Source organism: Euprymna scolopes, chromosome 23, assembly GCF_053919585.1.
Source record: "Euprymna scolopes isolate OS-2025 chromosome 23, ASM5391958v1, whole genome shotgun sequence".
Taxonomy (NCBI): domain Eukaryota; kingdom Metazoa; phylum Mollusca; class Cephalopoda; order Sepiida; family Sepiolidae; genus Euprymna; species Euprymna scolopes.
The window spans coordinates 70810048-70949196 of NC_136504.1; the positions used below are offsets into that span (position 1 = coordinate 70810048).

Genomic DNA, 139149 nt, shown 5'->3' on the forward strand with positions numbered 1-139149 from the left:
TGCCAAGTCTGCTGCAAAGAAGGTAGGCTTTTTCTATTGAGTTAGGAAACTACTCACATCTGCCATTATCCTATATCACAATAAAGCCACCATTCATCAATGCAGTGAGTATTGTTGCCACATCTGGGTTGATAAATTAACGTTTTGACAGTACTTAAAACACAATTTCTTACCAAATAAATCCTGCACTGTTTGCCAAATAGCAGTCTTAATTTTTAGACATTTTCTAAATTCAAAATCATGTTATGAACTCTAATAGACATTAAAATAAGGATTCTAGACATAAGCTTTAGCCTGTCCTGTTTGAAAAATGGAAGTAAAAAAATCGAATTCTGTATAATTTGAATTTGTTTGTAATTTCTATCCAATAATATTCATGGGATGTGATTTCAACATTGATATTAGTAAGTCTGCTTCAATCTATTTAATGGCTCTTATGCTTATGGTGAGAATATGAAGAATATGCAAGACATTGAAATATAAAATCTCAGACATATTTACATAAATCAAATTCAGGATTTTTTTCTTTTTACAAATAACAGTGAAAAAAAAAGACAAAAAAATTGACAAATGACAACAAAATGGTTGTTCATTCATTTTTATTTTTTAAGAATCTTCAGCAATTTAACATTTTTTTTATTTGCTTTTTAATTTTTTGGCAATATTTTTTTTGTCTGTTTGTAATTTTGTCATAAAAATAGGAATATAGAATGTCTATTGTTTTCAGGTCCATCAGGAGGAGAAGAGTGATTATTTTTTGACTAGCTGCTTCTTTCTGTTTCTTATGATGTTTATCCTGTCAGCAACAAAAATGAAAAGATTTTGCCAGCCAAAAAAAGTGTAGCGTAGACACACGCGCACATTGTTGGATGTAACATTGCCATCATCAATATGAAGAGATAGCACTGACAATGTCAAGAACTATAACATGGTCTGTACTTTCAATCTGATAATAACATTGCAATTCATTTAATACTGACAAAGTTGCTCATGATTTTGCTGCCATTTTTATTTTCCAGAGCATCTTCCATACAATTACTGCAAAGTGGTGGTGAGAGAAGTTGGAGGAGCAGCAGCTGTAATAATGGCAGACAAAAAAAAAAAAAATTCTAAATAATAGAAAAAAAAACAAAAAAAAAAAACAGTTGAAATGTGAGATGACATGGCAGTTTTAAAATTTTAAATTTCCAATGGAGGGTAAATCAGGTAACTTGATGTCTTTAATTTTTTGTGGAATGTTCATTTCTTTTACTGCTGACACAGCCCTGGCAGGAGCAGCTGCAATACCAGCCTGAAAGAAGGAGAATGGTTCCAATAAGAAAAACATAAAAAGCTAAGTAAAAATTTAACTATAAACAACATTTTATGATGAGAAAATATTTTATTTTTTCATCTTGAGTTTTTTTTTTAGTTAAACTTAAAATTACAAGGTGACTAAAAATGCCAGCATGGAATTGTCAATAAAATTCACAATTCTTTCTGTAATACAACCATGTTTGGTACAAATAAACTTTACTCCATTCTCTATTCTACCCTATCCGATCAGGGCCCCCCGCCCCCCCCCCATATTTCCTTCTGTGTCTGAAAACATGCTATATGACTTACAAATATTTGTACATAATGTTGACAAGCTAATCAAAAACCTAGATTCCAGTAAAGCAACTGGTTCTGAAGGCATTCCTATTATAGTGCTCAAAAAGCTTCAACCAGAATTAGCTCCCATACTTACAAAGCTACTTATTTAAGTGTTGTCTTAAGGAGAAATTCTTCCAAACACCCTGGAAAACCTCATCAGTATGTTCCATATTTAAAAATTAGGTGATCGCTCATCTCCCTCTCAATACAGACCAATAAGTTTCCTGTGCATCATGAGTTGCTAGAATCTGTGTTAAATAGAGAAGTAGTCAACCACCTCAGCAAAAATAACCTCCTCAGTGACATGCAATGTAGCTTCCATTCTGCTAGATCTACAGCAGATGTGCTAACAGTTATATCTCATAGGATTAGTGAATCTCTCAACGAAGGCTTCCTTTCTAGGGCAATTACCCTTGACATATCAAAGGCGTTTGATAAGGTATGGCATAAAGGTCTACTTCACAAAATCTTCAGTTATGGTATAGCTAGAAATGTCTTCTCAATTATTAAATCATTTCTCTCTGATAGGTTCATAAGAGTAGTGATTGATGAGCAGAAATCAGAAGCTCACAGTATTAATGCTGGAGTCCCTCAGAGGTCCACTGTGGGCCCAACTCTCTTCCTGATCTACATCAATGATCTCTTAAATCACATCCTAAGATCATTTGTAGACATTTATGCTGACAACACTACCATCTATGGCAACACTTCAAAGGCAGTAAATGACTAAGTTCTCTCTTATTCTCTCTCCTCTGATCTTGATAATGTGTTGCAATGGGGAAAAGGTGGCTGATTACTTTTAATGCATCTAAAACCAAGCTTCTATCTTTCCATCATCAACGCTCTGATCCTTGTCTGGCATCAATCAAAATGAATGGATCTCGTCTTCGGGAGGCTCCATGTTTTGAGAAACTTTTAGGTTTGACCTTTACACCTGATCTGAGATGGAACACATACATCAGATTGCTGGGAAAATGTTGGAATTGTTCTACTGTTTCAGTAGATATCTCACTGCTGATGCGATTCCCTGTAGAAGAGCCAAATACATCCAAGGATGGAGTACTGTTCCCACATGTGGGCAGGAGTTGCTAGAAGCCTCTTATCCTGCCTTAACAGAGTTCAAAATAGACTTTATAGCCTAGTGGGGGGGTGATGCCCTTTTCTCTTCCCTGCAACCTCTTTCCCACAGAAGAGACATTGCGAGCCTTTCTCTGCTTTATCATTAGTTTTATGGGAAGTGCTCGTCTGAGCTCTAATCTATGGTCCCCGCTGTCCTAACTTTCACAAAAACACTCATCTAGCTGAAACCACTATCAAAAATTTCACCCACTCTTTATCTGTGCCTAAACCTAAATGTAAATTCCATGAACAAAGTTTCTTTCTTAGAACTGCACACCTATGGAACTGTTCCGTTTTCCTACTTTCCAACTGATAACAACATGGTTGCATTTAAGTCCAATGTGAACAAATTCTTGATGAGCAATTTGCTTAAGTAATCTGATTTACCAAATTTCCACTACAAACGATGACTATGACATGTTCCCTTTGACCACTGTACACTCATTAATCCTTATCTTCGAGTGGCTTTTGGGCCTTGATAAGTGAAAAACAAAAAAAAAACTTGATTTCAAATTTCAATCATGAATATCCAACCGTCTTTGTTTTATCATCATTCAACGATATGCTCCAATTTTGATCGTTTGTATTTATCAATATCAAGTGATACCCAGTGTTTATTAAGAAGTTTGGGTCTGGCGAAGAGATGTTTTGAAGGATGAATAGTGGTATTGGGGCAACTCTTCATCAAAATAATTCTCAGGCTGAATTGAACTGAAGAGGGCCATTAGCACAAATATTAAGGCAATTGTAAAAGAGGAGTTAAGGTTGTCAACATTATTGCACATCATAATGTGCAAAATTTTCAATAACTAACAAGTGTGCTCATCACTGAATGGCAATGAAATAAAAACTGTTGGACATTTATGACTGAAACTTGGTGGACAAGTCAGGCACTGACAAAACTTTATTTGTATTGAATATGGATGAATTGCAGAAAAGATTGTGAATTTTATGATTCCATAGATGGAATTTTTTTTAATAAAGGTCACTTTGTAATCAGGAATTCACTAAAATTTATGTATGAACATTTCAGGGTTCACACACAAAAAGAAATTATTTTACTTATTAAAATTCGATAAATATTTTAATCTTTTATATCAAAAGAAAGTTATTCTATTAATCTTTTTTTTAAATAATTGTTATGAAACTGATGTTATAAAAATCAGTCAGAGTTAACCATAAACAATGTGAAAATGTCAAACAGGTTTTGTGAAAAGACATGAAAAAAGTCATTTTTCATTGAATGTTTTATAAACATGATTCACACTTTTCAAACATGGAGAAACGAGTGAATATGAACTTTTATTTTTTTACCTTCAAGCATTTAAAGATTGATATTCATGGGCAGTAAAACTTGAAAAGAAAATTAAAATCTCAAAGGGATGATGATCAAGAATTTATACAAAACGTTCAAAATTTTGATTTTCACTGTTTGATATTTGCGGTTTGTTTACAGGAAAGCACATTATTATTTTTAATTTATTTTATTCAGATTACATTTCATATCTTCGTTGTTATTTTCACAAGGTTTCGGCTGATGACCTCTTCGGCCTTCTTCAGCTTCAAATTTTCAAACTTGGGAATCTTTCTATACAGAATTTTGAACTGAATCCTTTATTTAATCCATAGGAGTAGATTGTTCTTATTCCTTCAGCCACTGACTAGATAGATCTGTTAATTATTATGTCATTTTTAGTTATTATCACTTGTAATAAAGAAGTGAAACTTTAACCCCCAAATGGGTGTCACTTCCATCTTATACACCATATGTCCATATAATAACAAAAAAATAAATAATTCAAATGTTATGGTTCGACAAGTTAAATAACTACAAAGCAGCAACTCATTAGTGTGAACTCAAGGTAACTGCCAAACTTCATCAGGTGCATCTTTTCAAACTCTGAAATCACTATAGAATTTCTAAATTTTTTTAACCCTTTATTTAATCCAAGAGGAGGGAAGATTGTTCTCGTTTCATCAGGTATGATGGAGTAGAAGTGTTATACTGTTGTTTGCCATTGTCACCTGTAATAAAAGATTGAATCTCCAACCTCCACTTAGATTGGATTGTGAATCAACATCTATAACTTGTGTAGTGACAGTTGTCTGGACATTGAAGGTTCAATTCTTACTATAGGTGATAATAATTAAGCCTTATATAATAAGATTTCTAGACAATCACAGCTGATAAAATGAGAACAAGCTACCCATATAGATTAAAGAAAGGGTTAAATTTGAAATTACATAGGTATTGTAGAGTTTGATCTGAAGAAGATTAGAATTAATATCAACCGAAAAGTTGCGAGAAACAAATCCAAGATGAACACAGAATAATCTGAATCTAAATTATCAATGCTCATTTAAAAAATTCTGAAACATAAAACAAGCAAATAGTTTTTTGTTTTTAATTTAAAATTTTACATAAAAGCATTATGGTTGTCACCATATTGTTTATGTATTAACAGTTCGGCAGCACAAACTGAGGTGCACAAAGCATCAGAAATTAAACAGTAATTTAAAACATGCCCATATGTTATATCATGTAATAACATTTTGAATAAAAAACTATTAGGTTGGTGCAAAAATAATGTTGTTTTTTTTATGTTCAACTATATATAAAAATGACATTATTTTTGCACCAGCCTAATACTTCTTTATTATCAAATTGCACCAAGATTCTAAGTGATGCAGCTGATCCGACAGAACTCAAACCTGGCATGCTGAACCTACAGTCTGTGCCTATATACACTACACCATGCCACTTCCTAAATATTCAGATACAAATAAAAAACTAAAACTTTAGAAAAATGTAACTGTAAAATAAGAATGAATTGCCCACTACAAAATAATTGCTTAGCAAAAAGCATAAGCTAAAATATATGCTACTGAAAACCTGAATAAGAAAAAATATATAGAGGAAACCCTGTTAGATTTTACAAAAGATAATCACAAAAGTATATTTAATGAAAAAAACACACACATATAATACATCACTAACCATTTTTTGGAACTTAATGATAGCAAGCAGTTTCCAGTAGTTGAATGGAAAATCATAAGGTAGACTGTCGATTTTTAGATGATCCATGTAAATTATGTCTGATCAAGAAACTAGAAATTTTAAAGTTTAAAAACACAAATATATATATTAAGTAGAATAAACAAAATTACTAAATAACAATATAGAATACATTTTACTCTAGAATAACTACTAAAATAATAACACCATTATAAAGATTACGCTTGGAAAAAAACTGCACATAAAAGGAGTCTCTGATGTCGATATTGACAGTCTGACTAACCTAATTGTGAATTAGAAGTCAAAAAATGTAAGGTAGTAGGAGTGGGAGAAGATAATTGATTTTTACAGGCATTAAACAGAAAAAGCCAGAGGAAGTAACGTGAAGGGTATGAACCTCTAAAATGGATAACAAGAGCCAATAAAATTAAGCAACAGTAGTAATCCTCTCTCTCTCTATATATATGTATATATAAAATATTTGCTTATAAAAAGAATGGGTTTTCAGTTCTCTCCCACTGTAAGAACTTAGACACCAAGGTTGAAAAGTGTGATTGAGAAGTCAGCACCCCTGCAAAATCAACAGGGATCAGATTATTACAAGAATGGTCTATCTGTTGATTTTGAAGGGCCTGAGGATAAAAATTCCTGGGATTCAAAATTTTGCTATAAGCCTGACAAATTATTTTGATGGAAAAAAAGGTCTCTGTGTGGCATCATAGGCATATTTTTATATAACTAGTACTAAGTTCTATGTACTGAGTATGATTGAAATAAATCCTGTGACAAAAATATATATGCAATATATCATCTTTGAATAGAAGTAAATATATAAAACAGCAATACCCATCTATATAAGAAGAATATCTGTTCGAGAATGGATAAAAATAATTTCTCAAACAAAAAACTTTTGCACCAATTTAATGTCCCTTACAAAAATTAACATCAAGATATAATGAAACTAAACATTGTCTACATTTAATTATTCAAAATTTGATCAAACTCCATAACATGATTTTGATTCTAGAAAATGTATCAAATGTAAGATATAATTTGAAACCCTACCACCTTACACTTCCGAAATTGATAATGATCAGTTAATTAGTTTAGGAGTGAATCCTGTACACACAAATAAGTAAAATACCCAAATTTATAAAAAAAGTCTTAAGGAAAAAATTGAAATTTGAGGAATCTTGTTATATTGATGTCCAATGACTATGAATCAAATGAAATTTTCAAATCACATTCAAATGCAATGATGTGTCTATATTATGATCCCTTTTTAAATATTCTCCAAAGAAACTAACATTTGAAGAATATTTATTAATTGATGTCAAATATCTTGCGCTAAAATTTCACAAAAATTGGCAGTATTTGAATTTTCATAAAGGGTTCCATCTCAATTTTACTCCATTTACATAAAACTAAACTTAACTAAATATATCCCACATTTGAACACCCAGCACCTAGCAGCTGTATTCTAAAGTAAGGAATGCTCATTTAATTGGTTTAGGAGGTTATCTTCTATACACAAATAAGTACGCATTCCTAACTTTATAAGGAGATATATATATATATATATATATATATATATTAGCAATACACATGAAAAAATTCAAATAGCTTAAAATATTTCAATATTGGTATACATAGAAAGAGCTTGATGAGCTAAGAAAGAATCTTTTTAAATTTTTTAAAATCTGATTAAAATTAACAAAGTTATGACTATTTTTGTGCCTCATACGTTTGGATATTTTTCCATCTTTAAGACCATATGCGTTTTGTCACATTTTTTACACTACTTTTTCAGTAAAAATGTCATATCTTTGTTAAAACACAAGACTAAGAAATGAAATTTACCACATAAGTGTATTTTTGTACAAGGAATCAGAATATGCGACTGAAAATCTCCCAAAGTTTATGGTTTCCAAATAATCTGCAGTAAATGTGCATAAATATGCAGCAATTCCTTAAAAATGCCATGTATCCATAAACAGAAAAGAAGTTGGAGAACTCAAAGTTGAATTGTAATAAGCTTTATGTACAAAAAACTTGAATCTAAACATAGGACCATTTAAAAATGAATATATTGCAATATTTCTTTGGTATTATTGTAGATGAACACCTTCTGTTTAACCCCACCCAACCCCTTCTGACCACCCCCCTCCAAAATGTGATTCTACCTTTTTAGGCAATTATGTATGAAATGCCAAGAAATGAAAGATAAACAAATTATTTTAGAATTTAATGTAAAATAATCCCCCATTACAGATCATTCTAGCGTTTTAGGGCAGTTAACTGTTTTTTTTCTATGGGAGATAAATCCTGTATGCTTTTTGTTTTGTTAAGACAATTATGTGTGGTTTTAAGAGGGTTTCTATGCAATGAGAATATGGGGAGGGTTGCCATTCGGACTTTGAATTAATTGTAGGACTAAGGAATATTATGTGTGAACATACTGAAGACTTGACAGAAACAAAACCAAGAAAAACAATATTAGAGGGGGGGGGCGGTTAGTTTCACAAAAATTTAATGTAAAATAATTCACCATTTCCAGGCCATTCTAGCATTTTAGGACAGTTAATTTTTATGGGAGATAAATAATGTGCATTTTTCTTTAAGGAAGGACCTATTTATTGTTTGTTTGTTTTAGACACTTGTATGTGGCTTACAGAGGTGTTTTGTTGGGGGAGGGGGCTTGCCACTCAAACTTAGTGTTATTGTTAGGGTTAAAAACTGTTTTAGGAGGAGACTTGCCACTCATAACTGGGGTTAGAGGTGAGGTTAAGAGAGCTTTTTTTCCAAGAGAGCGTTCATCCATCACTCATATTTACTGGTAGTGGTTCATAATTATTGGCTTTTAAAAATGTTATGGATTAAATTTGGAATATCACGTTACTATTAAATATGTAAACTTATGTCAAAAAAAAAAAAAAAAATGTGTATATATATATATATATATATATATATATATATATATAACAAATAAATGTTATGCAAAGCATTAAGCAAGATGTTACTTTTCTACCTAACTGAATAAGTTTTTACTGTTTTTATTTAATGTAAAATATTTATTCGATTCGAAAAGTAGGTAATATTCAGCGCTACCCGAAAAGAAAATATGGCCGCAATTTCTATTTATATTTTTCAAGTCTTGATAATCACTTCAAAGTAAGAAATGAAACAAAATGGTGAATGAAATCCACCCAATAAATGTCATGGTAATATTTATTGGGTGGGTTTCATTCACCATTTTGTTTCATTTCTTATTTTGAAATCTTTGAGACTTCAAAAATGTAAAGAGACATTGCGGACACTTTTCTTGTTCTTTGGTAACACTCGCTCAACACTACTTTTTTTTTTTTAATTACGTTTTCACCTCAAACAAGGCACATTGCCACTTTGTTGTAGGGGGCTACTATCAGGGACATAGGCATCAGGGGTACTGTGTAGGGAGTTGGGCAGCAAGATGTCGGTTCACATTGCATTTGAACTTCTGCATGTCAGTACAGTTGGGGAAGCAGGGACCTGGAAGGGAATTCCAAAGTCTAGCTATCCTGGGGAAAAAACTACTGGAGTAGAAGGCTTTCTTACATCTAGGGATCTCTACTGTGAAGGGATGGGATTTAGCTGCTTGTCGGGTTTGTCGGGGGTACTTACGTCGAGGGGCACAAGTGCTTGCAGTTCATCAGAGCATTCACCGTTAAAGTACTTGTAGAACCGAATAAGCATTTTACATTAAAAAAAGATAAATAAAAAGTATCCGGTTAGGTAGAAAAGTAACTTATCTTGCCTTTGATAAAATTTGTTTTTGACAACTTTTTCGTACCTCTGTGGATTGTAATACGAACCGTTACTTCATTTTTGTTTTGTTGTCTTAACTGCAAAATGCCGTTTCAATTTCAAATAAATATCTTCCAGAAAGATTATATATATATATATATATATATATATATATATATATATAGTGTGTGTGTGTATTCGACAGGTAAATAAGTCAGCAAAAGTTATATTTAGTTTTAATTTAATTACGAAATTTTGAAGAAAATTCCATAAATTTGTTGATTTCTATTTTCGAGGTTGAAGGTGTTTATTCCATAGGCCGTTTATACTACGCTGGAGCAGGTCATAAAAAATACCTTTCGCTTAATAAGTAGAAAAAAAAAATAATGAAATAAAAAGCTTCTTAATTGTAGTTTGATGTATTTTCTAACTGTTTTTAAAATTTCAAGAATATTGATATAGATTCTTAGGGTTTGTATTACTATAAACATAGATTCGAAAAAGTTGTTAAAAAACAAATATATAACAAATAAATGTTATCAAAAGCAAGATAAGTTACTACATTTATATTCATATTTTCATGTTTTTCTTAATTCGTTCTTGAATAAAAATTAAAGAACGCGTGTTGTTTACATTGGGCTAATGCTACAGCTGCTGCTGCTAATATTAACTTCATTTATCCAAATTTGAGAATTAGAAACGTTTTTTGGGGGGTAGGTCCTTTTAAACTATCATCAATTACTGCGGTCCTACTCAACATACATTTATTTTCTTGTAAGTTACAATTGCTTCAAGACCGGTTGGCAATTTCAAGCATTATGGCGTTTTAAAATCTTCATATAACAACATTCCAAGTTAGGGATCCTATTCTATTTATTATTATTTAATATTTTATTATTCTCTTTCGTTCTAATCTATTGTGGTTTCGATAGTTGGGAAAACCTAACTACGAAGGGAGATAATCCATCACGTTATTAATTTTCCAAAAATTAGTTGAAAAATTATGTGGAAAAAAAAAAAAGGTCGTCGTAGCTAACAGTTAAAGGGAGACAACTAGAGCCGTTTGATGTTTCAAGTCTAGTAAATACTAAAAAGCGTCTATGATTTATTAATTAATTTAATTAAACAGATACAGAAAAGGCTATGATAGCTTATTTAACAAATTAAGAATTTAAAGTATATTTTTAATCTTAAAGCTAATTATATACCCATGGGTTTAACCTACATCTGCCATCCATCCATAATTTACTGGGGTTACTCATGGCTCCAAAACCAAAATTATAATTCGTGTATTGTGTTCTCTGACAATAAAACCGGCCAATAGCTACAAATGTATTTCACTCCGATGAAAAGGTGTTTTCCCTTGCATATATATATATATATATGTACATATATATATATATATATATATATACTAGACTAGACTACCCATGACCCGTTGGATCAATATGTTATATTAGTTATGGAATTAATGTATGAGCGTGACACTTGTGATGTAAAGAAAATAGTTTTTTGTGACATAACAGACACATTTCTATGAAAGTATATTGAAATGAAAAAAGAATATAGATAGATTTCTATGAGTCGTTCTGTTTATAATTGTTTATTTTTTAAAATAAAACTTACAGCCATTGAATTATAAGTGGTTAGCACTGAACATATACCATAATACTTAAATTCAAATTTTGATATATCTTAATTTAAACGCAAAAAAAAAAAATAATTGGAACGCTGAAAACGTGCACACTAAAACAATACATTTAATTGTCGCATTGATTATTTATCTGTAATGCAAATTAAAAAAAAAACATTTTCGGGGTTATTTATTTATGTTGGTAGTGTAGAAGAAAATGTATGAATGTTTTTTTAAGAAAGGTGTATTAAAAAATGAAGGTGGTGGGTAAATCGCTGTTATAAAATGCTCTTATGGTTGTCAACGGGTTAAAATAGATTTATTTGTAAGAAAATTGCCATAAAATAACTTAAACGCAATACGGAAATGAACGATGTAAAAAAAAAAAAAATGCAGAAAGTATTAGCAATTGTTTATTTGAATAATTTAAATGCAAAAAAAAACAATTGGGACGCTGAAAACGTTCACAGTGAAACAATATGTTTTATTGTTGCGTTGATTATTTGTTTATGTACGCATGCGCAACCAGAAGTCGTAAACCGGATGTTGGGTTACAACACCCGTTACAAGGTCATTTGAGTTTTATAATTATATATATATATATATATATATATATATATATATAAGTAATAAAATTAAGTGAAAAAATAAATTTTCCATGATAAGGCAAACCAATCTGGAAAAAAAAGATCTACCTGGTTTTAAGAGGTTAAATAGATTAAGTTACGACAAAGAGTAAAGTTCTTGTCAGGAAAAGAGAAAAAGCCAGCATTATCTATATATATAAAAGCGAAAATGTGTGTGTGTATGCATGTATGTATGTATGCATGTATGTTCGCTTTTTTGTGTATGTCCGCGAAAGGCTTTTTTCCGAAAAGCGATCGGTCAGCTCACTCTTTCTGTAAACTTTTTATATCACGTCTAAATGATAATATCTAAAAGTTACGAACAGGGGTCACGTGTGCATTTAATTTGCCCGACTTTTAACAGCTCGGCGCTTCGAAAAGCGAATGATCTGGCTTGCAGCGCAAAACTAGGTCAGACACCATGCCACTTCCTCGCACCTGTTTATTCTGCTTCATAAACATTCACTTAATGTCGTTATCAGTTCCTTTCCCTCGTGACCGAGACCGTTAGGTGTCTGGCTATTTTTCCCTTTCATTTCTACTTTTGCGTCAAGGCTTTGGAGTTCAATCCTACCTTCCTACTAAAACTTTTTTTTTTCCTTTTATACCTCCAAACACCCGAGCAACACCGGGTACCCCCCGCTAGTACAAATGTAAAGGCAAAATTTGCAATAAAGTTTTGATAAAAAATTTGAATTATAAAATATGAATAAATCAGGACAAATTAAGTATGCAAGAAGAGAAGAGTAAGAAAAATAAAAAAAAATAAAATGAAAATGTTAAAAATTAGAGTTGATTTTTTTATTTCTTATTTTCGTATTTTTCTTTTAATTCTTCCATACTTAATTTGTCCTGATTTAGTTATATTTTATAATTTAAATTTTTGCATCAGAACTTTATTGCAACTTTATTTTAATTTTTGAAAGATTTTAAAAAATTTTAAAACATTTTGCAATTTGTATAAACTTTTTACAATGTTTTCTTTATATATATATACTAGCATGGGTGCCCGGCATTGCCTGGGTGTTTGGAGGTGGGTGTTGAGCAAAAATAAAAAAAGTGGTAGTAGGAAGACTTTTGAAAATATCGGCGAAAAAAGCGACCCCTCCCTGTTGAAAAGTGCCCAGTTGAGGGTGAAGAAATTAATGTTTTTAGCCAATTTTCCGGTATTTGTCGTCTGAAGGGTCGAGCTTCAAAACGATACTGATCTTGTTAAAATCTGTCGCCCCTGTCGAAAGTTTTAGGCAGGCATGCAAACATACATAAATTTATATATTGGTAGCTCAAATTTTTGATCCAAACCGATTAAAAAGCTTGCCCTATCTCTGAATACACTTTATGTAAAATTTCAAATGTTTAGACCAGAAATTGTCTGAGTAATTTGGTAGAGACCGCAGAGGTCAAATTTTTTAAAACTTTTTTTTTTCTGGTTCTTCTATCTTTCTTCCTCTTCATATTATTGCCCTCCCCCTAATTTTTTCAAATTTTAACCTGAAAAATTTTTGCATTTCTAATCTGAATGTTTTCAAAGTCTGTGTTGTCTTTACCTTTACATTTGTATGGTGACAGACTTTTCTTCTCTTTTGACAAGAAGCATTTAGCTTTGAAATGTCAGAGAACAAAGAGGTTTCTTCCTTATGAGTCTTTCTGTAATCCTTACTGACTTAATAATGTAATAAAGTTCTCATGTAACTTTACTCCCTATCTTAATTTATTCTATATATATATATATATATATATATATATACCGTGTCAGAAGGCGATGAAAAAAATCCAATAAAGTGCTCGATCGTGGATGTGAGAGCTGAAGATACAATATTTATTACAACACTATATATACATATTTCAAGGTTGTACCATTGGTTTCATTACGCCGAATCAACCATAAGAGGTTGGAAAGAGTCAGCGTAAATTCATCAACGACACTGAAAAACTGAAACAATGCAAAGTGAACAAACAGCTCATTTAACAAAAAGTCAACAAATGCTCGTTCAACATTTTTACTCTGTTAAACTTTAACGTTTTTTCCTGTTTGTTCACTTTGCATTGTTTCAGTTTTTCAATGTTGCTGATGACTTTACGCTGACTCTTTCCAACCTCTTATGGTTGATTCGGCGTACAACCTTGAAATATGTATATACAGTGTCGTAATAAATATTGTATATATATATATATATAAGTTTCGTGGTTAAATTTTAAATTCTGAAAAAAACAACATATAGAGACATATTCGATTTAAGAATTTATTGCTTGACAAAAGGAATATATAGAACTATCTTTCTAAGAGACTCACACCTCAAGCAAGCCGTTCCAACGTTACCATTCCGAATATCATCTCCAGGATTATTTTGCTATCTTTGGTATTTTGATAACTACACTATTGATTCCGAGGTCCGTTGCACACTTAACTCAATTACTTACGGGGATAATTACAATGGAATGGTATATCCATCAAATTTCGGATATACTTTGTCAACACCGAGAAAGCATTTGGACTACAGCAACCAACACGCAATCAATGCAACAACGAATATTGGACTCCTTCCGGTAATGGGCTACCCAGGTTGTATCAACTTCTCTTTTCGTATAATTTTCTCCATATAATTATCCACAACCACTCAAAAAACTATTTTCAATAACTGTGCTGAAAAGCAAAATAGCGTCCATTCGCAGCTGAACATTTTGCTAACTGCATTTCATTTCCTCTGATGATAGGAGCCATTGTCGAAAATCCATGGATTAAGGAAATTAATATAACCCCTTCAATATATTTCTTTTGTCAAGCAATAAATTCTTAAATCGAATATTTGTCTCTATATGTTGTTTTTTCAGAATTTAAAATTTAACCACGAAACTTATATATTGCTCCATTCTTAAATATTGAGCTTTTCCTTTTTGGCTAGGATCTCTTTGAAAGTATTACTTCAAATAATATCTATCAGGATTTTTCATCTGAATTCTATCAGTGTCTTATCTCGCTTATATATATATATATATATATATATAGCGAGAGAGAATGAATGGAGGTAAACAAATAAATAGCTTTACAATGTTATTGCTGGCATTCTTAGAATTTAAGTCAACAATGGTCTGGCATACGATTGTTTTAAAAACTAGTAGAAATTATTACTATTTTCTTATTATTTCTGTATATGTGCATTCCAATATGTCTTTTCTTCAGTGCTTTTCAAAAAAGGACACAAACAGGGGTTCAGTAAGAATATTGACATTTAACAAGGTTTACAGATTTTTACAGGAAAAGACAAAGAGGTACATTTTCCAAACCAATATCACTTTCACAAATTGCCAAGGTACTAACAATAATAATAACATTAATAATAACAATAATAATAATCATAATAATCACAATAGTGGTCATTACAATGGTTATTATAGTCATAACAAAGATAATCATAGAAAGTCAATAACAAAACAACAATAATATTAATTATCACACCAACAATAACAACAATCATATCAATGACAAAAACAATAATCATAATATTTATTACAGCAAGTTATGAACATGGCAATGAGGCTACACAGACGAATCCACATTTCATCTCTATAAGGAATTGTCAAGCTAAAATACATAGAATTTGTTTTCTCACTCACTCACACACACACACACACGTAGTGTTTAGCTAATGAATCAGATTCATTATTATTCTCTCCTGCAAATAAATGTTTCCATTAGCTGATGGCAAGTCTTCTCTCAAAGGTTTGACTAACTTTTACCTTTTTTGTTCTGCTTTCCTTCTGTTTTTCTTCTATTTTTAATTTTATTATAATTATTGATGCTCTGTTGCTTATATTTAATTCTGATATTTTCCTACCTACAATTTTTTACAGCTGTGTTGTAAATGTTGCTTGTCTTGTTAATTGTTTAATCAAAACAGTGTTTATCAACACTCAATATTTGCCAAAGAAAACATTAATAACAAGAAGAACTATGTGGGCATGACCTCATTGGATTTTAAAATCAGATATTACAGCCATAAAAGAACATTCAATAACAAAAAATACTGAATAAAAACAGCATTAGCTACCCATTACTGAGAGTTCAAAGAAAGTGGACACTCGCCAGTAATTGAGTGGAAAATAATAAGACAGACCAGTACATGTAGAATTTAGACTACTTATGTGTCTGAATGAGAAATTTAAAAACTTTAATGTTCACCCCTCCCCCCCCAAAAAAAACCATTAAACTGTAGAAGTGAAATAGCAAACAAATGTATGCACAGAATAAAATTGACATTTGGATAACAATACATATGAAAAATAAAATAATTAAATAAAAGACTAAACTAACACCTAAAATAGAAATAGAAAAAGTACTCACATGTTAAAATAAGGTCACCTATTAATTCGGCACATTCAATAAAAAAAAAAAAAAGAAAAAAAATGAGTGTATCACTCCTATACAAAACAGAACAATTGAACAGGAAGCAAAAGTCAGTCGAACCTTTGTTTGAGAGAAGCCCTGCCATTGACTAATAGAAACACTAACCCATGAGAGAGAATCACAATAAATCTGATTTGTTAGTTAACTAGACTAAACACCATGTGTATATATAAAAACACTCGGTAACACAAATTCCATGCATTTTAGCCTACTGATTCCCTATGGGAATGTCTCTGGGTAGCTTAATTGCCATAAATATATTTTTCTAACTTACTACTTAGCTCTACTCACATACTGAGTACTGTTTAAAGTAAATACTAGAAATTGATACATAACATTTTATATGGATACGTTTTTAAAATTTATGCAAATATTATTTCAGATTTTTTCTTTGTTAACTGTATATTTCAGAATAAATGTAAGGAAAAACCAATGTATTTGTTATTTATTCAGAAATATTTTTTCTGAATCATGAAAAACCCCGAAGTCTAAGTGGTCTTACCTCTGTCTTTTCCAGTTTGTTCTGTTCATCAATCCGAGTTAGAATTTCCGACATGTTTGTCTCCAACACCATACCACCCATGACTAGTTCGGACAATATGTAATGGACCTGCAAAATAATAGTTTTGTAACGGTTTATGTAGTTGTAAAAAGGTTCAGTAACAAAAACATTCACAATGATATGAAAAATGAAAGATTTGCAAAAGATATTTACTATGAAAATACAAAAAAATCAACTTCAAAATTAGAATAATGAAAAGATTAAAAATAAACCAAACTCTTTGGTTAACATAATTTGAATGAAAAATTTGTTCAATACAAAAATAGATTCTCTCAAATTAATCAATAATTTCATCTCAAAATATGATTAACGGATCAAATACACCTAAATATATTTTGTCAGATAAACTAAAAAAATATATATAAATTCATCCTTTTATTGTTATTTCTGAATTCATTAATTTTTTTTTTAAATGATTTTTTTTTTTCATGATTTACTAGTTTTAAACTGATTAAACATCAACAATGATTAACCAATGATTAACCAATGATTAACCAATGATTAACCAATGATTAACACATTCTATATTGTTTGGATCATTTGTATTATTCTCATCTTGGTTGCTATATTTACAACACTTTGACTAATGTAACCTGACTTTCTTCAGGTGTATTTTTTCAAGCAAAACTCCAGTTCTAAAAGATGCACCTCAAAAAGGTCAGAGGTCACATCAGCTAAAACGTTATGAAAATAACGTCCAAATAATCCAAATTATCAACCTTTATCTAAAACAATTCCAAAACATATATTATTTTATTAAAAAGAAAATCTGATTGTGTGGTAGATTTTTTTCTTGCTAATGAATTTCTCGTGAGAGGAGAGATATTAAAAAAAGTGCTTTCCATGTTTAGAAATTTCATTAATTATTTTAAAAATATAATGCAACAATTGATAATACAGTGTGGAAAGATAAAATTGTCGCTCTAGAAAAGAAAATTTCTGTTTGATGAAAACCGGTTTTCTATTTTTGTTGCAGACCATCAATAGTTGGCCAGTTGTGCACAAATCACAAGAGCAATATAGGACCATTCTATCATGTCTGAAACTGACACAATGTTCAACAAGCAAGATCGGAGATGTGCTGCTGTACAACTCATGCTCTCTACCGATCCAAATTATGACAACAGGACCATTACCAGCACCCTCAAAATGTAAATCCGGGTGGTTTAATGCTTGAAGGCAACAAAGTTTCTGGCCATTGTTATGATCTTTGGTGTGGTTTCAAGTGAGGGCCACATTGTGCCACCTCACATCTTCAAAGTCAGTTTGAAAGTCAACACTAAAGTGAACCTAGATGCGCTGAAGAGTGTGGTGATCCCCTGGTGTAATCAGGTGGCCACTGGCAGACTCTGCGTGTGACAGCGGATTCGGCGCTGACCCACAAGTCCAAAGAAACTCAGTCTTGGCTTCAGAAGGAGTGCTACGACTTTGTACCTTTCTCTCACCTCCCCCAACCTGAACCCGCTGGACTACTTTGTTTGGTCATACATCAAGAACAGCATCAACATGACCTCCCACAACACCAAAACCGAACTGATCGCGACCATCCGTCAAGTATTTGTTGAGCTCCCACTGGCACTTGTGGAAAAGACATGCTCCCAGTTCCAGACCCGTATCAAGGCGGTGATTGAGGTTGAAGGCGCCTACATTGAATAGTCAGTTCTACTATATAATCGAGTTACCTGAATTGCTTTTTCAATAAAAGTTTTAAAATAAAGTTGTGTTGTTTTCTTTAAGGTGACAAATTTATCGTTCCATCCTGTAATATGCTGTAAAATATACAATTCAATTAAAAGTGTGGCATTTTATTTTTCATCTAAAACTTGCAGATCATTTAACAATGACAATAGCTTTGAAGAAAAACTGATGAATTGCTATTACAGAAATTATTTGAAGAAAATACAAATTGAGTTAATGACTGGTAAGAAAATGATAACTGAAGATGTTGAAATAGTTACAAAATCTGAATTTATATCAATATGTTTATATTGATAAGCTACAAAAACAATCATTGAATATACTAATGGCGAGATATGTGCCTGTAGATATTTTTATTCATCCACCAGCTGGCAGCCCGGCATTTCCCAGTTGTACAATATGCTTAAACATGATATTTTATTTTATGCAGTATGTATTATTATAGAATCAATCTTCTATTGATTATTATAATTAAAAAATAATGATAATGTTGTTCATCAAATTTTGTCTGTGTTTGTTTAAAATATCACATCAGCTGATATTTGGGCTTAACAATGAATACCCTGGAAAAGTCACTTCTGATTAATGTTTAGTTGTAAAATATGCAAACAAAGAAAATGATTTGCAGCGATTTTAAATGGTACCTCTTTTATTTAAAATTGAACCCATTAATAAGAAAAAGTTAAAATAAAATGGTGAGGTACACCAGGGCTTGAACAGGGGATCATTTGATCTGTAGTCAAATGCTCTATCACTAAGCTAGATCTCCAGATTGTAATAAATCTGTTTTAAAGAAGAAATGATTTGCTGAAATTTTATTATCTCCCATAGCCGGTGTAACGTAAAAAATTCCCCTGTAAAAATTATTCTTTATTATCTATAAAAGAGAAAAACTATTTTTAAGATCGGATTTTTTCGATTTTCGGATGAATTTCTGTACAAAACATATCTAAGAACACTGCCAGACATAAGGTATGGCATAAAGGTCTACTTCACAAAATTTCCAGCTACGGTATAGCTGGAAATGTCTTCTCAATTATTAAATCATTTCTCTCTGATAGGTTTATAATAGTAGTGGTTAATGGGCAGAAATCAGAAGCTCATGGTATTAATGCTGGAGTTAGGGGTCCATTCTGGGCCCAACTCTCTTCTTGATCTACATCAATGATTTTCCAAATCACATCCTAGGATCATTCGTAGATATTTATGCTGAAGACAATACCATCTATGACAACACATCAAAGACCGTAAATGATCAAGTTCTCTCTGATTCTCTTTCCTCTGATCTGGAGCACATAGTACTATGGGGAAAGAGGTGGCTGGTTACTTTTAATGTATCTAAAACTAAGCTTCTATCTTTACATCATCAACGCGCTGGTCCCTGTCTGGCATCAATTGAAATGAATGTCTCTCGGCTTGGGGAGGTGCCATGTTTTGACGAGCTTCTAGGCTTGACCTTTACTCCTGATCTGAAATGGAACACATACATCAAATCCATTCCCAGAGTTGCTGGCAAAATGGTGGGATCCTTCTATTGATCCAGTAGATATCTCATTGCTGATGCAATTTTCTACCTGTATAAGAGCCAGGTACATCCAAGGATGGAATATTGTTGCCACATACGGGCATGAGAAAGACCTTATCCTGCCTTGACAAAGTTCAAAATAGACTTTGTAGCCTAGTAAGGGATGCCCTTTTCTCTTCCCAGCAACATCTTTTCCACAGAAGAGATGTTACGAGCCTGTCTCTGCTTTATTTTTATTTTCATGGAAAGTGCTCTATGGTCCAACCTCGCCAAACTTTCATGAAAAACACTTGTCTAGCTGAAAACACTATCAATAATTTCCCCCACTCTTTATCTGTGCCTAAACCTAAACATAGATTTCATAAACAAGCGTCTTTCTTAGAAGTGTATGCTTGTGGAACTCTGTTCCATTTACCTGACTACAATTTAGTTGTCTTCAAGTCCAACATAAACAAATTCTTGATGAACCATCCCCTTAAGTAATCCAATTTACCATATTTCTAATACTAATGATTACTACAATATTTTCCCATTGACTACTGTACACTCATTAACCATTATCCTCGAATGGCCTCAAAAGCTAATTTATGTCTTTAAAAAAAACAAAAAAAAAAACCATAAATTAGCTTTGTGTGAAATTTGCAAAAGATAAGCTCAGCTGTTTCACCAACTATGAGGAACTCACACACACAAAGTGATTTTTATATAATAGTGATAATGCTGAGGAGGGTGAGAATATTAAACAGAAAAAAATCTCAATCTGAAGGCTGTGAGTTCAATACCTGTACAAGGCAGTACATTTTCATTTTATCTGCAATCACCCACCTCTCCCCGCAATAAAAAAGAAAAAACATATTTGAGAAAAACCTGAACTAAAAATAAATTTTGTGGTATGAAAAGAATTTTTTCTAAAGCTTTATTGAATGTATTTGAAGAATGTTAACATTTCTCTTTGACATTTTTGATGCCCATTTCAAAAAAAAAAAAAAAAAAAAAAAAAAAAACTGACATTATGCTCAAATGGCTTACCTTATCTACATGGAATATCAAATCAAGTTCACAGACATTTTCAAAACATTTGTCAAGTGTTTCCACAAATACCTAAAAAGAAAAAATTTTTTAATTAAAAAAAAAAATAAAACTATTATGAATGTAAGAATACACATCATTAATATAGAATGATTATCTTGTCCAGTGCATTTATTGCCTGGAAATCATTCGGAAATGTGCAAGTAAGCTTTCCAGGGCTTGGATTCATTAAATCTCCAACATCTAACAACTGACTTAGTATACACCCACAAAATTATCAACCATTTTTTTTTTTAACTAAAACATATTTAACACATGTAAACATGCCTATGAATTTCAGAAACATTTTCTTATGCTCAAATTTGCTGAAGCATGGAATAAACTGCTTGCATTAATTGTTGACATCAGAAACACTGTATTCTTTTAAAGCCTCAATCTTTCTGAATTTCACTAATATCTTTTCTCCTTCCAGACAAATGTATATCAGGATTCATACACTATTCATTTCTCTGATACTTGTACATTATCATATGTAATATGTATATATATATATATATATATATATATATATATATATATATATATATATATATATATATCTTAAAGCAAATCGGATGCAGAACAAGTGCCGAAATAGTAGGGGAACAGGCAGGTTTCAGACCAGGGAAAAAAACTAGAGACCAAATACTCAACCTAAAAATGACAACTGAGAAGAACAGGGAGATAGGAACAGATGTTTATCTGTGTTTCATCAATTATAGAAAAACTTTCGACACAATGGTACAAGAAGTCCTCTGGAATGTGATGGCAGATATAGGATTCCCCATACACATAATTAGCATGGCTTGGTTGCTCAGAATGGTGCAGAACCAAACTCAATAGTGACAATTCATGAAGAGTGCCACTGTTGGTCAGTAATGACTATTCTATCAAAGATATATATATCTTTGCAAAGGTCAACTCTTTCAACTTTGACCTCTTGGCAGCCAAATTTTTTCCCAAAAACTGATTAAAAAGACTGCTGTATGTCTGAATACCCTTTATGTAAAATTTCAAATGTCTAGACCCAAAATTGGCTGAATAGTTTGCTAGAGATTGCAAAGGTCAAATCTTTTGAACTTTGACTCCTTAGCAGCCAAAGTTTTGGCCAAAATCTTGTAAAAAAAGTTTGCCATATGTTTGTAAAATTTAAAATGTATAGATCAAAAATTGACTGAGTAATTTGGTAGAAACTGCAGAGGTCAAATTTTTTTTTTTAACTTTTGACCCCAATTTTGACCTCTTAACATTCATTTTTTTGTTTTTTTATAAAATCAAATTAAAAAGTTTGATCCATGTCCAAGTAACCTACATCTAAAACTTCAAGTGTTTAGACTCAAAATTTGCAGAGGAATTTGCTAGTTTTCAAAGATCAAATCATCGAACTTTGACACCTTGTCAGCCAAATTTCTAGCCAAAAACCAAGCAAAAAGATTTTTCCAACTCTCAATACCCCTTTTGTCAAATCTCGAGTCTGTAGACTGAAAATTGACAGAGTAGTTTGGTAGGGAAATGTACATGTACACACATGCAGACAATTTCACTTTTATAGATATACTAGCATTTCAGCCCAGCGTTGCCTGGGTGGTTTGGAGGTGTATGTTGAGAAAAAAAAAAAAAGCGATAAATTTGTTTTAACTTTGACCCCTATTATGACCTCTTAACATTTGTTTTGGACTCAAATCAAGTTATTAAGTTAGATCCATGTCCAAGGAATCTATATCTAAAATTTCAAGTGTTTAGACCCAAAATTGTTGGAGGAGTTTGGTAGAGTTCTCAAAGGTCAAATCGTTGAACTTTGACCCCTTAACAGCCAAATTTCCGGCCAAAAACCCGATTACAAAGATTTTCCCAAATCTCAGTACCTCGTATATAAAATTTCGAGTCTGTAGACTGAAAATTGACAGAGTTATTGCGTAGGGAAATGTACACAAAGACACACCCACAGATATGTTCACTTTTATAGATATATAGATAGATAGACTAGCATTTCAGCCCAGCGTTGCCTGGGTGTTTGGAGGTGTATGTTGAGCAAAAAAAAAGCGGCCAATTTTTTTAATTTGACCCATATTATGATCCCTTAACATTTATTGTTTGGGGCTCAAATCAAGTTATTAAGTTAGATCCATGTCCAGGGAATCTATATCTAAAATTTCAATTGTTTATACCCAAAATTGGCGGAGGAGTTTGGTAGAGTTCTCAAAGGTCAAATTGTTGAACTCTGACTCCTTAACAGTCAAATTTCTGGCCGAAAATGGATTTCCTAAATCTCAGTACCCTGTATATCAAATTTCGAGTCTGTAGACTGAAAATTGGCAGAGTTATTGCGTAGGAAAATGTACACAGATACACACACAGACACGGTCACTTTTATAGCTATATAGATAGATAGATAGAATCCATTTTCTATTCTTATGGATTGAAATTGAAATTCACAATTCTTTATATCAAAGAATGAAGGTTTTGATTAAAACATCAATTTTCTTATGTTTACGTCAGGTATGGTCAACATTTAGTGTAGGGGAGATAATTTAAAAGGCTTTTTAATAATTTTTATTTCATTAAATTTTTTTTTTTAAGCATTTATTTATAAATTTATTTATATTTATTTATAAATTTATTTATATTTATTTTCTAAATAAAAAAATGAAAGCTTTTGTTTAAAATTTTTATATATTCCAAGTATTTTTGAAAGATAACGAATAAATTTCAGGATCATTGCAAAGGATTTTGCTTAATGCACATGTGCTGCCAATCCAATTTTGTTATTTCTATATGAAAAACAAGTTAAAAACAAAACTCTAGAGTACTTTCACAATTTCAAATAGAGCAGCTAAAATTTAAGTTAATGATGGAAGACCATAATGCAATAATTTTTTTATTTCATTTTTTTTTTTAATCTCTATATAAATAAAATGAACTCATTTTTTCCCGTCTGATTTTGACATTAATAGGATTAAAAATCAAGATATTTCATGCAAATATAATATGCACAAACGGCAGAACAATATCTGAGGTGTGTTATAGGCTTATTATTTCTCAAATTCCTCGATAATCTTAGATTTCTATACTTTTTCTGCTGAGAAGTCACGGCCAAAATCGGTTAAGATCAATGGAAGTGGTAAAATATTTTCTCTCTAATAAATTCCTCCTCCCCCTGCCACCACTTAACACCATTTGGGGATCGTTCACAAGGAACAGTTCAGAAGAGAACACCGGTTTGGCTTCGTAGTTCTTTCATGTGAAGTTATTTAAAATCACTAAACTAAGCTGCAGTGCTCTGTGGCGTAGTGGTTAGCGTGCTGGACAATTCACATTATATTTTCACGTTCGCGCCGACCTACCGTAGTCGTTTTTTTTTTTTTTTCCTAAACAACTGGAATGGACTTTTCTTGGTGGCCGAACTGTTAACGTTGCAGATGTTTTTTTTTTTGTTTTTTTTCACACTTTATTTTCCTACTTTTACTCATGACTCCGGGTTTGATCCTTCCTACTTACCTACCATAACATTTTTTAAAACTCCCCCCCCCCCCGTCCCGGAAACAAACACTCAGGCAACGCCGGGTACCCCCGCTAGTAATCAAATATAATAATAAAAATAATATATAGTACTAGCAGGACTCGTTAACTGGCATTGCCTGGTGGAAGCCCACCCCCTAGCAAAAAAGTAAACTATGGTTGTTGGTGGCCACCACGTTCCTAAAGAAATGCAGACACTGGCGGCCATGGCTGAAATGAAATAATCTGGCTTTCACTGGCGAGTAGTGATGGTTTGGGCCGATAACATGCAGGTACTTTTTGAATGTACAAAAAGTAATTAAGGAAATTTGTAAATCAGTATGGATAAATAAAAGTACAAAAAACTGGTCCATTCGAATAATGATAGAAAGTATAAACAGAAGATTTAGAGATTAGGAATTCTCACTGTATATGGAATGTTTAGAGTGATCAAAATCAGTCGCAGCAGTCCTAGCTGTTTCCGTTTGTTGTTCAAGTCTTCCTCTTCTTTTCAACTCTTCCACCAATAGTAGTAAATTAAATTCTAGTTTTATGTGTTTTTTTGAACGTTTAAAACAGAACAATTACGACTTTTTCCACTGCACTTCTTTGAGCTCACTCCCAACATTCCCATGTAAAGGACGGTATTCGAAGTAGACAACCTTCTTGGGGGGGGGGGGAATAATTCCCCAAATTTAACTGTATTGATTGTTGTGAGCATAGCTGACTGCAACTGCTTAAAAAAAAAAAAAAATAGGGGAGCAGTGTCGGTAGGAGAGAAGTAGACGTGTTTATTATGCGTGCATACAAACCTAGCAGCCGGTGAATTACAGTGCATGATACAGGTATTTATATCTGTGTAAGTTCTTGTCTCCACAAAATTTGAATGCGATTTTCGTAATCTGCATGGTGGAAAATCTATAAAAGGCATCAGTCCAAAGAAAATTGTGGAGTTGGACCCAAAGTACAAATCTATACGCCACCTCAACATTAAAAAAAAGTTAATGTGTGCGCTATTTCGAGAATCAGTTCGTAAAAGAAATAAAAATCAAGTACTCCACCAAATTTGGTTCCCTAATTAATGTAATATACGTTCAAGCTATAATATAGGTAATTGGGTGATAAAAATCGGTAAGACCCTAACTTTCAAACATGCCAGTAGGTCTGAGTTACGTAAACACAAATTGGAAAAAATCTAAACATTTGCAAAGAAATGTGATAAAAAAACAAAAAACAACAAAAAAAGAATCAATGGATGGAAAAAGTTTACATAGTTTTATATGTTTGTATTATAAGGGTTGTGCAAACAAGTAGATAATAACTTAGTTATCTGCAAAGATGTGTGATAAAAAAATGAAAAAAAATCAAATGATTGAAAAAGTTTACATATTTTTATAATTTTTTGTTATAAGTGTGTTGCAAAAAAGTAAACATAAAATCTACTTGCGTGTGTAATGTGTGTCTGAAGCATGTAAACACGGAAGATGTGTATTGTATCTATGAATGCACAGTGGAGTGAACATAAGAATAGAAGTGTAATGGCAAGTGCTCGTCTGAGCTCCAATCCCTCGTCCCCCCTTGCCAATCTTTCACGAGAAACATCCGTCTGGCTTAAACTACTGTCAATAATTTTCCCCACTCTTTATCTGTGCCTAAATCCAAACGTAGATTCCATGAGCAAAGCTTCTTTCTTAGAACTGCACGCTAGTGGAACTCTCTGCCGTTTGCCTGTTTCCCACCTGACTACAACTTGGACGTTTTCAAGTCCAACATAAACAAACTCTTGACAAACCGCCCCCTTAAGTAAGACACTCTATCAAAACCTCCAATACTAATGACTACTACAATACTATCTCATTGATTACTGTACACGCAATAACCCTTATCCCTGAGTGGCCTTCGGGCCTTGATAAGTGGTGACCCCCATGTAAAAAAAAAAAAAAAAGAAGTTTACTGTAGATGTGAATATATGTACGTTTTTCGTATTTGTTTCTCCATAAAAGTTATTTTGTAAAATGTTTATAATCAGTAAATATTATTTGTTTTAGTTGCAATAGTTATCAGAACAGATGTCGTGTTTTTTGTCGCAGGCCCATCGCCAGGCCAAATAATGCTTCTCAGTGACTTTTTTTAATTATAAGAACTGTTCGTTTATGCATAGAAGAATAGAATACCGTAATATGAGAATATGCATAGCTCAGCCAATGAGAATTTCTGGAGGGCGAGATTATTATTTTTAGAGCGGGGAATGGAAAGATAATGGTGTGTCTATGAGTATATGGGCCAGTTAAGAAGGGGGCCTTGAAAACATAGTTATAATTGAAAACATAGTTATAATGTGCCTATATCTTATGAGGACTGTAGATATAGTGGGAAAAATTTATATATCTATAAAAGTGAAAATATCTGTGTGTGTGTGTATATTATGTGTCTGTGTACATTTCTCTACCAAATAACTATCAATTTTCTGTCTAGAGACTCAAGATTTGACATTAGGTGTATTAAGATTCGGAAAAATCTTTATAATCGGTTTTCAGTCAGAAATTTGCCTGTTAAAGGGTTAAAGTTCAATGATTTGACCTTTGAAAACTCTACCAAACTCCTCCATCAATTTTGGGTCTAAACACTTGAAATTTTAGATGTAGGTTACTTGGACATGAATCAAACTTTTTAATTTGATTTGAGCCCCAAAAAATAAATGTTAAGGGGTTAAAATTGGGGTCAAATTTAAAATAAATTTGACCTCTGCGGTTTCTACCAAATTACTCAGCCAATTTTTGGTCTAAACATTTAAAATTTTGCATAAAGGGTATTCAGAGATAGGGCAAGCTTTTTAATCTGTTCAGTTCGAAAATTTGAGCTACCAAGGGATTAAAGTTCAAAACATTTAACCTTTGTGGTGTGTAGCAAACTACTCAGCCAATTTTGGGTCTAAACATTTGAAATTTTACATAAAGGGTATTCAGACATGTGGCAAGCATTTTAATCAGTTTTGAAGTAAAAATTTGGCTGCCAAAAGGTCAAAGTTGAAAGAGTTGACCTTTGCAGATTCTACCAAATTCCTCCGCTAATTTTGGGTTTAAACACTTGAAATTTTAGATGTAGGTAACTTGGACATGGGTAAAACTTTTTGCTTTGATTTCAGACCAAAATAATAAATGTTAACGGGTCAAAATTGGGGTCTAAGTTTAAAAAATTTTACCTCTGTGGTCTCTACGAAATTACTCAGACAAATTTTGGTCTAAACATTTGAAATCTTATATAAAGTGTATTCACACGTAGGGCAAGTTATGAACAGTACATAGGGTCCAAGCAAAGCCGGGCTGAACTGCTAGTATGAACTACTTTCTCTAGAGATGTTGGCAATCGAGATGATGTTTCTCCTAGGATGCAATGTACGATTTTATTATAACGAATGTGTCTGAAATGACGCTCTAAAGTTACATAAGATGGTGGATAATAGTTTAGACATAATAAATTTGTATGAGGCATCTGTAATTGCAAACTTATGTCACTTTGGTCCAGAGGGAATTTCTGCAATCAAAATATAAAAGAAAATTAAAGAAAATGATGATCTCATACTTTTGCTTTTATATTTATTTTTTTCATCTAATTTTATAAAAGATCTTTCTAAATAAAAAATTACAAAATTAAAATTTCTATTGATGATTGCCTTCAATAATTTGTCTCTATTTTCAATGTTCTTAACTATCCCTCCAAAATATCTGCATTATTTAAAAAAAAAACAATGAAAATGCTTCATTCATTTGGGAAGAAAATGAAAGATGTTATTTTAATTAAAGAAATATTCATTACATTCACAATTAGAAAAATTCATATTCATATTTGATTCTGACTAGAAAATTTTCCTTTCAAAAAAATTATTTTTCAAAAAAACCAAACAAACTGTATTTCACTTCAGTTATTTTTAAATAATACTTAGATTATTAGTGGCATTTGGTCAATCCACCATTTTAATGAATTTTAGTGAAAAAAAAGACTCATATTTAGAATTAATAACTCATTTACAAAAATTACTTTATTGATTAAATTCCAATAAAATGTGTTTCAGTTTCATAAAAAACAATTAAGCCATTTAAATGAAATAAAATTTTGACCAATCATCATTTACAAAAATTAACTCTGATAATAAGATTACATCCACTTGAAAGCATTTCGATTTCTTAGAAAAAAAACATTTTAAAGAATTACTTTGTAAAATAAAAATACCATTTATAACAAATAATTTATTTATAAACAATAACTTATTAAATAAAAATATCTAAGGTGTTTTCGGTTTCTTAGAAACAAAGTCAGCCATTTTTATTACTTCATAAAATTATATTTTTTTTAGCTTTATTTTACTTATCATTCTGTATTATTAAAACAAATTCTGCAACTATACTGGAGAACATTATAATTCTTTCTTTTCTATAAAAAATAAAAAGCATTTAAACATTTAATGTCCATCATTTGTAAAAATAACAAAAATGATAAAATTCTATTAAAAAATGTAGCTTCTGTTTTAAGATCACACTTTATATATTTCAATCAGTCAAACACTTTGTCTTAACATTTTTTAACAGTTCAACAAAAGAATTTACAGTCCAACAAACAAAAGAATTTCAAAATTGCACATAAACTGTAAAATGTTAAGTAAATTCAAAATAATTATTGTGGATTTATTTTCTTGTCAAATCTAAAAGAGAATTATATTAAGCAACATTTTGTCTTTCTCACTCATATATGTAATCCTTATTGTGGCTGAAATCTATATATGATAAATGACTATGAATAATAGATATCATTTACATTTAGAAATATTAATTTAAACAGACTAGGCTGGTTGCTTCATACTTTCAGAGAACTTTTTGCATTATTGTCAAGTGCAAAACATGTACATGGAGCTAGCTCTGTGTCTTACCATTCCTTTATGTTATAGCAATGTCTAAATGGTGGTGGTGGAGAGGGGAGAGTTGAAGACTATAGTGTAAAAAAAAGTAAATAGACTAACATATTTACTAAACATTTTGATATCATGACATTTTGATATCATGACAATTTGATATCATGACAATTTGATATCATGACAATTTGATATCATGACAATTTGATATCATGACAATTTGATATCATGACAATTTGATATCATGACAATTTGATATCATGACATTTTGATATCATGACAATTTGATATCATGACAATTTGATATCATGACAATTTGATATCATGACATTTTGATATCATGACATTTTGATATCATGACATTTTGATATCATGACATTTTGATATCATGACAATTTGATATCATGACATTTTGATATCATGACATTTTGATATCATGACAATTTGATATCATGACAATTTGATATCATGACAATTTGATATCATGACAATTTGATATCATGACAATTTGATATCATGACAATTTGATATCATGACAATTTGATATCATGACAATTTGATATCATGACAATTTGATATCATGACATTTTGATATCATGACAATTTGATATCATGACAATTTGATATAACAAAGAAAAGTGTAGATCTCATCCATTTACTCATTTAATGATTGTTAAATCCATTTTCATATTCTGTTTCTTAACTTTTAAGAGAGAAATTGATGTTTATTTTGAACTAACATTAACAGTTTTTAACCATTTTTAGAAGCATACAAACTTTTGTCACAAAAATATAAAATAAACTTACTAAAATACTTATTACAAATGGTTTAATTCAAACATAAGGGAAGAAAAAAAGACATTTCGTTAATAAAGTAGAATAACTACCTGAATGAGGTCCAAGATACCCAATTCACTTTCTGAGGAATCAACACAAAATACAAAGTACAATGTTGCATAATGCCGATAGATAAGCTTAAAATCCGCTCCACCAATTAATCTGAAAAAAGTTGAGGAAAGGGAGACAAATGAAGCAAGCTGTATATATTCAAAGAAATAAAAACAATATCATACAATGAATGTTCAAAATACAAGTAAATAAAGCTACAATAAAAGAAAGATATATGAAGGCATACATCACAGAATATTAATAGAAAAAGTTACTAACAATAATAATAGATTTATAAGATTAAATATAACAAAATGTTAAGATTTTCATGGCTTAATTACATCATAGACAGAAAATTAGAAATTATTTATAAGGTACATCATAGCATGTTTTTAAGACATCAAATCAACACTTGTTAGCACTGCAATTTAGTGTTATTTAACGTTGATTTGATATCTTGAAAACATGCTATGCTGTACCTCATAAGTAACTTAATTTTCTATCTATGCATCAAATTAACTTGAATGAATATGAAACTTGAAATTTGTGATAAATTTGGGTTTACTTATCTGTCAGTGGAAACAGCAAGACTTAAAAACGTAATATTTTCAGGATTATCTAATGGGCAACACAATGATTTGATATAGAATTACCCTATAGATTGTCATTTTTTTTCTGATATCACCTTCCTCTTAATACACTTTACAGAACATCAATTTCAATATTCTAAAAGAGTCGCATTTTTGACTTTGTGGTTTCCTTTGTTTATTTCCAACTCTTAAATAAAAAAAAAATAAAAAAAAAAGCAGCAGGATTACCCTGATTAATAAAAGCTATGTGTAAATACAGATCATGCAGAGCATGAAAAACAAATTAAATGTGGCTTTCAACAAAACTGGTATTAAAGGCATTTTATAAAATTATTAAAACTAATTTTAACTAATTACAATCAACACATGCTGCAAATGATCTGGTAAAGTATAACTGCTACAAAAATGCTAATATTTTAAATCATGCTAATTATTTGAGGGAGTTTGAATGATTTTTTTTTTAAATAATTGGCATGTTTGAATTTCAAAAATAAATTTCTATACAAATTTACATTTACATTGAAAATGTCTTCGTTTGCAAAAGTTTCTGGACATTTATATATATATATATATAAAAAAAAAAGCTCTTACAAAATCAAAAAGGTTAATACTAAATGTGTTGAATAGAGTTTAAATCAGTTTGTCGTATAAAAACAATGGAGATGAATGGGAAAACTTTCATAGAAATGAAAATAAAAATATTTCATAGAAATGGAAATAAAAATATTTCCTTTGCGGTAAATTTTGTGAAAAAGAAATCAAAGTTGATAAAATTAAAAAAGATTTTTCTCATTTAAAAATTGATATCTAGAGACATGTTGTCAAATTACTATTCCAACTTTGCTGACCAACACACCCACACACACACGCACAACACCTTCAAGTTTGAGATATATACAGTCATCGTCCCTTACTTCCAGAGTTGAATTTTTAAACCAATAGATGGTGGTATTGACTTCCTTTTCTCTCTCTCTTTTCACCTGGACATTATCTGGTATGAACATGTGGAGATTTTCTCTTCTCCTGTTCTTTTCTTATATGTCTTGTACCAGTCGCAGATAATAAATTCACATGGTTCATTGTTTCTTTCATTGTTGTTTGTCCACTGCTTTTGTCCTTGTCAATGTGGTAGACAGCATTAACAACGTCCACAACATATCAATAAGTGATGTTGTTTGAAAATTTTGTAATTTTTGTGTTTTGTACATAAACAAGATATACACACACACAGATTGTCTTTTTAAGGGCAGTGAACTTTAAATTAACAACTCTATTTTCTTTAATTGCAAATTTAGCAACTACAGGGTATTTTAAGTTCAGCTTGGTTTGGCAATTTGATATCTGAACAGAATTTGCAATTGTGCAAATTTACGATCAATTTACTGAAACATTAAATGAAAGAATAATTTCACAAAATGGATCAGTTAACTAACCACCTTGTGTATACGATTTAACCTCATTGAATTATTTGTGGATATGTAACATTTCATGTACATGCTGATAAACCAAACACAATACACCACTTGGAAGACAACATTTGATGTGTTATTGCCAAAATACAGTTCGATTTAATGCGTAGAATTTGTGAAAATTGGACCTCTAGATTATGCCATATATGTGCCAGTATGCCCAAAATTGTATTTAAATTATAAATGCAAAAAAAATTAATCTTTAGAATAAATGACATATTTGAATAATAAAAATATTTTTCTTTGATTTATTTTAACTTAAAGTTTGCTGCCTCTAAAAATTAACACACACACACTATATATATATATATATATATATATACACACACATTTTTTTCAATAACATAAATAAGTAAGCCTAATTACTCTGGAACAAAAAAACTAGATCTAATATTTGGGACATTTTTGTTCTCGTGTTTAAGGAAAGTGTTTGATCAACACTGCTGGAGAGCTATGATTTAATATAGATTTGTTTTTAAATCCTTGAAACAGTGTTTCATGGTAAACAACTGATGATTGCTGAAATAATATTAGGACTATTGTGAAATCATGAAAGTAAACTAATTCAGCAATAGTAGGAGATTAATTGACTTACTGGCAAAATAGTTTTCCAATGAAGGACTAAAAAAATCATTTATATTTTTTTATATAGTTTTCAACATTAAAAAAACTTCCAAGACTATATATATGGCTGGAGGGGGTGGGGGCTCTGCTGCTACTCTTTAAAAATGTAGATTCTTTTTTTTTAGGGCAATTACATTTTCATATTTTTATCTGTTTAATATTTCTGCAGTTTACGAAACGTGCTATTTTTTAGATATGATTTTCAAGTTAAATTCAATTTTTACTGTATATTTTGTTTATTAAATGGTTATGTGAAAGTACAGAATAGTTAATAAAGCTTCCTCCCTCTAATGCTAAGAATGGGTTGCCAAATAATATAGCCTCACATTTATATTTTAAACAGAAAACAAAAAAATAAATTGGAGTAATTTCTATATGGCTTTGAATGTTTTAAGCATCTTTTTTTTTCTTTTTTTTTTTTTTTAACTGTTTTAGATTTTTGTTTGTTATTACTTTTATTTAGTCAAACAAGTATTTTCCATCATTTGAGCTTAACTACACTCCCCCCCCCCGAAAAAATCCTCAAATTTATTACCCATCCTACAATTTTACCCCTCCTGCACCCACAAATTTTATTAGCTTGGCTCCAACTAAATTAGACAAGTAAAAAACAAATGGCGGTACTATGAACAAATGTAGCAACAACTTTTAATACAACTTTTTTATTGACAAAGGTGCATACGAAGTGATAATATCTTCAATTCCTCCTCCCCACATTTATATTTGAAACTGAAAACCAAAACCTTATTGGGATTAATTTCTACATGATTTTGAATGTTTTTTACTGTTTTAAATCTATACATCATTTTTATTTAGTAAAACAGGAGTATTTTCCATTATTTAAGTTTACCCCCCCCCCCAAAAAATATATCTGAATATGTTTATCCCCACTACACACAGACATTATGATCCATGTTGTTTTTGTATTATACTTTTGGTTGACTGCAAACTAACGAATGGTAGATCCATATGTCAAAAAAAAACTCCCATTTTTGACATTGAAGCAATTGCAAACAAATAAAAATGCAAAATTTGAAAGAAAATTTACTTGGCGTTGCCTGGGATGGAAGTAGCATATAATAATCAAATATCTTAAATATAGCAGCTGTGTTCAAATGCAACTCGCCAAATGCCAGGTCTCTCTGCTAGTGTGTGTGTGTATATATGGTACTAGTGCACTTATTGATCCGTGCTGAAATAATAATGTTATTATTTAAAAAGCCATTCTTAACATAGGGAGGGGAGGGTGTTTTGTACTTATTCTATACTTTAACCTTACAATTGAATAAAAAAACATAAAACTTTAATTAAACTTGGAAATACAATTAAAAAATAGAAGTGCATTAGCACCATATATATATATATATATATATATATATATATTTGTTTATTGTTATATAAACATGCTCACATCCCGCTGCTACAAACAGCCACTTGTTTCAATCAAACAACAGATATCATCAGGCAGCGACTTGACTATTCAAAAGTTCAATGAATAATGGATTTTTATTTTAGGTAGGAACTCTTTAGAAGTTGGAGTTAAAAAACTTAAAACACAGGACTTTAATTAAATAAAAAAGTAAAAAGGGAGAGGCAATTTAAATAAAGTTAAAAGATTACAATGGGGAGAGAGTGATTGAGAAGAAAAAAGGAATAGAGACAGAAATAGAGAAAGAAAATATAGAGAAAACAAAATAGAGAGAAAAAGAAGAGAGAAAATATATATATATATATATATATATATATATATATATATACACATACACACACATACACACACATATACATACATACATATATATATACATACATACATATATACATACATATATATATACATATATACATATATATGATATGGAGAAGAAAAGAAAAAAGAAATAAAGGGTTATAATAAAGAGAATAAGAACTAGAAGGAAAAGGAAAGAATAATGACATCTAGTTAAATAGAGAAAGAGAGAAAGTAAGAATTTGACAGTATATAGAAAAAGAAAAAGAAAAAATCTGCGTGTCAACCAATTTATGAACAATTATACAATTCAGTAATGAAACATATTATTACAAATACAAACATAAGATACAATCCAAGCGTCAGAAATTAACGTGTCAAAAAAAGGCAGTGAATGTATTCGGCTATCATATTTATCCTCTTACATACGTCCACGAGTAAAATCAACGCAATTCAAACATACGTCTACCATTAATTAGGCCCTTTATGCTAAATGATATAAGTTTAAAGTTTTCGCGTTTTTATTAGATAAATATATGAATAAAAGAAAAAAATAATGATAAAACAATATTAAAATTATTATTAATAACAATAAACATAATAGTAATGATAATAATAATAATAATAATAATAATAATAATAATAATGATAATAATAATAAAAACAGAATAAAATTAATATTTATTATCTTTTTAATATAACATATTTAGACATAAGAGGGGATTAAATAAATTAAATAGGTCCAATAATTATAAATAAAAAACTACTAATATTTATGTATATAAAAAGAATATAATACAAATATATATATATATATATAGATATATAACCACACACACACATATATATACCCAAATATACACACACATACACACATATATATATATATACATATATATATATATATATATACATATACATGCACATAAGTAAAGGTGTAACTATACTATTAAGTTGGAAGTTTAAGCTATTTAAGTATAGATATAAAGTCATATTAAATCACAAAATAATACATTCAATACCAGATTACTAATAACACATATACAAGTACACTTACCTATAAATATATTCAGGCAAAAGAGGTAATTAAATCAACGAAATACTCAAAAATAGCGACGCACAGGTAGATAGTACCCTAATTAAAAATAATAAGATACATATGTATATACTCACAGAGAACCAACCGACATACTAATAAGCATATATATATATATATATATATATATATATATATATATATATATATATATATATCTTATGTATACACATACATACAAAAAATACACAAATATATGCACACAATCATATACTAATACACAACAACGCACACACACATATATATACTCACACATAAATATGTATAATTTATATAAATTATATATATAGAAATACATAAGAATACAAATAATTTGGCAAGGGTACAGATAGATGCATACACACATAGAAACATACAAATGGATTGAATAAACATGGGAGGGTATACCAAATAATATAGAAATATATAGATCTAAGTACACACGGTCATAAAATAAATACATAGACACATACATATACACATAGACACACATGTATATAAGATAGGAGAAGTAAAGAATGAAATCAGGAGAGGAGAAAGTATATTAATAGAATATTAATAAATTATAGAAATCAGTGACAATTTTTAATTTATTTAAATTTTATATCTAAACTAAATTACTTAAAAGATGGGTTTTATAATGTTTGCAATTAATTGAATTTTCGTGCTTCTTATTTAATAATTTATCTCTTTCTCTAAAAGTAAGTATAAATAATTTCTCATAAAGACATAGGTAGCAAGGCGAGTTTAAAGATGAGCAGGTTTTCGCTTTCTTTAAAATTTTCCAATTTACTATTGGGGAGTAACCTTGCTCTACTAGTTCATTGTAATATTTAGACAAGGAAGTTCTATTTTTGTACTCATTATTTTCAAAAGAGCACTTGTGACCTGTAAATCTTTCTTTAAAATTGTTATTTGTCATTCCTATGTAATATTTTTTTTCATTCGGATTTTCCTTAGTAGAAATAGTTGCTTGGTACACTACAGAAGTAATTTGACAATTTCCTTTAAGAGGGCATTTTGATTTAATTCTACAGTTACAACTTTCGGTAGCAATGGGTGTGCTATTTTTGTTTAATATTTTGTTATTATGTTTTTTAATTATTTTTTCAAGGTTTTCATTACAACTATAACTAAGTTTTATTGTATTTTTATTGAAAATTTTATATAGTATGTTATTAATAGGGAAGTGCTTTTTAATTAAGTTTAAGAATTTCATTCCTAGATTTGTTTTAAGTTTCAGATTAAAAGGGGGATTGTACCACAGGATTTTTCTCTTACGGTTTCTATTTGTATTTGTGTTTGGGTGTGTTGGTTCTATGAACTCAATTTGGGTGTTTTTGTATCCACTATCCTTAAGGGCCCTGTTATAGAAATATTTATGTTTATTAAATGTTTCAAGATTGGAAGAATTGTCACTGATTCTTTTACTAATGGATTTGGGGATATGCTTAATGATGGATTTTGGGTGATTTGATAGCGGGTGTACATAAATTGGGTTTGAGTTTTCCTTCCTATATGGTTGGTAGATGCCTTTCCTTAAATCAAAGTTCACATCCAAAAAATTTACAGTTTTAACATCTGATATAATATCCACTTTTAATTTAATTCTACGGAATTCATTTAAGATAATCTTTTTGGTTCTTTCACATTTAGGGCCGTTGGATTCCTTAATGATCATCAGTCCATCATCACGATACAAGCCTATATCCATGACATTGATGTCTTTGGTTAAGTTGTATAGTATGAATAGACCTACTAAGTCTGTCATTTCAGCCGAATCCAAAGACCCCATGGAAATGTCAAACAGGTCATTTTGATCTTTTTTCAACCACTGATCATTTCCACTAATTAATGTAGTATTTCTACATGTCCGTATAATTTCAGTTTCAGTGTCTTTTATATCAGACAGGAGTTTAGCAAACTCCATCACCTCTTCGAATAGTTCCTTAGATATGGAGGGATAGTAATTCATAATATCGAATTGTAAGAAAGTACAATTCTTTTTATTATGTATATTGGAAAACCATTTAATGGTATCCGCTGTGTTAATCCATAGATTTAGCTTATATGTTGATTTAATTTGATAGTTAACTCTTTCTAGTATATTTTTACTTAATTTACCTATTTCGGGTTTCGTAGGATTAATTAACCTAGTTGTAGGTTTATTTTCAAAATTTATCTTATGGTCTTTAAGCAAAATATATGACTGTTTTTTTTGTAAAATTCCCACTCTATTACTAATTTTAAGTTTGTCAGTTATTTCTTTACTATCCTTGTCAATTTTTTTGCAAATATCTATATTTGATTTTTTGTAATTTTTTGTAATATTTTCTTTAATAAGCTTGTTATATTCATGTGTAGTTAGTTTGTAGAAATTTTGCGTCTTATCTGCTTTAACGTAAAGGTAATCCGAGGTGTTGATTTTCTTAATGGTAAAATCCAACTGTTTTTGAAAATGATTCTTTTTCCCATGGAAAGACAGGCCTCTAATAAGGTCCATAATGTCTGCTTCAAAAGCATCCAATTGGTCGATATGTGGTGCCGAATCTCGATTTTTGAAACCATGGTAATCCTTATTCTTGTTGTCATTTGAATTTCTCAGGAAGAAAAAAGCTTTCCACTTCATTCTCCTAAGTAGCTCCTCAGTTTTTAGAAGGAGGGTCATCTGGTAATTCCGATTGGTGGTGGTAGGAATATTTTTCAGGGATGTTTGGAAGTTAATTTTCTCCATGTTTAGGTAAAAACAAATCCAGCGTATAATAGTGCTCAACAGTAATGGAGCGACGATACTCGGGTTTTTTTTTATATTCAAAAGTAATGGACTAATGAATTCAACGAGGTTGTTAGATAGTGCTCAATAAAAAGAGCTGATAATACTTGTTTATTGTTATATAAACATGCTCACATCCCGCTGCTACAAACAGCCACTTGTTTCAATCAAACAACAGATATCATCAGGCAGCGACTTGACTATTCAAAAGTTCAATGAATAATGGATTTTTATTTTAGGTAGGAACTCTTTAGAAGTTGGAGTTAAAAAACTTAAAACACAGGACTTTAATTAAATAAAAAAGTAAAAAGGGAGAGGCAATTTAAATAAAGTTAAAAGATTACAATGGGGAGAGAGTGATTGAGAAGAAAAAAGGAATAGAGACAGAAATAGAGAAAGAAAATATAGAGAAAACAAAATAGAGAGAAAAAGAAGAGAGAAAATATATATATATATATATATATATATATACACATACACACACATACACACACATATACATACATACATATATATATACATACATACATATATACATACATATATATATACATATATACATATATATGATATGGAGAAGAAAAGAAAAAAGAAATAAAGGGTTATAATAAAGAGAATAAGAACTAGAAGGAAAAGGAAAGAATAATGACATCTAGTTAAATAGAGAAAGAGAGAAAGTAAGAATTTGACAGTATATAGAAAAAGAAAAAGAAAAAATCTGCGTGTCAACCAATTTATGAACAATTATACAATTCAGTAATGAAACATATTATTACAAATACAAACATAAGATACAATCCAAGCGTCAGAAATTAACGTGTCAAAAAAAGGCAGTGAATGTATTCGGCTATCATATTTATCCTCTTACATACGTCCACGAGTAAAATCAACGCAATTCAAACATACGTCTACCATTAATTAGGCCCTTTATGCTAAATGATATAAGTTTAAAGTTTTCGCGTTTTTATTAGATAAATATATGAATAAAAGAAAATAATGATAAAACAATATTAAAATTATTATTAATAACAATAAACATAATAGTAATGATAATAATAATAATAATAATAATAATAATGATAATAATAATAAAAACAGAATAAAATTAATATTTATTATCTTTTTAATATAACATATTTAGACATAAGAGGGGATTAAATAAATTAAATAGGTCCAATAATTATAAATAAAAAACTACTAATATCTATGTATATAAAAAGAATATAATACAAATATATATATATATATATAGATATATAACCACACACACACATATATATACCCAAATATACACACACATACACACATATATATATATATACATATATATATATATATATACATATACATGCACATAAGTAAAGGTGTAACTATACTATTAAGTTGGAAGTTTAAGCTATTTAAGTATAGATATAAAGTCATATTAAATCACAAAATAATACATTCAATACCAGATTACTAATAACACATATACAAGTACACTTACCTATAAATATATTCAGGCAAAAGAGGTAATTAAATCAACGAAATACTCAAAAATAGCGACGCACAGGTAGATAGTACCCTAATTAAAAATAATAAGATACATATGTATATACTCACAGAGAACCAACCGACATACTAATAAGCATATATATATATATATATATATATATATATATATATATATATATATATATATATATCTTATGTATACACATACATACAAAAAATACACAAATATATGCACACAATCATATACTAATACACAACAACGCACACACACATATATATACTCACACATAAATATGTATAATTTATATAAATTATATATATAGAAATACATAAGAATACAAATAATTTGGCAAGGGTACAGATAGATGCATACACACATAGAAACATACAAATGGATTGAATAAACATGGGAGGGTATACCAAATAATATAGAAATATATAGATCTAAGTACACACGGTCATAAAATAAATACATAGACACATACATATACACATAGACACACATGTATATAAGATAGGAGAAGTAAAGAATGAAATCAGGAGAGGAGAAAGTATATTAATAGAATATTAATAAATTATAGAAATCAGTGACAATTTTTAATTTATTTAAATTTTATATCTAAACTAAATTACTTAAAAGATGGGTTTTATAATGTTTGCAATTAATTGAATTTTCGTGCTTCTTATTTAATAATTTATCTCTTTCTCTAAAAGTAAGTATAAATAATTTCTCATAAAGACATAGGTAGCAAGGCGAGTTTAAAGATGAGCAGGTTTTCGCTTTCTTTAAAATTTTCCAATTTACTATTGGGGAGTAACCTTGCTCTACTAGTTCATTGTAATATTTAGACAAGGAAGTTCTATTTTTGTACTCATTATTTTCAAAAGAGCACTAGTGACCTGTAAATCTTTCTTTAAAATTGTTATTTGTCATTCCTATGTAATATTTTTTTTCATTCGGATTTTCCTTAGTAGAAATAGTTGCTTGGTACACTACAGAAGTAATTTGACAATTTCCTTTAAGAGGGCATTTTGATTTAATTCTACAGTTACAACTTTCGGTAGCAATGGGTGTGCTATTTTTGTTTAATATTTTGTTATTATGTTTTTTAATTATTTTTTCAAGGTTTTCATTACAACTATAACTAAGTTTTATTGTATTTTTATTGAAAATTTTATGTAGTATGTTATTAATAGGGAAGTGCTTTTTAATTAAGTTTAAGAATTTCATTCCTAGATTTGTTTTAAGTTTCAGATTAAAAGGGGGATTGTACCACAGGATTTTTCTCTTACGGTTTCTATTTGTATTTGTGTTTGGGTGTGTTGGTTCTATGAACTCAATTTGGGTGTTTTTGTATCCACTATCCTTAAGGGCCCTGTTATAGAAATATTTATGTTTATTAAATGTTTCAAGATTGGAAGAATTGTCACTGATTCTTTTACTAATGGATTTGGGGATATGCTTAATGATGGATTTTGGGTGATTTGATAGCGGGTGTACATAAATTGGGTTTGAGTTTTCCTTCCTATATGGTTGGTAGAATGCCATATAGGAAGGAAAACTCAAACCCAATTTATGTACACCCGCTATCAAATCACCCAAAATCCATCATTAAGCATATCCCCAAATCCATTAGTAAAAGAATCAGTGACAATTCTTCCAATCTTGAAACATTTAATAAACATAAATATTTCTATAACAGGGCCCTTAAGGATAGTGGATACAAAAACACCCAAATTGAGTTCATAGAACCAACACACCCAAACACAAATACAAATAGAAACCGTAAGAGAAAAATCCTGTGGTACAATCCCCCTTTTAATCTGAAACTTAAAACAAATCTAGGAATGAAATTCTTAAACTTAATTAAAAAGCACTTCCCTATTAATAACATACTACATAAAATTTTCAATAAAAATACAATAAAACTTAGTTATAGTTGTAATGAAAACCTTGAAAAAATAATTAAAAAACATAATAACAAAATATTAAACAAAAATAGCACACCCATTGCTACCGAAAGTTGTAACTGTAGAATTAAATCAAAATGCCCTCTTAAAGGAAATTGTCAAATTACTTCTGTAGTGTACCAAGCAACTATTTCTACTAAGGAAAATCCGAATGAAAAAAAATATTACATAGGAATGACAAATAACAATTTTAAAGAAAGATTTACAGGTCACAAGTGCTCTTTTGAAAATAATGAGTACAAAAATAGAACTTCCTTGTCTAAATATTACAATGAACTAGTAGAGCAAGGTTACTCCCCAATAGTAAATTGGAAAATTTTAAAGAAAGCGAAAACCTGCTCATCTTTAAACTCGCCTTGCTACCTATGTCTTTATGAGAAATTATTTATACTTACTTTTAGAGAAAGAGATAAATTATTAAATAAGAAGCACGAAAATTCAATTAATTGCAAACATTATAAAACCCATCTTTTAAGTAATTTAGTTTAGATATAAAATTTAAATAAATTAAAAATTGTCACTGATTTCTATAATTTATTAATATTCTATTAATATACTTTCTCCTCTCCTGATTTCATTCTTTACTTCTCCTATCTTATATACATGTGTGTCTATGTGTATATGTATGTGTCTATGTATTTATTTTATGACCGTGTGTACTTAGATCTATATATTTCTATATTATTTGGTATACCCTCCCATGTTTATTCAATCCATTTGTATGTTTCTATGTGTGTATGCATCTATCTGTACCCTTGCCAAATTATTTGTATTCTTATGTATTTCTATATATATAATTTATGTAAATTATACATATTTATGTGTGAGTATATATATGTGTGTGTGCGTTGTTGTGTATTAGTATATGATTGTGTGCATATTTTTGTGTATTTTTTGTATGTATGTGTATACATAAGATTATATATATGTATATATATATATATATATGTATGTATATATATATATATGCTTATTAGTATGTCGGTTGGTTCTCTGTGAGTATATACATATGTATTTTATTATTTTTAATTAGGGTACTATCTACCTGTGCGTCGCTATTTTTGAGTATTTCGTTGATTTAATTACTTCTTTTGCCTGAATATATTTATAGGTAAGTGTACTTGTATCCGTGTTATTAGTAATCTGGTATTGAATGTATTATTTTGTGATTTAATATGACTTTATATCTATACTTAAATAGCTTAAACTTAAACTTCCAACTTAATAGTATAGTTACACCTTTACTTATGTGCATGTATATGTATATATATATATATATATGTATATATATATATATGTGTGTATGTGTGTGTATATTTGGGTATATATATGTGTGTGTGTGGTTATATATCTATATATATATATATATATTTGTATTATATTCTTTTTATATACATAAATATTAGTAGTTTTTTATTTATAATTATTGGACCTATTTAATTTATTTAATCCCCTCTTATGTCTAAATATGTTATATTAAAAAGATAATAAATATTAATTTTATTCTGTTTTTATTATTATTATCATTATTATTATTATTATTATTATTATTATTATTATCATTACTATTATGTTTATTGTTATTAATAATAATTTTAATATTGTTTTATCATTATTTTTTTCTTTTATTCATATATTTATCTAATAAAAACGCGAAAACTTTAAACTTATATCATTTAGCATAAAGGGCCTAATTAATGGTAGACGTATGTTTGAATTGCGTTGATTTTACTCGTGGACGTATGTAAGAGGATAAATATGATAGCCGAATACATTCACTGCCTTTTTTTGACACGTTAATTTCTGACGCTTGGATTGTATCTTATGTTTGTATTTGTAATAATATGTTTCATTACTGAATTGTATAATTGTTCATAAATTGGTTGACACGCAGATTTTTTCTTTTTCTTTTTCTATATACTGTCAAATTCTTACTTTCTCTCTTTCTCTATTTAACTAGATGTCATTATTCTTTCCTTTTCCTTCTAGTTCTTATTCTCTTTATTATAACCCTTTATTTCTTTTTTCTTTTCTTCTCCATATCATATATATGTATATATGTATATATATATGTATGTATATATGTATGTATGTATATATATATGTATGTATGTATATGTGTGTGTATGTGTGTGTATGTGTATATATATATATATATATATATATATATTTTCTCTCTTCTTTCTCTCTCTATTTTGTTTTCTCTATATTTTCTTTCTCTATTTCTGTCTCTATTCCTTTTTTCTTCTCAATCACTCTCTCCCCATTGTAATCTTTTAACTTTATTTAAATTGCCTCTCCCTTTTTACTTTTTTATTTAATTAAAGTCCTGTGTTTTAAGTTTTTTAACTCCAACTTCTAAAGAGTTCCTACCTAAAATAAAAATCCATTATTCATTGAACTTTTGAATAGTCAAGTCGCTGCCTGATGATATCTGTTGTTTGATTGAAACAAGTGGCTGTTTGTAGCAGCGGGATGTGAGCATGTTTATATAACAATAAACAAGTATTATCAGCTCTTTTTATTGAGCACTATCTAACAACCTCGTTGAATTCATTAGTCCATTACTTTTGAATATAAAAAAAACCCGAGTATATATATATATATATATATATATATATATATATATATATATAGAGAGAGAGAGAGAGAGAGAGAGAGAAAGAGAGAGTGAGATACCAGATATTATGCTATGTGTAGTATTTGAATTTGCCATTTCTTGAAAAGTGAAGTTAAAAGATTCCTCTAATAAAAGGACATGCCATTGAATAAGGTGATAATAAAAAACAGAGTGAGACTTTTTATAAATACCACCTCCCATCTTCTGGAAATAACAGACATTCTTAAAATGGAAATAGCTGATTAAAATCTACATTATTATTAAGAATTTTTGGTCTGTCAGCACCTTATTAATTCTAAAACTACTTGTCGGAATTGCACCAATCTGACACAATGCAACCTTGGCATGTATTAAGGAGTTAAAATTTTAATACTGCTACTGTCTCTTCTTATACTAAAAATAATATTAAAAACTATAAAAATTCCAAATTTGGCATAAAGCACCCTTGTTCAACATTATAATACTACTACTACTACTACTGATAGTGATGATAGTCATGATGATGGTTATTAACTCCAAAAGTGTTGTATAGAATTGCATTAAATCCGACGTCAAAAGCTTTTGAGGTGTCAAATAAAAATATTAACGATGATGATATTTAAATACATTCACAAAAACATCCTGCAGGAAATAGAATAAATGCTACCCAGAAGAGATAATTTGGAGATAGTTAGCAAATAAAAAATAAAAAAGATAGTTAGCAAATAAAAAATAATCTTTAAAGTATTGAAACACTATCAATAATTCCCCCCACTCTTTATCTGTGCCTAAACCTAAACGTAGATTCCATGAACAAAGCTTCTTTCTTAGAACTGCACGCATGTGGAATTGTCTTCCGATTTCCTGCTTTCCGGCTGACTACAATATGGTTGTGTTCAAGTCTAAAGTAAATAAGTTCTTGATGAGCCGTTCCATATAAGTTATCAAATTTACCAAATTTTCATTACTAATGATTACTATATTGTCCAATTTCTACTGTACACTCTTTAACCCTTATCCTTGAGTGGCCTCTGGGCCTTGATAATGTGGTGATGCCTATGTAAAAAAAAAAAAAAAATCTTCTAGATTGCCTTGTATCAAACTTAATTGAAAATTATTGTAGGGACGAGTAAACTGAAAACTCCCGATTAAAAAACTAATTTAAAAAACAGAATTTATAACATTTTCAGTATTTATTAACTAATAAATGAATTTTAATATAACGTATTTTTTTTCTTTTAATTTTTAGGTCACTTAAATTGACTTCATGAACGAAATTTAGTGATCATTTTAGAAAGAGATACTGAAAGTGCAAATGAAAAGAATTTTTTAAAGATAACAGAAAATGATAGTCAAAAGTCAAAAACCTTTTTAAGAGTTTTAAATATTAACTGCCATAATTTTTTTTTATTTGCATCTTGTAATGGTGATCACCAAGTCTAGATTATGGCTATAAGATTTTATTCTGAAAATGAAAGATAAAATAATTTAAGTGACTTAACAAAAAAAAACAAAAAACTGAAAAATTTTTAAAAATACTATTTCTAGAAGTTTTTTAATAAAATAAAATAAATACTTAAAAATTCATTAACATTGGATAATTCTCTCATTTGGGATGGATTTTCTTTGAATTAGAGTTATTTATTTTTTGGTTAGAAAACAAATTATCATCATTTTCATTGGCCGACCATAGATAAATGCATTCAACTTTATTTTACTCAAGAAAGAAAAGATATCAATAGTTAAACGAATAAATGTATGGATTATCGTGCAAATATTGTCTTAATCAACCGAGATTGTACTGCAATGGGTTTTATGTGAGTGAATTGGCCAGACACGAAGAAGACCATGTTGAAGGTGTAGATTACTTGCCTATTTGGTGTTGGACTCTTATGTCGGATTGGTATTATACTGAAGAAGAAACAAAAATAAAATGGAAAATTTGTCCACATGGAATTCTGGAGATAAGATTTTCAAACTTGGAGACACAAAGATTCAGATACACAAAGGTGTGACCACAGAAAATGTGTAAAATGTGATTCATTTGTGTAAACCTACATACCTGGACATGCTCATGGGTTTGAGATTTTGTCTCTTAATGAAGGAAATATTCTGATCAACACTATGTAGTCGATAATCGAATTGCTAACGATTCTCAAAATTTTAAAAGTTTTATTTTGGCATTTATTTGCTCTGACTGGTTCTGATTTAAGTTGTATTTCAACTTCTGGATTCCATTCAAGAATAACTTCTAAGGAGCCAGTGGTTTTTTAACTGTGGACAAGTCAACTTTGTCTTGTTTAAGACTTAGAAAGAAAAAATTTTGAATAAACTCCAACTTGTTGTGAAATAAAACAATTGGATTTCCTTTTACATTTTTATCTGTGAATTTATTGAGGAGTCATTCATTCTCTCTTGGAATGGACTGAAACAATGCAACCTAGGTGAGCAGACAATCATGGTAAGAATATTTTATTTACTTTATGGCAATGAATATAAAAAATTTACTCTCTTTTTTGTTGTTTTATCAATATTGTCCTGACATGGCTCATATGATATGACTTCACAGAGCATGCAGAGGAGTGGATATTCCAGTAACATGGACTTTTACTAACACCCACTATCTGTAAATATGTCTTATTCCATTATTCAATAAAGCAGTTATCTACATTTTCTGTCTTATTCTTTTTGTGTGATATATCAGAGAATTCAAATTTACTATAAACCAGCAACAGATAGATGAGAGAAGGATTCAAATTTATTAGGAACCAACAACAGTTTAACAAATCTAAAGCATTCTTCAAGAATTAAAACAAAAAAAATCATGGAAGATTTCAGAATCTGTTCAATGGAAATTTTAAAACAAGAGAAATTACACCAAAATAAAGTGGAAAAGTTGGGAAAAAATTTGAAAACATTCAATGACAGGAAATTACTTTGAGAAATTACTAGAACAATTTGGCAAAAATAGAAAATAATTCTGAAAATTCAAATACTCTTTCACTACTAAATTCAGTTGGTGATTTTATTTCCAAACCAGAAGAAATCAGATTCGAAGCATATTTTTACAAGTAACAAGAAATTTTTGAAAAAGACTAAAAACTGGCCCGACAAGAAAAAAATAAGATTTCTATTAGGAAAATTTGAGCCAGTATAATATGAAAAATATGCAAATTTATTGTGTCAGGATGTGACATTTCAAGAAACAATACAAATAGGAACAAAGATATTTGGGGAACAAAGCTCACGTTTTAATAATCGCTGGCAATGCCTTAACTTGACGAAAAAAGATTTGAAAGATTACACATCATATGCAAGTTCATGAAATAGGCATTGTGAAAAGTTCCAGTTAAATAAGATAACATCCAACATATTTACATGTCTAACATTCATTAAAGGCTTAAACTGTGCCAAAAAAAAAACAAATGAGAACTTAACAAAAAAAAATGCCAAAGAATCCTAAACTTGAGAGTGGACAATGCAAAAAGTAAATCAATCAAAGAATGTGATATAGTAAAGGAAAACAAAGTACAACTGTGGGGAATTACATTTATATCAAGGCTGTCCGTTTAAAAACAAAAATGCTATGCTTTTAGATTCAAAAGACATATTCTCTAAGTGTAGGTGCAAAGCAAAAAATAAAAACTGTGAAGAGGGTAAAACTAAAAGGTGAAAATATCATATAGTAGACAGCTGAACAAACAACAACTGGGAAAGTTCCATAACTAATGCAGAGACTTGGGAAAAAAAATAAAATGTCTTAACACTAATTAACTAAAAGAAATTGCAAGACGTGTTACTTGTAACAGATTACAATTTATGGGTGAAACTTCCTTAAATGTTTCTTTTAACAGAAAAGAAAAAAATGATTAAAAGGTTTTGTCATGTGAAATTCACTGAATTTATTGGAAATGAACATTCCAATAAATTTCTGTAATAAAATAAATGATATAAGAAATTCAAATAAACTAAAAAAAAAAAAAAAAAATCTTTTAACTAAAGAAATTTCCCAGAAATATTTTAGGATTTGGATTTTGCTAGAAAGCTAAGGCAAAGTTTGAGTTGAAAGAAAATGTAATGCCAATTTTCTGACCTAAAAGATTAGTACCCTATGCGTCGGTAGAAATCATGAATAAGAAGCTAGAATGACTAGAAAAGCAGGGTCTAATAGAAAATAAAGCACATTACAACTCTTGAGCAGTACCTATTCTGTATGTAAAGAAAAATAAAATAAAATCGAAATTTGTACTAATTATTGTACTGGCTTTAATGACTGTTCAAAATAAATTAGCCCCTTACAACAATGGAAAAAGTTTTTGCAAAATGAAATGGTAGACAAATATTTTTTAAATTAGATTTGTCAGAAGTATATTTGCAAATCCCAGTGGAAGAAAAGTATGCCAAATTATTAACCATTAATACACATAAAGGATTATTTAAAATAAAAAAATATGGAATAAAGGTGGCACCCGCAATTTTTCAACAAACTATGGATACAATATTAACAGACCTGGACTTTGCAATAGCTCATTTACATGATATTCTAACAAAAAGCAAAAATCATGAAGAGCGTGCGAAACATGTAATTGAAGTGTTCAAAAAAAGAATTTTGGCTTAAACTGAATATGGAAGAATGTGAATATATAGGACAGATAATTGATGAAAACAGTAGGACTCCTGATCCAAAACAGGCAGACCTCATAAAATACATGACCGCACCGACTAATGTGGCATAATTACAATCATTTTGGGGGTTCAAAAAATTACTACAATAGTGATATACCAAACATCCATATTTTAAGAGCCCCATGAAATTATTTACTAAAAGCAAAAGTAAAATGGAGTTGAACAGACAACATTCATCAAACTAAAACTGTGTTTACATGCATTTTAAACCTTGTTGGAAATGATGCAATTTTGGTTTGAGAGTTGTTTTGTTACATAAAGATGATGATAAACTAAAACCAATCCAATATGTTTTAAGGATACTTTCCCAGCGGAAAAAAAAAGAAGATAGTTGTTTACTTTTTATGCCAGTTTAATTTTCTTAAATAGTACCCTCCTCCCTGCCCCTGCCTAAAAAAAATGAGACAAACAATTAGATTAGTTCCGCTTGATAAAAAAGTTGCTTTAATCAGCAGGAATTGAGGTTATAGTTAGTTAACAAACTTCCTAACTTCCGGCGTGGCTGCAACCAAAATCAGTGGCAAGGCAAATCTGTTTCTCCACTTTTATTTATTGATCTTTAGTATTTCTATTGTGAAGCGATTTATTGAAATAAAATATAGGAACAAGACATTATTGGAAAATATACAAAGAAAATTAACAAAATTATACAGATATAAATAACACTTTTAGTCTTTGTTTGCACTTTTAATAACAAAATTAAAAAAATAAAAGTTTTTATTTGAAATTTTATAAGAAATGTTTATCAAATTATAAAAATATTTTTTAATTTTAAAAATAAGTTTTTTATTTTAATTTATATAAGTATCTGTTAATGAAAGTATAAAAATAAAATTATTGAAATCAAAATAACAAATGAAATTATTGACGTCAAAATAAAATTTTAAATATCATACAAAAACGTAACCAATAAATAATATTCCCGAAATAGTTTTAAAAGATTTTAAAAGTGATTTCAATAAAAAAAATTAAAAAAGAGTGCAAAAAGCATTTTCAATCATATTTTTAAAAAAATTAAAAAAGTAAAACCAAATAAAGTTTTTAATGATTATCAAATACAAAAAGAATGATCGAAAAAATATATATAAAAAAAAAAGAGTACATGCACAGGAGAGATATAGGTGTGAGAGAAAAAAGCAAAGGAACTGATTTGCCTTGTCACCGCTTCCGATAGCAGCTACACAGGGAGTTAGGAAATATGCTAGCTGACTATAACCAGAGTTGATCATACATTGTAAATTAAGTTAGACATAAAAAAAATTGTGCCAAGGCACAATCTTTTCTTCAAACTTAAGGCAATTTTTTTTTGTTTTTAAGTTTGACTGGAATTTTGAATGAAATTACAATTAAAAAAATTTTAACTCTTAATTTCATATAATTTTAATAGCTGCATATCACATAAAAAAGTTTTAGAATCTTTAAAATGGATTGGCTAACCGCTGATCGCCTGAGGCGTTCCTACCAGGAAATGCTGATGGAGTTTTTGTAGGTCAGAGTATTTTTCTTTTTACATTTGACTTTAATTTTTTTTTTTTTTAAGTATTTTCCCCAAGTCTAAAAAGAGATTTTATTTTTTTCACAAAAATTTTTAACAAAAAAAAATTTTTTAAAAAACATGCCAGTGCACCTAAATTTAAATCGATTGCTTCTTGTTTTTTGATATAATAATCTCAGAAAACCGATTCTAATTAATGCAGATTTATCATTATATTTAAAGAATCCATTTTTTTTTTCAGAATTTAAAAATATTGACATTTTAGAGATTTTGCCAAATATCAATTAATTAAAACAAAGAAAAGTTATTTACTAGCCTCTTCGTCTTCACGAGGGCAAAGTTACAAGATCATTTTTAAATGTGGGTAAAATCCAGTTCTTCCAAAAGTGGCACTGATTTGGGAAAAAAATAATTGCCTCAGTCTTGAAGGAATTATAAATATAACTTGTATTTCTATTTACTTTATTTTTTACTTTTACAATGTATTAAATTAAATTTTAAAGAAAAATATCACTGCAAACATCATTGTGTCTCTCAAAGGAGTTCTTAAAACAATGTTAAAGTCTCCATGAAAAAGTTTTTCTTATGTGAAGCTAAAATTATTTTCAGCCACCCTTCACACGCACAGACCAAGGCATGTGGTTAGGTCGGTAGCCAATAAGTTTAGCTTTCAAAATCACATAGGGTTTACATACTTCTAACTTACATTTTTCGAACTAGAGCACCATTTTGTGTGAAAAATTAGCAAAAAAAATTTGTGACAAAATTTTTTTAGGCCGTCAGAAAAAAAGTTATATTTCAATTTCACTTACCCAAGACACAAAATAAGGCATTCAAGCAAGAAAGTGCCATATGTAGATTTCAGAAAAAAAAGAAAAAAAAAAAGAAAACTAGATCAAAAATGCTTATTGGGGATTTGCTATGCAAGAATGCGCATTTTTTTCTGTGACAATTTTGTTTCAATTTTTTCCAAATTTGACATTCTTTTAGCTTTAAACGCCCACAGAGTCTCTAATGCAGACATGAAGTGTGAAATATTAGTCATCCCAACACAACATACCATCAACTGATCAGAAAACACTAGTTTTATTAAAATCTGATGCAAACAGGAAAAGTTACAACTAATTTTGTAGAGAATGTTGGCTTTTGAAGCCGAAAATAATTTTTTTTGATAAGTTAAAATTCTAAATAAAAAGTTCTAAATAAAAATCCAACTCATAGAAAAGTTTCTGACTGGTATTTATGACATTATGTATGAGCCAATTTTCTTATTAGTATTGAAATTCAGACTACAATGTGTAATCTGATAAATTAAATTTAAAATAAAAAGTGATGCTTGTGTTGGACACATACACATTTTAATTAGTAATAATCAGAGAGAACAAAAATTAGCAAATCCACACGTTTTGTGTTTCTAGAAAACTAAAATCCTGAAAAATAGTCCTCGTTAAAATAAACTAATAATAAAACAAATCACAACATAAAAATACAAAAAAAAAAAAATTGCATCTCAAGGACTTGCAAAAAATGTGCTCTGATGAACTTACTGCACTTTTAACATAAATATCCCAACCAATTCGATTAGAAGCTAAATTATACTCCTTCACTGTAGAGGTCACTAGATACTGAAAAGATTTTTACCTAAATTGACGCCTAACACAGTAGCTCCTATGCTTCAGCGGCAATATGCCTTCTTTGGAGTAAAAAAAAATGTGATTTTTTTATCAATATTTTGGAAGTTTGGCAGTCAAAAAACTAAAATCTTAGCTGAACTTTTAAAAGTGAAACATAAATAACAATATCTAAGATTCTTTTGATTCAAAGGCATGTTACATATCAAGACTCACACATTGTTATTACTGACTCACACATTACCTTATTATAATTTGGTAAAGTTTAAATGATAATAAAGAGTTAGTGCTCATTTTGATAAAGAAACTAACAAAAAGTGGGTCATTTTTTAAAGATTATAATTTCTCACCCAGGATAATCAAATTGAGCTATGAAATAGTTATACATTAATAATTATTATACACTAACATGACCTCATGTAAATTGCCTGGTGCTTCCGATACCAATCTGTATAATTTACTATTAACAATAATATTCTCTTCTTTTTGAAGTTTTTCTTTTTTTCTCTTTTTTATAATGATAACAGGCTTTTCTATGATTAGTATTTTAATTTGAAACATTTTCAGAGTGTAATTATTTCCTGGCGATAAATAAAAATCAAGTATATGAATAACAATTTGTAAGGGTTTACCGGTTCCACTTCAGAAAAGGTCATCCACGTTCCACTTCATTTACATAAATGTTTGTTAACGAATGTAAATGATCTTTGTGAGATGAAGCTGATGAAACCATACAAATTGTTATTCATGTATTTAATTTTTCTACTCTCATTAGTTCGATCCTATCTCAATGAAATAATTGGAAAGCAAATATCGTCATGCGTTATTAGAAGTTAAAACAAAAGGAAATGATTGCTCCCTCCTTCATCAGTATGCGTTATGATTTTAATTTTGTTATTTTATTATTTTTAATGGTTTCTATGTGTATGCGATAATTATGTAGGAATATTCTGCAATTATTATCAGATGATGTCAAATTGGTGGGTCAAGTTGAGGTGGCTTTCCAATCATAACAGGACTTTGACTAATTTAGTGGAGATGAAAAATGTCAATTACATTTCTTATACAGTGTAACTTGGATATAAGAGACCTATTGTCCTGCACCTGCATCTCTCTTATATCCGGGTTACACTGTACATTAACACAGGTTCTAATTTGAGACTAGAGAAAATCTCTCTTATATCTGTTTTTCTTATATTCGGTCTCTTATATCCGGGTTACACTGTATAAACTAAAAAGAGAAAAGTAATTACTTACGTGCCACCTTCTAAGAAGTTGCACACATTATCATCTCTTTTCGATACCAGGTGGAATGTCTCTCGAATGATCTGCTGTTGCACATCTTCAGGCTAAAAAGGCAAACAAGAATTAGCTGAAAAAGGAGGATGAAAAATCATTTGCCCCAAAACATAGCAATGTCTATAAATAGAAAACTTGAACTGAAGATTGGCATCAAAAACAGAAAGAGCCAAAAACTATTAAAACATCTAATGTAGAAAGAAAGTTGTTTGTGGTTAGGAATACACAGGTGAAATATGCCAGTTCAAACTAACAGAAAAACTCATTAATATACTTAGATATCAGGCAAAAATATGTATCTACACAAAAAATTACAGAAAATTGTTTGTTTCTATTTTATTGATTTGTTCAATTTTTAGATTAGTGTTCAGTTTGTTACTAAAGTTATTTCTCCAATGATTTATTCATCACCCTCTAAAATATTTTGCAATCTCAAATGTTCTTATAATCTCATTATACCATTTGAAGATTTTATTGTCTTATTATATCAACTGAATATTAAGATTTTATTGTCTTATTATATCAACTGAATATTAAGATTTTATTGCTTATGACCTCACTCAGATTGTTCGCGAACCCACCCGTGTGCCCGATACACCCAATCAATATGCAAGCCTCTTAGACCTTTTTCTTTCAACTTCCCCTGAGCTATGTTCATGTACCGTTCATTCTCCTTTAGGATCCTCCGACCACTCCGTCGTATCAGTTAAGATAAAAACAAAATGTAAGAAGCCATCAGACGTACCCCTCCACCGTACTGTATACCGATACTCTATGGCTGACTGGGATAGCTTCCGTACATTCATATCTGATTTACCTCTGCACTCCATGTTTAAAAAGGAAGTGTCCTCTATAGTATCAGATCTGACCGAATGGTTAATTGTAGGCATAGACCAATTCATACCATCAAAAAAATTCCAACAAAAACCTAACAGCCAGCCATGGTTCTCCCCAGAATGTGCTGCTGCTATCGCGCACAGAAATCACTTTTTCCATAACTACCAACGTAATAGATGCACTGAGACTAAAGCTGCTTTCAGGACTGCCAGCAACCACTGTAAAAGAGTAATAAAAAATGCAAGAGAGCTATATGCCCAGTCTGTTAAATCCAAGGTAGCTGATCAACGGCTTGGTTCCCACCAGTTTTGGCAAATAACAAATAGGATCCTGAACAGAAGTGTGCGTTCTATCCCAACCATTATCAATGGACCAGAGGTTATCTCGTCAGCGTCAGACAAGGCAAAACTATTTGCAAAGAACTTTGCAGCTAATTCTACCCTATGCGACGAAGGCCATCAACTCCCCATATTTCCTCCTATAACACAGAACAAGCTAGGTAATATACAAATATCCGTGCATGAGGTCGCCAAGCTAATAAAAAACCTAGATTCCAGTAAAGCAACTGGCCCTGATGGCATCCCAATTATAGTGTTAAAAAAGCTTCAACCAGAACTTGCTCCCATACTTACGAAACTATTTAAGCGCTGCCTTAAGGAGAAGTGCTTTCCGACCCCCTGGAAGACCTCATCAGTTTGCCCTGTATTTAAGAATTCAGGTGATAAGTCATCTCCCTCTCAATACAGACCAATAAGTCTTCTCTGTGTTATGAGTAAGTTACTGGAATCAATATTAAATAGAGAAATAGTCAACCACCTCAGCAGAAACAACCTTCTTAGTGACACACAATATGGTTTCCGCTCTGCAAGATCTACCGCAGATGTGCTGACGGTTATATCCCACAGGGTTAGTGAATCTCTTGACAAAGGCTTCCTTTCTAGGGCAATTGCTCTTGACATATCAAAGGCCTTTGACAAAGTATGGCATAAGGGTCTACTTCACAAGATTTCCAGCTACGGTATAACTGGAAATGTTTTCTCAATCATTAAATCATTTCTCTCCGATAGGCTCATAAGAGTAGTGGTAGATGGACAAAAATCGGAGGCCTGCAATATAAATGCTGGAGTCCCTCAGGGGTCAATCCTCGGCCCAACTCTCTTCCTGATCTACATCAATGACCTCCCTAAACACATACTTAAATCATTCGTTGACATCTATGCTGATGACACGACCATCTACGGCAACACATCAAAGGCTGTAAATGACGAAGTTCTCTCGGATTCTCTCTCCTCTGATCTCGAACGCGTGGTTCAGTGGGGGAAGATGTGGCTAGTTACCTTTAATGCATCTAAAACCAAACTCCTATCCTTACATCATCAACGCTCTGATCCCCAGCTGGCATCAATTGTGATGGATGGCTCTCGTCTGGGTGAGGCCCCGTGTTTTGACAAGCTTCTGGGTTTGACCTTTACTCCTGATCTGAAATGGAACACGTACATCAAGTCTGTTGCCAAGGTCGCAGGAAAGATGGTGGGATCCTTCTACCGCTCAAGAAGATATCTCACTACTGATGCAATTCTCTATCTTTATAAAAGCCAAGTACAGCCAAGGATGGAATACTGTTGCCATATCTGGGCAGGAGCTGCCAAAAACAGCCTATCATGCCTTGACAGAGTACAAAATAGACTTCGTGGTTTAGTGGGGGATGCCCTTTTCTCTACCCTGCAACCCCTCTCCCACAGAAGAGACGTTGCGAGCCTATCCTTGTTTTATCGTTATTTTCATGGCAGGTGCTCGTCTGAACTCCAATCCCTGGTCCCCCCTCGCCAAACTTTCACGAAAAACACCCGTCTAGCTGAATCCACTGTGAAAAATTTCCCCCACTCTATATCTGTGCCTAAATCAAAACGCGGATTTCATGAGCAAAGCTTCTTTCTTAGAACTGCACGCCTGTGGAACTCTGTTCCGTCTGCCTGCTTCCCTCCGGACTACAACTTGGATGTCTTCAAGTCTAATGTTAACAAATTCCTAATGAACCGCCCCCCCTAATTAAACACTTCATAAAATCTCCTCACTAACGTGATGTACTTGCAATAACCCTGAGTGGCTTCTGGGCCTTGATAAGTGGTGATCACTGTGTAAAAAAAAAAAAAAAAAAAAAAATTGTCTTATTATATCAACTGAATATTAAGATTTTATTGTATTATTATATCAACTGAATATTAAGATTTTATTGTCTTATTATATCAACTGAATATTAAGATTTTATTGTCTTATTATATCAACTGAATATTAAGATTTTATTGTCTTATTATATCAACTGAATATTAAGATTTTATTGTCTTATATCAACTGAATATTAAGATTTTATTGTATTATTATATCAACTGAATATTAAGGTTTTATTGTCTTATTATATCAACTGAATATTAAGATTTTATTGTCTTATTATATCAACTGAATATTAAGATTTTATTGTCTTATTATATCAACTGAATATTAAGATTTTATTGTATTATCATATCAACTGAATATTAAGATTTTATTGTCTTATTATATCAACTGAATATTAAGATTTTATTGTCTTATTATATCAACTGAATATTAAGATTTTATTGTCTTATTATATCAACTGAATATTAAGATTTTATTGTCTTATTATATCAACTGAATATTAAGATTTTATTGTCTTATTATATCAACTGAATATTAAGATTTTATTGTCTTATTATATCAACTGAATATTAAGATTTTATTGTCTTATTATATCAACTGAATATTAAGATTTTATTGTCTTATTATATCAACTGAATATTAAGATTTTATTGTCTTATATCAACTGAATATTAAGATTTTATTGTATTATTATATCAACTGAATATTAAGGTTTTATTGTCTTATTATATCAACTGAATATTAAGATTTTATTGTCTTATTATATCAACTGAATATTAAGATTTTATTGTCTTATTATATCAACTGAATATTAAGATTTTATTGTATTATTATATCAACTGAATATTAAGATTTTATTGTCTTATATCAACTGAATATTAAGATTTTATTGTATTATTATATCAACTGAATATTAAGATTTTATTGTCTTATTATATCAACTGAATATTAAGATTTTATTGTATTATTATATCAACTGAATATTAAGATTTTATTGTCTTATTATATCAACTGAATATTAAGATTTTATTGTCTTATTATATCAACTGAATATTAAGATTTTATTGTCTTATATCAACTGAATATTAAGATTTTATTGTATTATTATATCAACTGAATATTAAGGTTTTATTGTATTATTATATCAACTGAATATTAAGATTTTATTGTATTATTATATCAACTGAATATTAAGATTTTATTGTCTTATTATATCAACTGAATATTAAGATTTTATTGTATTATTATATCAACTGAATATTAAGATTTTATTGTATTATTATATCAACTGAATATTAAGATTTTATTGTCTTATTATATCAACTGAATATTAAGATTTTATTGTCTTATTATATCAACTGAATATTAAGATTTTATTGTATTATTATATCAACTGAATATTAAGATTTTATTGTCTTATTATATCAACTGAATATTAAGATTTTATTGTCTTATTATATCAACTGAATATTAAGATTTTATTGTCTTATTATATCAACTGAATATTAAGATTTTATTGTCTTATTATATCAACTGAATATTAAGATTTTATTGTCTTATTATATCAACTGAATATTAAGATTTTATTGTCTTATATCAACTGAATATTAAGATTTTATTGTATTATTATATCAACTGAATATTAAGATTTTATTGTCTTATTATATCAACTGAATATTAAGATTTTATTGTATTATTATATCAACTGAATATTAAGATTTTATTGTCTTATTATATCAACTGAATATTAAGATTTTATTGTCTTATTATATCAACTGAATATTAAGATTTTATTGTCTTATATCAACTGAATATTAAGATTTTATTGTATTATTATATCAACTGAATATTAAGGTTTTATTGTATTATTATATCAACTGAATATTAAGATTTTATTGTATTATTATATCAACTGAATATTAAGATTTTATTGTCTTATTATATCAACTGAATATTAAGATTTTATTGTCTTATTATATCAACTGAATATTAAGATTTTATTGTATTATTATATCAACTGAATATTAAGGTTTTATTGTCTTATTATATCAACTGAATATTAAGATTTTCAAAAAATGTTAATATTCATCTGTTCAAACGATGTATGCTATGCTAGTTTAATGTAAACTCATGTCTCCATCCTTGAAATGAAAAAAGTTCTTCCTCGTTGGTAAAAATTGACACATCAATTATTTATTTTCTCTTACTAATGAGTCACCACTTATTAAAGCCAAAAGCCACTAGAGGATAGCAGTCAATGAGATTGGTGGATTGTCAAGCCAATGATGAAGAATATTAAGAGATGTTTGAAACTGGTAAATGGAATGAAGAAAATTTGATTATTTATTAGAATGGTTTGTGACAAGCATATTTGTTGGCATTGAATTTGATGTTGTTGTCTGCAAGGAAGCACGATAGTGTATTTCATAAATGGGGAATTCTTGAAATAAAATATGTCCATGGAAATTCTGTTTGATATTAGACACACAGGAAATTCTTTGCAGTTGTGGTAAATAAACAAGTTCTTGCTGTTAATGTCTTACATGGAGGAGCTAAAGATTGGAGTTCAGTCATGCACTTTCCATGAAAATGTTATACTGTAGAGAAAGACTAGCAACTTATATTATGTAAGAAAGGGACTGTAGAGAATAGAAGAAATCATCCCCCACTAGATTGGGAAGTCAATTTTGTACACTAAGGCAAGAAAGAGTGTTCCGAGCAGCATCTTCCCAGATATGATCGCAGTATTCCATCTTAGGAAGTATCTGACGCTTATATAAGCAGAAGATTGCATCAGGAGTCAGATACTTTCTGCTGTGATAGAATGATTCAACCATTTTATCCACAACCACAGCAACAAATTGAAGAGAAGTTTTCCCTTTAAATAAAGTGAAAATCAGCCCTTGGAGATTATTAAAATAAGGGTCTTTCTGAGAGAGCCATTCATTTCAAGTCGACCAAACAAGGATTTGAGCATATTAGTAAAAGAAGAAAAACTTGGGTTTAGAAGTATTAAGAGTAATGAGCCACTCTCCCACCATTTGCACCACATACTCTAGATCGGTAGAGATGGAATCAATGCTCTTTGAAGTGTTATCTTTAACAGTTATGTAGTCCTCATAGATGTCAGACTTCAAAATATGATTTTGGAAGATCATTAAGGAAAAGGATTGGCCCAGAATAGATCCTTCAGGCATGTCAACATTGATATTATGTACTCTAGACTTCTGCTTACCAATAATTACTTTTATAGGTGTTTCAGAAACAAAGAATTTGATGGTTGAGAAGACATTCCACAACCAGCAAGTTTATGAAGCAACCTTTTTATGCCAGACCCTATCAAAGGTCTTTGATATGTTGAGAGCTATTTCCCTATAAACAAAGCTCCGAGAGATCCTATTGATATTAGAGTCAGCTCATCAATTATTGATCTTGCAGGATGAAATTCATATTGCTTGTCACTAAGTAAACTGTTGACAACTTCTTGATTCAAGAAAATTACTCATGATGCACAAAAGTTTGATTGGTTTGTATTGAAGTGCAGAAGACGAATCAGTATTTTTTTAAATACTGAAAAGACTGATAAAGTTTTACAAGGAAATGGAAAGCATTTCTCCTTTAAGCAATGATTGAATAGCTTTGTAAGGATAGGAGCAAGTTCCAACAACAGGACCTTAAGTACAATGAATGGATGTTGTAAAGACCAGTTATCTTGCTAGTATCAAGGTATTTGATAAGTGTGACAACATTCCAAATAGATATATGGATATCGCTTCTTTTTTAGTTATAGGGAGACATTCTGAAAGTAGGTGGCCTTAATAGAAAAAGGGTAGAATTTGAATTAAAGTTCTTTGTTAAATGATTGGTTTTATCAAACGCTGAAGAAACCATCCCTGGTTTATTTGTTGAAATAGCAAGTCTTACATGGTTCAGTATCCTGTTTATTATTCTGCAAAATTTTTAAGAACCAAACATCTACTTTATCTAGCTATGAATTTAACTGATTGAATATTTGATTTTGTTCTGTAGAGTTTAAAAAATCATGGCTCACAGCATCGGAACACTTTGCAAGAGGGGATTTTTTTCTTGGTCACCGTTTTGTTTCATACAGATGCATGTCCTTTGCTGACAGAGGTTTACTCATCAAGTGCGAGTGAAAAACAGACTTTATTCCCTTAGAGTTTGGTCATCTACGTTCAGTAACCCTTGCTACTTCATGTGGCTCATCTCACCCTTCTTTATAAAACATGCTACACCTCTTGCGTTTTCTTTTGGTTTTCCTGCACTAGCAGCAAAGAGAGCAAACCTTTTGCTTCTTTGAGATGAGGTTGTCTGTAGCATTACTACTACACACTCCCCTCGTCCTATGATTGCGCATGAAACATTAAGGAGGTTGTATTTTGCACTGTGTGCTTCTTTACAGTGATACAGTTATTAGGTCTCCATTTGAAGTGTCATCGGAAGAGATATTACCTGCATTTATGCTGGGTGCCTGTTTACCTCGTCTCTCTTCAATTGTCATAAATCTTTCACTTACATTCTCTGAAGACTGAAGAACAGACCGTCGGCGGGCTTGGTCCTACTATGGGTCGCAAATCTTTCACATCACATGGCATTCCATAATCCGATATGTTCTGTGTACTGGTAATTCCGGCCACACATCCCACTCCATACTCCATGGCACATCATCCATATGGGGTCTTTACTCACGCTTGGTCATCAGTTTTGAAGACAGTCTGCTATCGATTGTGTGTCAGCATTGATGTTCCATTGATTCCTTTCAGCTGTATGCGGTACCGATAGACCACGTTGATAGGTACTGTGGTAGAGGACACATCATCCTTTAGCGTGACGTACCAGTATACTGCTTCCAGTATACTGGTACGTCATTTTCTGGTTGTGATCCTTTTCTGCACTTATGTGACATCACTTGATTACCAGAGAGGACGTATGCACCGCGAAATCAAAGTCAGATTTTCATTCATCTAGGAAGGTTTTAAACAAGCTACTCCAAAAGGCAGTGTTATTAATCTGTTAGAATCTGTCAGTGGGCCCTGTTCATTGAAGAGTGTCTTCAGCTGACTGATAACACTTTTTGCACCTTGTCAGGGAAGGTGTCGTCAGATGACAAACCGAGTGGAGCCATGGTCAATCAATGCCAAAGAATTGGCCCCATTGCAATGGGTAATATCTATCACCACTCAATGCCATGTTTGTTTAATGTTTAAAGCACCCTCTGACCAGTGCATGGGAAATGGATCGATCGACTGACAATCTTCACATTCTCTGATGATAGCAGCCTTAGAAACTCCAGGTTGAATTCGCAAAGTAGAGTGCCCACCTTACACAAGGATGACCGTTTTGTTGGTGAACAATCTTGATCTGATCAAGTTTGGCTAACCTCACGAATGCAGTGCAAGCAGGTTGCACAGGCTCAGTGTTCCTCTTTATTGCATCATTCTCCTAAGTTGATCTGCCTTGTTTTGGTTAGATTTGACCAAGGATACATCCATTGACAGTATTTATTCTTTCACCAATTTTATTATAGTGTTAAGCCACTGTCGAATGAGCATTTCACTTGTAGTTTTGGCTCATACCCTGGACCTGCTGGTAAGGGTATCCAATTCATGGATACAAGCAGAATCAGTAATCAAGTGCAAGTGGTCGCCTTACAGAAGATTGCCCAGTTTATTCCTTTAATAATGGCATTGAGTTCCACAAGGTTATTATGTTGGGAATCCTCTACCACAGCCTCATCATATACCAATGACATGCCGGTAATGAGAGAGTTTGCTTCAACTCATATGCTAAGGTCTTGGCTGTCAACACACCATTTGCCCCACACCAGGTCTTCTTTGTGTAATCTGGTGAGAACTTCTCTTAATTATGGTGTTGAAAGAGATGTCATTCATTTTCTCATTCCACTCAGGGAGATGTCAGATGTTCTCCGCTGATAAATGCTACAGCAACACAAAGCCAATCTCCCATAGGAAGGTGTTCAACCAATTTGCCACATAATGAAAATATATTCCATCACATGATGACATGAGGTATGTCTGGGATTTCGTTTCCTCTTCTGCAATACAGAGCGTTATCCTCTCATCAGACCTACAATAAAGCACTCTTGCACCATCCCGTAGCCTCTCTGGTTTTTAGCTGAGGAGGCCAAAATTGTAGAGATGCTCTTTCATACACGCTGCAAGCACAACATTTTTGTCCACATACATGTCATCAATATGGGCAGATGTTGCTTGTTGTATGCACTCTTCTTTTGTCAAAATAGCATCAGCAATTGTTTGCATGATAGATGGTGTCATATTGAGTCAAAGTCTTATGCAGGTCAGGTAATACCTTTGTCCTTTGATTAGTACAATTTGGTAGGGCCACAGTGATTGATGCACATGTACTTGAAGGTATGCTTTGCAAAGGTCTAACACCAATACATTCCATCTTGCTCACCACCATTCTCACAACTTTTCAGTGCGTATGTCCATGTGGGCTCTAAATGGATCCACATGCTCATTTAATTCCAGATAATCATGCACCAGCCTCACCTTTTGTTTTCTTTACTAAATGACTGCCATTAGTGGAATCACTCTTTAGGGGTTCCAATTCCTTTTCTGGATAAGGAACCAACCACCCATTATCAATCCAAGCTTGTGGCTCTTTTTTATATTCTGCACAAGCTTTTGTAGAAATGTTATAATCTGAAACTGTTGCATAATTTTTCTGGTAGCTGATCACTGGATCACTTCCAAGATACTGTCCAGGATTTGATGCCTTGGTTGAAATCCGTGTGAAAGTCAGGCTATTCCAGTTCTATTGTCACAACCAGAGTGAAAGCCGCCTTAGCAAAATGTACCTTACCTTCTTCATTGATATGTACACCACCAAATTTCTTGATGACGTTTATCCCCAAAAGGAGGTCAAATCCCAAGTTTGCTGTCGACCATTAATACATCAGTCTTGAGGGGATTCCTGTTGGTCACTGTTAAAGTTATGATGCCAACACCATGACTTAACAGGTATTTCCCCGCCTGCAGCCGAATCATGGTACTTTTCCATACTTTGGATTGACATGACACACTTACAATAGATAAGGAGCACACAGAATCTAATAACACTATCCGATCTAGCCATTGATTTTTACTTTTATTATTGGAAGTACTTCTTATTTATGTGGTGAGAGAGTAGTAATGCTGACCTGTTACCCATTGCTTAGTTTCCCAGACACCTTGATGCAACATGTCCTTGTTGCTGGCACTGATAACAGTGTATCTCTGGGAGCGCTCTTCTTGCTTTGCCCCTGGGCTTTACTCTGACAAAGTGATTGGAACATCCACACTTGTGGCACATCACTGCGACTGTGTCCTACTGGTCTTGGGTTAAAGGTGGGTCTACAGGCACACAAGGAAGAATTCTGTGTTGCCTAAATGCTGCAACAACAGGCTCATTCACCTCTACTTCTATGAGAGCTAGAGCCCTAGAAAGAATCTGTTCCAAGGTTATGATTTTCATCCTTGAGAATCCACACAATTGTTATCTAATGTAACCGGGGAATCCTGACACAAAAGTGCAACTGAGCCATCAGTCAGAGGAGTTTTCTTTGATTTAATTAGATGCATCACATTCTGTAGGTCATTATTCATCCACAGTTTCTCCGAGGTGCAAATGATGAGAGACAAACTTGTCAAATGCAACTAAAGAGTCCAGTGCAAAAGCCATGAGAGGGCTTGTTTCACCTGCTTTAAATCCTCCCTCTTGTTACGGTTAACCATTGGTCTACTGACAGAGCACTATCTCTCGAGCTGAGTTGTATAACATTTTGCACACCAGTTCCACCTGGTCCAACCATTCAGACACTGTATGATCGGGTGAGACACCATGAAATTCAGGAATCAGCTGAATGTTAAATGCTTTGCCTGCCATTTGTGTTTGGTTATTTAACTGAGATAGCTTGTTCTGTAGAATTTGGATAATTATGACTCACAATACCAAAACTCTTTACAAAGGGAACTTTTTTCTTTGTTCACCATTTTGTTCCATATGCATATCTTTTGCAGATGGAGATTTACTCATCTAATGTGAGCAAAAAACTGACTTCATTTCCTTAGAGTGTGGCTATTTATGTTCAGCAACTCTCGCCACTTCACATGGCCTTGCTTTTCCTTCTCTATAAAACACACCACACCTCTTGTAACTCCTCTTCATTTTTCCACAGTGACTTTTTTGAGGTGAGGTTGCTTGTAGCATTACTACTACAGATTCTGTTTGCAGCAATTGTAGGTAATTTTAAAGGTAGTTTTGGTTTCAAGACATCTATTTCATTGATAGTAATTGAAATAGTCTTCTGTGAAAAATTGAAGTCGCACACTCAGGAGTGAACTATAGATAGCCATTTGGTTTCTGTTGGAATTTTAGAGGGTATCAAACCCTCAATACCAACAATCAGATATATTAGAGGCAATACACAATATTTTTTCCAAAAATGGAATAGAGAGGAATTTCAAAGATAAATGTGTTGAAACTATTCCAATTGCGTATTGATACTCTATGTGATGGAAAGGGACATCTGAGATTTATCCAAACTTGTCTGATCTTAATGCAGACAATTGAATGATCAGAAGATCTCTAGAGAAATAGAAAAATAGATGCACATTGCTGAAGACAAGTTGTTCAGAAGAAACCTTGCAAACATTTTATCAACAATCTGAATCAGCTCATAAACAAATGACAAAACTTTCATCATCAAACTTGTTAGAGTTAATGATCCTTCTACATTGTAACATTGAAACCATCACATATACGAATATTAGGAGAAGGATAAAAAGCAGAATCTTGTCCATTTTTTAGAGATTCACTTAATGAAAGTACCTTGTGAAGATAATAAAGGGCAAAGGTGTTACAAGAACAACACGGAAACACTGAAAAGCAATTCAAGCTCTTTATTTGAGATGTACCTATATGACATGAATATAAAAGAAATAAATTGCATCCATCTTTCGACAAAAGATTCAACACGGAATTGTTTTTTAATATGTCGATTATTTTAATATGTTGAATTCAGCTCCTACTCTAAAAAGTTATAAAAAATAGTTTGGATCAGATAACCTCAGTACTCCGCAAGAGAATGCTTTAAATACATTCCCTCTTCCTCCTGAGAGAATACCTGGAAAGATCACTTACTAAGATTAAACGCAACCATTTTTGTTTTAATCCAATGACTAAATTTTAGTCTGAAGGCATAGTACATTTTAAAAATTCATGTTATTGTTTTTGCATTCATTTAAAAGCACATATAAATCAAAATAATTGACTATACTTTGTCATTAAACTTTAATTCTATTTAGAAATTACTTTCTGATTGACAGCTTATAAGTCTCAGGACAAGAAATCATATAGACCTGGTGTGGAATAATTGACAGTGTTTTCACGACCATTAAATCCTTTCTCTCTGATAGATCTAAAAGATAATCGTTGAAGTAAATAGTATCAATACCAGTGTGCCTCTTTTGATTTTCATTAATGATCCTCCAAATATATTTTGAAATCATTTTGGACATCTATGCAGACAACTATTTATGGCAACCTTGAAAATTACTGGTAATCAAGCTCTTGCTGAATCTCTTCTGATCTAGAGCATGTGGTACAATTGGGCCAAAAAGTGGCTTGTTATTTTTAACACTTCTAAAAATCAAGCTGTTAACCTTCTGTCACCAATTCTTAGATTTCTTGAATTCGAAATGAATGGCTCACTCCTTGAGGAAGCCCATTATTTCAACAAGCTACTAGGATAGTTCATTCAAGATCTAACATGGAAGACTTACATCTAATCTGTTGTTAAGGCTACTACAAAAATGTTTGGATCGCCCTATTGCTCCAGAAAGAACTGGATTTCTAATGCAATCTTCTATGATACTATAATTGACCACCTCCTTGTTGTTCCCAAGTGCTAGGAAATAGGAGAGCAAAGAAAAAGGATAGGTAACAAAAAAAAAAAAAAGGAAATAGGTTTATCGGGGAAACAAAAGAAAAAAAAAAGGAAATAGGTTTATCGGGTAACAAAAGAAAAAAAAAGGAAATGGGTTTATCAGGTAACAAAAGAAAAAAAAAGGAAATAGGTTTATCAGGTAAAAAAAAAAAAAAAAAAGGAAATAAGTTTATCAGGTCACAAAAGAAAAAAAGGAAATAGGTTTATCGGGTAACAAAAAAAAAGGAAATAGGTTTATCGGGTAACAAAAAAAAAGGAAATAGGTTTATCGGGTAACAAAAAAAAAGGAAATAGGTTTATCGGGAAACAAAAAAAAAAAAGGAAATAGGTTTATCGGGTAACAAAAGAAAAAAAAGGAAATAGGTTTATGGGGTAACAAAAAAATAAAAGGAAATAGGTTTATTGGGGGGGAAGGAAATAGGTTTATTGGGTAACAAAAAAACAAAAAAAGGAAATAGGTTTATCGGGAAACAAAAAAGAAAAAAAGGAAATAGGTTTATCGGGTAACAAAAAAAAAGGAAATAGGTTTATCGGGTAACAAAAAAAAAGGAAATAGGTTTATCGGGTAACAAAAAAAAAGGAAATAGGTTTATCGGGTAACAAAAGAAAAAAAAGGAAATAGGTTTATGGGGTAACAAAAAAATAAAAGGAAATAGGTTTATGGGGTAACAAAAAAATAAAAGGAAATAGGTTTATGGGGTAACAAAAAAAAAGGAAATAGGTTTATCGGGTAACAAAAGAAAAAAAAGGAAATAGGTTTATGGGGTAACAAAAAAATAAAAGGAAATAGGTTTATGGGGTAACAAAAAAATAAAAGGAAATAGGTTTATGGGGTAACAAAAAAATAAAAGGAAATAGGTTTATCGGGGGGGGGAAAGGAAATAGGTTTATTGGGTAACAAAAAAACAAAAAAGGAAATAGGTTTATCGGGTAACAAAAAAAAAAAAAAAAGGAAATAGGTTTATCAGGTAACAAAAGAAAATAAAAAAAGGAAATAGGTTTATCGGGTAACAAAAGAAAAAAAAAAGAAAATAGGTTTATCGGGAAACAAAAAAAGAAGGAAATAGGTTTATCAGGAAACAAAAGAAATAGGTTTATCGGGTAACAAAAAAAAAATAGGAAATAAAATTCATCGGTAGACAAAAGAAACTTGACATCGGATTTTTGGTTAGAATGTGACAAAAATGGTAAAAAAAATGATCAAACAATGGATCTGAGATTTTTTTTTTTACATAGGCATCACCACTTATCAAGGCCAAGAGGCCACTCGAGGATAAGGGTTAAAGAGTGTTCAGTAGAAATTGAACAATATAGTAATCGTTAGTAATGGAAATACAGTAAATTTGTTGACTTATATGGAACGGCTCATCAAGAACTTGTTTACGCTAGACTTGAAGACAACCATATTGTAGTCAGCTGAAAAGCAGGAAAACAGAAGACAATTCCATAGGTGTGCAGTTCTAAGAAAGAAGCTTTGCTCATGGAATCTACGTTTAGGTTTAGGCACAGATAAAGAGTGGGGGAAATTAGTGATAGTGTTTTCTGCTAGAATGGTGTTTCTTGTGAAAGTTTGGCGAGGGGTGACCATAGATTGGAGCTCAGCCGAGCACTTGCCATGAAAATAATGATAAAGCAGAGACAAATTCGCAACATCTCTTCTGTGAGAAAGAGGTTGCAGGGAAGAGAAAAAGACATCCCCTACAAAGCTACGAAGTCTATTTTGAACTCTATCAAGGCAAGATAAGTCCTTTCTAGCAGCTCCTGTCCAAATGTGGCAACAGTACTCCATCCTTGGACATACCTGGCTCTTATATAGATAGAGAATTGCATCAGGAATGAGATATCTATTGGATCGCTAGAAGGATCCCATCATTTTTCCAGCGGCCTTGGCAATGGATTTAATGTATGTGTTCCATTTAAGATCATGAGTAAAGGTCAAGGCCAGAAGCTTGTCAAAACATGAGGCCTCCCCAAGACGAGAGCCATTTATTTCAATTGATGCCAGATGGGGATCAGAGTATTGATGATGCAAAGATAAAAGCTTGGTTTTAGATGCATTAAAAGTAACAAGCCACCTCTTTTCCCATTGTACCACTTGCTCCAGATCAGAGGAGAGAGAATCAGAGAGAACTTGGTCATTTACGGTCTTAGATGTGCTACCATATAGTAGTGTCATCAGCATAAATGTCTATGAATGATGTAAGGATGTGATTTGTAAGATCATTAATGTAGATCAGGAAGAGAGTTGGGCCCAGGATGAACCTCTTAGGGACTCCAGCATTAATACTGAGAGCTTCTGATTTCTGCCATCAACCACTATTCTTATGAACCTATCAGAGAGAAATGATTTAATAATTGAGAAGACATTTCCAGCTATACTGTAGCTGGAGATCTTATGAAGTAAACCTTTATGCCATACTCTATCAAAGGCCTTTGATATGTCATGAGCAATTGCCCTAGAAAGGTAGCCTCCATTGAGAGATTCGCTAATCCTGTAAGCACATCTGCTGTAGATCTAGCAGAACGGAAACCATATTGTGTGTCACTAAGAAGTTTATTTTTGCTGAGATGGTTGATTGCTTCTCTATTTAACACAGATTCCAGCAACTTACTCATGACGCACAGAAGACTTATTGGCCTGTATAGAGAGGGAGATGAGCGATCACCTGAATTCTTAAATACGGGGCATACTGATGAGATTTTCCAGGGTGATGGGAAGCAATTCTCCTTAAGTCAACATTTAAACAGTTTTGTAAAGATGGGCGCTAGTTCTGGTTGAAGTCTTTTGAGTACTATAATTGGAATACCGTCAGGGCCGGTTGTTTTACTGGAATCAAGGTTTTTGATTAGCTTGGCAACATCACGTACAGATATTTGTATATCACATAGCATGTTTTCTGATACAGGAGGAAATATTGGAGGTTGGCGGCCTTGGTCGCAAAGGGTAGAATTAGCTGCAAAGGTCTTTGGAAAAGAGCTTGGTTTTGTCTGATGCTGATGAGATTACCTCAGGTCCATTGGAATAGAACATATGCTTCTGTTCAGAATTATGTTTGCTATTTGCCAAAACTGGTGGGAACCAAGCCGCTGCTCAACTACTTTGCACTTGACAGACTGAGCATACAATTCTCTTGCGTTCTTTATCACTTTTTTACAGTGGTTGCTGGCAGTCTTGAAAGCGGCTTTAGTTTCAGTACATCTATTACGTTGGAAGCAATGGAAAAAGTGATTTCTGTGCGCAATGGCAGCAGCGCATTCTGGAGCGAACCATGGCTGGCTGTTAGGTTTTTGCTGGAATTTTTTCGAGTGCATGAAACAGTCTATACCTACAATTATATATATATATATATATATATATATATTTAGATTTGGTTTGTGAGTACTTTAGGACTGGCAATTAGTTTTATGATGGTAGGGGAGTGTTTTTCAGAGGCTAGTGTTTTGTGACAGTCAATGAGTTTTTACAACAGTACCTTTAACAAAAATGTTAAAGACTGGACCACAAGTGGATGCTTCTTGATATCAGTTGTGAGCTGGATGCAGAAGAAAGCAGATCATGGCTTAGGCGAGGTCGGGAAAGCTTTAGGAGATAGAGACGAACTGATAACAACAAACAAACCTTGCCTTGAGAGAATGTAAATGTAGGCCTTGGCATTTACAGGGTTGATAGTGACAAGCACACCCAGATTCTGACCAATACATATCTAAAGTGTCAAAGTTTGTATTTTCTTTTGTTTCCTGGTGTTTCACTTTATTTTTATACTTGTAGACTCATGTTCTCCCATCGACGGCTTCCACTGTAAGAAACGATGACGATATGGCCATAACAAGATGGAGAAGAAATCCATGGCACCCAACATTGGGGATAGTCGGGCTGTTGAGTGAAGTAGCACTTAGTGTCATATCTGTACATATAAGAGTCAAATACGTCCTAACATGGAGGTACTGTTGCCACATCTAGGGAGGTGTTGCTTGGAGTACCCTTTCTTAACAAGTACAAAAATGATTTCTTCTATTGCTGACAGCCCCTTTCTTACAAAAGAAACATTACTAGTCTTTTTCTACTCTATCATCATTTCTATTGTATATGCTCAACTGGTTCTACCTCATAAGACATTCACAGCAAAAAATCCTTCTTCTACCACAACAGAAAAAGACTTTCTCTTGCCTAGCATCAGAAGGAATCTCCATGGACAAAACTTCTTTGCAAGGTCTTTTGTCCATGGATTACTGCAAAACTGCTTCCCTGCAAACTATAATGCAGTCATCTTCAAATTCAATGTCAACAAATACTTGATATGAACTGTTTCGTAATCAAACTTAGTTCATTGCATTGATTAATTTCCACTGACAATTGTTTCATCCTATTAGTATTCACATAGTGCTCCTCATATTTCGTTTTGCATTCCTTCCCATCATATTAACCCTTATCCTTAAGTGGCTATTTGCCTTGATAAGTGGTGATTCAACAGCAAAAGAAAATCTTTATTTAAAAATGTTTTAATAAAAATAGGTTCTAACTGATGCAAGTAGCTTGCATCAGAGTTGCAAATTTAGTCGGCTTCACAGCCTCCATTTAACGTTTATGATCCTCTCTTGTGCTAGATCTGATAATTTGGGTTCCAAAACTGTCAATCTCTTACTTAGCTCAGAAATATGTGAAAAAAAAAAAAAAAAAAATAGAAGCAACGCTCGTTTTCACTAGGAAAAAGTGTCTCGTGGGAAAGCATTTTGTCGCCGTTTCATACCAGCCAAGGATCCATCCACACCAACCAATCTGACAAACCAGGAACTTAAAATACCAGATCCTTTTTTGTTGGCTCAGTCCTAGTTGCACTCTCTCCGTCATTGCTTCCGCTTTTTTGAGAGAAGGGATTATAGTTCATTACCTGAAGCACCTCTACAGGGAAATGCCAATATGCCAGTTCATAGACATTTTATAGAGCCTGCGCTCATCTCCTCCTCCAGATTCACATCTTCTTGCGGTAAAGGGAAATTAAATAACAGTTGTCCGTTGGCAATGGTTACAAATTTAGTAATTTAAGCTCTGTGGCTTGCCAAAATGTCCTGGGGTAAATAAAACTGTCGAAGTCGTTGTGCGAGAGTAAACATGAAGAAAGTAAATACAATGGTTGACTTTTCGACCTGGCAAATTTGCCAAAAGTTGAAGTAAGAAAACAATATATCACATTACTCGAACTGGCAAATCGACTGGAAAAAAAAATGGTCCTAAATACTAAAACTGATTTTACCATGGAATTAAAATCAGAGATGGTAAAAACCCGAACTGAACCCCCTTTAAGTGATGAAACGCTAGAAAAGGACAGTGAGAAGAAAATAACATCAGGACAATGTTACTGCTGGATGTGGAATAATTTTGGAAAGAAACGAGAAATAATTCTGAAAAGTTTTTAAAATAACTTTCAAATTTTGAATAACCACGAAGTCATCATTTCAGCCATGTTAACCTTATATATGACTGTCACCTGTTTACGTTGGGCCTGTGAAAAATTCGAAAGATTTTGACGCCTTTAAATTGTCAATTAAAAGGTAATTTTTACGTAAATTTATAGATTAACATCGTTAGCGACCCCTCCCCTCAAGAAATGGGAGTCTACTTTTTTCACTGTCCTAAAAAGCTAATGATCCAGAAGTAGAATATCATTTTATATTAAATTCATGAAACTGATCCCCCACACTCAATTCGAAAACAATTGTTTTTGTCTTTTTTTCATTTTCAAGTTTTTTCGGTGTTCGCACGTAATCGCATAAAAAAGTAAAATCTCATTTTTTTTAATATGATTTAACTACAATATCGTAATGTCTCGATAGAATTAAAGATCAAAGACAAAATGTCATTTTTTTATAGTTCATGTGTGCCACTAAACGAAATCAGACTGAATTTTCAACGCGCCTCTGTCATTTCAAAGAACACAAGCTGTTGCGAGGGAAGGGGGGGGGCTCAATGAATTGGTTTTGTTTTGAGATTCGATTAAAGAAAAAAAAACTCAAACACAGTGGATTCAATTCTGTTTAGTGTTTCTTTGGTCAAATCCTTTTTCGATTCTTTAGAAATTATCCCGTTTATAAAGAAAATGAACATTTGTAGAACAGTACGGACGGAGAATAAAAAATATGTTGTTGATAAATTCAACTCAATTGTGTTGTTTAAATGAAACTAAGCAATAAATAAATATAAAATGAAAAGAATCGAATTTGGAATTTTTTAATAAAATATCTTGATTATTTTTGTTTACTTTAAGTCAAAATAAAAAATAAAGTTATGCTGATTGTGGATGTTCGTAAAACAAAAAAAATAATTAAAAACTTAATTTTCTTGAAAGCAAAAGAAAAAAAAATAATAATAATTGCTGCGATGTCTACTCACGTAAAACTGGAAGAATTTCGAGAGCCTTGGTTTACCGTGATTGTTGAAGACGAGAATGGCTTTAATCATTTCTTCGGGTGAACGATTGATCGGGGGCGGTAACAAAACAACTAGGAAAATATCATAGACAATTTAATCGACATTTTGAATCGACAGCTGACGACAATGTCTACAAGCGTATTACATTATACTACAGAGGCAAGAGAGGTTTGTCGTCGTCTCATGGACGTTAGACGAATACACAATAAGTGAGTGAAAAAAGGGAGACACCATAACCTTTTCCCTATTCAAAATGCACTTAGTTGCCGTGTTGAAATAATATTGTTATTATTTAGAAAACCATTCTTAACATTGGGAGGGGAAGTTGTTTTGTAATTTTTCTGTACTTTCACATAACAATTTAATTTTAAAAAATATCATAAAACTTGAATTTAACGTGAAAATACTATTTTTTAAAAATAGCACGGTAACATAAGTGCATAAGCACCAAAATGTATGTTTCATCTTTTAGAAAATCAAGGATTTCGTTAACAAACAAGTACAATTTAATTTAATTTGGTATAAAAAAAAAATTTAGATATTTTTTATTTTTTGTGAAATTTTAACAATTAGTATGAGTCATCAATTAATAAATATTTCCTAAATTTCAGTTTATTTGGAGTATTTTAAAGAGTATTTAGGAAGCATAATATGGGAACAATTCCTCATTTGAAAATTCAGATATTTCAGATTTACAGTGAATTTGATCCATAGTCAGTAAGCAAAATTTTGGGAATCCGCATTAAGCCTTAAATTTTAGACACGTTTTAGAATTAAATTATGTAATAAATTTCCATCAAAATTGGAGTAAGGATTCTGGACGCAAGATTTAGTAGTATTTGATCTTGATTTTAATCTTTGTAAGGGGACATAAAAATGGTGTATAACTATTTTGTTTGGAGAATTAATTTGACCCATCCAATCACGGTTATTCTTCTAGCTATAAGTTTAAAAATGAAATAAGACATCAATCTGATAAAATATTAAATTCAATATCTCTAACTTTGCATAGAAATTTTTTTTTAAGCAACCATCACTACCCTCTTCCCTCTCAACAAAATATGCATTGTGTCGTGTTAATCGCATAACAAGTCTCATGATTACATTGGTACCTAATGTCAGAAGTTTGCTTTACTTATTTAGGTATCTCATTTGCATACCATGCTCTAATTTTCCTGCCCATTAATTCTGATGGTCTTTGCTTTCTATCTACATGAGAAGCCATTCAATAACTTAAGAATAAATTAGCAATGTATTCCTCTATATTCTGACTGAAAGATGAAAACGCCTTTAAGCCTATTTTTACTGTTTGGACCCTCCTCTCTGCAATGGCATTTAACTAAGGGTGCAATGGATACATTTTGTATAGTATACAACCAAATTCCTTAACTACGATATTAAATTTTTCTTGCAGAATTCTAGTGTGTTGTCGGTGTAAATATTGTTTTCAATATTTGCCTTACAGTAGTAGCTTCCCTATCTCTCATCTTTATTACTTCTGACCAACTTGAGAAGGAATCTACTAAGATCGAAAAATAAACCAATGTCTTGGATATGTGTATGATCTATATGGACTCTTGTGTATGGATTCCCTCTTTGGGCCAACTATGTAATTTGGTTTGTTTAAACGTTTTGATTTCTGTACATTTGTTGTATCTTCTTATGTGTTCCTTAACATATTTGCAATATCTCAGCCACCACGATTATAGTTTCAATCTTCTTCATGTTGCAGCAACTCCACAATGAACATTGTTGTGCACGTTTTTTATTATGTCCTTCCTTAAAATTCAAAGCAATTCTATTACATCTGCATCCTATATAATGCTGCTCTCTACCATTAACTTATGTCAGGCTTCCTTAAAAGATTTTTCCGCTATAGTACAGTTGCTTCACATATTTTTTTCTTATGCGTTCAGGTATTCCACTTAGTATTGGGTCATGTTGGATTTCTTTGCCGAGTGTTTTATGAAATAGCACATCTGCCTCAATTCACTATATAATTCTATCTTCCAAATTTTCATGTTCGTCTCCATTTTTACTCTCATAAGCTGGATAATGTATACATAAATTATAATTCAATAACTTGAGTGTTATTTCTTACGCCTGTCACACCAATAATTTCCTGGGTAAGGTTGACACGTTGAATTATGCACACATGCTAGTTAGGTAAGTCACGCATTTCCCTACACTCACCCCTGATCTCATGATCACGCACAGGGCAGTCGTCTTTGTCGGGTACTTCTTCGAAAAATCGGGGGAAGCACTTCCTCATTACTACCATTATTGCCACCAGTCTGTTCCATTATCCCCTCTCGTGGTTCCCTATGTGGTGTTTCACAATCAGGGCAAGGGGGCAGTATCCGTCTTTGTCGGGTATTCCTTCAAAGAATTGGAGACATCACTTCCTCGGTTCCATCTTCTTCAGTATGTTCCATCATCCCCTCTCATGGTGCTATAGGCGGTGTTTCACAATCACGGCGGGTGGGCAGTATTCCATCTTTCTCGGGTACTTTGATGAAGAACTGGTGGTATTACTTCCTTATGTCCATCGTTCTCATCACTATTGCCACTAGTATGTTCCATCATTCCCTCATCTGGTTCTGCAGGTAGTGTTGTTTCTATGTAGGGACAGTAGGCGATCAGGATCATCCCTGAACTGTATATGATCTTCCTCATTATCCTCAGAATCAGAAGAGGTATAACAGGGGTAGATATCTTTTACATGGCGTGGTACACCATCAATCAACATGGTTTGAGGACTTATGATTTTATCTATTTTTCCTCTGCAAAATTTTACAGTGCATCCAGCATTTGGGGGTTTTACCCAAACACGGTCTCGCACTTGATATGATGTATTGACAACGTTAACCACTGATGGTGTGACATCAATTCCTTTTATATGCTGTTCATAGCAGTAAATCCCATTAGCTGGTGCAGTTTCTGGTGTTGCATCGTCCTTTGGTGTCACATTATACCAGTACACAGCTTCTGGAATAGAACACTGTGTCCTGGCCACAATTCTTTTAATGGTGCGGTGACACCACTCCGCTATACCATTACCTTCGGGAAAATATGCACATCGGTAACGCATTCTAATCTCCCATTCCTGCGTGAATTTCTGAAATTCTTGACATCGAAATGTAGTGGCATTATCAGTCAGAATTTCAAGCAGGGCACCACATTAAAAATAGACAGCTCTCAACTGTTGTATAATGCTAGATGTATCCTGTTGTGTCAACAGGTGCCATATCGTGAAACTTGTCGGGCCACAATCTGTCAAGGCCAAAAAATACTTGCCCTCATAATGTGTTACATCCATTCCTACTCGATACCAGTTGTCCTCCACCTCAAGCTTCCCTTTTTGCCATTGGGATGGTGCTGGATCAATTCACTGACACTCTTCACACAAGCGTAGAGCTGCCTTGATTGATGCTCTTGTAGTTGAAGGACACACTCTTCGGACAAAATATGCTGTCCTCCAAATTCCGGGATGTCCACTCTGCTGATGTATCGTACGGATCTGGTCAGGTATTAATTGATCTGTTATGGTCACGCATGTCTGTTGTGGAGGATCAGATCCCTGCCTCATTACATCAATCCACCTCTTTGGTACTCTAGTCAAGCTATCAGCCAAATTTTGCATCAACGAAACTAAGGTAATGTCCACCTGCAAGCTGTATTCGTCAACTAGACGCTTTATTATTGCCAGTATCCTTCGTACTAACATCTCACTTGCAGCTCTAGTCTTAACTCAAGCCTTTCCAGTCAAGGTGTTGGTCAACCAGTGGTAAACACACAACGAGTCAGTGTGGAGATGCACAACCTTAGCCTGCTATTGTAATGCAAGATTAAGCCCTTTTAACGTGGCATCAAGTTCTGCCAAATTTATATGCTGGGCATCATTTTTCGGACAAAGGCAGCACGTATCTTCCACAACAGCACCCAATTGTTCCAACACGACACCTGTAGCCAGTGAACTTGCGTCAACCCATGCATTCAGTTCGTTTCCAGATACTTGCCACTCACCCTGGGCAGGGTCATTCCTATGTACTCTGGACAACATTTCAGCCATCATTTGCTGGAGAGAATCATCATCCACCATTTCGTCCCATCCTTTGGTTACTGCAGTTACTCGTCTTTTTAACACTCCTGTTGCCGATCAGAGCCATCCACAGACAGGTAGATGTCCTACTAATTTACCACAAATAGAAAACACAATGCATCTTGTCAATACACTAGGTAACTCTGGAATCGCGCTCTCTCACTTCCATCGCAAAGTATTGCCCTTCTCATAGACCTCTAGGCCTAACATGAGCACCCCATCCTTTAGGTGTTTAGGGTCTTTGCTTATTAACCCAAACGATTCCAGTTTTGCTCAAACCACATCTGCAGACATTATATCCTCATTAACGTAGATGTCATCAATGTAAGCTGAAGCAGCTTTTGCTGTGGTCTCATCCTGCATCAAAACAGTTTTAATAATAGTTGTCATTATTAAGGGTGCTACGTTTAGGCCAAAACCTAAATGTGTCAAACAATATCGTTTTCTCTTGATTATCACTGTCTGAAATGGCCATAATGTCTCATGGACACATATCTGCAGGTAGGCTCTCTTCAAATCCAGCAGTGCTACATTACTCCCTTTCTGACACCACTCTCTTAGTTTAGCAATGCACACATCTGCGTTTCCAGTGAAAGCATCAACATGTTGATTCAATTCTCGGTAATCCATTACGGGCCGAATTTTGTCTTTAGTGTCTATGATTGCTGAACACTGCACATCATCAATTTTAACGCCAATGACTGGTAATCCTGTGTTTATTGGTTGGCAAGGGGCAAGGGTGGCGATAGTACCTTGCCCCAATGTTGTTTCCCGAACAGTTGCGAGATATGTGCCCATACTTATTGCAGCGATAGCATTGTACTGTTCTCTGTGCTCATGGATATACACACCTCCTATCAGTCCGACACTCCTTAGCAAAATGATTGGCCTCCCCACATTTATAGCATACTGGGCTTACACGCTTATTACTACCTGGGAGAGAATCTACATTGCTTCCATGCGGTTCGACTGTTGCATGTTGAATACTAGTTGCTGCTGCAATTGGCTCCTGTTCCTTACAGATGTTTTGAGCTCGGGCTAATAACTCGTCTGTTGTCAAGTCATCAATTCATGACGATGCCCGCAACAGTTTGCTGACCTCCTCAGGTAAGCCTACTAAAAAGGCACATCTTAATATCATCATTGACCCCCACCAAATGGTACCGACAACTTTCGTAGGTCGGCTAGGTACACGTCAACTGTTTCCTTGGAGTGAAGTCGCCAGCTCATGAACTGTTGCCATGCAACAAACAGATCTGTACCAAACGCTGTATACAGGCTGTGTTTGATTGTATCCCAGTCTGGTTCATCCCCAAGTTGCTGGTAGACTGCATAGGCCCCTCCGGTTAACCTCATAGGAATGACTGTGGCTGGTTCTTTAATTCTGCACAGTGTACAGATCTTCTCAGCCTTTTCCACCCATTCGACGACAGACGGTCCAGTGGTAGATCCGTCAAACTCAGGTATCAAGCGAAAGTCGAATCTGTCCATTTTCTGCTTTTCGAGTCACCGCACACCAAGAGCTGAAATAGCTTATAATTCAACACTTGAGTGTTATTTCTTCCGCCCATCACACCAATAATTTCCTGGGTAAGGTTGACACTGTTGTCCAAACTTTCAACTTCCAAACTTCTGTATACGTAACGCATCTTCTCTCAACTCCAAACGAACTTCTGCTAATTCAACTTCAAAATGAACGTCCCTCTAAAATATCAATCCTCTTTTATCTCCAACCAGGAGCATCTCATTTGCATATCAGGTGGTCACCTTGCAGGCATATAAAGAGATAAGGCAGCCATTTTTGTTTCTTTCTTCTTCATTTATTTCATTCCACGAGCGACCCGTTGAATTATGCACACATGCTAGTCAGGTAAGTCACGCGTTTCCCTACATACATACATACATACAAGATGGTATTTCCTTTAACATACATGATGTCAAAATCAAAGTACATAATTTTAATGGCCCACTTTAAAATCCTTTACAATGTTAACCTAAGTTAACTCTTTCAGACTAAATATGAATTCCAGGAGGTTGTGGTTTGATTTTAAGAGGAACATTTTGCCTAACAAAAATTTATGTGCCCTCCTTATATTCAAAACTATGACTAATACTTCCTTTTCTATGCTAGAATAATTGTTTTCTGGGTGGGTACATGATTAGATGTCTTTTTAAGATACGACACCTTTTGTATGTTCACTTGCATCTTTTGTTAAAGTAATTTCTTTTTTAGAGTTGAACATTTTTATTATCGGTTTCCTTGTCAAGGCTTTCTTAATTCTTCAAAAATCTTGTTTCTGCATTCATTCTATCATTTGATGTCTTTAATTGGCTCAATTTTTTTCTGAATCTGCACACATTTGTGCATAATTCTTTCTTTTGCAAATCAAGCAAGTCTTACCAAAATCTGGACATGGACTTTTTTCCTTGATACATTTCAGCACAGAATTTGCATAAGAGTTTGTGTCTTTCTGTGCAATTTGTTTCTGCTTAATTCAATGGTTGGTTATATTTGCTTATCAATTCCAATTACTGCATGAATTCTATACATGTTTCTAGTGTTAACATAAAACTTTGAAGCGTTTTATGTTTAAAAGAAGATTTCTGCATATTTTCTATCAAGTATAGTATGATTAATTCATCTTCCTAATTCATTACACTAGCACAAAGTTTTCTAGATTCACAATATTTTGCATTTTTTTTTTCACTCAGTGTACGAATTGTACAATAGACTCCTCAAAGTGCGGTCTTGTTTGCAGAATCTTTGTTCTTTCAGCGATAATTAATCTTTTTCTTTTGTATAATATTCCTTTTCATTGTCTCACCAATTTCTTTGAAAGTTAGCTCTTCCAAATTTCTTGGTTTCATGGTTGAAACTTTCTCGATTACTTCACACTCAGCTATTATGAGGAACATGTCAGTAATTTCATTTTAATTTCCGTTACTTCATTTATCTTTTAGTTTCTTTGCTCTATCCAGTGTTTCAAAGTATCTTACCCATTTTTTCTACAAATCCTAAATTATTCAATGTGTTCATGCATCCTCTATATGCTATGGAATTTCTTCTTAACTTGTTCTATGGGAAACCAGTTCATGTTCTGTTGTTTTTTGTTGGTAATTCGATGTATTCATAAAACTGATTTGAAATGTAGACAGTTTATCTGTATAATCAAACTAAAGGTAATCTCATTTTATTTTTGAATAAATAAACCCCTTCTCTACTCTACAAAATAGACTTGTTTTCTTACAGTTGCATTGTAGGAAATTTGTTCCTACTATCCTTTGTATAAGGTAATTTGCTATTTGTATCGTTTCTTTTAAAGTAGAATGCACTATTTTCTTCATTGTAAATATTGGTACATCACAGAGTTTCTACAGTATAGCTGCTTAGTTTTTCATCCTTCCAGACGATAGTCTCAGGGTACCATTTTTTTAAGTTTATCACTACATGTAAGAGGTGGCAGGTTTCCTGTACATTTAGTCAGATTGTGGAGCATTTTAATTTAGGCACATTTTTACCCAAGTCATTGCTGTTGCTCTTCCTTTTCGACTGGATAGTGTAGCCTTTATAACCTGTCTTAATAGGTGGCCAATTGATGTTGGCAATTTGCTGCCTATAAAGGATGCTTTGATTTGCTTTGATGCTATTTGGATGCTATTATTTTCTTTGGTGCATTTCTTGATTGCGCGCTTCATGTATCAATAAAACCATTGTTTCATGTATCAATAAAACCATTGTTTCATGTAAAATAAAACCATTGTTTCATGTATCAATGAAACCATTGTTTCATGCATAATAAAGTCATTGATTCATATATTAATGAAACTATTGTTTCATGTGTTGCGGGGCCGGTCGTCCAGGGACAATCGACTGAACAACTAACAAGGTAGACACGGGCAAAAAGTAAACAGAAAAAAGGCAAAGAAGAATGACAAACATAGGTTGTTTGGTTAAAGATGAGGGTTCGCCTTTTATTTGCAAAGGAAGTGAAAAATCGTATGATCTGGATGCCAGTTGTCCGGAATGTCGCATGTCACGGGAGGCTACGGTCTGGAGGTCTGGAACAGGTACTCTAGATGTAGTGTGGTTCAGGGTTATTCGCTGGGTCTGGAATGATCGGCTGGACATCAGGGTGATCCAGAACGGACGGTGTACACTGAGAACGCGGGAATCAGTGTTAAGGAACGGACGACACTGAGAATGTAGGGGTCAGTGTTAAGGAATGAACGACACTGAGAACATAGGGGTCAGTGTTAAGGAATGGACGTCACTGAGAACGGAGGATCAGTGTTAAAGAATGGACAGTTGGTAGGGAGTGAGGTGCAAGCGAGGTTGCAGACAGGAGAAGCGAGGTGCAAGTGAGGTAGCAGACCAGAGGTGCAAGGTGCAAGCGAGGTTGCAAGCCGGAGGTGCGAGATGCAAGTGAGGTTGCAGGCCGGAGGAGCAAGGTGCCAACCAGAGGAGCGAGGTGTAGGCGAGGTTGCAGGAAAGCTGGAAGGCTGCAAGAGTGGGCTGGAAGGCTGCAGATGTAACCTGGAGACAGGGAGTGAAGTTTGCTGCTGGTAGGTCTCAGGAAGCAAGCAGTAGTGAATCGCATTAGTGAAGAAATTTATTAGCCCCGATAAGGGCTGGTTGTTTAGCTCTGATAAGGGCTGTTTGAACTGCTGCTGAGATGGCTGGTGTCGCTGGGAATCCTTCTGCAGGTGGGTTCGGTCGACACTAGCCGAGGCTGGCACCAGGCTGATACTTAGCTGGTTGAGCCAAGGCTGGCTGTTTTCATTCGGCCAGCGTGATGTTGGAGGTGTTGCTACCAATAAGACAAACAATCGACTCTTAATTAATTCTAAAACGAAATTTAAGCAATCAAAAGTAGATTGTGAGTTTGTTGATTCCATTTAAATTAATTTCGTCTAAAAAGTAAAAAGTCAATTGCCTGTTTTTTTGGCGTTTTGTTGATATATTTGAATTCCGACGTGCGTAGCGAAATCGATGATGAAAAGAGAAAGGGAAGGTCAATGTATTCACTGTACCCGGATATGTTCATATGTTAGCTGGCGTTGGCCAATCGCCTCTTTTGTTTAAGGTAAGGGAAAGGCGAAGAGAACAGCGGGGACAGGGGGACAAAGAAAGGAAAAATGGAGGCGGTGATTTTGAAACCACAACACATGTATCAATAAAACCATTGTTTTATGTATAATAAAACCATTGTTTCATATATCAATAAAACCATTGTTTCATGTAAAATAAAACCATTGTTTCATGTGCTAATAAAACCATTGTTTCATGTATAATAAAACCATTGTTTTATGTATCAATAAAACCACTGTTTCATGTAAAATAAAACCATTGTTTCATGTGCCAATAAAACCATTGTTTCATGTATAATAAAACCATTGTTTTATGTATCAATAAAACCATTGTTTCATGTATCAATAAAACCATAGTTTCATGTATAATAAAACTATTGTTTCATGTATCAATAAAATCATTGTTTCATGTATCAATAAAACCATTAATTCATGTATTAATGAAACCATTGTTTCATGTATAATCAAACCATTGTTTCATGTATCAATAAAATCATTGTTTCATATATCAATAAAATCATCGTTTCATCTATCAATAAAACCATTGTTTCATGTATCCCAAAAAACATCGTTTCATGTATCAATAAACCATTGTTTTACGTAATAATAAAACCATTGTTCCTGTATCAATAATAGCATCGTTTCATGTATCAATAAAAACATTGTTTCCTGCATCAAAAATATTATTGCTTCATGTGTCAATAAAACCATTGATTCATGTATCAATAAAACCATTGTTTCGTGTATCAATAAAACCATTGTTTCGTGTATCAATGAAACCATTGTTTCCTGTATCAATAAAACCATTGTTTCATATATCAATAAAACCATTGTTTTATGTATCAATAAACCTGTTGTTTCATGTATAATAAAACCATTGTTTCATGTATAATAAAATCATTGTTTCATGTATAATAAAATCATTGTTTCATCTCTCAATAAACCACCCTTTCATGTATCAATTAAACCATTATTTCATGTATCTATGAAACGATTGTTTCATCTATCAATAAAACCATCGTTTCATGTATCAATAAGACCATTGTTTTATGTATAATAAAATCATCGTTTTATGTATTAATGAAACCATTGTTTCATGTAAAATAAAGCCATTGTTTCATGCATCAATAAAACCATTGTTTCATGTCTCAATAAAACCACTGTTTCATCTAAAATAAAACCATTGTTTCATGTACAATAAAACTAATGTTTCATGTATCAATAAAACCATTGTTTCATGTATTAGTAAAACCATTGCTTCGTTTATCAATAAAACCATTGTTTCATATTTCAATGAAATCGTTGCTTCTAAAATACTGTTGGACATTCATGATTGAAATTTAATTGTACCAAATTGGCATTATAAATTTTATTGTCGATTTAATGGATAGTAGTTTTCAGACTTCATTCTCTAGGATTATAGAGATACATGAGAATGTATCACAGTCAATTTACTTGGGTATCTGTTTCATCATTTTGATAGGAAATTAAAAACACATCTAAATACTAAATTAAGTTTATCCAACTTCTGGTTTCTCTCTCATCTCACCTTTTCTCTTCTGATAACTTTTTAAAACTTTTTATATTATCAGTGATGCCATTCTCAAAATAATATTTTCTTTGTTTTGTTTTTTAAACCTAGTTCAGTCATCGCCATTAAATATCCCATTTATATTGTTTCACAAATTAAATGCTAACTAAATTCTGCCATCCACATTTCTATTTGCCAAGCGCAATTAAAAAAAAAGCATTGTAATTATTTTTTATTCCTTTGTTTAGAACTTCATGGAAAATTGTAACTATTTTCACATTTTTCTTTTTTTACTGAAGTTTTTTTTTTTTACCGATTACAATTTTTATATATATTCTTCTTTTTTTTTTACACAGGCATCACCACATTATCAAGGCAAAGAGGCCACTCAAGGATAAGGGTTAAAGAGTGTACAGTAGAAATTGGACAATATAGTAATCATTAGTAATGAAAATTCGGTAAATTTGTTAACTTATATGGAACAGCTCATCAAGAACTTGTTTACGTTAGACTTGAACACAACCATATTGTAGGCCGCTGGAAAGCAGGAAAACAGAAGACAATTCCACAGGTGTGCAGTTCTAAGAAAGAAGCTTTGTTCATGGAATCTACGTTTCGGTTGAGGCACAGATAAAGAGTGGGGGGAATTATTGATAGTGTTTTCAGCTAGACGGATGTTTCTTGTGAAAGTTTGGCGAGGGGGGACCATAGACTGGAGCTCAGTCGAACACTTTCCATGAAAATAACGATACATCAGAGACAAACTCGCAACATCTCTTCTGTGAGAAAGAGGTTGCAGGGAAGAGAAAAAGACATCCCCTACAAAGCTACAAAGTCTATTTTGAACTCTATCAATGCAAGATAAGTCCTTTCTAGCAGCTCCTGCCCAGATGTGGCAACAGTACTCCATCCTTGGACGTATCTGGCTCTTATATAGATAGAGAATTGCATCAGCAGTGAGACATCTACTGGATCGATAGAAAGATCCCACCATTTTTCCAGCGGCCTTGGCAACAGATTTGATGTACGTGTTTATATTTAACAGAAAAAATTCCACAATATCATTTATTTTTCGATTGTTCAAAAGTGGAACAATTCTAAACAAATCAGATTTATTTTAGTTATTTTTCCCCAAAATATCATTTTTATATTGCCCATCTTGTCTGATTGCCCATCTTGTCTGATTGAAATTTTAAATCTAGAATGTAATGTGGACAAACATCTTGCTTCCAGCTCCCCACTAAGGTTGTCCCCTCTCAAATATGGTCCCTGTCATAATAGCCCTTATATTTCACTTACAAAATGCATTGCTTGTCATGAATAAAATTAAAAAAACTCATCTCACACAAAGTTCTCATCATTTATCCAGAATACAAAAAATATTTATAGAAAGAAGTTTGTTATACAGAGTGTTTGAAATAAATTTGACACTCTTTTGAAAGGAAAAAAAATAATTACATCTGGGCCAATAATTAATGCATTCTCAAATTTAAAGCTGCATCTTTGGTCAAAGCCTTTGAGTGGGCCTGAATTTAGAACATACAGCTTTCATAATGTCTTTCAAGAGACACAGTTTAATCCTGGCAATCAGTTTATCCTTGACATTGGTAGTGACAGAATTTTGAGGTTGTCACTACGATCCTTTTTTTAGGGTAACAAGTGTAAGAAAAAAAAAATAAAATAATACACATGTAAAGCATATTTTGTGGGAATGGGAAAATAGAGAAATAAGTAAATGAAATAAAGACCCTAAATGAGATTTCAATGATCCGAATTTATTTAAAAGAAAATAAAATGTTATGATTGCTTTTATTTTCCAAAGCTCAAGTTTTAAAAAACTTTAAGGTAACATGAAATAAAAAAGCAAATACAAGAAAACAATTCTTACTTGAAAGAAAGGCTGAAATGAAAAGCACAAACAAAAAATAGAAAACAGTTCTTTCAAGTATTTAAATTCAATCAACAAAAGGTTCTTTATTTTCAGGAAAGAAAACATGCAACTCGTTAACAGTGTAGATATATAGGATACTATCACTATATGCAAGGCTTGAATTGCAAAGTTCTTTTAAAAAAAATTTTTTCTTCTCCCCTGTCACTTTTTTTTTAACAAATAAAACCTTCAAAAGGTTTGTTTTTTAAAGTTTGGCTCTCCCTCTCTTCGTAGTAGGGAGTGTCTGAATGGAAATCCTTTTCTCTGAAAAGGGTTGTCTTGCTTCATCTGTTCAAAAGGAGACAAAGAAAATAAATCACTGTTAACGAGTCTCTCGTTCAACACTTTGGAAAAGAATAAATAAAAATAGTGACCGTCTCTGCCACACTTTATCCTTTCAATAAATGGTGTATTTTAGAACACCAATTTCAATCACTCAATAAAGGCTCTCTACCTGTAATGAAGTGGTTGAATGTTTTTATGTCGGTCTCCACGGCGGAATCCCAGAAAAGAGACTTGCTTTCACAAAGTCTTATCCAGAACTAATTTGAAAAAGATGCAAGAAAAAGTGATTTCTGGGATTGTTTTCACAGGAGCCAATCATCATCAAGTAATGATGGTGGAATACTACTAAGAAAAAGGAAAGACACTAAACAGAGAGAGAGAGAGAGAGAAAGAGAAAGAAATGTCCGCAAGGACTAAAATGGCAAAGAAGGGAGAGAGAGAGAGAGAGAGATGCATGCATGCACACACACATTTGCCAGCTGAAAAGGTTTCTATGTACATATGACTGCTGGACAACGAGGCCAAGATGAGAAGGGGAGGGGGTAAGATAAATGCTACAGGCTAACCAAAAATGCTGACCCTCACTTTCCTTCACACTGCTGAATGGCGACTGCATCGATAAAAAAATAAAATTCCGACACTAGGTCTTTGTCTTTTTCAACTGTACTCCACACATAATAGATGACACCACACTCTATAACAGACGAGAAGAAAACGAATGTACACATATCTAAAGCAATGGATGTAATCTTAGAGAATGCCTGTAGTAGAATGGAGACATAAATGGATGGGAACATTTGATGTGGCTAAGACTAAGCTTTTTTTCTTTAAAAATTGCAAGAAACTTTCTCAACCACCAATTGCCATAACTAATAATAACACTACCTGAGGCTCTTCGTTCAAACTCTTGAGCTTAAAATTTGCAGGCAACATGAATTAGCAGAAATACATTGAAAACATTGCCAAATGGTCCAATGCTATAGATGATGCAAAGAAGTGTGGCTCTCTCTACCATGCTAGAAAATTATTCACACATGACAGTATCCTATATATCTACACACATGACAGTATCCTATATATCTACACACGTGACAGTATCCTATATATCAACACACGTGATAGTATCCTATATATCTACACACATGACAGTATCCTATATATCTATAATATATATAAGGTCGCCATCTGCCTATGCATGGAATATTGTAGCCACATTTGGGCTGATGCATCTACAACTAGTCTCTTCTTCTTAAATAACGTCTGCAAAAGAGTATTCAACCTAATAGGTTCCACACTATCAACCAAACTCCAACCCCTGTCCCATCGCTACAATATTTCCTCTGCCGGTTTTACAAGTATTTTAATGGAATGTGCTCTGACAAACTTGTAACACTTGTACCCCCCTCAACATAAATATCTCCGATTAAGTGGCAAAATCCTACTCCTTCACTGTTAAGGTTCCTCGATACTGAAAAGCCTTTTCCTCTAATACCTTCTTCCCTCAAACTGTTAGACTAGTCTTGTTGCCACTTATATGGCTTTCACATAGACACCCTTTTGTTGAAAATGTGGACCTGCATAGCAAGGGCTTCGCTGGAAATTCACCTAAAGACCATCACAGTTTGAAGGAACTTGGTTTTCATAATACACTGAACTTTGTTCGGACTGTCGGGTAACCAGCAGTTGTTCTGTGTATTGTGCAACTGGTCTTGGGTGTTTGACCTTATTGAAGAGTTTCTTGGGTATCTCTTGGGTTTTGGTGATGAGTAGTTGTGACTCTTATAGCAAAGATCCTTGTTCAATGTTTTTGTTGCCCTCGTAATCATGGCTGTTATCATGGATTCCTTTTTCTTTGTTACAATCAGTGGATTAGGTTGGTAGGGTATGAAAGCCTTTGAGGTGTGGTTGCTTTTTACGATGACTAGATTCGTTGGGTTTTACAAATGCTATTTTTATCAGCATATTGCTTTATTGTTTTCTTGGCTTGAGTGTCACGCTCCCTAATGCTAGGGTCTCCAGCTATAAGTGTGATTAGGTGTGGTAGATGTAGTTTTTATGGTTCGACCAAATAGGATTGAGGCTGGGAATATGCTAGTGGTACAACATTGTGTTGCTCGGTAGTCCAGCAGGAATTTTTCCAATTTCTGCTTTGACCTTTGATTAGGACAACTTTGGTGGACTTTTTTACAGTGCACATAAAGTGTTTTGTTTTGGCATTGACTTGGAGCCATAGGAATAAAATCTTGCTGTGTACGGGAATCTAGTGATATTGCAACTGTTCAATGGTGGGTTGTTGTCTGTTTTGAGGGATACTGGTATCCCAAATTTAGCGAATATCTTGTCCAGACAAAGTATGATTAATGTTTTTCTTTTGTTTTTTTTTCTTTACAAAGGAGTTACCACTTACCAAGGCCCGGAGGCCAGTCGAGGATAAGGGTTAATGAGTGCACAGTGGTCAAGCTAATTCTACACTATGCAATCAGGGCTGCCAAACCCCTGTATTTCCTCCTGTGTCTGCAAACATGCTATGCTACTTACAAAAATCTGTGTGTGCTGTTGACAAGCTAATCAAAAATCTTGATTCCAGTAAAGCAACTGGTCCTGGCAGCATTCCAATTATAGTACTCAAAAAACTTCATCCAGAACTAGCTTCCATACTTACAAAGCTATTTAAGCATTGTCTTAAGGAGAAATGCTTCCCAACACCCTGGAAAACCTTATCAGTATATCCTGTATTTAAAAATTCAGGTGATCACTTATCTCCCTCTCAATACAGACCAATCAGTCTCTTGTGTGTCATGGGTAAGTTGCTGGAATCTGTGTTAAATAGAGAAGTAGTCAACCACCTCAGCAAAAATAACCTCCTCAGTGACATGCAATATGGCTTCCATTCTGCTAGATCTACAATAGATGTGCTAACAGTTATATCTTGTAGGATTAGTGAATCTCTTGACAGAGGCTTCCTTTCTAGGGCAATTGCTCTTGACATATAAAAGGCCTTTGATAGTGTATGATCTAACCCACATAATCTCCAGCTACAGTATAGCTGGAAATGTCTTTTCATTTATTAAATCATTTCTCTTTGATAGGTTCATAAGAGTAGTGGTTGATGGGCAGAAATCGAAAGCTTACAGTATTAATGCTGGACTTCCTTAGGGGTTCATCCTGGGCCCAACTCTCTTCCTGATCTACATTAATGATCTTCCAAATCACATGCTTAGATCATTTGTAGACATTTATGCTGACGACACTACCATCTATGGCAACGCTTCAAAGTTCTTTCTAATTCTCTCTCCTTTGATCCGTGATCAATTTTCACATATTATGCGTCCAAAGGATCACAATTTCAGATGGTACCATTTTTGACTTGATCCAATGCGGCTGATGAAAGTTTTTAGCAGATATACAAACATACAAATACACAAACAGACAAACAGACAAACACACAAACAGACGTTTGAGATTTATATAATAGATAATTATTTCAGAATTTGTTTTTGATATTCGTGTGGCTTTATTATCACACAAAAACCAAAATGTTGGTCCAGGTGATGATGATCTAACTTCAATTATTTTTGCTACAGGTAGGCGAGTAAGTGTGGTCTACGAGTTTTTGTTTCTTTTTAGCATATATTTGTTGCTGATCTTGTTTTTGTATTTTGATGTTTAAAATGTTTTGATGGTTAACTATTTTGCGCTTTTGACGTGTGTGTGTGTGTTTTTTTTTTCATTGGAAATAGTTTTCGCGTGGAATGTTTCAAACTTTTCAGCTTTTCACATTAAAACTTCTTGAATGCCATTAGTTCCAACAGGACTTTTTCTTTCTTTCTTTTTTTTTTTCTGGAGTGCATTTGTTTGTTTGTTTTTTTAGGTTTTGTAAATGAAATCCAAATTTAAAAATAATACTAATAAACGAGTTTATTTTATTGTTTTTTTTTTTTTTTTTAGAATTTGGGGAAAATAATACTCGGTCATTTTCACGTGATCAAAAAGTGGGTGCGACTTGAGGATTTTTTGACTTATTTGTCAAAAAAATCCTCAAGTCGCACCCAACAACAAAAAAAACTGCCAAGTGGAAAATAAACAAGTAGGAAAAAGAGATAAACAGAGTGAGCGGCGGGGTGGATGGGGGAGTAAAGAGTCTTACATTATAGTGGTGAGAGTAGGGCAAATTAATGGGGGTGGGAGAAATTCAGGGGGAAGGTGCTCCTCACGTGATAATGACGTTTGCGAATCATGGGACGGACAACACGTGATCATTCCTTGTATTTATTCGTTCGACACTTCTCTAAGCCTCATTTCGCAACAAAACAATAACAAAGAGCACAACAGACAACAGATTTGCTCCTGATTAAGCAAAGTAAGTAAATCTATTATATTTTAAAGAAAAGAATTTTTGTTGTGATTAAACAAGTTGTATTTTTTTTTTAATTCAACAAGAATTTTACATTATCATTCCGTTTATTTGTCTTTCAAGTCTTGTGGACATTCTTAAATTTAACCGTAAGTCTGATTACTAATTTTTTTTATTTCATTTATTTATTTTTTTATTCATATTTTTATTGAAGACAAACCCGAGTTAACAATTGAAATTAAATTTACATTTCTTGTTATATATATATATATATATATATATATATATATAACTCTCTCTCTCTCTCTCTCTCATGGAATCTTTAATGATGAAATTCCAATTAAATATATGAATTGCAAAATTAAGAATGCATTTTCTCTTTTTACATCGATTACATAACAAATTGCCGTTTTTTTTTTTTTTTTTTTTTTTTTTTTTTTTTTTTTTTTGTTTAATTTTTATTTACTTTAAATTGCAGAGACGTTATTTCTTGCGGAGTTTTTTTTTTTTTTTTTTTTCACTCTCCTTGAATGTAATATTGGGTTTATATTACTGTACACATAGATTCGAAAAAGTTGTCAAAAAACAAATATATAAACAATAAATGTTATCAAAGGCAAGATAAGTTACTTTTCTACCACACTGGATATAATTTTCGTATTTTTATTCAATGTAACATGTTTATTCAGCTCGAAACGCATACAGTGTTTACCAATGTAATTGAAAATTCAAAATGGCGCCCGACTCTCTCTTTAACACGGTAAGTTCGGGAAAAGGTGTTATAAATAATAAACTAGACAAAATACTGTTAGAAATTCGCTCAATATATGTTACCGTGACATAGATTGACATATATTAGGTGGTTTTTTTAATAGCATTTTGTCTAGTTTATTATAACACCTTTTCCCAAACTTACCGTGTTAAAGAGAGTCGGGCGCCATTTTGAATTTTCCAATACATCGGTAAACACTGCATGTTTTTCGAGCTGAATAAACATGTTACATTGAATAAAAACACAAAAAATATATCCAGTTTAGTAGAAAAGTAACTTATCTTCCTTTGATAATATTTATTTGTTATATATTTGTTTTTTGACAACTTTTTCGAATCTGTGTACAGTAATACAAACCCTAATATTATATCCCCAATAAATTTTTACGTACCCCAGCCCAGCGCCCACCAGCGTATTATAAACACCCCAACCTCCCCATGTTAAGAACGGCTTTCAGAATAGCACCTCGAAAACCGTTCTTAACATGGGGTGATTGGGGTGTTTATACTACGCTGGCAGGTCGTAAAAAGAAAATACCATAAACTTAATTTTGACACTAAATTAGAATTTTTATTTATTTTTACTATATTTTATTTGTTTTATTTTTTGACAAGAACAATTACAAATGTACATCTATGAACTAAAATATTTGGTAGAGTTGAACAACTCGCCCCCCCCCCCTGTACTTTTTTTTACCGATAGTTTCATTAAATTCTTTTGCTGGATTTTCATTGATTACACACTAATCTAATAGATTATGAAAAAATAAAAAAAATTTATTATTTCGACATTTGGAAGGGGTGCTCACTTTTTAGTTACAACGTTCTGGTAAACCGGTCACCCATTTTGTAACCATCGATATTTTTTTTTTTTTTTTTTCTCATAATCTGATAGATTAGTGTGTAAACAATATAAATCCAGCGAAAGATTTAATTAAAACTATCGGTGAAAAAAATTACAGGGGGGGGGGAGTTGTTCAACTCGCGATGTTTGTTTTTTATGAAATTGTTTTTTATAACAATGAATGGACATATTTTTAATTTTATTTTTTTTTTGTTTTTATGAAAAGAAAGTTTCAATTTTTTTTTTTTACTTATTTTTTCTGTTTTTATAACAATGAATGGACATATTTTTAATTTTTTTTTATTTTTGTTTATTTTTATGAAAATAGTTTCTTTTTTTTTTTTTTTTTTTTTTTGTTAAGGATTCAAGTCCTATAGATTTCACTGACATGTTGGAGAAATGTTTCAAAATTCTCCATCCCCTTGTCTGCTGTCATGTGGTATGCCTCCCGGTACATTGCTTCATCAACGTGGGACCATTTCATGTCTCCGGAAGACCCATAGATGTATTTTATGCGTCTTTTTGTCCCGTGCACATATCCGAGATTTCCTAAATTAGAATAGCTCCGCCACTGGGTCTGTATAAATTGTTGACCCGACAGCAACACATTCCACAATTACTTGCTCCAATGTTCTTGCTGAGCGGTCCGAGATTCGCCGCAGGAATCCTTTCCTTTGGGTTCGGTCATAGAACCCTACAACCCATATCTGGTTTGTCACTCGGCCAATGTTATACTTCCTCTTAAATAATAGACTCTCGTCTATTTCTACAACATGTCCCGGACCGCCTAGCTTTTCCCAGTCTTTCAGCATTTTACTGGAGCAAATATCCCGGCAATACTGATACCACTGGATACATGTTTTCTCGCTAATGCCAATGGCGTTTGCCGACCCTGTAACGTTGTAACTAAAAAGTGAGCACCCCTTCCAAATGTCGAAATAATGATAAAATTTTTTTTTTTTTTTCATAATCTATTAGATTAGTGTGTAATCAATGAAAATCCAGCAAAAGAATTTAATGAAACTATCGGTAAAAAAAATTACAGGGGGTGTGTGAGTTGTTCAACTCGACCAAATATTTATATTTCACAAAAATTTTGAACATTTTGATAGTCCTTTAAAATGTCTATGCAGAATATGGATCGTGCGGAAATAACGTTGATATTTAGAAACCCACTCTTAACATGAGGGCTTTTTTTTCTTCCTAATATTACAAGACTTCGGGTTTGTATTACTGTACAGTACATATAGATTCGAAGCCACAACGGAGGACAGTCTTACTCGGACACGAGTGACCGCCGGATGATAGATTCGAAAAAGTTGTCAAAACAAATATATAACAAATGTTATCAAAGGCAAGATAAGTTACTTTTCTACCAAACTGGATATATTTTTTTGTGTTTTTATTCAATGTAACATGTTTATTCAACTCGAAAAACATGCAGTGTTTACCGATGTATTGGAAAATTCAAAATGGCGCCCAACTCTCTCTTTAACACGGTAAGTTTGGGAAAAGGTGTTATAAATAATAAACTAGACAAAATGCTATTAAAAAATCATCGAATATATGTCAACTTATGTCACGGTAACATATATTGAGCGAATTTCTAACAGTATTTTGTCTAGTTTATTATTTATAACACCTTTTCCCGAACTTCCCGTGTTAAAGAGAGAGTCGGGCGCGGGCGCCATTTTGAATTTTCAATTACATTGGTAAACACTGTATGCTTTTCGAGCTGAATAAACGTTACATTGAATAAAAACACGAAAATTATATCCAGTATGGTAGAAAAGTAACTTATCTTGCCTTTGATAACATTTATTTGTTTGACAACTTTTTCGAATCTACGTGTACAGTAATACAAAACCAAGATTTTTAATCTGGTAGAGTAATGTTCGAGTACACGATAAACTAATTCACCCCCCCCCCCCAAAAAAAAATAAAAGTTAGATTCTAAAATGATCACCGATAACCGAACCAATTGTTTCTAATTGATAGTGGTTTAAGGACAATGATCACATATAACCATTATTTGTGCGTGTCGCTTTAAGAATGGGGTTTTAAACTAATTTTCAACAATCGTTATTATGGATATAAATTATTAAAAAGGAAATGTAGTTGAGAAATGAATTCAAAACAAATTCATTTTAGTTCGCTTAACTAATTTGTGGCATATTTACGTCCAAAATTAATATTTACGTTTTAAGCAATTTAATTTGTCGTAAAATAGTGAATGAATGACTAAAATAATTCGTTCGTTCAGTCATTAATAGGGCTTGGACAACATTTTTACTAGAGTGTGTATCCGTTGATCGTGTATGCTATTTATATAGTGACTAGCGGGGGGTACCCGGCGATGCCCGGGTGCTTGAAGGTGTGTGTGGTGTTAAATAAAAAAAGAACCCGACGCGAAGTTTGAAAATAAAATCGGTCAGCCAGAATGAGTTAGTGAAAGATGTTTGAATTTATTTAAGAACCAAATTGACAGGTGCGTGGCCGGAAGTTGCCGAGCGTTACGACGACGTAAAAAAAAAAAGTAAGTATGAGGATCGAACCCAAACCGTTGAGGCAAAGTTGTGAAAAAAAAAAGTTCTACGTTAACCATTGCCTCACCGCGACCTGCTTACGGAAACACGTTTGAATTTATTTAATTAGTTGGATTTAGCAAGTGCTCGTGTTAATGAGGTCAGTTTGACTGTGGGATTTCATTTACTGCTGAACGCTTTTTTCTTCGCCCCCAAGATGTTATAGGAAAAAGACTAACCCACATGCGGCGAGCGAACCTTCGCTTATTTTCTGGATTTTTTTTCCATTACAGCTGTTTCGTTAGTGGGAAGGCAATTTTACGATTTGTATCCATAAAAATATCCTGTCCCCTACCAACTTATATATACTATAAAAGTGAACATGTCTGTGTACATTTCCCTACACAGTAACTCTGTCAATTTTAAGTCTAAAGACTCAAAATTTTATATACGGGGTGCTGAGATTTGGGAAAATCTTTAATCCGTTTTAGGCCAAAAATTTGGCTGTTAAGGGGTCAAAGTTCAACAATTTGACCTTTTGAGAACTCTAAACTCCTTCACCAAATTTAGGGTCTAAACACTCGAAAATTTTAGATATAGGTTCCTTGGACATGGATCTAACTTAATAACTTTATTTGAGCCCAAAACAAATGTTAAAGGGTCATAATAGGGGTCAAATAAAAAAAATTGACCTCTGCAGTGTCTACCAAATTACTCAATTTCTGGTCTAAACATTTGAAATTTTACATAAAGGGTATTCAGAGATAGAGCAAGCTTTTTAATCGGTTTGATTCGAAAATCTTTAGTTACCAATATATAGATGTATGTTTGCCTAAAACTTTTGACAGAGGCGACTGATTTTACCAAGATCAGTATCGTTTTGAAGTTCGACCTTTCAGACGACAAATATCGAAAAATTGGCTAAAAACTAATATCTTCACCTTCAACTGGGCACTTTCTACAGGGGAGGGGGCTTTTTTCCACCGATATTTTCGAAAGTCATCCTCTCCTTTCGATAGTTTAGTTTAATCTTAATTAAAACCTACGTCACTTCCGATTTGGCAGTGGTTGTAACAGCAAAGACATCACGTTTTTTCCCCATTCTTTTCTTCCTTTGCAGTACGGGTTTGAGCCTGCCTTCCTACTACCACTTATTTATTTATTTTTATTTATTTATTTATTTTTTTTGCTGAACACACCTCCCAATTCCGAGCTGAAATGCTAGTGTGTTTGTGTGTAAAAAATATATATAATTGTGCTTGCACTCTTCATAACTGAATCATAAACTCAGGCATAACATAATCTTTCCCTTTCCCGATTCAAAAATAAAATCTCAGACTAATTTCACTCATTTTTGATTAGCTGACCTGACCATTTCTATATTCTGGATTAACGGTATTTGCATGCTAAGCGAATGCTAATGTATTATTCAAATATGGCATCGCAGTGACCTCTGCTTTTGCCCTCTGAGTAAATTGCTGCATTTATTTTCTTTCATTTTACAGCATAAGTTTGTATGTTCTGTATTAGGTTCACCTCCACAATTCATCTTTAGAATGATGACTTTTAGGTTTTTGACTATGCTGATTAAGAAAATCTCATTCAAATTTTTCGAAGGCAAGTACTTATAGATATAAAGACCTGGATGATTAAAATTGTCTCATATTTTTATTTCATTTTTATTTATTTTTTTTTTAAGCAAGATTATTGTACTTTTGTTTTTAAAGTTGGTGACGGTACTTAAATGCAACAAGCTGCCCCCCCCTCCATGTACTTGAGTGAGGGTATCAGTGTTGCTCACGATGGAATTGACATAATAAAACGGTGCTCAATATCCTTAGTAAAGCAGGTATCCAAACAAACTTCATTTTTTATTTGTGCACTCTGGCAACGCCGGGGGTCCCTACTAGTACATTTATAAAGAAACATTTTTAAAAAATGAGTAAAAAGAATGAGTTATTACAACTTAAAATTAAAAGGAATTTCACTAGTTACCCACGTTTTTTTTTTTTTTTTTTTTTGGCTGGTTTGTGATACCCACTGTAAATATTGAAAATATGTAATTTTTTACTTTTAATGAAATTTAGGATCTGATTTATATTTTACTAGCATTAAAAAAAATTCAACATTTAACCAGCATATCAAAATTAAATTCTTGGAAAATGTTTTATTACAAGATGTTTTAACATGCTTCAAATTAACGTCCTTATTGTTGCTTGATTTCTAATTTTTTTGTGATAAACTAAAATCCTGTGCATCTTAAATGTCCATAAAATGATCACATTTGTTGCAAAAGTATGATTAATAGAATTAAAGATTTGTGATAATATCGTAAATATTTAAAACCATGTGTGACTGTCTAAAAAGTGAAAATACTGTTTGTTTTCTTTTTAAAGAGTTCTAAATTTCAAGAAACTGGCAAGCTACACATGTTAAATATCAACCAAAATCAAATTTTTATTACTTACTACTAGCTCTAACTACTCAGCACTGAAGTGAAGTGTTTTTTCTCTGTCACAATTGAAAAATGCAAATGTCCGGGCAGGATTACATAATTTAAAAAATAAACTGTAGCAGAGTGTGATATTGTAGTTCCAATAAGTTAGTACAACTATTCAGAATCAAAGTTTGATATGTCAGCTTAAATTTAATTTAGGTCAAACTTTACAATCTCCCAAGATAACATTACATGTTAAACACGAATATATAAATATAGATGAAGGTAGATAGAAGACCATTTCCTATCTTTGTTTATTTACATGCAAAATTAATGTTTATCTTTGACTTTTAAAGGGTTGACAATGTTAAGCACTTTCATAAAAAAGGTTGCTTCATTGTTTCTAAATAAAAACAAATTAAGATTAAAGTACTAATAATTAAATTTTAATTTTTTTTTTTTTTTTTTTAGCTCCTTGTTTACTGACTAACTGATACACAAAAACCCCTCCCATGTTAATAAATATGGGACCTATATATTTTTAGTGTTTATGCATATATATTGTATGTAATTTAATATGCATATATATTGTATATAATTATTTGGATAGAATAATTTGTCAAGTAATTTGTCAATTACCTCTAGCAAAAACAAAGCTCTGACAAGAATAATAGCCTGGATAAATGGTATTGTCTGTCACGTTTAGCAACGCAACGTTTATCTCCAATTTCTTTTACTGCTTTAATGAGACAGTCCCTGGGAAAAAATGTTAATTGGTTTCCACTTCCCCCATAATTGCTATATTCATAATTCATATTTAAATGAAACTGTTTTTATTTTCTTTTTAGAGCAAAACATTATTGGCAAATTATTCCATTGAACTCTTAACCCCCAATGTACTTAAAAAATTTAAAGCAAGCCCTCTGCCATTTTAGGGAATGGGGCTCAGCCTAAATTTGTTTTTTTTTGTTTTTGTTTTTTTTTCTCTGCAGAATTCTAAAGGTCTGTTGTACTAATCATGATGCTACATCTTGTAGCAAGTTTTCAAAAACTAACAGAAAGAAAATTTAAACAGTATTAATTTTAATCAATGTTTTTGGATCCTAATACAGAAATAAAAAAATTAATATAAATGGCTGAAAAAGTATTGATTACAATTCAAAGAGTTTTTAAATTTTTAATTTTTATAAATTTTAATAATTTCATTTGCTTGAATTTGGATATTTTTGTTAAACTATTAAATTACAATATCAAGTTTTATGTAGAAAATTTATGGCTTTTAAACTTACTCAAATACAAAAATAAGGAACAAATAAAACCTTAATATTGAAAATCGGTTTTGTAGGTTTTTTTAACTCTTTAAACAAACAAGTTACAAATTTAAAGTTCTAAGGAAAAGTAAATTATCACATCCATTATTAAAATTAAATGTTCACAGCCCCATCGGTGGGGCATTAGAACACACTTGCCCCCCTGCAGAGAGTAAAAGCCTCTCAGAGGCCACCTATTAGCCGTGGGTGGCGACCCATAATGACTCTGAAAAGGATCCTTGTGGTTGAGCAACTTAAATCTACTGAAATTAAAAATATCAGTTGCAACGCTTCACTTTGGCCTTGTACAAGGCTAGACGGGCGGTCGAATCTGCTAGTTACGTCAAGCCCTAACACATCTTTTCTATCAATTTCCTCTAAACCGTAACAAATACAGTTCTACCCTGTACCATTATAAACTATATACATATTTTCCCCTCTTTTCCATGTGTTAGAAGGTGGTGGCTAGGGTCAAATGTGCCAAATGATTAGTCATGACATGGCTGTATAGTGCCGGAAGTTACCACAAATGACTTGGCTTGTGTAACTAAAGGATTATGGGTGCTCATGGCGCCCATTTGAAACATGGCTACTGTTTATGTAGCCTTGGCATGACAAGGCGAATAGGTTTCCCCCTTAACATGCTCCAATATTGGACTCCGAGGTGGGTGGGGAGCATAAACAATGAATTTAAAATAAAAATTTAAAAATATATATATATATAATTTAAAATTTTTATTTTAAATTCATTGTTTATGCTCCCCACCCCCCCTCGGAGTCCAATATTCGGGCATGTTAAGAGGGAAACCCATTCACCTTGTCAGCCAAGTATAAAAACTCTAAGCGCCAACATGTCGACTCGGATAGTTCAGATAATGAACTACATCAAACATCCTCAAAATTTATTGTATTGGAATCCACCGAAGAAACCAAAATAACTGACTTATTACCATTTCTTATACATAAAATTATATCGGCATATATTACCCCCAAAAATGTAAAAGCTTTAAAAAATAAAACCTTACTGGTGGAAGTGGAAAGAAAAACGTGCCACTTTTCTCCTAGGAATGAAAACTTTCCACAACATAAATATCAAAACTTGTCCACACAAGAATCTGAATACATCCAAAAGTGTAGTAAAATCAAGACTTCTCAGTGTGCACTATTGAAGAGATAACAAAAGAACCTAAAACCAAGGAACTAAACATCAAAAGAATTACAATAAAAAGAAAATCAGACTATACATATGAACACTTATGCAGTTCGATAGACCCACTATCCCAAAAGAAATCAAAATTGGATTCAACGTTGAAAAAGTTTAACCCTTTATACCAAACCCTCTTCGGTGCTTTAAATGCCAGAAGTTTGGGCACCATGAGGATGCATGTAGGGAACGAGCAGTGTGCGGCAGATGTGGCCAGAGATCCAGACCACACTGTCAATGACTGCAATCTTGATTGCAAATTGTGGAGAAAACCATCCTGCTTATGCTATAGAGCATGCAGAATCTGAAAGAAAGAAAAGGAAGTAGTGTCGATAAAATATACTAAAAACATCTTCCTCAAAGCCAGGAAAATAGATGGATGCATGAAGGAAAAGACATACTCTCAAGTCACCAAGTTGTATATCATCCAACATCACTAACCAAGACTCCAAATATGAAATACTAACCAAATTGTTACAATTGGGACCAAACGACTGCCCCAAATTTATAAATGAAATCAAACCAAACATATCAAAAATTAATCCTCCCATTAAATCAACTAATGTTACCAATAAAACATTCTCAACCAAAATCAGAACATCCAAGAAAACAGTCGATCAAAAGAAAGACCACAAAAATCACCAGTACATCTTGCAAATGCTGAAAAAGACAAAACTAAGGAAAAACAAAATCAGTTAAAAGACCACACAGGTCCACTAATACGTCTTCCCCGTGGTGAAAAAAAAACACACTTGAAAAACAAACAAAAAATACATCGACTAAAAAACAATATAAAGAAATTACCACAAACAAGCTACTACTACTACTACTACTACAAATAGATTTACGGACTTAGAAGACCTGGAAATTGAAGTTGCTCCTCAAACCAAAAAAAAAAAAAAATCCTCATGAATTACAAGAAAATCCAATGAAATTGCCGTGGATTGAAGGCAAATTACAATGAAATTTTATTGTTGCAAACCAAATTTAATCCTTTGGTTATTTGTTGCCAAGAAACCTTCCTTAAGAATGAGGACAATTTGAATATAAAAACACTATCAACAATATAACTACATTGATAATACAGGACTTAATAATACTATAACCCTTTTCCCCCTCCCATTGCAAAACCCAAACATATGATGCAAAGCAGAGAACAAAAATGACAAAATCCACTATAAAACAACCAAATCAAAAGCTACGAACTAACGATTGAAAATACAAAGAGCTTGAAGAATAAAAATCTCATAAAATAACTGGATACAACATCAAATACTATTCCAAAATAACTGAATTCGGCATTAAATAACCCACAAAGGGTTGATATGCCATTGAACAAAAAATCTTTCACAAAATAACTGGATGGTGAAATTGTTTGCACATATCAAACATAAATTAGATTGCAAAATAAGTCTTACTTCAATGAGAAGTTATACTTCTAACAAATAAGGATAATATAGAAATAAACTTGTTATTGTTAGTTATACAAGAATTTTTAATAGATATATTATAGTTATGAATTTTTAAATGAAAGAAAAGAACATGATAGTATTTAGGACCAACAGGTTGTCTAACTTTGTAACAGAAATGAGAGCAAAAAATATTAAAAAAATAAAAAAATGCCGTTTGTGGTCTGTTAATGTTCTTGGCAACATTACATCTTTGCTATAGCAATGTTAGTGCAAAACTAATGTCGACTTCTGTTTTGTAAAAGCAATATTTGTCATGAATTTGGAAAACGAACAAAATTAGCTTTCTGTGCCAAAATCATTTATGCATTTAACCTTTTTTTTAAATAACACTAAAGCTATTAAAAAGATGAAAATATGGACTGAATATTTATAGCTATAAATTGTAATCATCCCTCTAATTTCAACCATTTTAAAGTCTGATGAATCTGATTACAGAAATGAAGTTTTTATCCTGTAATTGTCTGTATTTTTGAGATGAGGTGTTTTCATTGATTGAGATTGTCGGACTGACTTCCTCATCTTGGTTGTTATTGTCACGTTTCGGCCGTTTTGCCCTCTGGCCTTCGTCAGGTGAACCGTTTGTTAGGAGTCTCGAACCCAACCCTTTATTATTATTACAGGGGTACCGTGTTCGGACTCCAGCTAGGCTTTGGGACATAGTTGCTGATTCTCTGTTTTCAATGTTATTTTTTTCACTGCCTTCGTTCAGGATTGAACTCAGCACCTTTGGGTAACTGTAAACTTTGATATAACGTCTAGGACCACTCGGCCATATGTCACTAGTTTCAAAGTAAACAGCTGATAGTGACCGTTGCTGCTACAACCACTTGCTTATAATTGTTTACCTTCAATGAAAAGAGGTTAATATTTAAAGAGGCTAATTAAACACTGCTAGTACCAAAAGAGAAATCACCATAGAATTTATCATTTTTAACGCATAAGAATAATAAAAACCTTAATTAACTTAGCTCATACAAAAAATGTTGAAGAGAAATGTTTGAAACGCATCATTTTGAAAATTTATGAAGACAATAAAAAATTGGACCAGTTTTTGTACCCCTACAATCGGTGAGATTGATGTTTTTCCTGATTGTTTTCCAAATTTCATAATTCTTTGTAGGGAGTGGTACCAAGCTTTTAAGCACCGTGGGAGTAGTAAAAAAAAAAAAAAAAAATCGATATAAAATGGCAGTTTCATAGCATTTAACATTTTTATTACTTAACTCTTCAAATATATCATGTAGATTATTTATTCAAGCATGTGAAAGGATATTCATTTCAAAACGAAATGGTGATATTATGAGGATTTGTAAGCACCTTGATTTAGAATTACCTTGAAATCCGTAATTATCCAAAGTGTTTTATGGTTGATGAGCATTGTTAGTTTATAATTCAATACATTTTATGAATTACTAACTGTATTCAGCATTTCCTATGTGGAGATATATTGTCAGGACTTGGTTGTGCTTTGTTATTAAGCATTCAAACACCAAGAGCTAGCATTCATGTAGAGGAAATTTATGTAAAGAGACTAGGAATACTAAACAATTAGTGCAATGAAATAGAACATTTAATTTCTTTAATTTCTAAACTATTGGAATTAATAATTTCAATCTTATACAATCAGTGGAAAATCCATCAATTTTTATTTTATTGTGAATAAAAAGAAACCTGTTGTATTAATATTTCTTCTGTGAATGTAATCATGATGAGATGAAAATTTGAGTGACTGCTTTTGTATTTAGAGGAACATGAATGGTTAACAAGTTTTTTTTTTTAGTTAGCTGATTTAGGACGAATCTGATGCACTGAATCCAAAAATTGCATTGGTTTTGCTCTATCATGTTAAGTTTTTAAGCTATGGCCACATGTTTTTGTACGCACGTGTGGAGCACTTTAAAAAGTTGGTGAGTCTAAAATGTCATGTTTTGATTGTAAATGATTATTTTAATGACAAGAAATATTCAGGTCTGATAGTTCTGGGTGATTGTCAAAGGGATCAGTTTAAAGTCCTAAAACTTTGAAATCTTCAAAAAAAAAATTGGTGCTCAGAATACATTAAGGATGGGGGGGGGGGTCTGTAAGAGAAATTGATACCTTGCAAAGAAAGGAACGTCCTCAATAAGTCCGTGATGGGCAGATAGAATACTCTTCCCACTGCTGTACATCAACCTTCACTAAATCAAGCAGTTCACCAAGGCTCTGGACAAAGATAACTGTTTCATTTACTTATGTGAGGCTTTTCCAGAATTGACCATGGAGAAGTTGAAAGCTAGTATCTTTGCCGATCCTCAGATTCGGCAGCTTATTAAATATGCAGAGTTCAAAAACTTAATGAACTGGAAGTGTGGAAGACATTTGTTCTGTTGAAGAACTTTCTTGGCAACAATACGGCTAGAAACATCGCAGAACTTGTCAACATGCTGACTGGTTTCAGAAACCTGGGCTCACAACACGAGCATCAAGATCCACTACCTATTTTTGCATATGAAGCAGTTTCCTGAGAAACTGGGTTCAATGAGTAAGAAGCAAGGGAAAAGGTTCCATCAGGACCTGAAAGAGATTAAGACCAGATATCAGGGTCATTGGGACGTAGTCATAATGGCTGACTACCATTGGAATCTGATCCCTATCTGGCATCAATTGAAATGGATGGCTCTCATTTAAGGGAAGCTCCATGTTTTAATAAGCTTCTAGGCTTGACCTTTACTCCGTTCCTGAAATGGAACATGTACATCAAGTCAGGTGCCAAGGTCGCTGGAAAAATGGTAGGATCTTTCTACCGCTCCAGAAGATCTCACTGCTGATGCAATTCTCTATCTATATAAAAGCCAAGTACGTCCAAGGATGAAGTACTGCTGCCACATCTGGGCAGGAGCTGCTAAAAACAGCCTATCCTGCCTTGGCTTAGTGGGGGGATGCCCTCTTCTCTTCCCTGCAACCTCTCCCACAGGAGGCATTGCGAACCTGTCTTTGTTTTATCATTACTTCCATGGCAAGTGCTTGTCTGAGCTCCAATCTCTGGTCGCCTCTCGCCAATCTTTCACGATAAACATCCGTCTAGCTGAAACCACTGTCAAAAATTTTCCCCACTCTTTATCTGTGCTAAAACCAAAACGTAGATTCCATGAACAAAGCTTCTTTCTTGGAAGTGCACGCCTGTGGAACTGTTCCGTTCGTAGTCAGGTGGGAAACAAGCAATCTGGATGTCTTAAAGTCCAACACAAATTTCTTATGAACCGTAAGTAAGACACTTTATTAAATCTTCAATACTAACGATTACTACAATACTATCCCATTGATTACTGTGCATGCAATGACCCTTATCTCGAGTGACTTCCGGGCCTTGATAATTGGTGACTAACTTTAAAAAAAAAAAAATCTCTGCTGCTGAGCATTCCAGATAGTCGAAGAAACAAAAGTTTTAACAATGGTAAAGGAACATGCAATTTATGAGTACTTATCCTTTATCAATGCCCATAATTCAGTTTACAACAAGGTTTCTATCGGGTAGTAAATGTTGTTGGTAAAACATTTTTCTTAAACTTGGAATGTGTTGACAAAAATCTTAATTTTACTGCAAGAGCCGAGTTTTTTTTTTTTTTTTTTTTTTTTTTCAAATTAACTTGGCACTAAAAAAACTGGAAAGAAATGGATAACATTTTTTCGATTCAGCAATGCAAAAATACCTTAAATCAATTGTACAAATTTAGACAACATTCAGAAAGTAAAAAAAAAAAAAAAAAACCTGCTCAGTGTAATTAAAGTATTTTAAGAATTTTATTTTAATATAAAAAGCAAACCATGAATATGAAATGCCATGATTTTAGTGTTTGGTAATGGAATATTTCAAATAGGATTGTAGTCGGTCAAAGAAACAAAGTAAAAATAAGTTCCAAACGTGGAAGGAGCAGTCCATATATCATAATGGAATTTGTATTTGGTGAAAGATGGTGGCACAGAATAAGAAAATGAAATAATGACAGTTGAAAAATATATCCAATGAAGAAATGCTGATTGGAGTGGTAGTAGATATTTCTGAGTAAAGAAAAATTATGCCTGTTTTATGATAGTCAATAGATCGAAATTATTGTAGGAAATTATGAAAGTAACTGTTACTTTCTGTAAACCTGCATCAGTAATGTGCAAGATGCATAATCATATTGGAATTATATGTAACGCCTGTGTTTATATGGTAACTGAATTTAAATGGGAAAGATCAAGTTCATTTTATTACTATAAAGATAATTCAAATATGTTTTAATACTTGCAATGAAATGTGGAATCTTGTGATTAGAATCTTATGTCTTTTTATTTATATTTTCTCAGGATGTATCTACAATTAATATTTGCTGTATCAATTGCTGTTTGTACTGCCGGTCTAATCGGTCCAGATCCCTCACTTGATGATGACTGGGAAGCTTTTAAGACTAATTTTAAAAAAACATATGAAAAAGAAGAGGAGTTTTTTAGGTGAGATTTCTTCTTTTTAATCTATTAATGAGTATAAAATGTAAAATTCTATTTAATATTCTATTAATATTTTTAAACTTCTATTTAAAATTCTATTTATTATTTTTAAACTTTCTTTGTTATTAGGCGTATGACTTGGGAAAGTCATGTTTACATTATAAATCAACACAATCAAAAAGCTGATGAGAATGTTCATACGTATCGTCTTGCAATGAACGAATATGGAGATCTGGTGAGTATATTTCTTTATCAAAATGATAAACTAATACTTAAATAAAAATTGATAATTTGACTTTCTACATATTAGTGGATTTTGACAAGGATCACACTTAGTGCATGTCATAACTTAAATCTGAAAAAAAAAAACAATCATTCCTAGGGTTGAATAAAAGATAGCCGATATGTAAGGTCAAAGCTAAATGGCAGACAAAATAAAGGTATGATCAGGATGACAAATGATTTCATGTTTATACCTCCCGTGTATCCCTGTTGCTGTTGGGGCGAATGGGCCCCCCCCCCAACACCTCCCATATAGGGCTCCGAGGTGGGTGGGGAGCACGAGAGAAGAAAAATTACGAACTACAAAAATGGCCCACTATAAGCCTCAAAAAAGAAGTCATTCAGAAGTTTCTGATCCGACTAGCTCACTCAGAAACTGAAATAAACAAACAAACCTTCCCGAGATTTTTTGTAATAGAAACAATTGGAGAACAAATAACAAAAATGTCTCCCTTCAAAATAGAAAGAATACTATCAAAAGGAATCAAACCAAAAACTGTAAAAAAACAAAAAATGGCACACTGTTAATCGAAATAACAAACCAGAAACAAGCAATTGAAATTTACAAATGGAAACTTTTCGATGATTGAAAAATAAAAACCTACCCCCATAGAACATTGAACACTAGCAAAGGTGTAATCAGGTGCCCCGAACTAGCCCTGTGCCCCTTAGAAGAAGCAAAAAATAATCTTAAAAATCAAAATGTCATTGATATCAAAAGAATTCAGACAAAAACAAGATCCGGCAAAATCATAGACACAAACACTTACATATTAACATTTGATACTCCTCAAATACCTAACAACATAAAAATAGGATACGAAAAAATAAACACTGAAATTTATATACCAAGCCCATTCAGGTGTCACAATTATCATCGATACGGCCACTATAAAGATCGATGTACACGACCACCAACTTGCATGAGATGCGGAGACAAAGAAACACATATTGATTGTCAAAATGCACCAAAATGCGTCAATTGCCATCAAAATCATAGTGCAAACTCAAAAGAATGCGAAAAATGGAAAAAAGAAAAAGAAACTCTCAGAATAAAATACACCAAAAACATAAGCTTCCAAGAAGCCTGTAAACTAGCAGAAAACACAAAATACTCTGATATAACAAAAAGAAATACACAGCCTAACTTTGAACCAAATAATACAACAAAAACAAATCCCTCAAACATCCAAATTGAAATATTCATGAAATTACTCAATGAAATGAGAGAACTAATATAGAAGACTTCAAAAAAAACTATGAAACAAACCATCACAGAAAGTAAAGATTTTTTAAAGAATATAACCGAAATAAAACAAAGTCCCCAAACTAAAACTCTACCACAAAAACCTATTAAACTCCAAACAACAGCATCCTTAGAAACAACCCCTACGACAGAAAAAATTAAGAAAAATAAACAGACCCCAAAAGAACCCCACAAGATAGATACCAATAAAAGCAAAATAAACAGATCCCGCTCAACCTCTAGATCAGGACTTCACCACCCACCGTGACCCCATTCGCGATCTGAAACCCGAAACACCCAAACAAACATCGAAACTATGGACGTAGACATAAACACCAACAGTCCAAAACTAGAAAAGACAAAAGCAGAAGATAAACACACAATATCTGGAAAGACGGAAACAGAACGGGAAAATACAAATCCTCTTTCCACAAACAAAACAAACAGAAATATTAATCGAAAACGAAAATAAATTCAAACTGATTGAAATGGAGAGTCACAGGAAAAAATCTAGCTCCAAAAGCAGAACTGATCAGGAGGAGAAAATGGAAACTGAGGAACCAAGCAATTTAAGTAAACACAAAACAAAAACCACTCAAAACCCAACACATCAATAGAAAACTAGATATAAAAACCTAAACAAAAACCAAAAAAAAAAAAAACCAAAAAGGTAGAAGACAAGACACCTCCAGACAAATAAAATGGCAGGAAGCAATAAAACTCAAACTATCATCCAATGGAATTGCCGAGGTATTAAACCAAACTTTAATGAACTCCTTATACTAACTTCCCTATACAACCCAGCAGTCATCTGTCTACAGGAGACATTCCTACAACACAATAATTACCTAAAAATAAAAAAACTACGAACAGTATCATTATATCCATGATACAGGCTTACAAGCCAATGGAGGCACATCAATTCTAGTAAGAAACAACATTCTAAAGAGCAAACTCGCTGTCCAAACCAATCTTCAGGCAGTCGCAGCTCAGGTCACACTCCAAAAAACTCTCACAATCTGTTCTCTATACTTACCCCCTAATGAACCAATAAATAATACTGAATTAGAAAACCTAATTACCCTCACCTTTCATCCTTCTAGGAGACTTTAACAGCCATAGCACACTATGGGGATGCAAAACAACTAACTCCAAAGGAAACAAAATCGAACAATTTATAAACAACAACAATATATGCCTTCTCAACAAAAAAGAACCCACCTACATAAATCCAACAAATGGTACAACCAGTGCCATTGATCTAACCATGTGTGACCCATCAAGTTTTCTGGATTATACATGGAAAACTTATGACGATCCCTGTGGAAGCGATCATTTTCCCATCATAATAGACAACAATAGTACTATCCAAAACAGCATATCAAGACGGAATACGAACAAAGCAGACTGGATGAAATTCAAACAATTATGCTCGCAACAATTAATAGAACATAGTCCAATCAATGGAAGACTTTTCTCGAACACTATTTCTAATAGCTAAAGAATGTATCCCCAAAAACTGGCCTCCAAATAAAAAGGACAAACCCTGGTTCAACCAAGAATGCAAACCCGCCATAAGAAAAAGAAAAGCAGCCTTAAGAAAATTCAAAAAGCAACCCATAACCAGTAACCTCATAGAATATAAGCGACTAAGAGCAAAAGCACGTAAAACAATAAAGAAATCAAAACAAATTTGCTGGCAACAATTCGTCAATCAAATCAATACCTCTACCAAACCTAGTACTATCTGGAAAATGATTAGAAAAATTTCCGGGAAAGATAACCCCACCCCAAACAAACACCTCACTAAAAACAACAAAATAACTGAAAACAAAGATATAGCTGATACACTAGTCCAAATTTTTGCTGACAATTCATCATCGAAACAATACAAAAAACAATTTCAAACACTAAAGGAAGATCAGGAAAAATATAAAATAAACTTTGACTCTAATAACCAAGAACCCTACAACGAAACCTTCTCACTAGATGAACTTATAGATGCCATAGAAAAATCTCATAACTCAGCAGTGGGACCAGATGAGATTCACTAGTTTCCTAAAAAATATACCTCCTGAATCACTTGAACTTCTCCTACAAATGTTCAACAAAATATAGATAAAGAAAGAATTCCTCAAAATATGGAAACAAGCCACAATAATTCCCATAGCAAAACCGGGAAAAGATGCATCAAATCCAGAAAATTACCGACCTATTGCTCTAACAAGTTGCTTATGTAAAACCATGGAAAGAATGATCAACTTCCGTTTAATATGGTACCTAGAAACTAACAATATCATTTCAAAAAATCAATGTGGCTACCAAAAAAATCGTGGATGCATTGATCATATCATCAACCTAGAAACATATATCAGGGAAGCTTTCATTAAAAAACAGCATGTAACCACCATATTTTTTGACCTAGAGAACGCTTATGACACCACATGGAAATATGGCATGATTAAAGATCTCCACCATATAGGATTGAAAGGCCGATTACCCAATTTCATCGAAAACTTTTTAACAGACAGAACCTTTAAAGTTCGCATAGGATCAACTCTGTCAAACTCGCACAATCAAGGTGTACCTCAAGGAAGCATTTTATCTACTACCCTCTTCAACATAAAAATCAATAATATAATAAAAGAACTCTCCCCTGACATATACAGCTCCTTATACGTGGATGATTGCTCTATCAGCTATGCATCCAAATACATCCACACTTTAGAAAGAAAACTCCAAGACAACATAAATAAATAAATAGGCAACTGAAAATGGCTTTAAATTCTCAAAAACCAAATCCAAATGCATCCACTTCTGTAATAAACGAAAACTCCATAACGACCCATCTCTACAAATCGAAGGGGAAAAAATCTCTTTTGTAAAAGAATATATCTAGGAACCATCTTTGATCAAAAACTCACGTTCAAACCACACATAAACTCTATAAAAAAATAAATGCAGCAAAGCACTACAAATCCTGCGAGTCCTAGCTCACACCGACTGGGGAGCCGACAAAGAAACTCTTTTCAAAATACACAGAACACTAATCAGATCCAAACTAGACTACAGCTGCTACATATACCAATCTGCCAGAAAATATTTGAAAACACTACCCAATATATCACGCCGGACTAAGGTTAGCACTCAGGGCTTTTCAAACCTCTCCTGTAGAAAGCTTTTATGCAGAGGCACACGAAACTCCTCCAGATCTTAGATGCTTCACTCTAGCCCTAAGATACTATACTAAACTAATTGCAAACCCTACCAATCCTGCACATAACAGTACCCTGAAACCAAATTGTGAAAACTTCTTCAACCAAAACGAAAATGCAATAAAAACTTTCTGACTACGAATGAAACCAATCTGCAAGGAAGCCAATATTCCAGTAAATCAAATCCATAAAACTGTTCTCCTTAAAACACCTCCATGGCAAATCATAAACCCAATAATAGATTTAAGCCTCTGTAACTACAAAAAAAAAAACAACTCATCCTATAAACTTCAAAGAAAAATTTAGAGAGATCACAGAAAAATACCCTGGACATACCTGTATTTATACAGATGGATCCAAAGAAAACAATACAACAACCAGTGCAGCCATAATCAACAAAAATATCAAAATAACAAAATGCCTCCCAAAAAGCTGTTCAATTTTCACTGCAGAAATTACTGCTATAAATTTAGCTCTAGATCTTATCAAAGGAAATAAAACCGCAAACTTCATTGTCTCTGATTCTCAATCTGTCATCACAGCAATTAAAAATAAAAAAGTAAATAACCCCCTAATTGCAAACATACTCACAAACTTCCAGCAACTAAAAAACGAAATCATACTCTGTTGGGTCCCCAGCCACATTGGCATACAGGGCAATGAACTAGCTGACACAGCAGCAAAGTCAGCCCATAAACAATCTATCGATCCCACCTTCAAAATCCCATACACAAATATAAAAAGAAACATCAATATATATATCCAAGATAAATGGCAATCTTATTGGATTAAATTAACGAAACATGAACATCAAGAAACAAACAGGAAACAAAATGTCATTTTAACAAGACTCAGAATAGGTCACACACACCTTACACATTCTTACCTCCTAAAAGGAGAAACTCAACCCCAATGTATTCCCTGTCAAGCACCCATTACTGTAAAACATAACTGAATGCATAGATCTTTCACAAATCAGGAAAAAACACTACAAAGAAATAGATCTTCAAAAAATCTTTAAAAAGAACAATACCAGAAAAATCTTATCTTTCATCAAAGAAGTAGGACTCTTCCAAAAAATATAACCTCTCAAAACCTTATATTCTGCAAAAGCAAAAACAATCCGGCTTTTCCCACCTTTCCATCCTCCTATTTTCACCTTCTCTTTCTATTTTCTCCACTTACTGGTTCTCCAACTTAAAATGTACCGATCAATAACACTGTAACCTTTTCCCCCTCCCATTGCAAAACCCAATCACTTTTTGCAGGGCAGAGAGCGGAAATGGCAAAATCCACTATAAAAACAACCAAACTAAAAGATACAAACTAATGCTTGAAAATACAAAAAGCTTGAAGAATAAAACCTATTAAATAACTGGATACAAAATCGAATACTATTCCCAAAACAACCGGATTCGGCATTAAATAACCCACAAAGCGTTGATATGCCGTAAAACAAAACAACCAACCAACCATTTGTAGTTTAAGTTATAAAAATTTAAATGGATTAATTTTTTTTTTTTTTTTTTTAATTCAGTAATTTATCTACCATTTATCTTTGAAGTTATGTTTACATATTTGAATTTTCAGTAAAACAATAGAAATCAACTGGTGAATATATAGTTGTTGCTTTTCAGGATTCCTGGTACTGTGAAAGCTACATCAAGGATTTGTATAGAGTACGATTTATGGTTGCATCTTGGAAAATAGGGGTACATTTTTGGCCAGATAGAGGATTTACGAAATTGAAAATTGGACTGATCCCAAAATGCATAAGTTCTGGTTGACTATAATACTTAGTTTTGTTCATAAATAGACACCCACTGTATGATACCATGCACCAGTTTAAAAAAAATTGGAATTTGTACATCTGAAATTATAATTCATGGCTTATGGTAAAGAGATACATCAAATTTGACTGCATAATCAGAAAGAGCACACAATTTTATATAAGAGTGCAAAGTTTCATGAGAAGAGCTTGAAAAATAAATAAATGGTGGTGAAATTACTAAATTTCTTGAAATGTTGAGGTCCGTAATTCAGCCTGCTTTTTCTAAAGAAAAATGTCCATGGAAAAGCATAAATTTTGTCACTTAAAATTCTCATAACTTTTGAACTACAAATGGTATTTGTATAATTCAAACGGTTTTAAGCATCTTTCACATAGCTCTTTTCATGCAAGTTGATAAAATAACGATTATCTAAAATAATCCACTTGTGTTTTTTGTTTTATTTTAAAATAAAACTTATGGGTGTGTAAACAAGATGTTTTCTTTAAATATTGAAAGTTTCTCGGTATTAAAAAAGGTGAAAAAATTTTATTTATTTTCTCAGTTTCTATGTATTTGGGTTTTTAATTCTATTCTCACTTTGATTTAAAAAAAAAAAAAAAAAAAAAAAAAAAAATTGAACAGTCGGAACTATCCAAATGTAAATTATTCTCTGCTCAAAAATTCAAAAACATAAATTATGCAGTCAAATCTGTATCTTTTACCAGTTTTGTTTTAAAAAAAAAAAAAAAAAAAAAAAAAAAAAAAAAATACAATTGTATCTAATTTATGATTTGTCAGTTTTTTTGTTTTTTTTGGGGGGGGTATTTTTTTTTTTTTATAATTAAGATCTGATTAAAGATTGAAAGTCAATTTTTAAAAGTAGTCTACCACATGCCAGCATGTAAAACGCATATTAAACTGTTCATTGTAGCAAGTCCATTTTTTCTTAATATAGAAGCCGGTTTGTCATATGTACTATTCAATGTGGCACAATCACGTTGACACACCGGTTCTTGTCAGATTACCGAACTTAAGCACCAGTGAACCTGGCTAATACTAGATAAGTGACTAGTTGGGAAAGCTAGGCGTTGTATGTACTGCAGTCCTAGAAATTTCTATATTGGTATCTGGGGGCACGTTTAATTTGTGAGAGATACAACCCTGAATTAAGATGGAAAGCAACGGGGGCAAACTACCATCTTTACTCGTCTTCCCAAGATTACCATGGTTCTACAATCTGGAGTCATGGTCGCTGACGCTGTTAAATCAGCGGGGCATGAATCCATTCGAATGAACTTATAAACAATATTAGCTATTTCCTGCCATGCATTGCTGTGGCTCCATTTCGTGAAATGGAAAAAAGAAAAAAAATGCATGCTTATATGCTTAATTTCTCAATATTTGTAGATACAATTTTCTTTTTTTTTTTTTTATAGCAGATATAGATTTTCTGTTTTTCTGACACAACATACAATTGTTCATGTGAGAAACAGTCGGTGTGTAGATGTAAGCCACATAGTTGTAAAGATTGTCCCTGAATTTTGTCGTTTGTAATCGGCAATCGAATTGGGAATTGCAATCTCCTAAATTGAAATGACATATCTGGTGAAATCGTAGGAATGTGTAGAATGAGGACATCTTCACCTTTTTTGAAAGATCCTATCAAGATTGTTGCTTCCATGTTCATTATTTTTTTTTATTTTTATTTTTTTTTATTTTTATTTTTTTTTTTTTTTATATTGCAAGTTGCTTGCCATTGCAAAACTTGGGCTGGTTGATATTTCACATGATAATTGGTACACCAATTGTCAATTGCAGTACGTGCGGTGGCATCCTTGGCAAATCTAATGAATTCAAAAATTCTGTTGGATAATTAACAACTTCATCTGCTTCCACAAGTGTCGACTGACTTCTATGTGACTACCTCACTTGGAATTTTTAAGCTGAATTATATCTTTAAGTTCATGAACATTTTTTTTTTTTTTTTTTTTTTTTTTTTTTTTTTTTTCTATTCACTCGGCCAACTCAAATTTTTTATAATTTTGAATATCTGGAAAAACCTCTTTAACCATCTCTTGATATAACTCAGTTACAGAAGTTATGAGGCAATGAAATTTTCCCTAAACTCTGATCAGCCAACATTTTTTTCCGTTTCCAATAATTGATACAAAAGTATCGTTCTGGAGCTGGACACGCATAATTTAAGTTTGATGTCTTCGTATGATGCCAAGAAGTACAGTATTTGAGGTGAGCATTTATTTAATTGGTGTTTATCAAGGAATTACAAGTAACATTTGTCTGAAATCTCCTGCAAGCAATATTACTGCATTCCGAAATGGTTTGACATTGCCACATAAGTCTTGCAAGGCTCGATCAAGAATATCAAAGAACTTTTTTTTTTTTTTTTTTTTTTTTAATGCCATTGTGCATTCATCCTTAACAATATGTTTGCATTTCTGCAATATTTTCCCATGCTGGATGTTTTGGAAATATTGCACATGGAAGTTTGATAAATTGAATGCTTAATGGTAATTTCAAAGCAAATTGAGCAGTTCTACCTGGTAGTAAGGGTGCAGTTATTTCACATGGAGCAAGTGCTAAAGCTGTCATTTTATGATTGAAGGGCTGCCAAAATCAATTTAATTAGGGGGATTTTACTACTTCCTCCTGATGCTGTTCTAATTAGTAATTTTTTAAATAACTTTCTAATTTCACTGTAGTGACTAAAATAGGATTTATCCATGTGACTATGCCTTATTCACTGTAAGTAATTTAGATGACTAATCAGGAGCCAAGTAAATGGAAACAGTGAGAGTAAATACACTAGCATGTTAATTTTTCAATACCACTATTCGTTTATACTTCTTACACAATTATATTGCAACATTAAAAATTTTTAAAGAATTTTATTTTGCAATATAATTGGTACTCTTGCAGAATTTGATCCAGATCCTCTGGATTTTCCGTCAGTTATGGTTTGGCTCGACCAGCAGCCACGAAATTAAACCGAGCAAAGTAATACACAGACAAGTATCAAAGCAACCTGGAAAAAAATAGAAATACAATAAAAACAAAAACCTACTGTAAATTTACTGAATATATATATGCAATTTTTCCAGAAAAGTTGCATTGTTTATTTATTTTTTTATTTTATCAACAAGTTTTTGTTTTTAAGAAAAGATGGTTTTTGTTCACCATAAATTGTTAGATGAAAGTACAGTTTAAAGAAAATTTACGCATTGGAACACTCGGCTTAATCCAGTAATGACTGGTTGAACCCAACCCATAATTTACGGAAACTCCTGCAATAGTACCATATAATTGTATAAGACGTATAAAGGAATATATTAGCTTAACATCTTAAAAAAAAATATACTGACCAATAAACCAATGAATACGCGATTGGTAAGTTTTTTTTTATACACATGTGACTAATTCTAATGATCAGAACCGATATTTTTCGGCATTTATCAGGGTACAGGAATTTTAGTTATTTGATAGTAAATATGAAAATAAACACTTGGTGTAATAGTAGTTTTTTTTTTTTTCTTTTTTTTTTATTATAAGTAACAAATATAGATTTCATTTTCATTTATATAGATTTGTGTATAGCATTAGAATTTAATACTTAAGGTTAGTTTTATTCAAATTTATTTATTTATTTATTTTTTCTCAGACTCACTTAGAATTTATAAGAATTATGAATGGTTACAATGGAAAGCCTATAAAAAAATCTGGGCATCGACAGACTCTTTTAAAAGACCTTCCTGAAGCAGTTGACTGGAGAGATAAAGGTTATGTTACTCCTATTAAAAATCAAGTAAGTACTGTTGTTTTACTCTAGTAGTGCATGTTTCCTGTGATTTTAATTTCTATTTTAAAGATAGAATAGAATTTGTCATTTTCATTATTGAACTAAAATTAAGCAAACTGCTTGTCTGTGGGCATGATAAAATTGCAAGGCAAATGTTAGAAGCTATGATGACATGGCATATGTATCATTAGCCAAAATAAGGCTAACTTAAGCATGAGATTCTTGTTTCTCGATCAAGACTGAATAAACAGTCGGATTTTCATTGAGCATCAGTTTCATCTCTGGCATTGGTGCAGACTAGACCCATGGAACAGAAAAGGAAATGATGATAGAAAACAAGTTCTTGTTTGCAGTGCATGTATTGGCTACCAGGGAAGTAAATTCCAGGTACAATTTTTTAAAAATTGAAATTTGCTCTAATGATCAAACCAATTTAGAATGTTTGAATCACAACTAACTCTTGGGCTTTCACTGTTTCAAGAAAATAAAGAAAACTATTTTCAATTTGACAGGTACTCTAAACTGAAACCAATATTGGATGAAATTCTGAAATGAGAATTGATAGATGTGTAACACAAGTCTTGCACCTCCGAAAAAGATTAAATCTAAGCAGCATAGATGTGTGCAGAACAGGAGACTTTGATGGTATGACCACATTGAAAGAATGGGTGGGAATTCTTGAGTTAGATGCAGAATAGTTAAGGTAGTCAAGTTCACAGAACAAAGGCCAAAGAAAACCTGAGAAGTAATCTGAATGAACTTAAAAGAAAAACCTGAACAGAGGCTAGTTTGGAAATCTACTTTTAAAAGTTGTTTAATGCATACCAGCGTGTAAAACGAATGTTCAATCGGATGGTAGGGGAGTGATAATGTAATTTGATCTAATAAATTATTCCCATAGATTGTAAAAGGTAATAAGAATTTTAGTCGGGAGGTGTAGGAAATATTAGAAATGTAATCATGAAGTTTGGACAAATATTATTTAACACTGATGTTCCTGAAAGAAAATATGCCGTTTTGATTTCTGAAAGTTTTGTATCAATTTTTTTTTTTTTTTTTTTTTTTTTTTAAGGGTGCTTGTGGTTCTTGTTGGGCTTTCTCTTCTACTGGTGCACTTGAAGGACAACATTTTAAACAAACTGGAAACCTTGTGTCTCTTTCTGAACAAAACTTGGTTGATTGCTCTTCTCCTGAAGGTAATTTTAATTATTTTATTAATCTCCTAGAAAAGTTTTGAATAACAAGCAAATCCTAAGTTGTCCCCCACCCCCTGTGAATAATATTGTTTAAATTTTGATGTCAACAACCAGTAATTTGATTTTGGAAAATTGTACTTGTAGAAAATTTGAAAAAATGTAATTTATTGCCAATTGTGGGATCTTTTAGTTCTAACAAGAAAACCCTGGTTTCCCCTGAGTTACTAATGCTTGTTTCATGTAAATAATCAATTTTGTTTTAAAAGGATTTTGAGGAAAATTTCATAGTTTTACAATTATTCAAAATTTTCAGTTTGAGACGTTTTAAGTCCTGTGGGATAAAAATTTTCCCCAAAGAATCTGGCTCGGTCAAGTATTTTTTTTTTTTTTTTTTTATGGCCATAACTTTGTGCAAAATTTTATGGAAGAAAAAACTTGAACATTGAATGGCACAAAATTTGTATGTTGCATTGGGGTTATATTAGAAGGGACGGATATTATATTGAGTTCATGTTTTGGAGAGACTGGGTATATATAGAGACAGGGTACATTTTAGAGACATTTAATACAATTGGATGGGGGAGATAAAGATAGATACATTTATACAGTCTGTGATTGTTTCTATACATATATTTAGAGATGAGCATTATCAGTTCTTTTATTACAGGAGGGGACAGTCATTATTTATGATAGCTGAGGGAGACACATTTCTTAGATGGAGTCACATTACTTAGATGGGTTTATACACAAAGTTCATATAAATACAATTTCACTTTACCTTTGTTTTTGGTAGAATGACACAACACAAGATGGCAGTTACAAAATGTTTCTTTTATTTCTTCGGTCCTTGATTTCACATCAAAGAATTCAGTCACTACATGATTTCAACTTCTAACCCTTCGCTTCCAAAGGTGGATTCCTTCTGACCACTGTCAGCTTTGTCTTATAGAAATGTTGATTCAATTTAAATAAAATAAAATGCACTTGAAAGCCAAATCACAATATAATATTAGGAAAATAAACAAATATTTTACTTGTTTGAAATTTATAAGATAACATCCTCAGTTTTTTTTTGTAAAGTTGGACAATGATAAACACTTTTTCTCCAACTTTACAACATAGCAAGAAAGAGAAAAAAAAAACATACTTAGGATGGAGTTTGGCTCCGAAATATCTTATAAATTTCAAATAAGTAAAATATTTGTTTATTTTAATTACATTGTGATTTTGCTTTTAAACGCACTTGATGCATATTTTATTCAAATTAAATCAACGTTTCTATAATGGAACTCGCACCCTTGACGTTAATCTATTATAATGTTGAATATATGTACAGATGCATGTGTTCCTAACTATTTTTTCCTTGAAGGCATTTCTGGATGCCTTTGTAATATTTATAAACTTAATGTAAAAATTATGAGTAATATAATATTCTGTTTAAAATTAAATATTTTTGAACCTTTCAAAACCATTTGTCAGCTACTGTTAGAAAATGTGAAAGATTATTTTAGTGTGCATTTGTAAAATTTACAACTAGTGAATTGAAAATTATCAATTTATTTCTGTGTAATGGGTAGTGGTGGTAGTCAGTGTTAATGATGATAAAAATTCTGCCATCTTTCTCTTAATATGCTGAAAAATATTAATTCAAACAAATTAGAATTTGGTAAATATCTTGTATGAATTGAGATTTGTCTGTCAGCCACAATATTTCCATTACTCAAAATTTTTGTAAATGCAATGAATACATTGCGAAATCTGCCTTGTTTTGAAATATCAGATCTGGACTGGAAGTGGAAAATATTGCATTAGTAGCAAGATTCCCAACAAATAAAGTGAATGCAGAAATCAAAATGTTGATCTTTAGTCTGAGGCTCTACCAACTATTTGGACTTGCACATAGAACTTAAAAGATTAGCTTAACAAAATAATTGCTTTGGTATGATGTCAGATTTGATTTGTCAGGTTTCAAAACAGGAATTCAAATATTAAGCAATAAAAAAATAAATGAATTGATAAACATAACTGTTGGAAATTAATAGTCCAAAGCAATTTATACTGCTTTAACTACGTATCAACATTAAAAATAATTTATCAGAATTTATTTACTTGCATATGGCCATAATTCTAGTGATTGAAAAATGTTTTTGTAAGAATACAACAGTAATGTATGGCAAAAATGAACAACAAAATATTTTTATAACCTTTTTTATTTTTATTTTTTTTTTTTTTTTTTTTTTTTTTTTTTTTTTTTTTTTAGCACAGAAAAATCTTGCACTCTTTATAAGATTTATCAGTTTGCAACAGTAATCTTTTTTTTTTTTTTTTGTAGCAAGATTTCTATGCAATTATGTATTTCTTGTTTTTTCTCCTCGTTTCTGACACTTGCTGGTTTGACAGGTTTATTCTCTAGCGAAAGACCTTTTGCCTATGATTTCATTTATCAACCATTACATCCAGTGATGTGTTGGGCAGCAACAAAGCCCCTCCGCTTATCCTGGGCCAGCCTAGCTAGTAAGCCCCAAGAATGCTGCATAGCTTTCCTCTCGCTTTCCACCATTTTAATGCTGACACAATGATTCTCGTTCACTCATCAAAGTTAAGGGATGTGGAGCTTTGACCAGTTCCCAGTGTGTGACCACTTAGGAATGCTAGACACTGTATGCCATCTTCCCATGACAGATATATGCGGCTGGGGACCACTTGTGAATTTGGTATTCCTTGTAAACTTCCTCTGTTATTACCAATTTGTTATTAGTTTGTCTATATAACAAATTGATAATTTCAAAACTGATGTTAAGTCATATCATGTAATCATTGCTTGATTTTAAGTTGTAAGAGTTTTGCACGCATTCTGCATTAAATATTTTTCAAATTTTTTTTATCAGGTAACAATGGTTGTCACGGTGGTTTGATGGATCAAGCTTTCACCTACATTAAGGAAAATGGTGGCATTGACACTGAAGAGGCCTACCCTTATGAAGCCATGGTAAATTGGGTGAATGAGATGGTTGGAATGTTTATAACTCTTTTGTCCAAAGAAAAAGAAAACGCATTGATATATTGCAAATTTAATTATTTAATGAGTGGAAATTGTTAAAATTGATTCTATTTGATCTTCTCATAAATAATAGCTAAACATTTTAATTGAAACCAATTAAATCATTGGATTTAATTCTGACACCAGTTAGTGGTTAGTATCAGATTTTGTTGAAATACCTTGACATTTCAACAATTTGTAAGTGTGGGAAGGGTTTCACCTGTATCTAACAGAATGAGTTGTACAGAGAGAGAAGAGGGGTTGGGGGGGGGGCTTGTGATTTCTGAGGTGGAAAACAACTGAACTTTGAAAATCTATTAGGGAATAGACCTACAGTGTTAAATTAGGATTTTTTTTTTTTTTTTTTTTTTAATACAAGTTAATATTTATTCTAGCTTGCTTACTCATAGCATATTAAATGAAGGGACACATCCTTGAAGAGACAATGCTTTTGCTAAACAGATTAGAAATTTCCGATCAATTACTTACATTGGTCCCTAACTGTCACTGCCAATGGTTGTAGAATGACAAAGCAGTTAGCATTTGTGTGTATTTCATGCCGCGTTGTTCAAAATACAATATGGAGTGATTCCTGTCACAGTCAAAACTTTTAATTAGCACTAGATTATAAAGTTTTAAGCCTTGACCTATCTTTTGTGGCATTAAAGTGCCAAAAAGAAATAAACTAACAAGGAAGTAGTTAAAAAAAATTCAGAAAGAATAGAAGTAATGTGATGGCAAAGACCGTTTCTGGATTAGTCATAGTAACCCTTTTGTTACATCACTATTCAGTATCGGAAAAGGCCCATATAGGACCGATCACTATAACAATATCAATAAATATCAGTTCTAAAATGTACAAAATCAATTATAAAATTCTTAAAATTTCAGTCTTTTTTTTTTTGCTTTTCTGATGCACTTTTTAATTTGTAGGATGGTGAATGCCGTTACAATAAAACTACCAAAGGTGCTACTGATATTGGCTTTGAGGATGTTGAATCGGGTGATGAAGATGCATTAAAAGAAGCTTCTGCGACAGTAGGACCTATATCTGCAGCCATTGATGCTGGTTCAATGAGCTTCCGTTTCTATCATTCTGGTGTATTCTTTAATGAGGATTGCAGCTCTGACCGTCTTGATCATGGTATCTTGGTTGTAGGGTATGGCACTGATGAAAGAACTGGAAAAGATTACTGGATTGTTAAAAACAGGTAAGACTTTATATTTTCAGGAATGATAGTTACTTTTTTCTTTTTCTTCTTTCTTTCTTTTTCTTTTTTCTTTTTTTTCTTTTTTTATTTATAGCCCCCCCTTATGTTGCAATATTTCACTTCAAACATTTTATACCATTTGTAATAGGTGAATTTGAACTTAATCTGGTAGAGTAACAGTATAGATATTTGTATAAAAATAACTTTAAAAAAAAATTTTTTATTTTTATTTTTATTTTTTATTTTTTTTTATCTATATAAATAAAATGAAGTCCCCCCCCCCCCGTGTTATAACCTTAATAGGATTAAGTCAAGACATTTCATGCAAATGTAATATGCACAAACTGCAGCACATTATCTGAGGTGGGCTATAGGCCTATTACCTCTACACCTGCTCGATAATCGTACATTCCTACTTTTTTCTTTTTTCTGGCGAGAGTTCACTGCCAAAACCTGTAACAATCAATGGAAGTTGTAAAATCTTTTCTCTCTATTTAATTCTTCCTTCTCCTGCTCCCATTTACACCGCTGCTTTGCCGTTCATGAGAAACTCACACCGGTTAGGGGTTTTGTAGTTACATACAAAAACTGAAATGCTTCCTACTACGAGGAAACGCATGACGCATAATTATACATTACTTATTTACAATTTATTTCGAAACATTACACTAGGATAAAAAAAAGCATTTCTCTTTTTCTTTTATTAACATACAATATATCATTTCCTTTACATTCTGTTTTGTTCGCTGCTTTCATTTTCTGTTTACTTTTTTCCGATTACTGCTTTACTTATTTTCCGGTTAACGCATTATAGATTGTAAGATGCCAATTTTTCACTTACAGCGATTACGAACAGATCAATGTCTATTAGTAACAAATCAATTTAGGGGTGCTTTAACATATTTATCGACTCACATAGAGAATTACATGTAAAAATGTAAACAATGCATTTCTATATGCATCTCTAAAAACCAACGTTCCGCTTTACTGCGTTTCGTATGTTTTCGGTTCTCTTCATGTTCCCATTTTTTTTCAGATTGCATTGTGGTTGTAAACCTCGTTACGATATGACTCATACCAAAACGAATTTCACTACTGACGCTATTTTTAGCACAAACAAGGTGTTTTCTTTTTGGTAATATTTACATTAGATTATGAGTTGACTTTACTAATTATCTTTGACTTATACAAAGAATACGATTTATCTCTAAATGAATTTGTACATTGCATTTACTGAACTTCATAAATTAACTGAATTGGTAACTTCGCACTGAAATAAATTCTTATCACTTTCTTTTCCTCACCTGTACACTTTCTTCACTGGGGGAAATTACGTTTGGTCCTTGATCTTCAAATTCCTATTTCAGTCACCTAAATTAGTGTAAAAGGAGTTTAGGAATTTCTGCATAGAATTATTACATTACGGCAAAACCCTCATTCACATTCCACGTCAACTTCAATAGGTTTCCGGGTATGCTGACACTGTTACGGGTTGTCTATTCCGAAACCTTTCTTAACAGGGGAGGTTTGGGGGTGTCTATTTCAAGACCAGTTTAATTGGAAATGTTTCGCTTTTATTAATGAGAACGGGAAAGTTTTACATGGAACATTTTTGGTTATTAAAAACAGACCATCACATGACATGTTCATCAGGGTTTAATATGGGCGAGCACCATTTGATAACCAAAACAAACCCAAAACATTTATTGTATAAAAATTTTTCAAAATATAATTGGACAAACATTTAGTGAAAAATTTGCGAATTTCGTAACGAAAGCAACATCGGATTTTTATAAAAAAAATTTTCTTTTTTTTTTTTTTTTTTTTTTTTTTTTTTTCTCTGACAAATAAATATTACGAAGAGTTTTTTGGAAATTAAAGCAACTATATAATTCGAAAAAGATTCATTAAAGTTTACTAAAACAATTTGGTAAGGAAAGCAACATTGGATTTGTATAATTTTTTTTTTTTTTTTTTTTTTCATAATGATGGGAGTATCTCTTCTGCTAAAATCCACACTTTATCTTCCTGTACTTTTTTCTTTGTCTTATAAGGAAATTCATTGAGAGACAATCAGAATCCTTGCTATATTCCTGCTTCTACATTTGCCACAATTCTCTAGCTTGCATCTCCATAGCTTTAAAAGATTTTTGAAATTAAATCCATACAAATTATCATGATGCACATTACTCTTTTCCAATGTTCATTGTCTCTGGCTGCAAAACCTGCCCATCTATAAAAGTGAATGTCTGTGTACATTTCCCTACACAATAACTCTGTCAATTTTTAGTCTACAGACTCGAAATTTGGTATAGTGTACTGAGATTTGAGAAAATCTGATCGGTTTTCGGCCAGAAATTTGGCTGTTAAGGGGCCAAAGTTCAACGATTTGACCTTTGAGAACTCTACCGAACTCCTGACAATTTTGGGTCTAAACACTTGAAATTTTAGTTATAGGTTCCTTGGACATGGATCTAACTTAATAACTTGATGTGAGCCCAAAACAAATGTTAAGGGGTAATAAAAGTCAGTTTAAAAAATTGACTTTTTTTTATAATTTAATGCAGCTTAAAAAAATTGAGCCAAAGTATTTGTAAAGGTTTTAGTTACAAAAGCAAACTACAGTAAATAACTAGTCTTGAAATTTTTCTGGAAAAAAAAAAAAAAAAAAAAAAAAAAAAAATGTCCTGAACACACATTTTGATAGAAATATATGATTAATGAATATTTCAATAACTAAAACTTTATTTATTTTCAGTTGGGGAACAACATGGGGCATGGATGGTTACATATTGATGTCTCGCAACAGTGACAACAACTGCGGTATCGCAACACAAGCCAGCTACCCTATTGTCCGCCGCTTGCCAAATTAAATTTTTATTTTAAATTTTAGCTCTTTTCCATTTAAAAAAAAAAAAAAAAAAAAAAAAAATTTGGACCTAGACAGTTTTATAATCTCCAAGATGTAAACCCTTATTCCATTCATTTACGCATTTATTTGTTCTCTCTCTATATTTTATATAATACATATACACACAAAGGATTTAGAATTTCATTCAGTTATGGAAATTTTTATACATTTTATTTTTTAATAAAGAGAAATTGGATTGTCTGCCATTTAATGGGTCGACTCTAATCCTGTGTCTCAGGAAAGTGTTCTTTGTTTAATTGCTTTTTCTCTCGAAGAAATAACTTCAAAGAAAAAATAAAAAGCCGGCATGTATAAAAAGCTTTGCATTTATATTGTTGTTTTCAATGTTTGTTTGTTGTTTTTTTTTTTTTTTTTTTTTTTGCACGGTAGTAAGCCATGTAAAAAAATCTTTTCCAGAAAACTGTTTGCACTTGCTGATATGTTTGTTTTGTATCCTTCATCAATTTCTACAAAAATTAATTTGCAGATCCTTAAATTTGTAAGCTTTTGGTGCTTGCTGCAGCTGAGATATATGGAACGCAATAAAATTCAAACATTCAATGAACAACTTTGTGGTGATTGTCAATTTCTCTACTCCTTTTCATTCTTGCCTATTTTCACCTAACCAGGATGTCTTTATGAGCTTTGTAGTCAAATGCAAATTTATGTTCATGTTTATGCTAATCATATATCTCTAATTTTTTGTCTTTAGGAAAATTGCTCCAGAAGAGCAAAAAATGACTACTGCAAAGACGGGCAAGGTCTCTTGACCTTGTCTTGAAAAAAAACAAGGTTGTAAGTAGAAGGAAAATGATCGGCATGAAGAGTTCCACAAGATTGCAGAATTTGAAGTTACAGGAATAAAAAGCTGTATTATGAGATATCGGTGACTTGATGGAGATCACTAGACTAGTGAGACAAATGAGCTGGAATAAAGGAAATAGAGTATAGATCAAACAATTCTGAAGTACATATTCCATAACAGCATTTATAAATGGCACCACTGTTAGTTGGATAAAACCAACTTCATGAGAATCAGAATGAGCAATTGATCTAATATATGAACTCCATTTGATGAAATATTAAGCTTTAGAAGCGATTCTCATCACAGCTTTCTGTCACCATCAAAGAGTCTGGATATGATTCAGGTATCTTTTTTTCAGATCTGAAAGCGAGGAAATTTCATGTTCTCTGGATCAAATCAGATTTGTAAACATGTAATATCATCCTGTAATGCCTTTAGTCTCTTTATACAAGGGTTTGTCGAGGCACTCTAACATTAGGATACTTCACTCTACAAGTAAACCCTTACTAAATATTAAAAATAACATGGTATTTGAAGGCAGAATAAGATGCCCTCAATACAGCTATAAAATCTGCATTCCATGTTTAAAAACGATGTGTCCTCTATGGTATCAGACCTGACGGAATGGTTAGTTGTAGGTATAGACGGTTTCATACCCTTGAGAAATTTCCAGCAAAAACCTAACAGCCAGCTGTGGTTCTCTCCAGAATGTGCTGCCATTGCACACGGATCACTTTTTCCAATGTAATAAATGTTCTGAGACTAAAGCCGCCTTCAGGTCCGCCAGCAACCTCTGTAATACAGAATGTGAGAGTTGTATGCTCAGCCCATCAAGTCCAAAGTAGCTGAGCAGCGGCTAGAGCCCATCAGTTTTGGCAAACAGAAGCGTGAGCTCTATCCCAACTATTATCAATAGACTTAAGGTAATCTTGTCAGCATCAAAGCCAAACTCTTCGCCAAGATCTTTGCAGCTAATTCTACCTTTTATGACCAAAGCCACCAACCACCAGTATTACCTCGTGTATCTGAAAACACACCGTGACATACAAATATCTGTTCGTGATGTTGCCAAGCTAATCAAAAACCTTGATTCCAGTAAAGCAACTGGCCCTGATGACATTCCAATTATAGTGCTCAAAGCTTCAACCAGAACTAGTGCCCATACTTACAAAGTTATTTAAGCATTGTCTTAAGGAGAAATGCTTCCCAACACCTTGGAAAATCTCATGCCCTGTATTTAAGGCTTCAGGTGATCGCCCGTCTCCCTCTCCATACAGACTGTCTCTTGTGCATCATGAGTAAGCTGTTAGAATCTGTAAAATAAAGTAGTCAACCATCTCAGCAAAAACAACCTTCTTCATGAGGTGTAATATGGTTTCCATTCTGCTAGATCTACAGCAGATGTGCTTACAGTTATCTCAGGATTAGCGAATCTCCTGATGGAGATTTCCTCTCTAAGGCAATTGCTCTTGACATATCAAAGGCTTTTGATAGCGTGTGGCAGAAAGGTTTACTTAACAAGATCTCCAGCTATGGTATAACTGGCAATATCTTCTCAATTATTAAATCCTTTCTCTCTGATAGGTTCATAAGAGTAGTGGTTGCTGGGCAGAAATCAGACTCTCAGTATTAATGCTGGGGTCCATCCTGGGCCTAACTCTCTTTCTGATTTACATTAACGATCTTCCAAATCTCATCCTAAGATCATTTGTAGACATTTATGCTGACGACACTACAATCTATGAAAGCACATCAAAGACCGTAAACGACCAAGTTCTGATTCTCTCTCTCCTCTGATCTTGAGTAGGTGGTACAATGGGGAAAGAGGTGGCTGGTTACTTTTAATGCATCTAAAACCAAGCTTCTATCTCTACACCATCTATGCTCTAATGCCAATCTGGCATCAGTTGAAATGAATGGCTCTCGTCTTGGGGAAGCTTCATGTTTTTGACAAGCTTCTGGGCTTGATTTTTACTCCTGACCTGAAATGGGACACGTATATCAAATCCATTGCCAAGGTCACTGGAAAAATGGTGGGATCCTTCTACTGCTCCAGTAGATATCTCCTGATGCAATTCCCTATCTATATAAAAGCCAGGTACGGCCAACGATGGAGTACTGTTGCTACATCTGGGCAGGAGCTGCTAGAGCAGCTTTTTCTGCTTGACAGTTCAAAATAGACTTCACAGCTTAGTGGCTTTTTTTTTTTTTTTTTTTTTTTTTTTTTTTTTTTTTTTTTTTTTTTTTTTTTTTTTTTTTTTATTAGCTTTTCTCTTCCCTGCAACTTCTTTCACACGGAAGAGACATTTTGCAAGCCTATTTCTGCTTTATCGTTTTCATGGCAAGTGCTAATCTGAGCTTCAATCTATGGTTCCCCCTCGCCAAACTTTCATGAAAAACACTTGTCTAGCCAAAACCACTATCAATAATTTTCCACCCTTTATCTGTGCCTAAACCTAAATGTAGATTCCATAAACAAAGCTTTTTTTTTTTTTTATTAGAACTGCAAACCTGTGGAACTCTTCAGCTGCCTGCAATCGTTAACCCTTATTCTCGAGTGGCCTCCGGGCCTTGATAAGTGGTGATTCCTATGTAAAAAAAAACAAAAACAAAAAAAACTCCCTTATGAGGAATGGTGTATCTTAAAGTGATGTTACCTTAAATAACAATACCTAGCTGGGTAATCCATAAAACTAGATGACCTCTTGTCTTGAAATCCTGTAAGATCATGAAACAAGATACAACATAATTTACTCGTTTTATGTAAATCTAGAACACTCGAGTCGATTATCTTTTTGTTAGAAAAAGCTGAAAACAATACATGGTGAAAAAACTGTGACGCAGCAAAAAAAAATATAACATTATGGAGAAGAAAAATTAGTGTTCTTCACCTGCTTTACTAACGCAGCATTTAAAATAATGAAGTGGAATTTATTGAAGTAAGGTGAAAGTAATGGAAAATTTGCCTGTTTAATAATTTCTAAATTTTATATTGATCAAAATGAATAAATGTAAAATATTTTTCATTTATTAAATTTATCAAAATAGGTTACTCCTATTAAGGTAATAATCCATTATCTTTTGAAATACTGTTATGTGTGCCAGGTTAAAAATATTCAACGCTATAAAAAAAAACAATGAATTTAACAAGGTTTATAGAATAGTGCTCAAAGCCAGATATACTTTTATTTATATCTAGGTTAACATTTTACATGGTCACAATCATGACATCTCCCAAATGTTTCATGTGTGATCATAGAATAAGGGGGGAGTGAAGTAATGCCACAAACAATTTTACGTAAAAAAAACAAAAAACAAAAAAAAACACAATGTGTGCTCTTTGCTATCAGCACATAGAAACCAGAAGACGTAAAAGGTGTGACTTGTTTTATGGAGAAGAACTAAAGACTGACTGTCAAACTGCGGACAATCCAGTGGTAACAACAGAAGTAATAACACTCAAAACTTCAACATTACTGCATGGAACATGCTTGATACAGACTCGGGTGACAGACCACATGAAGAACAGCACTCATAGACCTGGAGCTCGAGAATACAAATATCGACATAGCTGCATTGCAGGAGACAAGACTCAGCAGGGATGGTCAACTGAGAGAAGCAGAAATTACCTATTTCTGGAAGGGCTGTCCTGAGGATCAACCCAAAAGAGCTGGAGTTGCTTTTGCGATCAAAAATGATCTAGCCAACACTCACAGAGCTCTAGTGGAGTCTCTGGAAGGATAACCCTGCAAATCGCCACGTCCCATAACTAACATCATCATCAACCGGCAATGACCTACCCAGATAAGGAAAAGGAGGCTTTTAACTCTCAGCTGAAAGACACCATAGCAAACGTCCCTGCAGTAGATAAGCTAGTTCTCCTCGGTGACTTCAATGCCAGAGTAGGCCATGACTACAATACATGAAGCCCTGTTCTTGGAAAGGGAAATCCCAATTCAAATGGAGAACTGCTACTGTTTGTGCACAGTTTGAGCTGGCAATTATGAACACTTACTTCCAACATTCGGATAACCATTACTATTCCTGGGAACATCTCCGTCCAAGAATTTAAAGATGTCATGATCATCGCAATCTATAAAAACAAGTGACCACAAGGACTGCAGTAAAATACATCAAAGTATATCCTTGCTGACCATTACTGGGGAAAATAATGGCTAAAGTGGTGCAAGCTCGGCTAGCAAGACTGACGGAAAGGGTCCTAACTAAATCACAGTGCGGGTTGAGACGTGAAAGATCTATAATTGTCAGCCTATGACAGATCCAAGAAAAAGCCATTAAACAGTACCGGGAGCTCTACATAGTCTTTGTAGACTTCCACAAAACATTTGATACGGTTGACCAAAAAATGCTGTGGAAAGTCCTTAAAACGTTTGGATGCCTCGATCACTTCATAGGAATAACCAAACAATTTCATGATGGAACAAAACAGAGAGTTGTAGTAGGGAACTTAGAAATCAAACTCTTGGAAGTAAACCATGACACCAAACCAGGGTGTGTACTGGCCCCAACACTGTTCACCCTATTTCTGACAACCGTTCTAATGCTGCTTCATCAAAACATCGAAGAAGGTGTCTTCATCCGCATGCATTCTGATAGGAAACTTTTCAACCTTGTAAGACTGAAGACCAAGACCAGGAAGGAACTGATAACAGAATTGCTGTTGGATAAACGACACTGCTCTGATAGCTCACAATCAAGTTCAGATGCAAAGGATACTTGATACCTTTTCTCAAACAGCCAAGAAGATCGACCTACAAATCAACATCGAGAAGACTGAAGTGATAGAGCCTATAAAACAATCAACGGCGAGTTACTAAAAGTTGTTGAAAACTTCAAATATCTTGGAAGCACTCTAAGCACTGACAACCGTGCTGACAAAGAAATAAGCTGCCAAATCCAAAGCACATGTGCTTCCTTTGGAAAACTAGAAAAGCGGCTCTGGAAAAGGACCGGTATCTGGCTAGACACAAAGTGCAGAGTCTACAAAGCTGTCGGCCTGCCAGTCTTGCTGTATTCAGCGGAGACCTACATTCTGCATAGAGAACACATAAGGAGACTGCAAGCCGTCCAGCAGAGACACCTGAAAAGGATCATGAAGATCAAATGGACCGACTACGTATCAAATGTGAAAGTTCTCAGGACAGCAAACCTAGACAGCGGGAAGCTACCCTTGCTACTATGCAACTGATAGATCGAGCACATTGCCAGAATGGAAGAAAACCAAATCCAAAAAATGATCTATGGGGAACTGGAAAATGAAACACAAGGTAGGAGGTCAGAAGCTTTGCTACAAAGATATAACAAAGCGGCACCTGAAGGCGATGAACATCAATGTCAAGAGGTGGGAAGAACAAGCCAAAGAAAGAAGCAGCTGTTGGAACAGTCTCTACAAAGAGAAGGAAGAAATAGAAAAAAAGATTGGAGAAGCCTTAGAGCTGAGACACTATCGACGACAACCCCAGCACCCACATATGCAGTGCTAGTGACTGGATGTTTCACACAGAAAGAGGACTACACCAACAATGAGGAATAAAGCACTGAGGCTCTGACTAGTCATCATCAAGACTGACAGACTACATGATGATGATGATGATAATTCTTTAAAGACTGTTGAAATGTATTAGCCCTAAAAGGTAGATTTTGATTTATTTTGGGGGGGTAAAACTATGTTGGGTTTGGTCATCAAAAAATACCAAAGAATTACTCTAAATAAATTAGATAAACGCCGTTTACCTAATTTATTTATAAATAAGTATTGAAAGAGTAATTACAATTGTAACAATAGATTTTTTAGATAACACTTTCCAAGTATTCAGGGTTGCCAGACTATAATGTTTGAAGACAAATTTTTCAGGAAAAAAATCCAAAAATGCCAAATTCACAAATTTTTTTTGTAAAAAAGAACTAAAAAAAGCCAAATTAAAAATTAAAGAAAACTTAACTATATTGAAGTTTTTAATCCCTATATGTCTGCAGTTTTTTGTTTTGTTTTTTCTATATTAGTTTTATAGTGTTTTTTGGCAAAGACGTTACCTTTGAAACTGAAAAATATGCTTTGCCATCCCTCTCCAAGTATATTTTTCGGTTTTAATTTAATAGGGAACTTTTCTTTCTTTCTTTTTTCTTTTTTTTTTATATTTAGGCACATAATCTCATTACAATACATTCTACAGCTTTGATATTTTTAACATTATACAAGAAAACGTTAAAAAATATTTAGTACTATTTTGATATTAAATAATTTAAGGAAAATTTGGTAAATTTGTAGATGAGAACTCCAAGGTACTTCTCCCCCCCCCCAAAAAAAATGAATAGATCTACCATTTTAGACGATTACACTTGAATATCTTGAAAAACTTGGGTACAACAATTACTTTAGAATTTGGAGTGAGAGATCAGTTTTACATATAAATTTAACATACGGTGATCACTCATTTCTAACAGGATAGCGTTTTAAGAGCATATAACCAGAATTTCTTCTGCAAAAGGAGATAAATTGTTTTTTACAAGATTATTAAGTTAAATTATTTAAATATAACATTTTCACATGTTATTCTTTCTTCAAAGTCCTCCCATAAGATTTAAAAAATTATAAACTTATGTTTCACAGTGAATTTATTTATCTAAATATATTTTTTAATTCCCCTCAAAATAATATCAAAGAAACTACGGTTTCAATTTCATAAAGGACTTTGCATCCTCACCGTTAAGAAAATAAAACAAATAACAGAAACACGCAAACATTTGAGAGTTGACATCTTCAATATAGCTGAAAAATGTGCTCAAAATACTTTTCATTAATTACTATCACAGATCGAATAGACCAACAAACACAAAAATTATGAGAAAACAAAGAAGTGAGTTGGGCTTTTACATGAGTAATGTTTAACTCATTCAGTTTTTTTTTTAGAAGATATGAAAAACATCAAAACACGATAAAAACAAATCTTGAATCGAAACGCAGCTATGCACATAAACGTTTGTGATATTCCACAAGAACAGAATGTCAGAACAAAGGTAAATGTGGTAGAAAGGTAACAGAAATATAACTTGTCCAGAAAGTTCAGTTGTTCTGATTTTTTAATATGCACATGAAAGATGCAAAACTGCAAGTCTGTAGAATTGAATGTATATACTAATGTATTAATGGGACGTTTTCAAACGGAGTAAAATGACATTGTATAAAAGGCACATACGAACATATACATCATTTATAACGGTGCAAAAGATAGTATTTAAATTTGGTCAATCGTAGCAAAGAGAAACGTAATTATTCCTGAAAATGTCTATTTGAAAGTTCATGACAAAGAGTGGAGAATGTCTTCTAAATATTTAATTTCATTATTATTTGTAGTGCTGCTTTCTTCTTTACTATAAAAATTGTCACTGTTGTGTAGCTTTATCATTTTAGTGGTGCATATAAAGTCTTTGCAACAAATACCGTTATATAAAAGGTAAGAACGAACTCTTACAATAGCATCCAGTAATTTACTTTGAATTCTATTACAAGGCTTTGCTCTGATAGCAATTGTCACGGGAAAATAGGGGATAATGCAGAAGTGACCATTCCCCCCTCTCTTTTTAAATTAATTTTGAATATCTATCGGCCAGACACCCCCACACCACCCCATTGCTATCGAGACATTCAGCAAAGAAATTTCTCTGCGTTAACCATAAAAGGAAGCGAGTTAAACACCCCACCGCCATTCCCCTTCCCACCGAGTTATTCATCAAAAATGGGGCATGGTCACGGCAAGAAGTCATCCAGACACCTCCACTCCAAACAAAGCAGTGTGCGGAAAAAAAAACAACCTTTTCTTTTTGGCGGGAGTGGCGTGCATGGAAAAGAAGCAACAAGCAGTTTAAAAAAAGAATGGAGCTGATCACTTCGTTGAACGAATGTCAACAATAAAAACGCAACAGACACCAGCCAACATGATTCGCTTGATAAATTGGAAGTTCACACGACTTAATCCTCATTCCTGGAGCCAAAAAGGGAACACAGAAAAACTATGAAAACACCTTAGTTTAGAAACATCGGGATGGCATATATCCTTGAGTGGAAAGGACGCGTTGAACAGCAGCAACGCGACTTATGCAGTGAAATGGTGACTCTCTCAACTGAGCCTTATCCCTGGAGCCGAAAAATTCATCAGAACTACGAAATAACCTTGGCTCAATATGGGAAGGACACAGCCGAACGTCAGTGGTTGAGAAACAAGCAGGAAAATGGAACAGTTCTGCCTGCAGGCGTGCATTTCTAAGAACGAAACACGAGGGAAGACAAGTGGACAAGCGAACTTCGAAGGATATCGATTCGCGCATCAACAAAATGGGACTGCCTCACATTATAACATCAGAACATTGAATTTTGCTGGATACCTAATCATCGGTTGAATGCACACCCTCACAGTTAAGTACTAATCAATACCCCACCCTATATTTCACAACGTTGACTTGCTGGACTGAAGTTTTCTTTAGTGTTTCCCCCCTCCACCTTTTGACCCGTTGGACGCTGTCTGCATGTGTTCTTATTTTCTTTTAATATTTTGTCTTGATTGTTGAATTTTTAACGCACAATAAATGACATGCGTATAATATATAAACAATCGTGTTGTTCCGTTATTCATTGACTGGTATTTCTTCAACAGTGAATCTTGTATAAGGAAATTCGGCAATCTCCAAAAATACCATTAGGGCTTACAACATGGCCGCCAGAAGAGTCACGTGATCCGGTTGATCCAAAACATGAATCGCCGTATTACGAAACCGGAAAACGCAAATTTAAAGCAAACTTTGACAAACAAGCATAATAATTAAGTACAAAAACAGTTTTTCAATATCATAATAATAAATAATTTATTTAGAACGGTCATTTAATTTTTTGTTGAGAAACAATCACAGTTTGTTTGTTTTTTAAAACAGTGTTTATAAAAAATATTTTATTCAGAGTTTTTCATAAAAATGGTATTTAAAACAAGGTGTTCATTTTTTTTAAGATGTAATGTTATAAAAATATGATGTAAAAAAGACAGAATAGATGGAGGCGATGCAACAAATTAGCTCACAAAATTTATTTGGGCCGACTCTTTCACGCCACATAAATTCATTTAAATATGAAGTGAAGAGAGCCCTTGATGTACTGAATTGACGACGAAGTTTTTTCTTCGCTCGCATCCACGTATTTTCAATAAGTTGAGTATTTATAGTCGCGTCGTTAGGCTCCACAAAATTTCTTTCGTGGACAACAACATCGTGGCTGTAAATACCAAAGTCAATGTCTGCTACGGTTGCATAAGCGCTCCACCCATCGCTTATTATACGAGTCCCGGGTAAGATCCATTGGCGAATTATAGGGACCAGAGTTTCACGTTTTCTGTCTGGAACCTCGATCAAAAGGCAATTCTTAGAGCCTCGTTCGATGGCGCCGAACACCCAATGGCTACGTCGGACAGTTCCTCTGTGATATTTCCGAGGGTAAAAATGGCTTTCATCAATTTCAACCTCTTTTGGGGTCCAGGTCTCATCTACACCCCCCAATTGAATTGGATTTTGTTCAATGTACTGAGTGCACACTTCCCTCAAAAAGTTGCACCAGTCGCTCACTGTGTTGGCACTCACCTCACTTTCTGTTGCCATAGTTTTTTGTGGAAAATCCATCATCTGGCATTGCTAACATTAGCCAAGACAATGTCATAGTTTCGCCAAGTATAGCGTTATTGTCATGAACACGAGGAACGAGGAACAAGGGTGATACGTTAAGGGCCATTGATATTTTTGTAATTCTCTGAGGTAGGTAGCAGTTCCAATTTCAGGAATCGTCGTGGTTCAATTCCAGGAATTGTCATGGTTCAATTGCGTTCCGTCGACTGGTCGACCACTTGTTTGTTCTGAATAAAATACTTTTTATAAACACTGTTTTAACTAAAAACAACCTAAGATTGTTTCTCAAAGTTTGCCTATTTTTATAACAACATTATATCAACAAAAAATTAAATACAAACAAATTGTGATTGTTTGTCAAAGTTTGCCTTCAAGGCTGCGTTTTCCATTTGCACGATTCATGTTTTGGATCAACCGGATCACGTGACTCTTCTGGCGGCCATGTTGTAAGCCCTAACGGTATTTTTGGAGATTACCGGAAATTCCACGACGGAGTACTGTCCAGAACCTGGGTAAGTGCTACTGAGTTGTAATAATTTTACAGCCAGCACATACATCTTTTTTTTTTTTACGATACATTTTGGGGATAAATTCCCTTTTAGGATTTTTCAACTGGGACGTATCATCACACAATAACTAAAGAAAACATTCTTTCAACAGTTACATTACTTGCCGGGAGGGGGCGTTATTAGGGATGTTAAAGCATATACTGCAAGTTCCTTAAAATTACCATGTTTGGCCACACCTTGTCAGAATTTTAGAGAATCTGAAGGAATGCCATTCTCTGCAAACCATTCTGTATTGTTATATGCAATTATTTTCCATATGTGGAAATGGCAAATCTTCAAACTTTACTTTTAATCTTTGATTAAGAACTTTATCAGGGTTTAGAAATGAAAGCCCTTTAAGCAGGTTTGCAGCTTCAGGAAGTCTTTTTTCTACTTGATGTAAGGCTTCTTGCAACATAGCTTGACACCTCAATTTCACCTTTTGTTTTGTAATTTTTATCCACTTGTGCGGCAGAAGTTAATGTGAATTTATGGATTTCCTGACTGAAACTGGCACCAAAGTCAACATTTTCTAATGTTTTACATGTTCCATCTTTGTTGAAAAGCCTTTTGTACAAACTCTGGTGATGCATTATCAATTGCTTTCACAGTTTGTGTGGATCACTGTTTTCTTGTGGAAATGTTGAAATGTTTCAAATTCCTGAACAACAGGAGTTGCAAAAAAAAAAAAAAAAAAAATTAATCCTATCTGCCAGCATTTCTTTTAGCAGACGACTTTTGTATTTTGCACTAATACTTAATTTTGCTTCATAAGTGTTATGACCTAATTCCTCCTAGTTCATCAAAATATTATAAAATTTTTCCTCTTACTACCCATCTTGTTTTAGATAAATTTTGAAATGGAAGAGGAACATTTCTCTCTTGGTTGTTTTCTTCATCTACAGGGTTCATTATTTGAAATAAAGTTTTGAATTATTCTCATCTGAGGGGCACTATTACTGAACCATAATGGTACTTCAATTAAAAGAAAACCAATATTAGCAGGCAACTTTAAGAATGCATGTTTGATACATAGACTCAAAGAATGACAGATGCATTTCATCTGAATACAACCTGGTGATTCAGGCTTAATTCGTGACCACATTGAATTTTTACTGCCAAACATAGAAGCTGTGCCATCATTAGCAAACCCAATACAGTTTTTAAGAGTTTGGCACAAATCAGTCATTTCTTCAACTATTTTGTCAAACCAAATATGTGCAGTAGTTTTGATTACTGTTACAATAGATAGAAAAGCTGTTTTGATTTTTTAATTCTTATTACAGTAAAATCTATCGAGAATACATAGATGTTTCTGAGTCGCTACATCAGTGGATTCATCCACAAGTAAAACATATTTTTTGTCTTTCAAATCATTTTTTAGTTCTTCTTTTAGTGCAGCCGAAATCACATTTTTAATTCTTGCAGAGCACGTTTATATTCTCTCGGACATTTTTTCCCCCATATTTTTTCACGATCTTAGCAATATGGTCAATTGAACGGATTGAAGAATGGCAAGCTATACTTAAACTAAGTTTTATTTCTGCTCCCTTTTCCATGTCATTTGATTTTGTACATATAAAATTATCAAGAGAACTTTGAGGAATATTCCGGTTTGGTGTTTTATCTTGATGCTTTTTTTTTTTTTTTTTTTTTATGTGCTGAAATATTGCTTGCTGACTGCAATGTTGTCTGGCAGTGGAAATAATTATATATTCTTTCACACATTCTGAAAATACTTATTGCTCGTTAGGATAGGCTTGTCGTGATGACACCCCTAGCGAGTATAAATTCCTACTAGTGAGACATCGACTTGTGTTAAGGCTGATTGCGATGATCACATCCCTTGTTCGAGACGAAGGTGCATTCCACTGTCGGATTTCCTTGAGGTTTGTGTGATCTATGATAGTTAATAAGACTTTCTTGTGTGTGGCACATTTGCTCAGTTGGTAGAGTGCTTACCTTGCATGCAAGAGGCTCGGGTTTCGAATCCTGATGAGCCCAAATGAGGGCAAAACTCGAGTCTTGGACTTCCGGTTTGTTGCAATGTTGTCTGACAGTGGAAATAATTATATATATATATGAATGAAGGTCCGACACGGCAAGGTTTACTGTGTTCATGGTAATTCAACTGATTTTTTACATTTAAAATATATGCAATATAGTTACATAATAAAACATGAAATATTAAACATTAAAGCAATAAAATTTATTGGCCTTTTGGTTAGGAACAAAGCGTAGTAACTGTTTTGCTGCTGCACTTATTCTATTCTGTCCTCAGCCAATGAAGTCCTTCTACACTGACGACTTTTTTGTTCCAATCTAGAGTTACCCTATTTGGGGAACCAAAATTTCCTCACATAAATAACGAAGGTTGTGTTTAACTCTGCCCTAGTGGGGAGGCAACTAAACAGGAACAATAGAATAAGTAGTAAATGTTGAGTCGAGAAATCATAACACAAAAAAAGAAACAACAAATGCTTTATATCAAATGCAGTAGAATGTAATTACATTTCATCCTGTATACTTTTGATGTGCTCAAACTATTAAGTTTTTATTTCAATTCGTTTTTAAAGCTTTATTTACTACAAACAGAAAAAAACTGGTGGCGTTTCACTGTTGAGGTTTAATTCCTGGAAAGTTGTAAAAACTTATCTTACCATAACCCTATATTTGGGATGGAGGTGGAGGTTTGCAACTCGGACTGAGTGATAGTGTTGCGTATGGAAGGGGATAGATTCCAGTAATTGGAGAAGCAAAGTAAATAGGATTGAAAATAATATTTAGTAAAGGAAAAGGTTAGAATCGAACCCAATAATCAAAATTTAAAAAGAATACATATTGCAATTTAGATAGGATGATAGGAAAGTAGAGCATTGTCCATTGTGTTAGAAATAACGATACAACTAATTGGTTCAGAGCAAGTAGAATCGGACAATGTAAAGTAAGGAATTTTCTTTATGTTGCCAAAAGTGTGTTGGGGACATATAATATGAGGAGACATTCACACGTTCTGACGTCACAAAGAAAGATAGATACAATATATTCAGCTAAGTTAGAGTCAGTCGGTCAGTCAGAAGATTTCAGAGTTGTCAGACAGAAACAGGAGAGTTGAGTAAGCCAAAGTCAAGGGAAAGAAAGGGAGACAAACAATGTAATTCTGCAAGGCATCGATTACCTGATCATTATCTCATCCAGCTGGAATACATGCCTTCATATTATTTGTAAGCTTTTCTCTTTGTTTGTAATCCACCAAAAGGTAATGTGTTTTTTCTATTGTCTTTGTAAATGAACATTATATGAAACACCCTTCTAAAGTCTTAACTGCCTGTCCCCCATTATCAATAATGAATTCTCTTCTCCATGTTAAAAAGAACTGTCCACTATGTCATTTCTTCGCATTCATATCAATCCTATTAATATGAAATCTCCAAGATTTGTGTCATCATCGTCGCCATGTACACTGTTATATAAATGTCTCATTCTCTGTTATATGTCTTGTTCCCTGTTATGTGTTCCACTATTCAATAATAGGATAAATAATTTTGTTTACAAATTTCACAAATTAAGCTACAAGTGGCCATTTGCTTTTTTGGTTCTGTGTGTAAAGATCACTTAGAATGTATTAACATTTTGAAATATAAAAAAACTTAAAAGTTGCAGCATGCTAAAAGTATACAGGTCGGTAGATAATTAAGTCATACTGCATGTAGTATAAGTAATTTTTTTTTTTATTGTTTAAAAATTAGGAAAATTATTGAGTAGAATTTTAATTATTTTCTCGTATTTTTCCACACAAATACTTAAAACTGGGGAGATAAGATTTTTGGTGTAGATTCCTATTTTTGCCTAATACCTAATTTATCATATAGTTT

The 139149-nt window shown here is 32.6% G+C and overlaps 2 protein-coding genes across 2 annotated transcripts; one reads left to right on the forward strand and one right to left on the reverse strand.

Annotated features, from left to right (window-relative positions):
- Nucleotides 1–582: 582 nt before the first annotated feature.
- Nucleotides 583–73383, reverse strand: LOC145245985 (AP-3 complex subunit sigma-1-like). The gene is made up of 6 exons (XM_080107777.1): nucleotides 73189–73383; nucleotides 53756–53847; nucleotides 30362–30473; nucleotides 21032–21103; nucleotides 16720–16827; nucleotides 583–1291 (listed from the first exon to the last, which is right to left on the reverse strand). The coding sequence occupies exons 1-6, from the start codon at nucleotides 73255–73257 to the stop codon at nucleotides 1172–1174; spliced, it is 573 nt and encodes a 190-aa protein (XP_079963903.1). The 5' UTR covers nucleotides 73258–73383; the 3' UTR covers nucleotides 583–1171.
- A 16808-nt stretch (nucleotides 73384–90191) lies between these two features.
- On the forward strand, nucleotides 90192–124582 carry LOC145245986 (cathepsin L-like peptidase). Its single transcript, XM_080107778.1, has 8 exons — nucleotides 90192–90523; nucleotides 105410–105553; nucleotides 105680–105785; nucleotides 115742–115885; nucleotides 116952–117075; nucleotides 119964–120064; nucleotides 121049–121326; nucleotides 124085–124582. Exons 2-8 carry the CDS (start codon nucleotides 105411–105413, stop codon nucleotides 124197–124199), a joined length of 1011 nt encoding a protein of 336 aa, XP_079963904.1. The 5' UTR covers nucleotides 90192–90523; nucleotide 105410; the 3' UTR covers nucleotides 124200–124582.
- Nucleotides 124583–139149: the final 14567 nt, after the last annotated feature.

Coding starts and splice junctions, on each gene's coding strand:
- LOC145245985 (XM_080107777.1), bottom strand. CDS start 73,257: ATGATTAAAGCCATTCTCGTCTTCAACAATCACGGTAAACCAAGGCTC. Junction 53,848..73,188: donor CGAAATTCTTCCAGTTTTAC/GTGAGTAGACAT, acceptor TTGCCTTTTTAG/CCTGAAGATGTGCAACAGCA. Junction 21,104..30,361: donor GTATCTTGGACCTCATTCAG/GTAGTTATTCTA, acceptor TTTTCTTTTTAG/GTATTTGTGGAAACACTTGA.
- LOC145245986 (XM_080107778.1), top strand. CDS start 105,411: ATGTATCTACAATTAATATTTGCTGTATCAATTGCTGTTTGTACTGCC. Junction 105,786..115,741: donor TGAACGAATATGGAGATCTG/GTGAGTATATTT, acceptor ATTTTTTCTCAG/ACTCACTTAGAATTTATAAG. Junction 115,886..116,951: donor TTACTCCTATTAAAAATCAA/GTAAGTACTGTT, acceptor TTTTTTTTTAAG/GGTGCTTGTGGTTCTTGTTG.